Source organism: Agelaius tricolor, unplaced genomic scaffold, assembly GCF_023055355.1.
Source record: "Agelaius tricolor isolate 1412-34295 unplaced genomic scaffold, bAgeTri1.0.p SCAF_2, whole genome shotgun sequence".
NCBI classification, from domain to species: Eukaryota; Metazoa; Chordata; class Aves; order Passeriformes; family Icteridae; genus Agelaius; species Agelaius tricolor.
Window position 1 is genome coordinate 11,131,318 of NW_027269262.1, and position 144,179 is coordinate 11,275,496.

Genomic DNA, 144,179 nt, shown 5'->3' on the forward strand with positions numbered 1-144,179 from the left:
TCAAAACATTTGAGGAAAATATGGCAAACATTTCAGTTTCTTTTTCTGATTTGTTTTCTGAAAATGAGATACAAAATTTTGAATATGATATCTTTTAGCTAACACCTGTTGTGTTGCCATTTAAAATAGGAGTGCTTCAGCACCTCAACTGAGCTCATATTTAATATCCTCTCCAATTTTAAACAGGTGAACAGTGTTATTGATTTCAACAGTATCTCGTATGTCTTTTAACAAAACAGAGAACAGAAGAATAACTGGCCTCCCAGGGCAAACTCAAACATACACAGCAGTCATTTCCAATGTGCGTTAAGCTGGGTAGGCATGGCAGGAGGCTGTTATGGCAAATATCACTCCCCTTTGATGAAGATTTGGGAAGCTACAGGCTTGCCAGTCTTGTCTCAGTTGCTGAGAAGAAAACGGAGCAATTCTTCCCGAACATCATTTTTGGACAAATGAGGAGACAAAGGTGATGGGATTACTTGTTCAGTAAATACAGGTATGAAAGTGGATGCCATTTGCCTTGCCTTTAGTAAAGCTCTCGACACAGTCTCCCAGAGGATCTTTTCATCCTATCTGGAAAGGTATGGCTTACTATACCTTTCCAGATAGGAAAACTAGTTGGACTGTGAGCCTCAAAGAGCTCAAAATCAAAGGGTAGTCAGTTACTAGCAATGCTTCTAAGTGTTGATCTTGGTACTGGTATTGCTTAACATCTGCCTTAAGAAACAAGGCACAACCAGTCCCTGTCTGCTACCAACACGCTGCTGGCAGTAGGAATAATCTTGGCCACAGAGCTTCAAGGCTTCATGGGGATAGACCCCATCTGAGTATAATGCTGTTGACTAGTGCCACTAGAAGGCATATACAATAATTGCATAAAGAAACATAAAGCACACGTCCTATATGTAGAACTTACTTCATATTGACCTCAATTTATTTTCTTTTCATCTGCCTAGATACATCAGAGCAGGGAACAAATCTACTTTTTAGGTTTTTGAAAACCAGCAGCAGTGTCTGTTGTGACTGAGACCTCAGGGGTATCAGGAGCACGTTGAAGTACTTACAGCCACAAATTAGGAATCCTTTCTCATTTTCATAAAATGGCCTCCTTGATTTAAGATTAGAAATCCAGGATGGGATTTTTTATGGTTGGCAGGCTCATCAAAATTGTTTCAGATCTCTCAAATTTATAATATGCCATTTAATTTTCATGGATTTAATGCACAGTTTTGACATGTTTCTGTTACAGAAGTAAACCCTGAATAAGCTGGACGAAAATCATCACTTTTCTTTTGTCTTCCTTTCTCTGTTCCAGTCATTTGGGTAACTATAGGTGTCCTGAACATTTTCTAAATATGAGCTGAGACTGTGCTGTGCAAGTCAGGGCATCATATTTAGTTTTTGTAACTTCTCTATTCTCAAGTGACCAAACACATTTGACTAAGAATGTATAGTGTACCTATGAAAATATATATGAAAATATGAAAGATTTATTGCCATTTTTCCATTTAGTTAAACATATGAATAGTATCTTAAGATAGCCTGTCAAATGTTAATGGAAGCATTGGGAAGGAAATCTCTTTAGCAAAGTTCTTTTTTTAAAAACTAAAAAACAATTGGTCTGGGAATACTCTTCATTACTCTTAGGGAAGAATAAAGCATTTATAAAAAACCAAAAAACCCCAAAAGAGACTTCATGCCTCCTGCTAGTGTCTGTCATGACTGAATAGAAGTTGTATGAGACACTCCTGGAGTTGGTCATCCCTCTTGACACATACCTCTTGAGCCTCTGACCATTGTAAGAGACCTACAAAGGCTTGTAGCCTATCAATTTGTGTAGGTCTGTTTGGTGGTGCAGGAACAATGCAGGTTTTGTTTGTTCTCTTTGTATCATCCCTAAGCCCTCACAAAAAACACACTTTGAGCATTGGATTAGCAGCTCCTCTATACCAGAAGTAACCGGACAGCCTTGAGGTGTATGCAACCCATCCTAAAGACCTTTCACACCAAATACAATCATCTACAATAACACAACAAATAGCTTTTGAGACTGATGGGAGACTACTGTGGAGAGCACTATGGATGAGAAGTATGTCATTCATATCCAGGTTTAGGTCTGCTTGCTGACTTTGTATCACAGGTATGCAGTAATGCCCTTATTGATGAGAGAAAAACCATAAAGCATCTGCGGCTGGATTCTACTGGAATGGAACTCCCATAAATTATAAAATAACAAGTCTCTTAAGTTTCCTATCTTGTTTTAATTTGAATTTATTCTTTCAGGAAGGAATTGAGTCTGATCATTGTTAATGCAAATAAAAGACTCCTGCAATTTACCACTAACAGCAAAAAGCCAAAGCAGAAGTAAACTGCCCAGAAAAAGCAATTATACCACCGTTGTGGTGTACTGATTAATAAATATACTCTAAACTACAGATTACCAAGCTTGTGCAATGAATTTCCAAATCCCTCCTAAAGACTGTCAAAAGCAGTTGCTAATACCACTAACATCCATTGACTTCAGAAGAAGTGTAATCAGGACAAAAAGAAGCACATCTAAGCAAGTATACATTGTCTTTCAACAGCATGACTACATCTAGACCAGAAACAACATACTGAACTTCTAATTGAAAGAAAAGAAAGTATAATTTGTTCTTTTTTTGTTCTTTTCTAAGTAAATATTAAGTAGAAATACAAATGGTTAAACAACAATATATATTAACAATATATATTAACAAATTTTGAGAGTTCTCCTCAAAATATCGTGATATATTTTTATCCATGTAAACAATATCTTATGACAAAACTTACTAAGTGAGGTTCCTTCAAAAAGAACACTTCGACTTCAGCTGGCAGAGCAAAATTTACAATAAAACTGAAGAGTATCAAATTGTGGGTCCTGTACAAGGCTGTGGATTTATCTTTACAAAATACTCAACGGACTGACTGAAGTCCCCTCCTTATTAATGAACATCAGGCTTTGCAATTATAGGTGGGAGATTTCTTTCAGCCTCTGAAGTTTGTTTTCAGAGCAATGCCCTCTCAAATTACTCCTGCAGTTTACAAAACATTAGTACACTTGACTTTTAGTGACTGAACTTCACGATGCTTTTCTTAAAGGCATTCACTGCCAACTAGTGACTGGGGAAACAAAATAACATGCATTTGAAATTTACCGTACTTTAAAATGTTGCAGTTGACTTAGGGAAAAGCACAAATGCTTAACATCTGCAATATTCCATTTCTTGCTTTCTCAAAAAGGATGCAAGGGCACAAATTGGTTTGTGATTTGTTCATAAAACTATTCATATAAAATACAGTTATTAGAGGTTTCAATAGCTGAACTCAGTACAAGCTGTTCTATTTAGTTGCATTTATATAATCTTTTTGGAGGGCAAGTCAAAGAACTGGGGAAGCCAAAGAATTCGACCTTAAATTGGCTTCAAAAATATTAACACTCCTGGAAAGCTAAACAATAATTTGATTGCAACCATGGGACAATCTACTATAAAATCTTCTGGCTCTCACAGTCTTGGCCCTGATTACATTTCTCCCAGCAGAAGTGATGTGTAATTCAACTGGAGGAATGTAAAATGAGCAGGTGAGACCACAATCATGTCTTTTGAGTTCAGTATCAACCTCTCCACACTTTTATTTGAAACAAAGTTTTTTCCTCTTGATTCATATTACACTTTTCTTCCTAGATATACTGGCAAAAAACCAGTCTCTCTTTCTCTTTTACTTTTTTCTTCTTCAGAAATTACACAGCACATGAAGAAGCTGCCAAGGACAGTTCAGCTCTAAGTGTCATAACAAGCATCATATTTCATGCATTTCTTAACCAGCCTGGATGTACTTCAGGAATGATCAAATGATCTTTGGCATGTGCGAGCGAAGGACACACCAATATACCATGTCAAAGCTACAGCAGGAGGAAACTGGTATGAATGCAAAGAGTTTACCTTCTGGGAAATATTTCAGCCTTGAAACTCACCAAAAGCCCTCAGAAAGAGTTTCAAACCTTAGAAAACAAAACAGGGAGCTGAATATTTACATCTTTTGCTCCTCCTGGATCTCTCTGTGGGTGGTGTCCCTTCCACCCTTAACCATGCAGTGATTCTGTGGGATTTACTTGCAAACTTGCACTGATGGATTACTACCCCTCAGAATGACTCCTTATTTCTGCCTCCTACCTTCTCATGTGCAGGCTGTAGAGTAGAACAAGAGCCCCCAGGAATCAATAGGCCTGCAAAGAGCACAAGAGTGTATTAGAGGCCAGGCTGCTGGGATTCCAGGCAGGCACAACAGAGCACCATGGTCAGTAACAAAGGAAACAGGGAAAGTGCCTGTGACCTCTATTACAACACAGAGCACCTTCAGTCTCAGTAATGCTGTGTTACTGACCGGTAAAGTGAGCAAGAGTGTCTGGAGAAATACTGATTATAATAAAATACAAACCATCTGAGCCTGGTCTTTTGCCTCATCACCACTCAGAATGCTGAACTGGATCCCTTACCCCATTGTTTCTTTTGTGCCTGTCAGACACAGCTCCATCATCAAACTGTACCTGATGTAAAAGTGGATGAATCCCACATTTAAGAATGGCATTAGTTTGCATTGGTGTGTTAAGAAGACTTTCTTGTCATTTCAGGAAGTAGCAATTACTACTCTCATGAGAACAATCTCAACAATTTAACAGAAAATGTCAAAGGAGAGTGAATAAATTAAGAAAGGACATTTTAAACTTTGGTCTGTAAAAACCTGAGCCAAAACCCACCCAAGACAGCAGGAAAACTGGGCACAGAACCTCTGTGTTGCAGCTACACAGCTAATGTCTGTACTCTAGATGCAGCCTGCAGACAAGAGTGGCTCAAGGGACTAATTTGAAGACTGCTGTGTTGTTATCTGTGATATCAGCAAGCTACAGATCCAGATGGATTTTGAGACAGCGTTTTCCTACCACAGTGGTAGTCAGTTGACAACAGCAGTTTTTTCCAGGAAACTTTAAAAGAATTCAGGAGAAAATAGGACTGTCCTTACATTGATCTATTTGCAACACATGTCCCACAGCTTTTTTAGCATCTCCTCCCACTATAGATCTTACTTATTCATGTATCCAGCCTCGCTTTACTGCAGCTCAGATTCCTATAAAGTGTTTTGCATCTTCTTAACTTTCATAATTCTAAAAACAGCTTTCAGGAAAAATAAGGTTTGGTCTGCTCACAAGGACCTTCCTACATGAAGTAAGATTTTTAAAGTACTTAAAGTCCTGCAAATTTTATTTAAATAAAACCCTGAGTCACCCACAATGAGTTCAGAGGTAGTTAGTTTCTGCCATGATTTACTCCTTTGCCCAATGGTTGAGATAGATTGAGACAGGAAGGGCAAGTTCTTACGGCACCAGCTAGAGCAGCAGAGAGGCTTCAGGGCACATATGAAGGGAGGAAGGGAAGGAAGGAAATTAAGAAGGAGGAGCACTGTTTTTTGAGACAGGAGGAGGATTATAAACTCTCATCTCCTTTAGCAGAGAAACACAGGACCAGATGGAACATCATAAATTAATGTGTTCAAGTGCCCTGCTAAGGCATTCCTGATAACCTCAAGATTATTCTATTGATGGCCATTTTATGTTCATTTGTTCATTGGGCAAGACTGGGAAGATGCATTGCCTCTCTCTTATTTAAAACTCAGTGATTGCTTGTTGATAATAAAGGCAAAAAAAGATGTCTGTTTCATTCTTATTTAAGCAACCCTTTAATCTAATTAAATCCAGTTCATCTGCTTTCCTTCCTACCTCCCCCAAAATCTTTAGACAAAACCAATGTAGTCAAGACCTTCTTTTCACTTTCATTTTGTTAAAAATGTTGATTTGAAAAAAAAAAATAGAATTTCCTTCAAATGTCACTGAAAGTTAAAAATAGGAAGGTATCAGAAAAGCCTTTTATAGTGTAATCATAACAATACCACATCACTGTTGAGCACCACAATTAAAATGATCCATTGTGACAGTGATGTGATACATCTCTGCATTTGGTCTTTCAGGAAGCAGAAAAAGAAATAGTGCAATTTTTGTTCTGTCTGTCAACCAATTTTTCAAATCGGGTACTCATATACTTTGAGATGATAAAGTATTCTTTCCTTTAGATGTTGTGATGTTAAAGTAACATTATTATATAGCCACCAAGACAAGAAAAGGAAATAATGCTTAATACTTAGGTCCATAATACTGGATCCAAGAGCCATAGTTTGTTTGGAAGACTGTGGCCAGGATAGTTATGTTGCCTTTTGCGAATTAGGTAAGAGTTGCAGGTGTGAAATTACTTTAGATATTTAGATAATTAAATTAATTTAGGAGACAAATTTGTGCTGACATTTATAAACAGGGATGCTGCTACAGTTCAGCCTGAAAATGAATTGTGAAAACCCTTTAAAGGTGAAGCATCTAAAGAGGCATTTCTGAGCTATATGAGTATTGTGTTTTCTTTACAGTGAAGAGCCATCAGAAGAGAACTGTTTTCTTCAAAAAATAATCCTGTTACATAATGCATAAATGATTACAAGGGTCCACAGTACACTACAATTTAAGTAAGTTACTCTTAATTTATAATAAGCTTTAATAAGATATTCATGAATACTTTGTTCCTTTATTCTGTGTGAATTAAGATCAAGGAAAATTGCAAACTTAAAGGAATTTTAGATGCATTTATTAAGTAGATAAAAGGACAAAGATCTACCATTGCACCAAATCTTGAATATGCAAGGAAATGTAATAAATACAAACCTAAGTTTAAGCCCTTATAGGTATTTGAAGTACTGTGTTACAAACTGTGGAGAACCCCATGGCCAGCCTCTAAGACCATGCTCTTGAAGCTCCCCTCCAAGCTTAGACACAAAAATCATCTTTTTGTGATATGAATGTTGCATAATCCAAAATATTTGGCCAGTACTTCTTTGCAGAGAGGGCTTTGAGAAACTGCAGCTTCTTTTCAGTTCTTTCTGCCAATACAGATGACACAAACTTGCATTCGACAAGATCAAGGTGTCTACCTCAGGATGACACCAGTGGAAAAACTGGTGTAGGGGAAAATTAACCTCATGGGGTAAGAGTTTAATTACTGCTTAAGCAACACAGCAGTTCACAGAAGAGCATGCTACCAATGGGTTGCACGAATCAATACCGAGTGGAACCAGAGTATATAAGAATGACAACTCAGAAAGAAGGCAACAGGGGTTAAAAAAAAACCAACAAAACCCCCATAGCTATTTATAGAAAGGGAGACAAGGAGAGAGGAGAGATGACTTGCCAGGGCAGACTAGGCTACTTTGTATCATTACATCTGAAATGGAACTTTTAGAGAAAAGAAATAAATTCCTGATGTTAATTGTAGAGGTAGGAATAACTGGAATATGGGACAGTATAAAGGCCATTTGCAGAAGGTGTACTACTGGGAACACCCAAACTGACTGAAGAATGAACTGAAACCATTAGAATTTTCTGATATTTCTGCCACTGTAATATTGTGACCTGGACAGAAAAGTGCTGTGCAAGGCTTTGTCATCCTGCTGAAGTCAAAGCAGACAACATCCGTTGCTCTTTCCTCATTCATAGATCTAGTCATTTCATTACAACATGAATTGGATTGGTCAAGCATATAACACTTGACAAATCCACACTGTCTCCTCTCAGTGACCTTCTTCTCCTTCATGTGGTGAGGACTGGTTACCAAGGGGACTTGAGCCATAATTTCCAAAAGATGGAAGCAAGGTTGACTGAAGCGGTGCAGCTGGAGAAAGACTGATTGTCCTTCTCGGACGTCCCGGCTAGCTATCCAGCACTGCTAGCAGTACGGGGGCACTATCCCCATCTCTGTGGTTCAGGACAGCACCTGAGGCAAATGCTCTGTGCTATGACAGCAGCACTACCTTGTGGTCCTGGTTTGGCTTATGGTTACAGTCAGCAGAAATAAGAGAGCGAGCGCTCCCCAGCTGTGGTGAATCCAGGTTTATTGGGCCCCAGGGGAAACCGACAACCGAAGAGGACGAGAGAGGGGTTGCAACAGCTTATAAGGAGGGAGGGGCACAGGGGAGGAGTCCGTCCTTGGACGAAGAGCGTTTCAGAGGGGAGTGGGATACAAAAGATTGACTTAGGGAAAACCAAAAAGGGGATAACTTGAGGGTGGGCCCCAGCCCCTGAGCCAATCACTCGATGCTCTAGCTGGAATTTCTAGAGAGTTCTAGAGAGAAGGGTGGGAGCGCCGAGTGACGGACAGGGCACTGGGGAGGGATTTGAGAAAGGGTACATTGATCTCCAAGGCAACTGGGGAGGAGTTGGGATAACTGGCAGCATAAAGGAGGGAAGGGAGAACCAGGACAGAACCATTACATGATAAGGGGGAACAGAACAGTCCAACTTACAGACACAACACAACAGTTGACCCATCTGGTCCCATGTATTTTTATGGGTCGAGATTTCTCAAGTGAATTCTCAATTGGCCATTCAACACTATCTTTCCTATTTGAACATGTCTCTGGGTACAAAGCTTGGGAAATGCTGATAAAGACAGAGGCATTTTTAAATCTTCTGCCACTAATTTATCCAGCACTTTCAGCCATGGGCCATTTTCGTCATTTATTCTTTTTGCTGCTAAACTAGGATAAGCATGCCCTTGATGTTTATTGTCTGTTTTAGCTCTTGCTGAACTTTTTCCTCCCTGCTGCCATCCATGCCATTGTGGCAGCCTCTATATTCTTTCTTTGTAGTCTGCTTCTGCCTCTTACACACATTCTTTTTGCCTTGGAGCTGAGCTACATGTTCCCTATTTTGTCAAGCCGTGATACATGTACTCATTTTCCTAAGTCCTGGCATGGACAACATTTTGCCCCTTATGAGTAATAACTTGAGCTCCTTTGCTCTTCAGTGATGCCTTCCACAGGATCTCACCCACCAGATCCCCATGAGTAGGCCAACTTCACTTTGAAGTTGAATCTCTCCCTTGCTCTTTGCCTATCTCACCCCATTCAGGATCTTGAACATTGCTGCTCTATGATCACTGTAGACAAAGCTACCGCTGACCACATCAAGAAACTACATCATCTCAGGTCATAGTATTCCAAGGGCTGAGATACTCAGTCCTACAACACCAGTAGTAAATATTGCTACTGTAAGGCTGAAGTCCCAGGGCTCTGAATACTTGCAGAGGAGGGTTCCCTATGCAGCAGAAAATGTTTTCATTTTCTTTTCCTTCCTAAAAAAATGGAAGAAATAGCAAAGGCTGTATAGCATGTTTGTATGGATTTCATTATTTAGTGGAATTTATATCAGCTCTTGCAAGAAAGAATTATCAATTTTGGCATGTCACATAAATATATTTATTCTTCATAGAACAGGGCACTGGAGGATTTGAAGCCATGCTCTTATCCACTTCCCTTTAAATACCCAGCAATGACAACCGTACCAGTCTCCCATGAATTCACTGGCAGCTGTTTATTTCTTTATGCCTCACTGTCTTTCTCCACCCTGTTGTCTCTTAAATTGTAAGCTCTTTGTGGCAGGAAGGCTCTTTGTTCATTGTTTTGGGGTGGGTTTTCCTGGACAGCACCCAGGACAACAAGGAATGAGGTTCCTAAGCTTTGCCATAATACTAAGCAACGCATGTTCATAATTTTTTCTATTTTTATATTTTTATAGGTGACATTTTAGACCCTTTTTACTCTGCTCAGCTAGACTCCAGAAGCTGCTCCATTCACATCTTCACAAAGATAGTGGTTTCAGCTGCACTAAGCAGAAGATTGATCCAAATAATCTTCTTCAAATATGTGTGATGCAAATAATGCCCAATAATGTCATTTACAGATCTAATCACTTTTCTGAAGAGACACAGAAGCACAAAAACATGACCATGTTACAGGTTGCTTTTGCCAGAGAAAGTAAACTGATCTTTGTTATATTGAGTGGTTTTGTTCAAAAATAACATAAAAACAAATAAGAAAGAACATTATGTTGTTCTTCATGATAGAGGAAGATGGTTCTTATTAATCTCCACTGAAGAATTGACATACTAGTACTTCAGTTTTTACAGTAGATGCTTGGACCCAGAGAAAGGTTACTTTCCATTTTTGAAAACTTTGGAACACCAGAATGCCAGTGTTTCATCATGCCTTCAGTGGTACATAGTCATGTGGAACAAACCTCACCTTTAAAAAAATTACACACTCTCTACAAGCATAGGTGCACAATTTCATGGATGATGAAGAAAGTGAAAACAGTTTGTCTCTAAAGGTGTCAGTTCCTCTTTTCACAAGTTTTCACAAACTGTTTCTTTTACAATTATTTGGTATGTTTTGTATTATTTTGGTATGACATTTGCAATTATTTGGTATGAGCTTGGCAAGTGCTACTTAAAATGCCACTACATTAAGAAGAGAAGCAACAAAATAATTATTGCATCGGGAGATGAGACTACTCAGGTCACCAGAGAGGTGGTCCAGCAGTACTGACAGTCCCTCTCATCCCAAATACTTCAGTGTTTAAGAAAATGGTCTACAGCTATGTAATCTATTCAAGCATAATCAAAATAGCCCAGGATTACAAGAACACTGATGAAAGACTCTATGTTCTCATCTGTTTCTATATGTCAGACCCACTTTGTTGTGGAGGTACATTGAATGGAACATCTTTTGGTTCCAGCAGTATTCTGAGCAACATTTGAATAAATTAGTCTCTCCTTTCACCTATGTGAATAAATTTGCCAACACTTTTAAGCATCTGCAAATAAATAATAAGAAAAATGACCTTTCATGAAGTCTGACTTGTGTAATATTTTGTACTTCATGTGTATTTCTCTTGAGAGAATCTCTAATGCTTTGAAACCTGGATGTGTTCCACATGACTCTATCAAAGTTTAAACAATTTATTCCTGTATTAAATATGTGTGTAATAAACTCCGAAGAAGATCCACCACATTTACTTTACACCGTGACATTCTATCAAAGATCTAAGAACTAAAAAGCAGGTATTATAACTGAAAAGCAGCTATAAAGTTCTTGTAGCTTGCACATGCAAAATATTTAAAGTGTGCCTCTCAGAATTTATTTACATAATTTAGTATTTTGTTCCCAGGTCTGCTAGTTTTACTGAGATGCTCACAGAAACACTTCAAGACATGACTTCATTAAAATGCATGTGAAAAGGAAGTAGCTAGATAATTTGAGTTCATCTTTAGAAGATTCTGCAAACAGCAAAGGATTCTTGTGGGTCATCTAACCAGGCTGGCTTTTTGTGTTTGTTTTGCACTGCAAATAGAGTCCCTACCTTGCAGTACTCTAGCTATTGCAGCTGAGGACTCACAAGGGGAAAGAGACTAATGGACCAACAATTTTCTTCCTCACCCCATCAGTCCTGGCTGTACCAGGACATCATGTGTGACAGAAGACTGGGCTGCCTTTTCACAGCCAAGATCAAGTCCCTTAGAGTGATAAAAATCACCAACAATTTAAAGTCTATTTATAAGAGTGATCAGAGGCTTACACTGTACAGAGTGGCTTTTCCATATGAGCAGCTTCTGTGAAATGGTCAGCAAAATTGGTAAAGTCAGTGTTTTTCCTGAACCTACTAGTACTGCAATAATTTCCATAACACTAACAAGTAATTGATGCTGTTTACAGTAGTACTCAATGCAGGTTTGTAGGGTAAGTGCCAAAGGTATGGAAATAGAAACAAAGGAAGACCTAGTGCATGCTGTTCTAAATGAGAACGTGTAACATCAAATTCACACAGCTTCAGAAGATCCAGGTGTCCACCTAGTGTTCCTCCAAAGCATTAATTTATGGGACAGCCTCTGAAGAGCTCACAGAGCTTTAATCACATTGCAAATTGATATGTAGTCTGAACTTCTGAACTAGACTTAAATAAAACAGATTCAATAAAATGCTGCACCCCTGTTCTCAGTGAAAAGAGGTTCAAATATCATTGTGTCAAAAGAGCAAGGCAGCTACAATTCCAGCTAAGAATAAATTTCTAGGAAGTGACAAATTTCATGTGAAACAACAACACAGGGACAGAATGTTTCTTTTGTCAGACAAGAAACAAAAGCTTCAAGGCACAAAGGAATCATGAAGGATTAATTACTTCACTGATACTGTCTTCCCAAAGTGGGTACTTCAGTGAATCGGCAGTACTTATGATGACATCTACCAAGAAAAATGTAATACCACCTTTCAGAATTATTCATTTTCACAGACCATGTTTACTGAAGCATTCTTTGTTTACTCAAGAGATTGTGGCTAGAAAACCTAATATTTTTGATGTTTCTTCTTGCTATAACGCCCATCATGATTGTACGAGTAGAGGCATTTAATAAAAGGAACTGGGTGCTACAAGTGTAATTACTGAGAGGGCCAGACAAGCTGAACTACCCAGGATATCTGTTTGTCTACAATGTGCATATAATAACTTTGTCAGCTTGACATCCAGTTGCCTACGTGCATTGAAATAAAAGATTTTGGTTCAGACTGTATTTCAAAGCCCTTTTGAAAGTACTCCTTTAGTCCAGATGGTAATAAGGTTTCTCAGACTTTAGGGATTTTAAAAGGGTTTCGTTTTTTAAGATGATAAGCATCACAGAATTGCTGACACCAGAGTATTTGTATATTGGACATTTGGATAAACACAAGGCAACTGGATAATTATTCTGAGCTCTTGCAGATGACAGAGGTTTGTGATTCAAAGAGATCAAGAAGATTTGGGGACCTTGCTCAAAATATTCAAGAACAACTGGATGGATCCAGCAAGAAGTGATCAGGCAGTTGACAGCCTGTGATACTAGTCCTGTCATTTTTATTTGGAGCAAGGAGAAGACATCTTCCAGATCTGCCTGGAAAGAAAAGAAAAATGTCATAATAAAACACCTACTAGAACTTTACAAGAGTTTGGACTTCATCTGAATGAAAAGGGACTGTCAGGAAATAGTGATATCCTCAAACAAGACAGATTTGTTTGGCCCATGTTAAGTGTTGCTCTAATGTCCTTTTCATTGCTTCAAGAACTGCTCTCCTCCTCCCAGAGTAGGCTCAATTTCTACAGACTGTGATTAAAGACCCAGAATGAAGCAACCTCAGGAAAAAGAGCAGCAAAGAAAAGTTTAGCAAAGTTGTGCTAAACCCAGCCCCTGGCCAGGTTGGTATTATTGCTGGCCTAAGTTTGAGCCAAAGAACAAATATTGTTATAGTAAATTGCAGTTTGTAGAGGTCATTGGCAAATCAAAGCAGTGCAAAAACATAGAATTGATGTGGTAATCCATACTTGCTGGGACACAGCAATAAAATGTGCTGACAGGTAAAACAGAGACTTACAAAAGTTTAAGAGCACATCTGCAGATTACAATATGATAAATACATTTTTGCAGAGCTTCATCAATAAATTGCATTTCATTAAATGCTTGGCCAAAAAGGATAATTAAAAAGATACTACAAGTATAAGCATAGCAAAGGTATCTGTAACACTTCTATAATACTTAAAGCAGTTCCTGTGCTTTATGGTAGCCAAAGAACACTGTGAGGAAACCTAACTCCTCGAATTATCTGTGGAAGAGACATGTATGCCAGATAAATTGCTCTCAGTAGGTATAAAAAAATCAGTCGCTTCTGAAGACACTCCATCAAGAGGAGTATAGGAATGAAATCCCAGATAGAATACCAGAAAAAAATGGAGCAAGGGAAAAACTAAACCAAAGTTCAGTCAGAAAGTGTGCTGGCTTGTAATCAATACTTGCAAAGCAGGGACCAGCCTTTGCAGCATTCTTGTTTACAAATTGCATCAGTAGCGCAAGGGAAAAATGAAAACACTCCACTCTTGGCAAGCATGTGAATTTTTAAGCAGACCTCTTCTGGGCTTAAGCAAATCTGGAGCTTCCTCAGTTTTGTCTCAAAATTTGCAGGAATTCTCATAGCATCTATATTGTTGGGTCATAGAATAGTTTAGGTTGGAAGGGGCCTTGGAGATCATCTACTTCCAAAACCCCTGCTATGGGCAGGGACACCTCCCACTAGGCCAGGTTGCTCAGAGCCCCTCCAACCTGGCCTTGGACACTTCCAGGGATGAGGCATCCACAACTTCTCTGAGTAACATGTTCCAGAGCCACACACCCTCATAGTAAAGAATTTCTTCCTAAAGTGTAATGCAGCCTTTTCAGTCTGAACCCATTTCGCTACAAGTGCAACAACTGAAACAACTGATATAAGTGAAAGCCATTAGCAATTCTTCTGCTCCAGAAATTTTCCAGTTCAATCCAGACAGCTCCTGCTCTGCAAAAGCCATCTATATCAGCTTGCACCCTATGCAAAAGCAAAGCTGGACTTGTGACATTTCTGCAGGTTTGGCCCATGGTAACAGTCTTAGGCAACTGGCTGGGTTGCAGTAAATTACCCAGAATATAGAGCTGTATTAGCTATAAATTTACACTGTTCAAATAAACAGTGAAGTAAAGGGTGCTAAAAATAATTTTAAGGTTGACTAGTGGAAAGAAAATTAGTAGGTTGCCTCAACTTTACATTTAATTCCTTATAATTAACTTAGTGTACACCTAATGGCCTTACTCTAAGAAGATGGCTACCGTGTTTATTTATAAAACAATAGGTATGTGCTATATTTCTTCAATTGTGTTAAGAGTCTTTGGTTACTAAGGAAGCGTGGATTAAGCCTTACAGCTTGTGTTTGTCTGTAGGGATAAGGGGAATTATATTACAAATACACATCCATGTTGCTATGTTCCAGGTTACCAAAGACTACTAAACCCTGGATGTAGAGTTAAGCATCAATAGAATTTATGCTTCAAATGTGACCAATTGCTAAAGTTTCTGATCTTGCTTCATTTACTTACTCAGATTGCACTGCACCTTGTTATCAGAAAACTATTCCATAGGAAAGTAAGTATCTACAACACTCTTCTTTATCTGTACTCAGCTTAATTATTCGACAGAGAATGAATCCTTTGATTAGGTTTGTTTTATTTCGGTTTTATATTGTATTTTATTATCTGTGCTGGTCCAATACAAAGGACGCCGCCTTAATATCTTCCTTGCCCTCGTTTTCCAGTACTTTACCATGAGGAGGAGCTGTAGGGAGCTTTGTAACACAGAAAACTCCTGGAAAATTTATCTTTGAACACACCCTCAGCAAGCATTTGCTCCAGACTCCGCCACTGCTGGTACAAGTATTTCAGACAACTGCTTACAACAATTCTTCTGATCAGGATAAAGGCTGCACTAGACTCTTGTCCTCTGAAATTATCTAATGTAATTTCTATTAAAAAAAAACCCAACAATTTAAAGTCACTAATAAATAGATTTAGCTATTTTTCCTAGCTTTTACTCTTTCTCCTAAATGCAGGATGAATGAAACTAATTGTTATTGCCGGGATTCATGCACAGTCACATGTGTGTGCATGCAAAGGTCCCTTCTGCGTGGGAGGTGGGATTTTTTTCCAAGTAGGAAAGTCTACCAGAAGCTGAAATCTATATTTGAACTGGCTGAGTTCTCTCTAGAGAAGAGGGAAAAAATGAATTAGCATGTATTACACTCCAGTGTCCTCTAAAAGTTTAGTGTACACATTATTTATAAATCCCTATGGAGAAATTAGTAAAGAATTTAATTTGAAGGCTATAGAATTTTATGTTATTTCCTGCTCAGTTTTACAGCAGCTTTACTATCTAGTTATAGAGATGTAAAACACCAACAGCATACTGTGAACATGCTCTTCAAAGCAATAGTCATGACAAATATTTTACAAGCCAAACATGCTCTGAAATGTTTTAACTTTTATTTCTAACCCAGATTAATGGCACATTTCTTTATGAAGCAGAAATGTTTGAGAAAATTACCACAATTTTTTCACTTGTTAGCAGGAGATATATATATATATATAATGCCACAATATCCTTCTTATTTTCATTTTATTTCTGTGTTTCATCATTTAGCCTTCTCTTTCATAGTAGGAGATTCTTCAGTAATTTCCTGGTATCTCTTCTCTCCCTACCTTTTCTATCATTCTCTTTTTTCCAATATACGAGCAGTAGAAATCAGCTCACTCTTCATGTCTGTTCATTCTTTTGCTTCTCTGCTGCCTGCTGCTGTCTACCAGCATAACAACTGGTGCCAGTGACCGGTATGATCTGGACACCTTCTTGCTAGGAATTAAAAACAATCTTGGTACAATTTCATTGCATGCCTCTTTAGGATTGCATTTAACTTTGCAAAAGCAATTCCTATTTCCCAACTTAACATGTTCAAAAATATCATCCCAGCATATTCAATCAAAGCTAAAGTTTTATTTTAATTGCAAGAATTTCACAATTTTGTTTTCAGTGATATAGTAATTAGGATAATTTGGAGCACTGAGATGTTCCAGTAACAGCTTTCATAACTGAAAGCAATGAATCACTGTCATTGCTGAGGGTCTCTAGGCCATCGTAGGAATTGGAGCCATACATAAAAAAGCTGCTATCATGGCCATAACTGCATATATCAGGTACTCTCTCCATAAAATAACACTCTATTTTCTTTGTGTACTGCCAAAACAGATCCAAAATCAACAACAGACATATTTAGAGTCTTTAAAGATGAACTAGTTTAAATCTTCTGAGAGGAAGTACACCTTCTAAGTAATTGATATTTTAATGTTAAGGGAAATATCTGCAAAGCACTCTCCACATATGACTAAAAGCACTGGACAATTAAAGGGTATTCATTGCATACTGAAGGAAGAGGACCATTATCCTCTCCTCAACTGAGCAGTTCCACCACAACAGAGAGAATAAAATTCTATGGACTTACTGCAGCAGCACAAAAAAGGCACAATTTACCCCTTTAAGCATGAGGCAACACTTGTGGTTCACAGGGCTTATAGCACTATTGGGATGCACAGATTAAGTGCATATGTGCAGGAAGGAGACCTCATGTTTTACAACAAACTTTACCTTGCTCAAGAAACAATTTTACTTATTGGTACAAAATGGGTGCTGTTAGACTGAAGGACGATAACAACTTCTACTCTTGGCTATGCCAATTCCATTTTAAGCAGCTTGGGTTTCTTTTTTGAGCAGAAACAGTCTTGACTTTCATTTCAGCTACAATTTAAGGCCATTTACTGGTTATGCTCAGGTTCTCTCCATAAGGAGAGCATACTTCCACAGGGCATTATAGGGCCCCAGGACTGCCCTGGTTCATTCTGTAATCAAGAGCCCAAGTTCTCACTTCATTCATAGTCATAAGATTCCTGATTTCCTTAGTGGTGATTCCATGCAACAGAATTGGAAAATGCCATGGTCTCCATTCCAGCAACATAATGTAAAGGTTTTCTCAGTGAGTTTAACAGCTAGGGACTTGCATGAAAACAAAAACATTCTAAAATCTAATTGGGAAAAGGCATTTCTATAAACACTCTTCTCTAAAAGATGTAGCTCAGCTATGTGGATTAACCTGCCTTAGATAAATATTGAATTAAATTATTTAAAGCAACCAGTAACACAGGAGGAAGTCTGAGGCTGGGTTGGTGGGGAGCAGGGAAGAGGCAGGAGAATAGAGACTGAGGGGGTAATTTGAGAAAAGGAAATAAGACGTAGATAAGAAAAACTTACAGGAAGAAAAGAGATAATATACATAAGAGAAAACGGGGGACACTAGATTTTAAGTATAAAGATTTCAAAATTTTGACCAGGTATAATAAATATGTTTTTACTTAAATTGACTCTCAAGTTACAGGACTCCTTAAGGGATGTGTGGGGATGTGTGTGTGTGGGGGTGATTTCCCTCAGGAAAGTACTCCTATTATTCTAATGATTAATAGATTCTTTTATATCACCTGCTTATCAATCCAATTTAAAACCAAAATGATACCTTTCAAACAAATTAAATAAATCAGGTTAGTTCACATAATTTCAAAGTAGTATCCCTCTAGTATCAAAGCATCTAGGTAGCAGGTTTATTTCCTTAACCTTATAAGATTTATATGATATAGAGGCATTTTGACACAATTTATGCAGATTACAAAGATAGAAAGATTCAGCTCTGTTTTAATTGCTATTGAGCACAAAACTGATATTATCACAGAATTATTACAGCTCAATACCTCAGCATATCATTAAAAATAGAATGGATATCATACAAAATTTTCTAGACTGAATTAATCTGACTTTTTATCATCCAGTCACTCAATATCATGATGTCCTTATGCACACCTTTGCCATTGGCATGTATCATTCCTTCTGTGTTCCTACTGTTCCTAGTCCATCAAGACTTATTAGGCCAGTGGAAGAGGCAAGAGCAGTGCATGAAATATATTGCCCTGGTTTCAACTGGGATAGAGTTTATTTTCTTCCTTGGAACTGGCACAATGCTGTGGTTTGGATTGAGATTGAGACAAATTTTTATTACACACTGATGTTTGTTGCTAAGTAGTGCTTATCCTAAGTTAAAGATTTTTCAGTTTCCCATGCTCTGCTAGGGAGGAGGTGCACAAGAAACTGGGAGGAAGCATGGCCAGGACAGCTGACCTGAGATGACCAAAGGGATATTCCACACTACAGAATCATGCTGAGTATATAAACTGGGGGAAATTGTCCTGGAGACAATCGCTGCTCGGGGCTGAGTATTGGTCAGTGGGGGGTGAGCAAATATATTCTGCTCTGGTTCATGGGTTTAACCTCTCTTTTTGTTTTCTCCCTTATCATCATCACCTTCATCATCATCATCATCATCATCATCATCATCATCATCATCATCATCATCATCATCTTCATCAATCATCATCATTATTATTAGCTTCAGTTATTAAGCTGCTCTTACCTTAGCCCCAGGGGTTTACCTTTTTTTAAATTCTCCTTGCCATCCCATCAGTTTCTCTGTCTGTGTGCTGAGTCAGAGGCTGTGTGTTACCTAGTTGCCAGCTGGGGTTAAAGCAAGACATACATACTGACAGAAATTGACAACAGTTTCAAAACTAAACTTGCCTAAATAATGCAAATAAGAATTACAAAGGAAAAATGTTATGTATTAGGGTAGCTTCCAAGAACATCATCAACACCCCACAAAATCACTAGCTCAAATTTAAAGAGGAATCACCAGTCTCTGACACCTGAGTTGTGCAAGCAGTTCAAGCAAAGCTCTGAGATGGACCTACACCATACCCTTGTCAACAGATTTATGGTGGACTGGAGTCTGCTAGGTCATCCAAGCCCTGGGCTGTGCGAGGAAATGAATTAGCAGGACCCAGTCTTCAAATTACACTGGGTACAAGCAGAATGCCCTGCCGTACTTAACTCCAACCCAGCTATAATTTACTGCTAAAACTCCTTTGCTGACACTGGTCACCACATGGAAAGGTGAAATAATGAAGGAACTAAGTGTTACTAAACATGGTGATGCAGTCCAAATGTAAATGTTTCAGCAATCATGCCATCTCAAAGCGTGACTGTGCTCCAAGCTGTGTCAGCTCCACTATTTTTGTAGAGAGGGTAAATCAAAATGGGAAACTGGTCCAGCTAATGGGTTTTCTTGTGTGGGTTATTTTTTAAGTGCATCAGTTCTTTGATCTGGTTCACTGAATGCCCACACAAATATCGGTGTCAGCACTGCACAGTGGGCTGTGCAAAGGTGATCACAAACAAGCAGAAGCAGAGAATGCTGCCACTTACAATACCTCAAGGCCCAGAAAATCTCATGAGAAAAATCTTGATGAGAAAAATCTTTACTACAACAATTGTTTGATAGAGTACAAAGCTTGTGATGCAGTCTTTGCTTACTGGAACCATTCATAGTTTCACTTTCTTCTGTCAACAAAAAAAATGCGTAGGGATTTAATGTCTTCCCCTAGCTCTCTGTCAAGTTTCATTTTAACATGCTAATTGATGCAGATTGCTGTCACTTCATAACATGCTTCCTCTAGAGGAGCCAGGTAACGGTCACATTTGTACCTACTTATAGGTAGAGTGCTTCCTGCAAAATAAAACATTTTAGGAGTATAAACAGCCCAAGACAGAAAGCATACCAAATCCCTCAAGGCTATGACAGAAACTGAAACAAATCCCCCAGAGGCAGTGCGTTAATGCTTTAATATCATAATGTAACTGCTGCTGAAAGAAGCAATCCCACTGCCTGTCAGGCCCCTCCTTGGCACCAGCATGAGCTTGCATTCATGTGTGTGACAAAAAGGATAAGTTGTTTGATCTGGGTCACAATTAACCATTATTCATTTACTTACTGGGTTTTACCTGGTTAATTGTAACTCAGATTGATTCCCTGAGCCGGGTCAATGCACGGCCATGAAAACAGCCCTGTCAGCAGAAAACAAAGCTTGGGAGTGAACTGGGAGGGACTGAGGAAAATAGAAAAACTGCTCCTTTCAGTAGTGTGTTTGCTTATTCTTGCTGAAAGTTTCAACTTTAAAATGATAGCCCAAAACACATTTTTTTTAATTTCAAGTGGAAGCACAAAAAGAGGAATGCCAGTTATTTGGCAAAAGGGTCTGATGAACCCACAATGAACACCTGCATCACTTAACGGTTCAGGAAAATAAAAGGGACTCCAGCTTAAGAAGATTTCAATTCCTTTAATTAACATCAATTCTGCCATTTTTTGATTCACATGCAAAATAAGGATTCTGTAACTACATCTCCTAATTGAATTCCAGGCAATAATGTTTCTTTACCAAGTGCTTTAAGTGTGAAAAACCAGTGGAACCCAACATATCATTTTAGATGCATTCAAACAGGATTTTCTCATTTCCTACATTTTCAGATTAATTTCAATGGATATCTTGCCAAAGTACTGACAAATGACATATGATATGTAACCTTTCACAAATACTTGTAGCATTTTAGAACAGGAGGATGAGAATGTACACATTCCACAGATTGTTAATAGGGGTTGCAAATCTATTATTTGAATAATATATTTGAAAACATACAGGTCTTGCAAAAGCTAAATACATAGATTTGCTGGTTACTATGTAAAGCTCCAGAAAATATCTTCCATGTTATTTCCTTAAAAAAAAATATTTGCAATTGCACTTTTGTTTCTGTTCTGGTTAGACATCTTTAGAATAATATTCCTATGCAGTTTAAATGTTTATTCAATTAACCAAGCAAGATGAGGAAAGTGTAGCAATTTCGAACACCAATGCACTGGTTAGAGAGAGAGGCCTGAAAATAAGATTGCCAAGTAGTTTAAGTCACTGAAACTGTGACTTGTAAGAGTAGCTAAGTGCTGGTGATAAGAAGTACAAAAGTTATGATGATGATGACTACAGTGTAAACAGCCTTCTCCAGTGTCTGAATGCTGTAAGTAAATAGTGGATGACCAAAGTAAATAGGAATCTGCCCACATTCTACCCACAGAAAATTATACTAGAGCCTGCACAACACAGGCACCTCCTGCAACTGTATTGCAGAGGGATCAGAAAGACTGCACAGTGAATATTGAGAAACATTACAGCACACAGGGAGAAGAACTAAGCAATAAATTACAATGTGACAGCTAACTTTATGGTACACTTGAGGTAAGTCCTTCAATAGTATAGTGCCTAACTAGTTACAGTAGTTTCCAGACAGGAGACTTAGCCCCTCAGATATTCCTTTGTGAAAATATTTCAGTGAGATAGGCCTAAACATATAGTTCAGTACATAGGGTCTTGATTAAAATTGTATGTATTGTCCAACCTTACTGAATGCTGAGAGTTCTGGAAAGATTCATAATTCAAGATAGAAGAGATTATGTTTTTATTAGATGAGGATAATCTGCAGCTATATGGGATACATTAATTTACATTCATGGTAAAAGAACTGCAGTGGTTTGAAGTAACAGGGATGTTTTTGAATGGAACATTAGGGCAAAGTGTAAGAAGATTGTGGACCAAGAACTTGGTATTTTAGATCCAAAGTAAGCACAATGCTGCAAAAAGGCTATTCCTCCAGAAGTATGATTGCATGAAAATGAACCAGCAATCCAGCCAAGAAAAGTGGAGTATAATTTGTTAGCTCCCGATTAAGTCCCATGTTTATATTTCTCTTTTGGTAAAAAACTCTGCTTAAGTAAATAGGTCCAAGTCTAATTCCTTCTTGAGTGTCAGGAACTGAGCTTACTTTTCATGCTGAGAAAAAAACAGGTCCCATGTAAACAGGAGGTTCCAAAGACATCAGTGATTAATGCCCTTTGCTAATATTGTAGTTTTCTACACTGTAGCAGCAAAGCTATGTAAATCCCTCTCCCACATATCTGAAACAGGTTGTCATCATCAATGCAAAAACCATTCTAAAATAATCACAAAGTAAGTCTTGCAGGATTTATTGGACTTGTTTTCAAGGGGAAAACCATTTGTCATGGAAATCAAGTTCTGAATAATAAAGTACACAACACATCTGTTTTCTGGATAAACATTTCCATCAAAGAGAGAACAGCTGCCTTGTCATGATAAAGAACTGCAAATATTCAACTCCTTAATACTGAGTTCAGTCCAGTAACATTACAAAAAGCTTATTTTAGAAAATTTATAGGAAAAACAATCAAACACCCAACACAATGAGTACAGAAATTATTGCAAAGATGCAAGAATGATCATCACAGAAAAAGAAAAAAAATATGATTGTGCTGGTCAGACTGTAGAATGTTGCACAACTGAAGAAGAAGAAACTGGTGATACAAATGATAGTGTGATCACCTCAGTATATTAAAATCAGCTTTGATTGTGTCAACACCATTCCTCCCTTCCACCACAAAGTTGTGCAAAACACTTGTTCAGGCTTGTATCAACACATCAGAGAACCTGCAATTATGCTGAAACACACAGCACATAAGCACAGATTACAACAGGCAATCATTCTGCAAACAAAACATGAGGATCTGGTGGTCTGAAAACTTAGTCCATGAATTGGTATTTCATAAGAAGGGCCTAGTGTTTTTTCTAGCGCATAAATGTGCCTACATTTAAAGGGACAGTAGAAAAGTGCATAACACTGAGCCACAACGAAAGCTGTAATGTTTGTCACCTTGATCCCCCAAGATCACAATTCCAGGAATAAGAATCCATCACAAAGAAGAAACAGTTAAAAACACGGTAAGAAAATAGACCATATCGCATATGTAATGAAAAGATAACACCACCTATAGGACAGAGAGAGGTTTATGTGATGGGCTCTTCATAAAAGGGGGGAGTGGTTATGTCTTAGCTCACCTGAGCACTGAGATGAATGCTAGGAATTTGAGAGAAAAACTAGAGAAAGAAAAAGAGAAAAGTAAAAAGGAAGGAGGACACCCGGAGGTATAGGTTTCTAGAGAGAGACAGAGCAAACTGCACTCTTGTAGACACAATACATGGATTGTGATCTGTATCTTAGAGAGGTGATGAGAAACATAAATCACTGAGGTTACAATTTCTCTATGCCACTCTCTGTAAGCACAGAATACTGCTGGAGTCTGTATTTAATCCTATAGTACGCAATCCATCTTTGAATGCAAAGATGCCTTCTTGCAGTCTTCAGGCAAAACTGAAAAATGTTCATGCATTTTCAGAAGCTCCAATGCGACTTTATTAAAAAGCCTGGTCTATTAAAACTGACATACATTCAGTATAAAGAAATTAAGCAAAATTAAACTTCTAGGCAGTAGCAGAAAATATGAAGATAAGCTAAAGGAAAGAACATGAGAATTTTACCCAAGGATAAAAGTGCAGCCAGGAAAAAAATCTTCATCTTACCATTAATAATAAAATGCTAGAGAGGGCATTGCCATGAGGGACTTGTTTGTCAAACAATAAATCTGAAGCAACCAACTAAATGAGTTCTCTAGGGAGCCCTCTCTAGATTCATTACTTTAGTGCTAGCAATACTACTACAGTAAACTTTCAATTGATATTCATTACGTTACATTTCTGTCGTGATTTTTCTGGCCTTTACAAATAACAACACTAAATTTGTTGTGTTTGTAAGGTTTCAGTTTAAAAAAAGTGTTCCTATAACTTCACAAAACAAATGCTAGCATTTTAGAGCCAAATTCTCTTCTTATTCACAGCATAAACTTTGATGCTATATCTCAGAGCAAAACTCAGCTCACAGTTTGTCTTTATAAGTTCAAAATACTGTCTCTAACAAGTTACATACTTTTAAGCCATGAGTTTTGCTTGATTAGGGGAAAATAAGGATATAGATCAACAGAAGTATTTACTACAGCATCTTCAGGAGAGTGCTCTTAAAGCCTTCTGCAAATGTGAAATAATTTCCCATCACAGTCTAGTGTAGCAGAGATGGAAATTGCTGCTGAGAGGCTAAAACACAAATAAATACCTGCTTTAAGTAGGTCTGCTAGAACTGTAAGCCAATAAAGGTTGTTTCTGAAATTGAGAAATGCTAGGCTTTTAGATCTGTAATCATGAGTAAAAGTCGTATATCAAGTTCAAAGTACACCCATACTTGAAACCGAAGGCTAGCTTAGAAAAAGTCAGCTACATGTGATTTGACTCAGGTCACACATCATGACCTCCACAGTATGAGGGAAAAAAATATGCCATCCTGATTGTTAGTCTCTAACAGTTATGTACTATTTGGAAAACTGTAATCAAACACTTAAGAAAGGAGAACTCTGCAGGTCATTAACAGCTTCAAAACATTTACCCTTGAGGAGAGTCTTAAACACATTTACTTTTGGGGAGGAGGGGGGGAAAGTCCCTAGACTAAAAGGTGATTTTATTAGATTTCTTTCAAAAGGAAACTAACAGAGCTGAGTACCTGAATTGTGAGGATCTTCAGAAACATCTTTCACAGAGCAAGTAACACTAGCTAGGGAAAATTAAATATACCTTCAGGAGCTGAAGATGAAAGAGCAAAAGCTAAGCAATAAACAGTGGTATCTTTTAAATGAGATGGGGCAGACACAGTGTTTATTCTGCCCTCACACAGTGCCAGTGCCACTGACGTACAGACACCAAGTCAATCAGCAGCCTGCCAGGTGATTTGTGTATACAAACAAGAACACAAACATTTTAGGAGCTTCCTAAGTAGAAACTTAGTACAAGTGGCTGTAATTAATGGTGCAATGCCACTACAAGTTGCTATTGGAGGGACTGAGACAAGCTTATGTCTTTTCCTCCTGAAAGGGTTCCAGTTTCCTGTCATTTTGTTTTCCATTGACTGCTCTGGCGACCTTGGCCAACCACCAGGTTTGTGCCACGACTGGTTCCATTTCTGACCCTGCAGAATTTGCAGCATGTGGAACCAACTGGTCTTCTTATTACCCTTGCTGTGGGTGAGTTTAGAGTCTTGAGCAGCTCCTAAAGCACTTTTAGACTCACAAGTTTAAGGCATCAAATGGGATTTTATCCAAGGGTACTGAGGTAGCTGGGGCACTAAGCTGCTCTCCATCATTTATTATCAGTACTTTGGGAGCTAGAGAGGAGGAGCTGGAGAGGAGGAGACTCAAGGGTGACCTCATCACTCTCTACAGCTGCCTGAAAGGAGGTTGAAGCCGGGTGGGATCAGCCTTTTCTCCCAGGCAACCAGTGACAGAATGAGAGGACATAGCCTCAACCTGCACCAGGAGAGCTTCAGGCTGGATATTACAAAGAAATTCTTCACGGAAAAAGTGAAGACATTGGAATGGGCTGTCCAGGGAGGTGGTGCCATCACCATCCCTGGAGGCGTTCAGCTGCACGAAGTTCATCTAGTTCAATTGGTGCCATGGTTTAGCTGACAAGGTGGTGTTCGGTCATAGGTTGGACTCGGTGATCTCAGAGGTCTTTTCCGACCTAAATGATTCTGCGATTCCCGGGCACAGCCTTAGAGCACTGCCACACACAGCCGGGCCCACCTGCTTTTAAGGACTGGGCGGAGCTCGGTCTCGGCCTCGGCCCCGGCCCCGCCTTCAGGCCGCCCTCAGGCCGCCCTCTCTGCGGCCATGGAGGCGGTGATCCATGCCCGGGGCGGGGTTTGCAGTCTCCTCCCCTCCCGCCTTCATTTTCCCCGGTTATGGCGTCCGCGGCCCTGACCTTTGTCCGGAGGCTGTGCTGGCGGCTGCCCTGCGGGACAAGGTGGGTGCCGATCGCTGTGGGGCTGCCCGGCGGGGCCCCTCACGGGGCGGGCGGCAGCGGCGGGCCCGGGGGTCTTGGTGCCATGACGGGGCTGGGCAGTTCCCGCTGTCACCCGCCGGGGCTCGGCGTGCAGAGCCGTCCGTGCTGCCCTGCCCTGCCCTGCCCTGCCCTGCCCTCGCCGTGCCGCTGCATGCACCGGGCTGCATGGCCCCGGCTTTACTGCACCGGGCCGGGCGCCGCTCTCATCCCAAAAACGGGGGAAATCGCTTTCTGCTACACTTGGGGGACCCCTCCGGCAGTGCCAAGCACCTTTAAGTGTTTCAACACAGAGTGGGAGTGGGAAACCTGTGTTTGATGCCTTCCTGAGGCAAATATTTCGCCACCAGAAAAATTGTTGATTAGGCTGGGGGTGAGGTATCCATGTACTGAAATGTTTAAAAGAGTGTGTGTGTTCGGGCCTTTTCTTGTTTTCTGTATTTTATTTTATCAGTCCCATAGATCATGTAATAATCCCATAAATGGTTTGGGTTAGAAGGGGCCTTAAAGTTAATCTAATTCAACTTTCCTGCCAGGAGCAGGGACACCTTCCAGTGGACCTGGTTACTCAGACCCCCATCCAGCCTGGCCTTGACAAAATCAAGCTTAATTTTGTGTCCAGCTAATTAGGGCTCCTCGCTAAGACTGTTCTGGCTTTCCAGACAATCACACAGTATCTTCTACGCCTTTATTTATTACATATCGTCTTTAAGCGCCTTCAGAGTTAGCTGGGCAGTGGAAAGCAGAAGGGGTGGCTTGAGTTGCAATTACACTTGGAATTGTGTGATATACATTTTTATTGGAAATTCCACTGTGAAGTTGCTTGTATACGTTGCTTATAAAGTTGGTTGTATATGAGTGAGAATCACAAAGTATGCCAATTCATAGAATTTTCACTTCCAATTAAAAATAGCTTCATACTCAAGAAAAAGCAAGGTATGTTAAATATACTTGGTAAACAAGTTCCTAAATAGAGTAGTGAAGCAGAGATTGTCATATCAATAGATTTAAAGATGTGTGATACTCTGATTGGTAGCAACATTCAGATTTGACTGTTAAAATGCACACTTTCATAAATGAAATGCTTTTACTCAAGTATCCAAATATGTCTGTTAGGCATGAGCACATCTTAGCCAGAAAACTGTAAGACATTTATGCATTAAATTGTAATATTTTTTCACCCAAAGCTTTGTAAGAACTTATTTGAAGTAAGTACATGAACATTCTAAGACAGAGGGAGAAACAAAGAGAATTGTGTGACTTCTGCCCTCATTTAAAAAAAAGAACTCTCTAGGCAAGCTGTCGCAGCTAAATTATATTAATTTAATGTAGCTAAGTTGTTACAATGAAAGTGAGGGAAAGCAGTTCTAAATTGGGAAAGCACGTAAAAGACTGGCTGCTGATCATCATTAGGCTGGTGGAGTCAGATGTATTTGAAATTACAAGATTCTATGTGAGACACCAGTTCATAAATCAGTATTTATTAATACATCCTGAACATGGGTTCATGTTTTTAGTATTTAATCAGCTATAATAAAGAAAAATAGTGCAATTTTTCTAATGCTGGAGCACCAGAAAAGTGAGCCTTATTTTCTGTCTTAGCAGTATGCAAGAATTTTATCAAAGACACTGTCAACATTGGTGTGCTGGTGAATTTAGGAAGCATTTTTTGCAGTCTAAACTTGGAAAAAAGACTCTCATCCTTGAAACACTGAAAGAGAAAGACTTGTACAAATATAAAGGCAAACCCCAAGAATTGCTCTTACTTTATTTTGTTTTGTTTGTTTTCCGAGCAAGACATTCAGACATGGAACTGTGGGTTCCACAAGCTCTTCTTGTGCTGCCCTGTTGCAGTATATAATATTTCAAGTTTAAATTCATCTGAGATGGGGGGATGCTGACACAAATGCGCATTCAGAAGAGTCTTACTGAGGCCGTATGCATTTGACAGTCTTTGCACTCAGATCTTTGAGGTGGGGGCCCCCCAACACCACTGCTGTGAAGCCTTATATGCACTTAGGGCAGGTCAGACAGACCAGTGGGCACCAAATGCTTGGTGTTGAGAAACCTCCATCTGTGCTATCCTTGTTTTGGGGGTTTCCTTTGGGCTAGTTGTAGTGTGATCCCAGCACTGAATGCCTGTCAGTGGCTGGGGGACATCTCCCAGTTTTATGTAGTTTAGAAGGGATCTGACTTGTATGTGCCAAGCACAATCTGGGGGAGTGGAGTTGGCAGCAGTGCAGAGACTTTCTCCATGAGCACTCTCCTGGTCAAACCCAGACAGTAACATAGTCACACCCAAACTTCCTAGTGTGTTCCTTGGTGTTTCAGCAACTTTAAAGGAGGTCAGATCTTGTCAAAAACCAATTTCCCATGAGCTATTCTTCTATATCTCAGAAAAGCCTTTTTCATAGCAGCACTATTAAATGCTGGTCTTTAAGTAAAATGAATTGAAAGCCAGTTAATTTTCTCTTACACTGTTGGCTTCTCCTTGCTTCTGTAGCCTTGTTGGTCTCTCCCTGGACCTGGAATACTTCCTGCTCACAGTAAATCTCCACTACACTATCTGGTTTTCAGCTTGGGAGGCAGCAGTCTTATGACTTCGAGTTCACTTCCCCCTGTCTCTTGAGCAGCATTCCAAATCTCTTCTTGGCATCTGTTTATCATCTCATGACAAAACATCTGGATGTTTATATCCCACCCACATGGCAGGAGCTCAGGTGTTCCAGCACAATGCACAACAGTCCTTATTCAGTCTCTGCAGCCTTCCTGTGCTTCTGCCTGGGAGTTTTTTGATCCTGCTCCCTGAATTGCATACTCTTTACTTGGTAGTGCAGTTTTTTTTTGCATTTGTTGGTCATTGTCTCAAGCACCCTTTAATAGATGTATGGCAAAGCAGGACATTATAATCCTTCTTTCTTTTCCTTTACCTCTCTCTGACTGCTGACCTACAGCCCCACAGACAACAGCTATGGCTCTTTTCTGCCTTGCTTCCCACTAAGCCAGTGAGGTGTAAAGTCCTGGGTCTTTAGAGCCCAGAGGCTTTGCTTTGCCATGAAATTGTGCTTTTATAAGGAAGTTGCTCCACTGAGAGCAGAGGTAGAACTGATCTCTTTGATTGTGCTCAGGGGCCTCCTTCTTAAAAGCGGTTCAGTATTCCAGGTCATTCTCTGAAAAAGCTTCTTGATTTCTGTTAATGATGTATCACCTACATCACAGGTTTTTATTTGGTTCTTTTTAATATGTGAGGAGCATGTAAATACATTTTTCCACTGCTACAGACATGCAATAAAATTTCCTGCATTTGAGGAGAGCTGTGGATGCCAGCACACCCAGAGGACATGTAAGCCTTGCCTTGTGGAAAACCTCTTTGAGGCTACTGCCATCCTGGAGGTGCCTCTGGTCCTCTTTTCTGTTCTGTTTCTTTTTCCCAGGTTTGGCCATGAGGACCTAATTGGCCTCAGAGAGGGAGTCTGCCTTGTATCCCTGGTGGGGAATGTATAGTTCTTTCTGTCAGTCCTATTCAGATAGTTGTCGTTGGGTATGGACATACAAATTTTAGGAACTTTGTTCTGACGTTCTCATGCTGCCTGAGCAAAAAGGGCACTATTGCCTCTTCACCCACTTTCCCCCCACCAGGCCCTATTTCTATATTGTAGCAGCTCTCCTTTTCTTTCCTACTGTCTGCTGACATCCCTAATCCAATTCCCTTTACAAGGAGAAAGACTGGATTTTTTGCAGTGTTGCTATGAAGAAATAAATCAGACTATATCCTTAAAAACCCTGTTTGCAAACACTCCTGAGTCTCCTGGGGGTGTGTACCAAAACCTCTGGTGCTGGCAGTAGAAGTTGCTTTTATGCCTGAAACTTTTCCCCAGATATGGGTGAGTTGGATCTTGTTTCCCTCCTGATCTCAGTGAGGGAAACAAGACCCAACTCAACCCATGTAGGCAGCAGATGTCCTGCATCCTCCTGAACATCTGCCTGCTGACTTCCCCGCTCACTAGCAGTTGAATGGGAATGCCTCCTGGCTCACTGGCATGGGAAATGTGTCCACATACAAGGGTTGTGTCTCGTCCTCAAAACACAGACCCTAATTCTCCACCAGGAAAGCCCTGTGGAGTGTGGTTTTTACTCACTGATGCTGTCTTACACAGGCTCTTGCATTTTGGTTTCTGACTCTCTGAAGTTGTGCCTCTTGGTGCTGTATTTCAGGCTGCTCTAGTGTGCCTTGCTCAGCTCTTTGCTATTCGCTATCAACCAACATCTTTTTCTGTGACAGATTTCCATGTATCAGCCTCCTTGGCTTGTGCTGGATTCTGTAGTGCTCAGGTATTCTTCTCTGCTCCTCCTGCTCAAGATAACCATGCTTATCTTTGCAAACTTCCTTTTGGTAGATCAGGTCTGTAGTTACAGTTGGTGTTTGTGATCTAAGTTATGTGGGTCACAGACCCTTGCCTGGCCACCAGAAAAGCAAGCAGAACACACACCTATTTTAAATTTTAAAATAGATTTAATAGATTTTAAGCCTATTTTTCCCCTAAGCTTAGTCTTTTCTGTCTTGGTGCAAGTCAGTAGGAAGTTTAGAGAGCTCATCATACTTTTCTTACCTTTCAAGTAGTAATTTTTTTTTTTGTTTTATATATTAAAGAAACCACTTTCTTTCCTTTCTTGAAACCTTGTGCCATTTGACTTTTGCAGTAGGTTTTTGCAAAATACTGGTAAAATCAGCTTCCCCTAGCATTTTTAAGGTAACTTTCAGAGTCTTTCAGAAGGGTTCTTCATACCACCAGTGGATCTTGAATTTCTCTTTATGGGCCAGGATTCTGAAACATAGCCAGTGGAATAAACTAATCTGCTGTGTTTTGAATATTGGGCTTAATTCGTCAAAGGTATGAACGACTAAATCTCTTGATGAGAAGCTTTCTCTGAAAATACTTGTTTTAATTGCAGGGGTTACTACATCTTGTCTGCTCTTGCTGCTTTACCAATACAACTTAAAAGACAAAAGGTAGTGGTGAGATGATTGGATAGTTTTTCAGAAAAGTGTCTTGGTAAACTTCTGTCATTATGTAAGCACACTCTTAAGCTATTTTGAATGGAAATACACACAGCAGTTAAAATCAACAAAATGTAATCCAGAGCAGCAAAGCTGTATGTAGTTGAGCTGGATTTCACAGTCCATAGCTAATATCAAGCCAAGATGTCTGGAAATCCTGAGGATGGATTGTTGTGGAACACAGCCTTCTGAACAATCCCAGTTTTCTAGGACTCTCTTTATATGTGAGATGCTCCATCTTTGTGGTTCTTTTCTGGTCTCTTTCCAGTGTGACCATGATTCTTGTACTATGGAACTCGGGACTGGATGCAGTAATCCAGGTATGGCCTCACCAGTGTTGAGTAGAAGAGATTCCATTCTTAGTTGTGAATTAAAATTATTTTTTGAGGATTAGAAATATTGTGTTGTATGGATTCTTTGATGATTCTTTGGCCCTCCAACAGAGCAGCTACTGTTTTTCTGGTATGGTGTTCTGATAATATTTTTTCTGGCATAAGGTCTGGTCTAAGAGCAATTTAGCTTATAGAATGGCCAACAATTCTTGAATAATTTGGTCCTTGTGAGCTAAGCATTAAACAGGGCAAATTTTAAATTTCAAATATGCTGTCATTTCATACCATGATACACATGCTTGTAAAATTCTTACAGCTTCAAACATGTCAGTATAGTCAGCTTGTTTCTGAAGCAAAAGAATGTTTGGTTTTGTGTTGATTTTCTTAATTGCTAGTATAAAGCCAGACAAAACACCTTTATATTCAGAGGAAGAACTTCCAAGTTATACGGGTTGTCCACCTCTTTCCCAGATCAATAATTCTTCATGAACTCTACCATGATAGCAGAAGCCAGTTTGACAGTTGTATCCTTGTCAAGAAACCATAAGCCATTAATATTAAAGTATACGTGTTCTTGCTCTCCATACAGCCAACACGATTTGTCCCTGCAAGCCAAATCAAAATGGCATTTTCCCTTCTCCACGGATTTTGAGTATTTGTTCATAACTTTTTGTTAAGTCACCTTGGATAATGATGTGTAAGGAATGTATTGGAGTTTGCTGCTCTCCAAATGCTGCAAATAAACTGAGTGGTTCTCAGCAGATGTCACATGCATGAGTATTGCAGCTCTATATTTTTTCTGCTGATGTTCTTATTTTTAACTTTAAAGTGTGTTTCTGTCTGTAAATCATCCTGCTTTTAGAGATGTCTTACATGGACTGAGCATATACAGGAGGTTCTCTCATGATTTCCAGTCAAGTCTGCTGGAAAGAGAGAGTTCTTATGGAGATTTCAGGAGATGACCCTAGTGTCCCTCCAAGCAGCTGTGATGAGGGCATAAATAAAACAAAACAAAACTGTATGTGTATAGAGCACAAAGATCAGATCACTTCATATCTCAGTGAATGGTAATCTAGAGCCTTCATTCTTAGCTGTTCTTTAATGTTGAAAAAGAAACTATCAAGCACAGCTGAGCCACTTGCACTAAACAACAGTGATTCAGCACTTCAATTTGCCAACAGACACATAATTATCATCTAGTTTTTATATGTCAAAACAGTGTAGGAGTGTAAAATAGTAAAAGCTGATGAGGATTTATACACTAAACTTGTTCTTAGAACAACGCTTGAAACATTCTAATGTAAAGGGGAAAATAATTTGGCTTTCATTTCTTTCTGTTTGTTAAAGTAGCAGTAAGTAAATTGTTTATAGAGTATTTGAACTGATGTTTTCTACTAGTAAGATACATTGGAAATATGAGAACATTAGAAACATTCTTATTGCCTAATAGCAATAAATTTTAGGTACTCCACGCTGAAGTATAGTGGGGTACTTCCAGGGATTATGCTGGTGGAACAGGAAGGGATACGTCTTGGGGATTTTTTAGGAAGGCTGGAGTTCTGTCTACTGAGTCATCAACTCCTTCATGTTGTTGCCATGGTTAATAAAACTAGGTATTTCCCCAAATGAACCAAATACATTGATGTCTAGAAAATAACTTTGATGCTGATAAGACCCCATGGATGGAACAGGGACTGTGAGCACACGTGCAAGAACTCTGAGCAAATGTAATTCTAAGCATTGTAACCAGCAGCTATTAAGCTAATTTATTAAATGCTTTTAACAAATTTGTTCTAACGTGCCGTGGTCAGATCTGTTGTTATCTCAACCCTTTGTGCCCCACACTGGGCATCAAAAAAGACTGTTGTAGTTTAACCCCAGATGGAGTACCATGCAGCCACTTGCTCATGACCTCCCTTCTCCTAGTGTTCACTCCACATTTCCCAGTATAAGAGAAGAAACTTGAAAGGACAGACCTAAAAATAAAAGCCTGAAGCAATTTGCCTTTATTAGTGTAAAAGTTGTCAAGCTGAGGTTTCTTTTAACATTATACACAACTCCTGTTTGAAGGAAAATCTGCCTATACAACTTAAAGGAAGAGTGCTTTGCAGCTGAAAGTCTAACAGCAGCAGCAGGCATTGTTGATTTGGTAGGCACACATGATAAAGTAATTCAATAGCAAGAAAAGAAAAAAACAATCTGAAAAGAGTATATGGTGAGAAGTGTGTATAGTTGATATGAATTTCTTTGGGAACAGCCTGTAATAAGATGGCATAAAGAAAGAAAGGTTTACCTTTCTTCTACAGCCAGAAGAAACTATCCAGAATTTATCTGTAGATACACCATCTACACTCTCCATAGTTCTCTTTTATTTTTCCAACAGTAAAGGAGCAATGAGTGTTCCAAACATGCCACAGGATGCTCATTTTGCTTTAGCATTTTCAGGTGCCTCTTCTTTTTCCCAGCTCAGGTATAGGTAGCTTGTAGGGAGAGTGTGACTGGGGAGATATGGCAGAAATGAGTCCTCTCACTTTAAGCAGTATAGGAAAAGCTCTTATATTGCTGTATAAATGCTTGGGCTATGTAAAAAATTTATGAGTCCTTAATGTTACATTATTATCTGTTTGGTTTCAGTAGAATATAATCAATGGCATGATGAATGATAACTTGGGGAACCTGCAGATTAAAATTTTCTAATCATTTTTATGTTAACAGCATAGACAATAGCTTCCTCTTGTCAGCAAAACAAAGTGAAGTACAACCTTAAATTTACTGCATGCAGAAAATGCTGCAAGTGAATATGGAAAATGATAAATATTTTCCTGGTTACCAAGGAAGCGTGTTACTGCTAATGCTTTGCTCATTGTCATGATTATTTGGTAATTAAACTTTGTTTTTTAAAATCTTGTTAGAGATTCTGATATGAAGACTTGGTGGGGGAATGAGAGAAGTTGGTGTTTCAGGTCAGACTTAAATCATTATTTTCAGATGGTTCACTCACTTTCTCATGGTTACAGTTTAAATACAGGTTTCTATTCCCCTTCCTTACACTCCTCATTTCCTAGCAGTTGCTACAATTGCCAGTGGTGACAAGCTTTTGCACCAGCTCTGCTCCTGTGCTCCCTGATGTAGCTGAACTAATGATCCAAAGTTGCTATTCCATCTCCAGATCCCTTTTGCCCTCCAGGGAGAAAAATCAGGAAAATTTTAAGGGAGGATCAAAGTGAGAGAAGTGCTACTGAAAGAAGGGGAATGAAGCCTGAAGCTGGTTGGAGTGGTACTGTCCAGGCACCAGCAGGCAAGGACTGCCCCAGTGACCTTGGCAGGGAGCACGTGTGGTTCCTCGCTATGGATGGATGTGTCCCCACAGCAGGACAGGGAGCAAGGAGGTCTGATTTGGTTGCTCTCCTCCTGTGTGACTTCACAGCAGTCTGTAAGAGCAGCACTTGCTGGTGCTGGGGTAGGTGAAGCTCTTAGGATAGGTTTTAGGCACCTGAACCTTGTATAAAAATTGGAGGTCTGGCTGGCACCTGCAAATCAGGTGTGGGTTGGGCTGGGAAGCGTGTGCTGTCTCTTCTTTGCAGGGATTCAGGAGAGGCATGCAATCAGAAGCTTGTTTTAGGTTATAACCAAACACTGAGCACCATGAGGTTTGTGGGAATTGATTGCTTTGTGTCATAACTAAAAGAACAAAAATACCCATAACTCTTCAAACAGCACCAGCAAACCAGTATTTCATGTAATTTTCTCTTGAGATGGAAAGAACATGAGCAGAAATAATGCTGCTTTGTGGTGCTGCAAAACTGTGTGTGGGAAATGGCAAGGGGTGGTTGCCATGCCCTTCTCTGTTCTGCATGAGGAAAGTGTGGAAAGAACAATGGAAAAAATTACAGCACCTTGAGATCATGGCAAAGAAGGGATGTTGTACACATGGTCTGAAGTTTTATACATAATGGACAAAAGATGTTGCAGGATTCATCCAAGTGACAGTTTAATGTGCTTCTTGCTACTAACACAACTTCCTGTTCTTTTTCTTGCTTGTCTCCCTAAAGCTACTTAAGATAATGTAAAATGAGTGTTTTCCATTTCTGCCAGGAGTTTTAAACCCAATGTGTATCTAGCACCACCCGCTGCTTTTAATCCTAATAGGATTTTTAACTGCTTTTCTATGTGCTTTATTTCCCCAGGATCTACTAATGTTTAAAAGGAAACTTGTACTAAGTAAATGGAAAATAGATTTCAGGTATATCGCTCCCTTTCTTTTGCTGAGTGTGTCTGATATTTCCTGTGCAAAGAGATCTTTTGACTTCTATTTAATCTTTGAGGAGAGTGCTGTATTGCTTTAAAAATTTGAAAGTGAGCAGTCAGTATTTTACAAAAAGTTGGCATTTTTAACTCTTCTAAAGTCCTTATGCAAGGGACAGAACTACACAGAAGTGAGAGGCCTGCCTTTGACAGGCTTTGCAGTCTTTTTGTGAATAATATGAACAGTGAGAAATTACTTTCAGTGTAATTGCAGTCCTAAATTTAAGAGACATTTGAATGTTTATTGCGATAAGGGACATTTAAGTGAACAGGTAGAGTGAATAGGATGAATGAGGAGCCTCCAAGGTATCCTGAATGACTGAATGGCAGCAAAGAGATGTCTGAACCAAGGGAATAAATACGGAATGGTTGTCAACCTGCATGTTTCAGGTTCAGACAGTGATGCCCAGGATTTATTTCTTTTTTCAGAGTGTACAACCTGCGAAGTCCCCAGTGACTGGTCTTGCAGGAGAGCACAGGCGTTTGTCATGGACTCTGACTGCGCTGCCAAGTTGTGACTCATCTTGCTTCTGTCTCTCTGGTGGGAGCTGGCTTTTTACCCAGCTGGGGGAGGTTGCCCAGCCCTCACCACTCTTCTGTGGCTGCCTACAGTGAAGGTAATTTGTAGCAGTGGGGCAGTGGCAACTAACTAGGCACTTGGTGCAGGGCAATAAACAGGAAACTTTGTGAAGGAAATGATTTCACTTTGTTGCAGTGAGTAGATGAGAAAGAGAAATACAGAGGGGCTTTTTGGTTGCCTTTCCTAGGCTTCTTTTTCTGCTTGGATTAAAAGCCTGTATGTCAGGTTCCAGGCTCTGTGCCTGCCTTGCATGGTTTCCACAAAGTCTTGTGTGGCTGCTGAAGTGGGGCATGAATTTGCCCAGTGAGTGACTAGGAAGGACTCAGTGTCACAGCAAGGGAGCAGCAGATGGAGAGAGCAAGCTGTTGCACACTGTACTGCAGCAGCCTCTTCTGTTCCTCTGTCCTTGGGACTGTGGCATGGCACCACTGTGCAGTGCCAGAGGTGGCAGTGCTGCTGTGCCTGCTGAGAGGTGTCGAGTCGTCTCTTCATTCTGTATGATCTAATTGGGATTGAGGGGCTTTCTTACTGCTATTTGTGTGTGCCTCTGAAGAATTAAGTCTTGCCCAAGATGAGTTAATTGTGAGATAAATTAATTTTTTCTTTGTGTTTTCATCCTTTGTTGTTATTTTAATAGAGAAATCATAGTAATCAGCTTAGCCTTAGCGTGTTGAGAATTGATGAGCATCTGTGATGTGTAGGAAATGTCTGTAGAGATCAGAAGGCAGAAGGAATGGGGTGAATCATCAATGTCCTGCAGAGATCTGAGCTACAAGCAGCAAGGAAGAATGAAAGATAAAAGGTCTTTTCTTATAAACAGACTTCATTAAACACCTAGGTTGCACAATTTCCTATTACAAATCAGTAGGTAAGGAGGAAAAGAAGAATGAACCATGAAGTATTTGAAGCAGATAGATAACAATTTTACCAATGTAAAATTAACCCAAACATTTAACTAAGCAAAAAGTGAATATAACCAAACAGCAAAGTTCCTCTGAGCCTGGACTTACTGAAAAATCATTCAACTTTTCCCCAGCCAAACTTTTTTGATTCTCCTAATTGTTTTCTTTTCATCTAACTTCTCTACTTTGCATCCTTAATAAGGAGTAAGTAACTGTGACCTGCTAAATGCAAAGAAACTCAAACCAAACCAGCCTTAACCATAAATATGTGTGTTCATACCTTCAGACCAGCTGCTATGGCATCCTCCTCTCCCTAGCTGCTCAACTTTTGTTAATTTATGATCATTATCAAATTGTATATAAAGGAGATTCTTAAAGCCTTTTTATGATACTGACCATAGCCAGACTGGAGTGAAATCCAGATTGTCAAACATGGTGTAAACCCAAATCTCCATTTTTAAACACAGGATCTACCTCAGTCATTTCCTAGACTGACAAGAAAATTTGTAGCAGATACACAGATCATCTTGGGGACAGTAGCATTCCAGTAATTCCAAAGATGGATAGCAAAACTGGAGGAAAAAAAAGCCAAACCAAAACAAGCTTTGTTGTCTTGGTGAGTCTTCCAGCACTCTCATTTCTTCTTCCTGTTAATGTGGCTTTAAAAACACATTTGGGAGTAAGAACTGAAAGTGTCATATTCTGGCACTCCAGGACAGACTAATGAAAGAGATGCAGTGTTAGAAATCTTGTATCTGTATCCATTTAGGTGCACTTTTCCCTGTTGAAGGTATTTTTTTGATGCTGGAAACAGAGTCCCCAAGTTGGCTGAGTAACCTCCTGGCTATTTAAGGGATGAACTTGTTAAACTCTGACAGGGTTTTCTGAACACACCAGTTTGAATGTTGGTTACAGTGAGAGTTGTTTACCCTGTGTTTGTCTGGGTGCACTGTTATCTTAATAAAGGCTTACAGCTGATCAGCTTAATTAACGTGACTTTCTGTTCTTGCAGCCTTTTCTGATAGCCTGTTCCATTTTGTATTGTTCAGATAGGTTTCTTGTTACTGGCATAAGGTTTTGAAGCAAATTTTGAAATCTTTTCACTTTGAAAGAAATTCTGTGTATAACAAAAAATATTCTTTCCGTGTCTGTTATTCAAACTTGGTATCTCCAAAATATCAGAACTTTGACTTTATGAACAAAGAAGGGCTTTGGGTAATAGGACATAAAAACAGTAGGTCTTACAAATATTTTTATAAGACATCATATAGCTGCATAAAATTAAAGAGAAATAAAATTAATGGGGAACAGTTCGCATTCTTCATACTTCCTGCCCACAACTTCTAGGCTTTCAGCAGAAAATAAATTTTCTTTAGAAAATTAGAGCAATGAGGACATTTTTGAGGTAGGCAGTAGAACATCTTTTAAATTCTCATTAGGTGTGTATAAAAAGGCAGTATTTCCGTGATTTTTAAATGATTGTCCTGTAACTGAAATATTAACATTAAATTGATTAAGCATTCTGTCAGTCTCCATTTAAGATACTCATTAATTTTTAAATGAGACTGATTACAAAATCTATCATATATGACGTTCCAACATGACAGGTGTGTCTGTAAGTTAGAATAGGGAAAGTTGGCCCTTCTATCTTTTTACTAGAATAGAGAAGAAAGGTTCATACGTAAACTGCAAGCATTTTTAAAATAGTCAAAATGCTTAATGTATATTGCAATTTTACAAAAACAAAAAGCTGTGACAGCATGCTTTTGCCCTCTTGAAATAAATCAAAATGCCTAGGAAAAAAAAAGTAGGATGAATGCTTCCTCTTAAATTTCTTGTATCTACAGTCATCTGGGCCTATAATGTAATGGTGTTGACATTTGAAAGTTGGCTTTTGAGTCCAAACTTTACTGGAGTAAACCTGCTTTTACGAAATATTATAGAATTGGGTTAGGTTTGCTACTTTTGGGGGAGGTTTTGATGGAACTGCCTTTTTCTGGTGGGAAGTTGTTCTCCCAGAATATTTTGACTACCTTTCTTTTTCTCAAGTGTCTACAAGCTGGTTTACTTACAGTCCTTTTCCAAAGTACATATTGAAATTAGTCTTCACTTGTGCTGCCTTGAAAGGAGAACAGACTTTCAAATTTAAGTGTTTCTAGCTAGAAGCATACACACTTGAAAAGATCACGAAGGAGCAGCCAGGCTGCATACTCATCTTAATTAATGGATGTATAAAGCTGCTAATCATAGAACCATTTAGGCTGGAAAGGGCCTTGGAGATCATCAAGTCCAACCATCAACCCAGTACTGCTAAGTCCACCCCTAAACCATGTCACCAGATGCCACATAGACACATCTTTTAAATACCTCCTGGCATGGTGGCTCCACCACTTCCCTGGGCAGCCTCTTCCAATGCCTGACCACCCGACTGGATATTAGGAGGATTTTCTTTGCCAATCTAAGCTTCCACTGGTGCAGCTTGAAGCTGTTCCCTCTCATCCTGTCAGTTGTCACTTGTGAGAAGATATTGACCCCCACCCAGCTACAGCCCCCTTTCAGGCAGTTGTAGAGAGTAACAAGGTCCCTCTGAGCATCCTTTCCTCCAAACTAAAAAACCCCAGCTCCCTCAGTTGTTCCTCACAGGGTTTGTGCCCCAGACCCCTCGCCACCTTTGTTCCCTTCTTTGGAGACATTCCAGCACCAAAATGTCTACCTTGTAGTGAAGAGCCCAGAACTGAATGCATTATTCAAGGTGCTGAGTACAAGGGAATGAGATTTAAATAATTAATAAAAATTTAAAATTTCCAAAGGTTAATTATATCACAGCAAAAGCAAACTTCTAAAGCAACTTTCTTGTGACTTTTAATATGTTTCTTCTTCGTGTTAGTTTCTTCTTCTTTTTGATTAGTGTTGTATGTAATGTTTCACATTTACTTTAAATGTCTTAAAAAGCAGTGTATTTGTTTCTCCTCTAGTCTTGCACAAAAATGAAGTAATGGGATTTTTTTTCCCCCACTTACTCCCAGGCCAACACAAGCTGTTCATGTTCCAGTGATTCACCTGCACATGACTGCAGCCACCATGCAGGTCAGCCAGAAGGACTTCCAGAAGGCTCAAGAACAGCTGAAGCTTTTGAAAAAGGATCCTGGGAATGAAATGAAGTTGAAACTCTATGCCCTGTTTAAACAGGTAGGCATGACTTGACTTACTTTGTTTGGTAAGGAGCATTTATAACCTGAGGGGATGGGCCTATAAAATTTATTTCAAATACTGGCGGTTCAAATGTATTGTGTGTTAACAGGCTCCTCATTTTATGTGCTCAAACTGTGTTCCTGAAATGTCAGCCCCTTAAAACCTAAATTCTGAGGGAAACCAAACATGTTTTTTCATGCTTTCAGTAGAACCTTTATTCAAAGAAATAGAGCAAAATTACATCCATTGTGTGATGCCTTCCATATAGCAATATTGATTCAGCTTTGCAAAATGGCTTATGTCTAGGAAAAAAAAGAGTAGGCTGAATGCCTCCTCTTAAATTTCTTGTATCTACAGTCATCTGGGCCTATAATATAATGGTGTTGACATTTGAAAGTTGATTTCTGGAGCTTTTTCCTCTTTTTTTTAGTATGGTCATTGTAGGTTTTGTTTGGGGCTTTTTGTTTGTTTATTTTTAAATCAAGGAACTGTTCCTCCACAGTTCAAGTGAAGGTTATTCTTTACCACAGCATGAAAGGAGACCTTTGAAGAAATAACTTTATGCCCATAGCAGGGCTTGTATTGGTATTTTGTGAAGTATTTGTGGATCAGGACTGACTACAGGGTCAGTACAGGCTGTGGCTTTTTATGTTGAGAAAGACAATCAGTAAGTCATTTAAAAAACCTTAAAGACAGCTTTATTGTTTAATAATAGAGAGCTCATTAATGTCTTCCTTTCCATTCCTTTCTTCTTTCCCTCTTTTTCCTGTCTCACACTTGAAATATTTCTTTCCAATAGTTTATTTTTCTTCAGGAAAAGGGATCATAGAATACTTCAGGATAGCTCAGACTCTTGCAGTTCAGCTGCTCCAATGCCCTTGCTCATAGCAGGGCATACTTTGAAGTAAGATCCAAATTAATAGTTCCTATGAAAAGGTCTCTTCACACAGGTAACAAGTTTTAAACGTTCTTTTATAAGTATAAAATTTTCACGGTTTTTGCGGCAGGAGAACTTGACATGCATGGGGGTTTTGGAAACCAGCCTCTCATATTGGCTAGGTGCTTCTGGAAGCCCAGTACAATATTAGAAATAGCAGACACTGAAAATCTCACAGTGTGTGAACTGTCAGAAAATTGTCCGACCCGTATTCCTTCTCTCTGAGAGTTCAATTCTGTGTCCTGATCAGATAGGCATTCAGAACAGACATCAGATTTTCTACCAAATCATCTGAACTTTAATCAAAGGTTTAAATAAGTCTGTTTCTCTCTCTTTTTCAGGCTACTGAAGGTCCCTGCAATGCTCCAAAACCAGGTATGCTGGACTTTGTCAAGAAAGCCAAATGGGATGCATGGAACTCTCTTGGCAATTTGTCTCAGGTGACAAAACCCATAATTTCACTTAGATACTTTGTAGATTACTCTGCCTGGTCTTGAAGTGCCTGGTCTTTAAGTGAGTAGCTGATGACTAAAAATATTACATGCTAGTTGAGCATCTCTACTTCACCCATCAAAATGTTTCATACTGTATTCCTCTATCACTTCCCTGCTTCAGTGTTTGGAGATTTTATTTTTAGTGTGTAAGTCTCATTCTACATTATTACTGCCAGCTCGTAACTGTGTAAGAGATCTTAGGTGGTGACTTCCAATGAGAATAGTGGTTTTTGTATTATGGTGCATTCTGCTCTTCCCTTTAAGAAGGATGGATTGAGCTTCTCACTTCTTACAACAAAACACAAATCTCTGAATTCAGCATATTTATAACTTTGCCATTTTAAAAATTCAGTCTCTTATGCTGTTGACTAAAAGACTAGAAAAAATTGGTATATTGAGAACCTCTCTTCATTCTTTCTTTCTCAATATATCTTGATATTTTTAGTATCTTTCATAACCTTTAGAGAAGTCAAGTGAAGCAAGCAGGAAGAATAAAGATGCAATAGATACATAAGCATTCCTTTTTCATGCAGGCTTTAGTAAGTCTGACTGCATAGAGCTGCCATGGTTTCCTCAGCTGCTATTAAATGAAGGAAACAAGCTTTTCAAATCATCTGTGTCAGTGTTTCATTAGGCCTGCTGCTCAGTAGTAGTTGCTGAGCTCAGTCAAAAAGATTCTTTAATATAGAGGAGGGGTTTTGTATTTTTCTTTTTTTTTTTTTAAAGAAAATATGGTTGCATAATCTCATGTATATAAGATATTGTTCTGCTTTGGGTTTTTTGGGGTGCATTTTGATATTTTGTTTAGTTTGGGGTTTTTAGGGTTATTTTTGAGATGGCCCTGCAGCTTTTATGAGTAGTCTAGAAATACTTAAGGAAAAGAATTGGCTCCTCAAGTTAGAGTAGAGAGTGGATACACAATTTAATGTGCTACTCATTATGGACTATAGAACTGTTCAAAGTATGTTATCCTTTCAAGCCAATAAGTTGTAACAACCAAGTACTTAAAATTCTTCTGAATTACTGCTTACTTTAGAAATAGGGAGATAGGATTCTTTAGGCTTCTGTGTGTCATGTTAGTGCTAAATGAAAACGAATGTCTTCAAGCAATTTTAAAATGCCATAAGATCTATTTCAGTGATCTTATTTTCAGCAACACATATTCTAAAATAAAAACTTTTGTTGGAGAAATGTCTGGCTGGAAAGCAGAAACAAAGGATCCATAGAAATGTGTAAATGCTGGGAATATGACAAAGGTCTCTCTGGAATCTTAATCATGGGTGGGAGCACTCTTCCAGCAAAATAAATGTCATCATCCCAGCATCTATGCACTTTTCCTTCTGTGAATCTATTGCTGCTGCCTTTAAGGTGACTTAAAGCATGTTCTGCAGTGCTCAAATACAATATGTTCCCTTCGTCTCCCCCCTAACTGGAATATATTATAATGAAGATTTTAATTTTCTTTTGCCTGAAGCAGTCACCTTCCCCTTTCCCTCCACCCAGGTACCCATTTTATTGGTACTGTAACTGATTTCAATTTTCCCTTTTCATAATCTTCTGTGTGTTATTTTCTTCTTACTTTTTAAAGTATTTTTTCTTTTTTTTTTCTTTTTTTCCTACCTTATTTTTAAATTTCTTGTCTTTTGTTGCAGGATGATGCCAGACAGAAGTATGCTGAACTTGTCTCAAGTCTGGTCTCTGCAGAATCTGCTCGCGAGAAGAAAGAGGCTTCTCCAGAAGAGGGCAGACACGATGGCTATGAAACATTAATAGTTACTACCAAAAACAATATCACAAAGATAATGTTTAACCGACCTGATAGGAAAAATGCCATCAACCATCAGGTAAAGAAATGAACTTGTGAGGATTAATGATTTTGTTCTTTCTGAAAAAGCTACTTTAATCTTTACAGGATCCTCACTAGGGGTTCAACAGAACTGACTGAAGCATGGTGGTCTGACCTTTGTGAGGGATCCAACAACAACCTAAGGAATAAATATCCAGTACAAAATGAAATCATTCAGCTAAAATTTTACAGATTAGGCTTTTCTGTGTCTTTTGATTTCTTTCAAACTTAGTATAGGATTATGGTCTAGAGTAAATTAAAATAGCAAACTGCAGGAAGACTGGCCTGTGTTTTGGATGCAAGATTTGACTACCATGTTGAGTATAACAAAGCATTTATGCAGCCTTTGGCTCAGTACTGCTGCACGTATGTGTAGGTGATCTTCTGTTTCCCACAGTTATCTTCATGAGTAAGTCCATCCTGTTGAAAGCATCACAATCATCCTGGTTCACAACTGCAGAAATACAAGAGCAGGGTCTTCACCCCACTGCTGCTGATTCTTTAGTATGTTATTTTGTCCACTTAAACTGCTGTATTGAAATTAGCTGTTTCACGTGAGTGCTTGTTTTTCCAAAGGACTTTATTTTGTCCTTTAGATTTGCACTGTAAGTTTTCAGTATTGCAAGCGTGTGTCTTTATGGTCTGAAGTACTTCACATGTAATACCAAGCTTTCTGTGCATGACAAATTTTTCAGCAGTTAAAAGGATGATAGCTAATCTGTCTCTTGAGTTCCTTGTTGTCAGTGTCAATCTCATTTTTAGGTTCTTTTGCAGCATCACATTTGTACTTTGTTGATTTTCCTTTTATGCAGATGTACAGAGAAATTATCAAAGCACTTGAAGAAGCTGGAAAAAATGATTCTACCATAGCAGTTATAACTGGTATGTTTTATATATACCAAGGTATAGTACTGACATGAAATACCTACCTGTGTTTAGAATAAGGTAAAACTAAGTGAGGAAATCCTTTCCTCTGTTAACAACCAAAGGTTTTCCGAAGTGTCTTGGCAAATTTTCTTTAAGGTGGTGTTTTAAATTCTCAAGCAAGCTTGCTGTTACATCAAAATATCTTTTTCACCTGAGAAGATGGATATGGAATACTCCTAAAGGCTTTATTACTTTTGAGTTGCTGCCTATCTGGCCCATCCTCATTGCAGAAAAGTGTCTTTTTAGGAAATTAGCCAAAACTCAAGTTTTGGCTGGTAGCTAAGTAGTGTGACTTCAAGGTGAATTTGGGCTTGACCCTGTTTACTCTGAGGTAATTGCTTGCAAATTCTTCTCCACTGTCTGCTTTACCAACACCTGGTTCCCATTCCCAGGATGCTGGATTTCCTTTCTGTAGCACAGACTGTGCACCTCAGCCCTTACAAGATAAGAAAGACACAACTGAAGCTGGAAAGTCTAACACATTATATAGCTGTGAGTCAACAGCAAACAGCTCTGTAAAACCTTTCTGTTCCTTTTCACACAGTGAATAAGAGCACTGCAGTGTAAAGTAGGTCTCATCCTGTGAATGTCCTCATGAAACATAGGGTGATTTAGGCAATTGAGTCATGCAGTAGTCAGCTTTTAAATGCTTCTTGCTTTTTTGGTGGTGCCTCAAATTGACTTATGCATTGAATACCAGCTTATCTGTTTCTTACTGAAGAATCCATCTTCCAATACAGTGATTTCAGTGCAGTGCTGTCAGTCTTATGCTTAGATTGCTGTGCCTTTTTCTAAATAGATCATAAAAATCTGAAACTCTACCATATACTAAATAGGTTATTCTGTCTCCTTTTGATTTCTTCATCAGTTTGAAGGTGGGTGAAGGGAGGTGCATCAACTTACATTTCCATTGCCCTGTTTAAAAAAATGTTTCTCTCATCTAATTGTTTGAATGGTTGCAAATTGACAGAAAAACACCCTAAGGAAGTGTGCAGGGAAAGAAATAAAATATTTTTTCCATCTGATAGTTACAGAAAAAAAAAAAGAAAATTAATTTTCCCCATCAAATATTTCACAGCTAGCATTCTTTGGCTTTTACTGATTGTTTTTTTCAACAAATTGACAGTCAAAGCATATATATAAGCCCTAGATGTCCTTTAAGTTATTGTGTATATTTTGAGAAAATCCTTATAATTACTTAATGCTATTAGACACTCAGGATGAAATTCTTTTGTAAATGAGATAAATCAAAGCTCTTCTCTTTCCTACTCAGAAACCATTGGTACATTTACTCCTATATGTTCTCTGCAGGAAATGGAGACTACTACAGTAGTGGAAATGATCTGAATAATTTCACTAATGTCCAGCCTGGTGAAATGGAGAAGATGGCAAAAGATGGAGCAGTATTACTCAAGTAGAACATCTCAGTTTCATATGTACATAAGTTACTGTAATGGGAAAAATATTATTTGCAGACATTGTGAGAAAACAACAGCAGAGACCCAGATTAATCTACTTAGGTGACTGTGTCCATGGGCTCACCATGTGCATAAACACAAAGATCCTGTGGGAGGAAGTGGTATTAATTGTATGAAATAAATAGATTATTATTAGAAGTCTTTTTAAGTGCAGTGATGCTAAAGACTTGATTTCCTTGTTTAGTCCCCAAAGTACATACAGGTATAATGACAAAAAGATTGTTTTAACTGTATGTGAAAAAATTGTGGAGTTTTTGATATCCAGCAGTGTCTACGCTTCCAGGAAATGCCAAAATACCTTCTCTGACAGACTTCTTTGAACAGAGACAGGTGTAATGAGCTTGTTCAAAATTGCCCAGTAATTCTGGGATCTCGGTTCTGCCTTTAAGTTTTAATTTACCTGTTAAATGAATTTATTTTCTAAGGCTGAGTAGATCTGGGATATCATCTCACATAAGGGTCTGCTTCTTTTTTTCCCTTACTTAAGCAGATTTTGTATTCCCTTACTTCTGTATGTGATAATTGCATCTGAGAGATGCTTGCAAATTGGATTGTTTCCTTAGGCACTTGGAAACAAGTGCCTATATATATAAACAAGTCTATATATTGGTGAAAAAGCTAAAATACACAGAAAATCAGCAGTTTTGGTTTATGTTTTAAGATGTACTGCAAGTAAAGTACTTAGTTTTGCAGCTTTTACTTAGGTGAGCTGTCTGTGGATCACAGTTGCCCCTCAAAGTGCTTATGATGAAGTGTGAGCCTGTTGTGAAGATGTTACTCAGTGGTACTTGGCTAGTGTTCCAGCCTGTGGTGTTTTGTAGGGTGTTCAGCACAATGCAGGGTCTTGTGAGCTTTATGGTCTTTAACCTTGCTCTTGTGAGAAGTTACTATTACACAGGCACAGTGTTCACTACAACCAATGCACAGAGAAGCCAGAGAAATGGAGTTCTTACAACATTGTTCTCTTTTGGAAAATGTTTTATTTTGAGAATGCATTTTGCACCTCTTGGATGGAGAAGCAGCTGTCAGATGAAACAAAATGCTGTTTCTCAGACGCGTGCAGAAGAGCTCTAGGGAATTCTGTGTTGAGGTAGCATCACAGTGTGGTGCCTGTTGGGGCTTCACTGCAGAACAGAGTCTGTGAAGGGAATTGCTGTCCCATGGGTGGAGTTGGGATGGATGCATAGGCAGAGGGCTCTTGTCAGTGTGCTGTATTCACCAACTGTAGCTGAAGAGGAAAACACTTCCATAACTTGATCACATAGAAAAGCTCTGCTGACATGTTTGATTCTTAGTACATGTTTGATTCTTAGTTGCTAAGGAAATGCAGCTGTTTCAAATAGTTCTTATTTTGTCAGAAATAATTTCTGAAAGGCTCAAAACCCATACATTACATAGTTTCTGTCTAGCTCATGGGTTTGGTAATGCAGTGTCTAATCACATGTTTTGCAATTTGTTTATATTGGATGAAAAACACTTGAGGTGTGTCTCTTACATCTTGCATCTTCTGTTTTACCTTCCCTCTAGAGACTTTGTGGGTCATTTTATTGATTTTCCTAAACCACTGATTGCAGTGGTAAATGGCCCAGCTATTGGAATCTGTGTAACAGTCCTTGGTTTGTGTGACCTTGTCTACGCTTCTGACAGGGTAAGTACCTTGGATGGCCTATCCCAAGACAGTCTTAAAGCCTCTTTCTGTATTAAATACTATTTGATTTGGGGTAATTTGAAAGAAAAGAACTCTTCCGAAAAGTCTAAAGGTTTTGTATATCACATCAAGGAACGCCTACCTGTATTAATAACCAACACAGGGGTGCATCAGCCACTGATTAACAACCATGGAATTTCTTGAATGGCTTGAAGTTCATACTTGAACTTCCTTTTACTTGTATGTATAATCATTGATAAATGCATCTTATTTTTGCCTTGTATTTTTTTCTAAATCTCTGTATGATTATATTAGTTGCATACTTATTATCTGACATAGTTTTCACTTTCTGTATATTTGTGTTTAAAATCCATGGCAAGCTCATTAATATTTAGAGTCTGCTAGTACCTTCCTACCAGCACTGGGACAGCTTTTGCTTGAACACTTGTTAACAGTTTTTGGAGGATTTCTATAGGATCTAACCTAGCTTTTCACTTAGATTATCTTTCATGACAGTTTTCCTATTACCTTCAAGTTTATTGAAGCCTTCTCAAAGTTGATTGTTCTCTGTTCTAACAGATTGTTCACTGTTCAGTTCTGACTTGCAATTACGGTATTATTTTGTATGACTCCTTGCTGCATTTCTGGCACAGGCTTTTTTTAGATTTGCTTAACATTTGGTGAAAAAAGATTCAGTGAATAGAATTTTTCAGGAGAAGAATAAACTTGGTGTGCTTCAGAATGGCAAAAATGCTTTTTGCCTCATAAATTATTTGGAATATGTATTTAATAACATTTAAGGCAAATGTGCATGAACATCCTTTCTGTAAAGATTTTGCACCTACACTTTAGTTTCTCTAAGTGCTGTATTGAATAAATGTAGCTTCATCAGTAGGGTTGTTGGATGTGGAAATGGAGTTACACAAAGTTGACTGTGGGGTGCACTGAGAGGATGAAGCAATGTTACCAGATGGTATTTGAAGGCTATTATGGCAATAGTTCAGCTGTGTTTGGTGAACTCTGTCTCAGTAGAAGATTTAAAATTAAAATGAAGTCCTAGTATTTCAATTCCATGCTTTGATCTAAGGTTTCCTTTATTTTCTTCTCTTTTTTTTTTCCAGGCTACATTTCACAGCCCATTTAGTCAACTTGGGCAGAGCCCAGAAGGATGTTCCTCTTACCTGTTTCCAAAAATTATGGGCTTAGCCAAGGTAAGAATGTCTGCACAGCCTGTGGGATCATCTGACCTTTGTGTGTTGGTAACCTCTGATTGTGACAGCGAGGGTAGTCTTCTGTCCATAGTCTTAATTTCTCTATCTATTTTAGAAATAAGGAAACTAATTTATAGTAAAAAGAAAAAAAAAAGGGGAAAAAACCTGAAAAATCAAGAGACAGCAGAATCCTTTTTTTCCCTCAGAACAGCATAAATCCTTTTTGCTTCTTTTGATATCCAACAGAAAAAATCTGGGTAGTTTTAAATACTTATCTTATATTTCATGCATTAATATAATTTTGAGTATTAGTATTTTGAGTAATTAGTATTTTTTGAGCAGAGTTTAAATCTATAAAGAGCAGAGCATGTGCTTCATAGACATCCAAGTACCAAGAATAGTCTGTTCAGTGAGACACAGCCTGCCAGTACATGTTCTAGAAATTTTGGAATCACTGCAAAAGTGAACAAACACATTTATGATGAGGTAATTTCAGATTGCAACCTGGAGCTCTGCTCAAAAAGACATGCACAGTCCTAGTGAACAGTAGAAGCTGTAGGCCAATCCCTAGTGATTAAGCCCAAGGGTTGATTCTGGGGTGTGAAACTTGCTTAACCTTTTCTTTATGGCCTGAATGATGGGACTGAGTACCCTGCTCAAGCAGGGCCTTTGAAGTAGACAGTATCTGGAGGTTCCTTAATAATTACAATAATAATCATCACCATCTATTCTGTGTTCTTTTCAGAGGGCAGATATTAACAAGCAAGAAAGTAAAATGAATGTGATGTGGAAGCATGCAGCTTCTCTGTCAGATAACTCAAGTCTTGTGTCTTGTTGAATCACGCTTTTTTGTTTTTTATAGGCAAGTGAGATGTTGCTTTTCAATAAAAAGCTGACTGCAGCAGAAGCCTGTGCCCAGGGACTTGTGACTGAAGTCTTCCCTGACAGCAGTTTTCAGAAGGAAGTTTGGGCCAGATTAGAAGCTTTTGCAAGCCTCCCCAAAAATGTCAGTATTTTTCATTTTTCTCCACCTTGTAAGCCTGTAGCATTCGCAATTCTTCTGCCAAACCTATCCTGTCGCTTGGTTTCACTTCATCCTTAATCGAAATAATGAGGCTCAATATAATTTCCTTCAAGCACAGATTGGTCCCTCTGCTGCTGGGAATCAGATCCTTCTCTTCTACTCTGCATCTAAGACACTGCACTGTCCACAGAGATGCAGTGGCTGAAAAGTTTTAAAAATTAACTGATTAATCCACCTGTGCAGTGCCTCTGTGAGTGCCTTAGGTGGCTTCTTTTAGGTTTTTATTTTGGCAATATTTTATATTTAAGAATCTTACCACTGGTTCTGCAGTATTATTATAGGGTGTGCACCCTGGGTACTCAAGATGACACTGAGTGGCTTTAATTTTTGCTGAACTCAGTGTTTCTGCTCCCTAGTTTAGGATTTCCAAGAATACTGAAGTCATGGTGGTCTTGTGTTTCCTTGGACAGGAGGAGACAGCTATGCCAGCTGCTGGTAATGTGAGTGGCATTTGGCACTGCAGACAGTGGGTTTTGTTTCTTTTGCCCATCTACCCTGATTATGAGCACTTATGAGCAAACTGCTGGTTTGCTTCCCATGAGCCTTCTCCACCTTATTAGCAGTCTGGGGAATTAAAAACAGCAAATATTTCCAGCAAAAAGGTTGACTAAAAGCTAGGAGATCTGATGTTAATGCATTTGGGTTAGGATTCCAGTGTGGGTTTTGTATTTTCTGAAGCATTAAAGTATAAAAAGAAAACTTACCTTCCTAATGTTCCTCTCTTTCTCCTCCAGTCCTTGGCAGTGTCCAAGCAGCTGTTACGAAGTATGGAAAAGGAGAAGCTCCATGCAGTCAACAGCAGAGAGTGTGAAGTGCTGACAGAGAGGTGGTTGTCTGATGAATGTGTAAATGCTATTGTCAGCTTCTTCCAGAAGAAATCAAAACTCTGACCTTCACCAGTAGAGTAATTCACCATCTGGCAGTAGCCTAATCTGCCCTCATCATTGATAAACTTCCTCTTCAAACAGTAATTCTTATACCTTTTCATGTGGTATATCTGTTCTGAGTACTAGGTCAAACCTGGTTCCCAAAATTAATACACTGTTATGTGCCTTGGATCCATTATGGATGTTTAGATTGGGGAAAAAGGTTCATTATTCTGTAGGCATCAGTGATGTTTCTGAATAATACTAAAGCAGGTTGTCTTCTAAAGGAAGCAAGAGATTCTATAGCACTCTGTTTTAATAGCTCTTCAATAAATATCTTATGAATGATTCTTTTTATTTGTCTGGGGCAAAGGAAATACTGTATTAATGAAAAAATAAATAGAAATATTTAATTACCATTGTGGTGATTCTTATTCTTTCTGTGAATCATCCTGAGTGAGAGGGCAACTAGTTCCTGGGAGCCCTGTTAATGTAATAATCTTACAGAAATTCACTTGACTTCACATTCAACTCAAAAGCTGTTTGTTTTGAGCTTTGTGGGTCTAATCCTCAATGTATTTTTCCATTAATTGCTTCATATGACTCCTTTTCTCTGGAAAAGTGTGATGTGTTTGCTTTCCTCATGGGAAAATGCAGCCTGTGATAACTTGTTGATGGATGAAACAGCAGAAACAGGGATGCCTTGATCAGTAGATGCCAGCATACCTCTTACAACAATGGGAGATAAACCATAAGAAAAAGAATAAATCAACATTACTTCTAGGGAATAGAACTCCTGTGTGGTTTTGGTTAACTTTTGGAAAAGTTAAATCAGTGTCTCAGATCACTTAGAAAGTTCATAACTTTTATGTTCACAAAATGTTTGTTTGAAATTAGCATCTTTAGTAATTTATACACATTTTATAGGTGTCTGGTATTAAGAACAATGAAGTTTGATGAACCTCTTAATTTCTATTTACTCCATACAACAAACCAGCAACTTGGGATAATTTCTTCTGAAATACAGTCCCTTATTAATTATATCTATTATAATTAGATTGTGAGAATTATGTATGTGTTCCTGAATGTTCCCTTCCAAGGCATTACTGTTGCATGGTGCCCATTTTCCTAATTGGGGGTGCAATGTACAATATGATTTGGGCCCTGCTTGGCACAGTGATACACACACCTACTATCTGCCTGTGTTTGTATAGAATCACAGGTAAATGATCAGATGGACCACATGAATACCAGAAGCAAGATGCCAGCACCAAGCTTCAGAAAACAGGATGCTCTAAGCTTACACTGATTAGACCTGCAACACTCATTGATTACATTCACTGTAGTTACTGCTAATTCAACACCTATTTGACTAAAAGCACATTTGAGACCAACAATTAGAAATCCAGAGTCTGTCAGAACCCACAAAACTCTGCCTATAAGTGATACACTTAGTATTTTCAGGCTGCATTCTGAAGCCAGCTTTTGTGTTTCTAACATTGAATTTACAGTGAATATCCATAACAACTGTGCTGTGTTGAAGTGCCTCTCCATTGTTACAGCTGGATGTGAACACTTCCATGAAGGTAATGTCTTAGACCTCTGATCTGAACAAGGTTATAAAAAGTTTTCAAACAGGTTAGAATTTATGATGAAAAACTAAACTATGGTTAAAAGGTTTCCTGCACCTAGAAACTTTCTTACAGACAATTATGCACATTACATAATCTTTTAGAAATCAAGAAAAATGTCTACATTTGCAAGATTTTCTTTGAAGATTATTTTTCTTTGATTTGCAAGCGAGCAACATTAAAATGCACTCTGTATTGCCTCTAACATGTATGTAATGTCAATGTCAATTGGTATTAATACATTTTAGCCATAAGTGGGTGGAGTAGGTTTAGAATGCAACATGTAAAACCTGGGGAGGAAAAAGCAAGCCCAAAACCTTTGTCCCTTCCTAAAATCCCCATCTTCTTCATGCAGACCCAACACCTGAGGGATGTTAAAAGCCAAGTTCAGCTCACTGAAACTGAGTTACACGCTTGTAGCATGTTAAAACTTCCTAGTAAAGGATCCAAGGAAAAAGGCAAGTTGCTAATTTCTGAGAAGTGTTTTCACATGCATTATATCTCAAATTGGTTTTCTTTTTTTTGCAGGACTCTTGCAGACCTATTGCTAAATTTGAGGTTATCTGAACATCAGTGTAGCATAACAGAGGTGAACTTTATTGGTCAAATAAATTAGGTGTCCTCTTTTATTTCATGTTCCTTGTGCTTACTGTGGAACAAATTTCTGATATTTGAACAAAATTTTCCTTACTGTAGCTACAGCTACTCAAAATATCAAAAAGAATGAATGTTTTATGCCTAGAAGAAGAAAAATGAAGATAAAATTGTTCTGAGCAGGTAAAAAAATGTTTTACTAATTATATCAAGTTAAATTGAGTAGTTCATGTCATAGGCACCCACCCAGGCTAAACAGGGGAGAGCAATGCCAGGTAAAGACGTGTTAGCACTCTGAAATTAAATATCAACAGATAATCATGTTTATGTACTTTCTAATTGGAGCACTCAACATGTTTTTATTAATTGATGTCAATTTTTTTTTTTGGTCATTAAAGTTAAGAAAGGGCATTTGGGAGGTAAAGACCAGTATGTTCCAGTAAAAGCCTTCAGTCTTCTCTCAAGCATGTTAGTCTGTTGCACCCTGAAGATGCTTGTAGACATCTAAATATACAATTCATTAACCCCATTATTAGTATAATTACTTCAGTAGATAATCTTTATTCTCTGTCTGATTGTTGGGTTTAGTTATTGATGAAGTAGGATACAGCAGGAAGGGAGGTTTTGCTTGGCTGTTTGTCTCATTGTTACTGGGCTTTCTCTTCCAATTTAGTTAAGATCCTGGAATTGCAAGAACCATGTCAGTACTTTCAATTTCAAACAACATTTCTTGTGCACCATGTATTCTAATTCATAGGAAACATTTATGCAGCTTGAGAACTCCAACCTGAACTTTGAATAATCACTTACCTTGTTTTCCCTGAATGTATACACAAATAATGATATATCCAATTTGTATCCCTCACAATAATTAGGGATAAGAAATGGGTTCACCTTAATTTATATCTAGTGAATGTGTAGAGTTTCATGTTTTTCAACCAGTAAAATATCTATTGCAAATGTATTTTTTACCTTGTCTTTTAGATAAAAGTAGTGTAACTAATTTACAGATATGAAGTAAGGAATTCTTTACTTATTGATATGAATGTTAATTTAAAAACCTGTAAAATATTTGCATAGCTTAAAAGACCAGGAATTAAAATACTTACAGAAATTCCATGGAGTTTGTAGCAACATACCTAAAAGAAGCTAACAAAACAATTTCTAAGTTGCTGCAATTTGCAACAAAGGAATGTTTTTGCTGTCTCACAGCACTGCTGAATGTTGTTCTGTTTCATTTTGACATTTAAAGTGATGACTGTGGAACATTTAAAAACTTTTTAAAAAGTATCTGAGCAACAAAAGCCAACTTCTAACATTCTGATATTGTTCCATTAGTCCTCATCTTTGGAAAATGTGTGATTTTACAGTTCTTTTGTGATACAAGTACAGAATGCCATTTTTTATCAAGGTCTGCCATTGTAAAAGAAGTAAAAGAAGTAAAAATAAGGTACCAGGTAAGTACACAAAATAAGTGGAGAAATTTCTTGGAAATCTCTAAGTAGTAATAGAATCCACAGACATAGAACAAAACATTTTGTCAAGGACAAAAAGTATCAAATTGATCTAATTTCCTTCATTAGTGTGACCTGCTTGGTGTGTAAGTGGACAGCAGTGAATGTCTTTTAAGTTTAGTAAGGATTTTGTGCTGTTCTGCTCTGCAATAAACAAAACCAGGAAATGGGATCTAAATTAAATCACAGTTTTAGGGTTGAATTGGTTGAAATACTCAACTAAACACTAAAGTTATCAAAGTGAGAGGGCATAGACTGGGATCTGCAGGAAATACATAACAGTTTGGGCTGGAAGGGACCTTTAAAGATCATCTAGTTCCAACCTGCCTGCAAGGAGCAGGGACACCTTTGACTAGATCAGGTTGCTCAGAGTCCCATCTAACATTCCCTTGAATTTTCCAGGCATAGGGGATCCCCCACATCTTTAGGCAACCTGTTCCAGTGTTTCACCACCTTGATTGTAAAAGACCTTGGTCTTAATATCCAGTCTAAACCTGCTCTCCCCTTCAGTTTAAAACTATTACCGCCTGCATATTGCAACAGATTCTGTTAAAAAATTCAAGTGTGGTAATGGCATGTATCTTCACATGTATTTTTCTGGAAAAGCACACAGAAAGAATTTGCTGCTGCTGCTTTTGCTGACTGTGTTTGTAATTTAATTGGATGTCAGAAGAAAACATTATTTTATAAAATACGTGGCTAACACCAAGTTTTAATAATCATAAGCTGGATTGTTCTTAATCAAAAGGATGAATTTTAGTGAAGAAAAGCACCTTTCCACTCATACTACTACTGTTGTATTTTCTTTTGATGATTCTACTAACAATTGTCTAGCAATGCTGCAATTCGATACCCCAAGCATGGACATAATTGCTCTAAAATTGTTACCTCAGAACTATTTCAATATTGATTAACTTTTTAGCAAACCTTACATAGGTTTGTTTCAAACTTAGTTCTTGCTAATCTACCCGTCTAGGACAAAAAATTCTGCAATATGAAGTAAGAACTCAAAAAACCTCTTCTATTAAACATTTCCCTTTCCTAAACCCTGCCCTTACCTCATAGTTCTTCATCTCTGAGAATGTGCTCTCCCTTTGGTCTTGCTGGAAAACATAGAGAAAGGTGATACTAATGGGGTGGAGAGGGGAATTGTACCAGGTTTTGCTATTATGTGCTGTAGCTAGCAGAGAGCACATAGCCAGGTTTTGGCAGGTTTTTTTTCTTTTCAGTATGCCTTTGCAATTGTTTTGCAAACTCTGTATTTCAAAAGATTTAGGAAGAATGTCTGTGATATTAAGTTTCCTGTTACAGGACAAACTTGTAAGAGCTGTGCCTTCTCCTATAGTAAATCAGGAAAGCAATGGAACTATGTGTGATTGTCTCTGCTCAATTTGAAACTGGGAGAACCATGATGGGGGCTTCTGCCACTCTCTCCTTCCCTACTCCATAAAGCCCTGTGGAAATCCAGGGGCTTAAGGAGTGCTCAGCAAAGGCAGATAATATTTTACCCCTGTGATGGATATTAAACCAAGAAACCACTAAAAATTTTTAAACTCCTGCCCCTTGCAGGGATTCAAAATCAGCTTAAACTAAACCACGGTTTCCCTTGTGCCCTTCAAGCTTCATTTCCTTTTATCATTCCTATCACAGATAAAGACCCTGATAACACTTCATTTTCTTCTGGCCCGTGTATTATCACTGGGGATTCATCACAGGCCACTGGACTGTTCATGGTTGTGGGAAAAATGAGATTGGAGCTAGAACACTTTTTAGACCAAAAACCACACTGTGGTTTGCGATTTTTAGTTTATTTATTTGTTTATTTTGCCTGGCATCTAGCTGTGTTATGGATGTTTGGATAGCTTTTAATTCACAACATCGCAGCACATACTCTGAACAAGACTCTGCTTTGCCTCAAATTTCTGTCACTGAGGGGCAGCTGGGAAACAGGAAGGAAGCCTGGATGTTACCTAGATGTTACTTGTGTTTTGATATCTTGGTTTATGTGTTAGTTCTATTCTGTGATTAGTGTACTAGAAATCAAAGAGATGTTGTGAATCCAGTAGGAACAGTACAGGAAAGGTCCTCAGCCTCCCCTATGAGCATGAGAAGGTAAAGTGGGTGTGCATCTTCATGTGGGAGTCTGGAACAAATCTGGAAGTTGGTTACACAGGACTAGCTGCAGTCTTTGGAGCAAATCATCTGTGAGGTGTCCTAAATTGCTCTCCATTTCATGTATTCAACTACTATGTAATTTATTACAGGAAATGAGGATTTCTGTATTATTTTTAAAGAAAACCTCCAAGAAAATAAAGGTTTTGATCTAGGCATTATTTGGGATTGTCATGTAAACACAGCTCAGGTTTTTTATTAAGGCCTTATAAATAGATTGCAAATTACTTGCAAATAAGAATGGATGTGGTATATTAGCTTTAATGAGCTACAAAGCAATTTGGGTCAATTTGTGAAACTGCTCATTTCCTATCCTGTCAGAGTACTGGATGTTCTCTGTAAAAGAAGGAGGAACCTCTAGGCCTATTTTTGCTCTGCCAGATTTCTTTAAGCCTCCTACAGGGAAAAAAAAAAGGATAGGCATTCTGTGCATTTCAGATTTAATTTAAAAACTCACAGTGACCAAATTGTCATTATTCTGTGTGAAGGAGATCAGCCAAAGGAACACTGGTTACAGGCAGTCCTCACGTTCAGCCATGATGCTGCATCTTCATTCCAGAGGCTGAAAGGGACACACCTTTACCAGTTTAACCCAGCTGGCCTAATCTGTCTGGATATTAAATCCAGACTAAATTTTTTGAAATTATTTACAGAATTGTGTGTTGCCTTCCTAGTTGACTAGTAAATACTCAAGTAACCATGGTATGGAGGTCAGCTTGGCTTTTTAGTTGAGCAAAACCTTGTTCCTTCCCATGGAAAAGCTGCAGCCCAAATGTCAGGTTGTTTTACATGGTGTACCTCATCTAGATAACATTTTTAGGATGAGCTTTGTTTAACATAGGAGAAAGATTGTAGAAGATGTGAGCTGTCCCCTTTACAGAAGGAGTTTTGCTATCAGTAGTTAAGAGCTGTTTGAAAAGTGAATATGCAGAATGTCAAACCCAGACTATTAAATACCCTTTTCTTGCTAAGACAGAAGATTACTTAAGGTGGTTACCTGTCTTCTCACCAATGAATTCAACTTCATCCTCTACAAAACTATGCTTGTGCCTGATACTATGTCAGATTTTGTGACAGATGTGCCTCTCCAAGTGGAAAGGTCTAGTGTAGCTGCAGGTTTAAATTGGCTCTCAAAGCCTTGAACATGTCAGAGTTTCACTAAGAGCGTGTGATAAGGTCCATTTCCACTAACAACACAGAATTAGGGTTTTAACACTTACTGGCAATCAAGAGTAGTTTCTTCTCTGCCTTTTTGTGCCCAGTAACTTTTGTTATCAACTCCTTTTTAAAGCTGTACAGACTCCCTTTGCTAATTAAGTCTTGCTAGCTACTATCTTGCTAGCTAGTAGCTTGCTAGCTACTAGTCCCATTTTTCAGACTGGCTGTACTTCAGGTATCCTCAGGGACCCTTCTAGTTTATTTTGTTGCACTCTCACTTAAAAAGTCACTTCTGAGACTGGACCATCAACAGTTACTCTATCAGATATAGCTTGTTCATTTATACTTCCCATAGGAAGCTTAAAATTATTTCTCAGTAACTTAAACCAAACACTGAATCTTTGTAAATATTCATGGGTTTTCATTATTTTATAAATAATTACCTCATACCTACTTTATAGAAATATCTGGGCCACAATCATCAAAATTGATGTTTATGAGGAAATAAGATGGTGAAGAATTCAATAGATGTATGATAGAAGGAATGCCAAGGTTTTACATTTAGAGTAAGTATTGTCACAAGTTAAAATTAAATTTTAATTATCTACATACTTAAATTAACAAAACTAAGACACAGAAGTGTAGAACACACATGCTAAGTCTCACTTCTGTACTCACACATAAACATGCTTAAACTAACAATGTGATACATAATTTACAAGTTAATAAATGAAAACACACATTCCCTCCCACTTCACCATGCTGCTACTCCCCACCTATTTTTTCCCTTAAAAAGATTAATCTGTAAGTATATATGGCTTCCCTTCACTGCAATACAATCCAATTCTCTTTCATCCCCTGACTCAATACAGGTTAACATCTTGCTATAAAAGATAAAAAAAGACACAGTAAAAATAAAAGTGAATTCACAGTAAATCTTTGGTGCTGAGGGGCTTCCAAAGCTATGGGAAAGCCAACTTAACAAAAGCTCCATTTTACATGTTCAGGAAGACTTTTCCCAGAGATTCTCTAATGCCTCTGATACCTAAGGAGGGACCCCATTCAATGAACTACACCAAATTTCTAGGGCATTCAAAAGTTGTTAATAGATACAGCTTTGCAGTAGAATATGGAGGCAGAACAGAAGACAGGATGAAGGCAAGTTTTAAGCATAGTTTATTAATTTCAAGCAATTGCCACTTCTCAACATCCTCCACCCACATTACAATTTTACACATGCTGTAGAAGATCCCTCTATCTCCAGCAGTATCACAGTCTGGTCTGCCTTCTGTATGGGGGTCAATATACACATAAAGGTTCTTCAGAGGTTTAATGCCACTTACCCTATGTATGGAGATAAAGTATTATTAAAAAGGTTTTAAAGGAATCATTATCTTCTATTAAAAACTCTTGAACAGTAATTAATTTTTAAACTAAGTAGTATACACCAAGGTAATAAAAACATATTCTAACTCCACAGGGCTGGAATCTTGTTTTTTTGGAAGGCTTGGAAAACTGAGTCTGTTAAATGTGAAGCGCCTTGTCACCATGAGGGAGAAGGAAACAGAAATCAGCACAGTAGATTTAGCCAAACCTTCTATATGTAGGACCTCTAGCAAAGACATAAATTAAAAATGTGTGCTCAGGAGGAAAAGGTAAGTTATCCTCCCTATTAGATAAGCTGAGAAATTGTTCACTCTGTTGCACAGCTGTTCTGTTTGCACCCAGCCATATCCATGAATTCAGCTGCCTGTAGTGGCAGCCAGCTACTCTCCTCAGAGACCTCAGGCTACAGGGACAGGCACTGCCCAAACTGGAGAGGGGCCTTAACTGTGTCAAAAAATCCTCAAGCCCAGAGGTTTTTGAAGCCAGAACTGAAGTTTTCTGTCAGCTGGATGGGGGACTGAAATCCACTATTTTCTAAATAACCCCTGCCAGCTATTCTCTGTGTGGATAATTAAGCTTGACAGAATTGAAATAAATTATGAAACTACTGAAGATAAAGGAAAAAGCATATCACCTGCTTAAATGTTTTCTGGTTAACACATTTACATTAACCAAATATAATGGCCTGTTTTTTTCCTAAATATAATAGATTTTGTACTGCTTATTCTATCATTTTAAGAAAACTACATTTAAAGAGTAATGCTAGTTTACCTGCATTTAATTGCAATAAAAAAATCTCTTCAACCAGAAACAAAACAATCTATGTAACAAATTTTAATACAGCAAGTATGTTTCAGGAATTATCAGTAATGCAGCAGTGTTAATCAATTCTAAATTGAAAAGCTGGAAACTAAAAGATTAAGACAGAACTAGATGAAGAATATTTTTCATATCTTTTATAGGACAGAAACCTTTGTTCATGTCTTCTGGTAGCCTTCATCTTCTTTTGAGCTGCACCTACAACACAAAGAACAAGTAAACGAGCAACTTTATGCTTCTCCAGAGCAGCTTAAAACAATTCTGTAGGCATTAAGGGGCATCTTTTCTACTGCTTTGTTTCTGTATCACCAACTCATTCATTGTTTCATATTCCTATTTTAATAAAGTACAAAGCAACAGAAAGAATAAGCTATTACTACATCTGTGTAAAAGTGCCCTCAGAAGTGCTGCCTATGCTGTAAAAGTGCAAGTTACACTTGCTGTATTTAACTAGCAAGCAACTAGTGTTTCACTAAACATGAAAGCTAACTTCTTTCATTTCCTGTATGAAAAAGATACCTCAATATGTAGAAATAGGGAGAGATTGGTTTCTATTAGGGATTTTACAATATAAATTGAGAAGAGACAGGTTGAAGGTTCCAAATAGGTATACAAAATCACCCATCTCCTGCTTGTTTTCGTAGTTAGCTCATTACACCTCCTCGGTGGGGTACTCCCCACCAGCAGAATGACCTGCTTTGTGGCATTTTTCCTCATTCTTGAGTGCACTAAGAGTGCATGACTGTTGCCATTATGTACCTAGATGGATACAAAAATCCTTCTTAGTTCAAAGTATTATAAAGTACGTGAAACCAGTGGGGTTTTCACAGCCTGTCAGAATATATTAATAAAAAAATGAAAAGATGAACTTTTAAACATCGTCAAAGAGAACATTAAAACAGCAGTATGGACCTGCAAAGGTTGTTTCTGTTTTCCTCACCCTGTATAACCAACTCAATTGTCTCAAGCTCTTTTAACTTGTTGCTAAATGTTTATCTACACATGCTGTCAGAAATAACCTTGTTAGGAAGGTGAAGTTGGTGTCTCAGCAAATCAGACCCATGGAGTAGGCGTTGAGTGGCCTGTGACTCGCTTTCCTTTTTTCTCTTTCAGCACCATCAAAAAGGAAAAGTGAGAAAAACAGCACAAACATTAGTTAAAGCCTGAATTTAATCCCATGTCCTACAGGAATAATTTCATTACAATGAAAGCAGACAGACAGTATCTGTAGGGTTTTTTGCTTTGTTTTTAAGCAGTGATAATTATATATCCAATTAATATAGCCTATAGCTCTCCCAAAGATCATAACATTTAATAATCCCTTTAATTAAATGATTAATAGGAAATGCAGGGGCGGGTCTTACAAATTACCTGATTTACCATCACTGAAGACAGATTCTTTTAAAAATGGCTACAAATGCCTTGTTCACAAAAGACTTTATTATCTAATGATGCATACTGAAAACATACAGAAATCTGCATGGTCCACTTTACATGCAGCAGAACAATCTTCACTTTACAATAAGTAAGTGTCAACTGTTTTATGCAAGAGACAACACTTTAAAGTCACATTTCTTAAAGAAAAGCTTCATTTACAAAAGAAATAAAAGGTAAAGAAGCAATTACCGCTTTTAAAAAGCAGCTGCTTTGTTCAAGAGTGGAAGGTTTATGCCTGTATTGAAAGACAACATGATCACAAATAATGAAAACAATGAACAAATGAAACACTTTTAGCATAAAGCAGTACACTTTCAAAATGACATACAAATAGTTAAAAATTATGTTGTCTATCTATCCTTTAGATATAAGGTCTTTCGAATGAGATCCCAACATATGTAATAACTAAATGAAAACTCTTCTGTAAGTATTGGTTCTATGTCATAGTGAACTGTATTTAACAAAATGTATACAAAGTCTATAGCAAGTTGATTAAAAAAACTAAAGTAATAAGAAACAGTACACTGAAGGCGCTCTATCCATCAAGTGCGCTCTCTCCCAGTTTTAAATGTGATGAACAGAACAGAAGTTGTAACTATGCCACAGTTGCAATGCCAGAAAATAAAACAAGATCATTTCTCAAACATGCAGGGAATTCTGCCACAATGCTATTGTCTCTCATTTGTCAGTTGTTCCAGTAAAATAACAGCTTAAACACCGGTGATGTTGATGGGTTAGCTTACCTTCAGTGTACTGAAAGTTGTACACAACCTGCTTTAAAAGAGGAGACCATCCCTGCGGGCAGGCTCAAGAAGGAACAGACCCCCTTCGGCACTGACTACACCAAGGGCATGCTGCTGTGGCCTGCACACACACACCTAGGAAAATGTGAATATAAACAGCATTTATGCTGGCCATTTTGTAAAGACAAAAATGAAGCCAAGTCTGCTAAAAACAAATCAACCACCCAGTATTACTGCTCTCTTTTTTTTTTTCTTTCTTTTTTTTATAACAGATGCTTTTTTCTTTTTATAATATATACGAACTGCAACCATATACATTAGCATTGTACTTTTGTGCAGTCTTGGCAATTAAAACAGTTCTACAGTGAAAATTTTCACATAAGACACAAAACAGAATTACTCTAACATTTCTAAAAGAAATATCGGCCTTGATGTTAATTCAAATGTATCATTTCTTCCTCAACTTTGCAGGGGAAATATTTATGTTTATATACATTAATAACTGCTGTGAAATTTCTTCAGTCTTTGTATCTTAATTAATCAAACCCTTTGAACTTCTTCATCTGGTTCAAATTTTCTCCTGGATGAAGGCATGCTGCAGAGCCTGGTTGATGCTAATCCGTTTAGCTGGGTCTAGCATTAGAATCTGGTCCAACAAGTCCTTAAGCTGGTGCACTTTTTTACGCTGGTCTTCAGGGAGTCGTTGGCACCCAATCAAGTCTGCTAATAGGTCCTTGGTTGGATTAATGGTGCTCATAACAGTAACCTTCTCCTACAAACACAGAAATGGTAGCCTTGTAGAACAGAAGTAGCACAAACCCCTTATCCATCCCTTCTACAGAGCTTCAGCAGCAGCTTTTCAGCAGCCTTGTCTTGTACCTCAGCAGCAACAACCTGCCCCCATATGGCCTCATAAAATCGTCATGTGCAGAGAAAAGAGTGGAAAAAACACTGTGGAGGGGGAGGCCACAAAAACAGGTTCACACATGAACCTAACATCCCATAACTCAGAACATGGAAGTCCACATGGAAAGCTCCCCAATCTGACCACTATTTTGTGATTCTTAGATATAATGTCAAAATGATACCAAAATTAATAGTGACTTCATACAATATAACCATATCATACTAAAAGTCCTTCTACAAAATAAAGGCAGAATTTCTTTTATTATTAATTTAAGGACAGATTATATGGAGATTCCCTGTATATCTACCAGATTAAATTTAGTTTTCTTAATCGTGTTCCTACATCCTAGGAAAAAAAAAATCTCTTTGGCCATTTTATAACTATGTAATCTGTCCATACTGCTGCAAAAGGACTTTCTAATAGCTTATAAAATCTTGTTTTTAATTAGGAAGCCAAGGTACATTTGAAAGACCATGTAGTAGGAAAGCTTGGAAAAAGTCATGGGTTAGTCAACACATGGAGGACTTACCCTTTCCGTCACTTTATCTACTTCTATATACATAAAGTTGAGATTTTGATCAAAGTGCTGATCTTTGAACACACCTTTTCGAATCATCTGAAAAATGAGGAAAAGGCAAGAGTTTCAGGCAAGTTCTCTGTGTCTTACACATTTCACAATTAACATCACTGTATATTAATTTGCTAACGTAAGTAACTTAATACTAATAAAAAAATACCAAAGGACAGGAAGAGATGTTGAGATTGAATACAAAGATACAGTTCAAACCCTTTGAAAAAGGACACAGTATCTTTCATTGACTTACGCATTTTTTTCAGGTGAGTGCTTAGAAGGTTTCTGTTTTCACTTTATACTTAGTCTATGAAAAAGAAGCTGTATACTTTCACTTCGTAAGATTTTATATCAGTATAAATTACACAGTCAGAGTAAAGTCTAGTATTTACTGTTAAGAAAAAAATGTATATGATAAGAAACAGAATTCCAGGAGAACAAAGACTGTATGTTCTACTGTACATTAGAGTAGTTTCATATATTAAGGACTTTTTTCTCTTACCTTGTTTGGCATCTTTCCTTTGAGATCCATGGCAAGTTTCAACATATGATTATTGGTTTTGCCAGGAAACAGTATTTTTCCTGTATAAAGCTCATATAATGTGCAGCCTACAGACCACATATCTATACCATAGTCATAGATTTTTCCTATAACTGAAACAGAGCAATTATAGTTAATTCCATAAAGGCAGACATTGATATAATATCACAAAAGCAGACAGATGAAAAAATTCTGATTTGTAAACTATATTGGTTCTGCTCTTGGGAATAAAAAGCCACCATAAAAGAAGGACATAAACCTTTTAGCTTTTGAAGTACCCTGTTTTAGAAAGGGAGGCTTTTACCTAACACCTAAACTGATCAGCTTTAAATTAGCAAAAACCAAGAAGTCAGAACAATACCTCTAAATTGAAACATAACTATAACCCATCAGAGTGACTTCTCACTGAGCTGATCACCAACATACATCAAGGGTCACACGAACATGCCTTCAAAGTCTGAATTTTTGAAAGCCATCATATTCTCAGAGTCATGTTTTGCTAAGACTAGAGAATAAATTCAAGTCAAATTTTCATCTGCTAGTTCTGGCACTTGCTGGCAAGTGATAGATGTAGCTAATCCAAAACGTACTTACTGATTTCTGGAGCTCGATAAAATCTACTAACTAGATAAGGTGTGATGTCGTTATCTGCAACATGTGAAGCTGAGCCAAAATCACAAAGCTTTAGTATTGTTTTAGACTCATTCACCTGCAAGTTGAACATAAATATCCATTAGCACTATTTGTGGAGAGAATTGATAACAGAACTGTAAAAGTGACAACACATTTAAGTCAGAGACAGGAAAAACATTCAGTCTTTAAACTGGAAGTTCCTTCCTCTCTAATATTCTAAGAAAATTATACTACTTGCTCAAAATGAAAGTGAGAGTTAATGTCTTCAGACCCTACAAAATACAAAAAAAAGGTCAGTTTCATGTACTTTCAAGGATGTACAAAACCTCCTTGGTGGACCCAGATTTCATTCTAGGTATTGAAATTTTACTGATTTAGACATGCAACTCCAGTATCCAGAGTACCACTTATAAAACAGCGTATTATTCACATCTCATGCTTACATAGCAGGTTTTACTGCTGAGATAATAGTAAGAAAACATTTTAGGTAAATTAAAAATCTGAGTTTCTCACAGGGATGATGTCCAAAAAAAACCAAAGGAAACTGGATTTCTCTGATGTAGCTCTCATGCCCTACCAAAAAAGAGGCATTAAGGACCTTTCCCCATCATCTCACTTACATAAACAAAATCTCCATTCAGACTCAAATAATCTGCTTCCATTTTGCAGAAAGCAAAAACATCTCTCAACTACTGATGGGAAAATTTCAAATAATTCTCCTGTAAGACACTGTCCTACTTTGGAAAGTCTGCTTTCTATAAAGATAGGAGGAGATGTTTGCTTGAAAAAGATTTTATTAGATGCTGTGTTGTATTTCTTTCTTACTATTATATCACAATATCATTTTATATCAAAGTGTGAACCCTTAACATTTTCAGTAAATTTGACTTCACCTAATTTAACAGAATGATATGAATTGCAAATACTTCATTTTAAGCTACAGACCATGCAAAAAGAGAGTTTGAATTATTCGTTACTTACCAAAATATTATCTGGTTTAATATCTGCATGTAGGATATTGCATCTTTTAAGAAGTTTTAAAGCCAGGAACAATTGCTGGCTGTAGGAACGCACAGCTTTAATGTGCAGTCCAACATCTTTCCCGTACTTCTTCAACACCTCTCGTAAATTCATACTGTTAAGGAAAAGGGGGAAAAAAAGAATTGGAAAAAGCTTAACAGAAAAACTGACAGTGACCTCCTAAATTCTACGACAAACTTGAACAAACTAGTTAGCTTTACATATTTTTTGAGAAACGTAGCATTCAACTTTCCACTCTGTGAGCTACAGAATTGAAATAAAAAGGCTGGTCAGTCAGATCTGTCTTATGCTGTGTAATTACTTACTACACTGGACTTACTTAATTCAGATTATATCTTTAATCGATATTTATATGAGAGAATTTATTTGCGCACACACAGAATTTTCTTAACAACTGTAAACCCTTTGTACTAATTTTCTCCAGAAATAAATGAAAAAGGAAGCACACAAAAGATAAAAGCTGAGGAGATTTTTTTGGTGACCTAAGCAGCAGATAAAAAGACCGTCATTCCAGGACAAAAACATAACTGGACATAAGAAGTGTGCTATCAAGATAGCACAAGAGAATAATTTGTTCTACAGCTCATTAATGAAATATGATAGTAATCTCACAAAATTGTTGGAGTACATAACTTATTTTCACCACAAATATGGCAAAACTTAAAATATGACATACACAGAAAACTTAGGATTTTAACAACTGATGTCTCTAAGTAGGAATGGGGACTAAGGCAATTAATACATCTGATCTACCATAAAACAGTATCAACAATGAACCTGTCACAAGAGCTTAATTACTTGAACAGAAAGTGAGCATGCAAGAATCACTGTAACAACTTTCTCTCTAAGGCTGTTACTGTATGTGTACTCTTTACAGAATATACAGCATTTCTTCAGTCTCTCTAGGAATGCCTCTTAACACAAACCTTTAAAATGAAGAATTATGAAAACTAATAAAAATACTGACATACACAAAAAATCATTAAGAGCAGTACTAGAGAGATGAACCATCTTTAATACATTATCTTGTTTCAAATATTTTCCAGGCAGGAAATTCACAGCAGTGCTAAAAATAAATCAGAAATAGTCCAGTAGTCTGTGAATTTGTGCCCAGAGACATTTTTTTTTTTGTTTCAAAGTTCCTTGCATTCTTGAATCTTGGCACTAGAACAAGGTATCAAAACAACAGCCAAATCCAGACAGGTAAAGAACATACAGTAGTACTTTACCTTTTACAGAGAACCCCAAACATTTGTCATCTTACCTGAGTGGCTCAAATACCAGACAGAGATGTTGTTTGTGGTAGAAATGCCTGAACAACCGTAGACAATGAAACTTGTCATCAGGATCAGCGTCATTGAGCTTCTTTAAAAATTCCAGTTCTTTCAGGCCAGTTTTTTGCCTGAAAACAGAGAAATGTGACTCTAAAACAAAATCAGTTAGATTCTAATATCTTTTTAAACCTAAACATTCACTTGTGTGGCTATAATTATCCAGGAATGAGAAGTGTCTTGTCAATACTTAATATACCACAGCTGAAAAACCAAAATCACAACAATGGTTTGCTGTCAGGAACTACACACTAGGTAAGTTTATTTAATTCCTGGATGTTCGCTGTACCTTTGCAACCTAATTATTCTTTCCACATTCTCAGTTGCATCTAAGGCTAAAACTGGATTTTGTCCTGTAATGTGACAAATTTCAAACAGCACTCACCTGAGAAGTTTACTTGTTTAAAAAAGTGCTTCACCACATACAATAGTATTAAAAGACTTAAACTGAACTGACTATGGATTCAATTACACATCCAAACTTATTACCTATACAACTCACCAAACTAAAACAGCTCATCACCCTCCCTTTTGCCTTTAAAACTTTTCTGGATACTTACTCAGGTAACTAAAACCAATCCAGGTACACACACAATAAGACAACTTTTAAAACTTCCAAGGTAAAATACATGGAAAAGATTTTCATTTAAGTTGTCATTTACAGAAGAGGACACAAGAAATTACTGTATAAATATTGCAGCAGATGGTGAAAACAAGTACTGTAGACAAGTCAAGTCCTCAAATGACATAGTTTAAGAGATCTTACTTGTTAATGTTCACTCATTCTGAAAGACCTCTTTTTTTATTTCAACAGTGAGAGTACCATCTCTTTTTATGTATCTTATATACATTCAAATGTTTAGAAAATATACAAAAATAATTACATGTATGGAGATTTTTTTTAAGTTGCAGGTGATTGACTGGGATCCAACCCACAGCCTGCCAAATAGATTTGGTCCAGCAAAATAAAATTTTTACACTTCACAACTCCCCCCTCAAGAAATGTAGGACTCAGAATTAGCTTGTAATTCTGTAACCTTGTTTCTTGTTATCACTGTTCCCTGCAGTTTTGCAAAAGAGAAAGTGCCTGATGAAAATGCAAATAGCCTTCTTCCTGTGATAGCTGTAAAGAAGTGTGGATACATAGTCCTGAAGCGCTTCCCATTGTCTGGCTCGTATTAGCAGAAAAGGCAGGAATCACAGTTGTGATCTGTTACTTCACTTGAAACAGGGAGATTCAAATCACACCATGAAAAACTTCCAACTATTCCACATGCTTTATTACCATCAAAAATCCCCATTACTTACATAAGTTCATTGTTCCTGATGATTTTCACTGCTACTTCTTGGTTTGCTCTGGCCATGTCCCTGGCTCGCACCACGTTGCTGAAGACTCCCTGACCAGTGTAACCATAGACATTGTAACGTTTATCTAGAACTTCACCTATATTAACACCTGAGGGATACAACCAAGCAAGTTCAAGTTACAAGGGATTAACATAATGGAACTTTTCAAGAAAAATAAACCATTCTCTATCATTACAAAATATGAGGGCAAATAGCCAATATCCTTTAATTTCATGGTGCACAATGTTTTCTATCATCTAGCTTTGTGGAAATTATGGGGAACAAAGGGTGCGTCTCTAAGTCTGGAGTCCTTTCAAAACTGAGGTTAAGACCTGCATGCTTGTTTCATCCATTATATTACACACTCAGAGAGGGATCTGGGATACATCTACATTAGAACAACATTTCAATACTTTTATAATGAGGACCCTCACTCAGCACCCTCACTCTATCTGTCCTTGCAGAGAGACAAACATAACTTACGGTAATAGCCTTCTGCATCTGTCCAGTTATCCCTGAGATTGGGGTTTTCTTTGAAGTCTTTTCCAAACCCAGCAGCCCTTAGACGAGCACTCTGAAATAAAAAGAAAAGTAACAGCTTTGCTTGTGTGCTCTGTATTTTTCTTTGACGTTTACTTCCCAAAGCCCTTTTTCCCTCCTGAAAAACTGTTCTCTCCACAATACAAACACACTTATCTTGCAGGAGAGAGAAACAACTTAATGTTATTTACATACCAGTATCTAAAGACTGATGCAAAGAAAGAGGATGAGATCCACCAACAAAACTATTGTTATTAAACATAAATGGGCAAAGTTTCAATTAATATTCACAAGGAATTTATCTAAGTCACATCAGAATGCACATTTTGGACCATCTGAGTAGGACTATTTATTTAGTCTATTTATTTTTTTATTTTATTTAGTCTATTTATTTATTTAGACTATTTATTTATTTATTAGTAAGTTTATAGTAAAAAAGTTCAGCAGTTTGCAGGGAAAGCACAACTGTTTAAGCCTTGAATTTCTGTTCATTACATGCCACTTGTTTCATACTGTTATACATACTACCATAACACTTCTACAACTGCTGTTGACAGCTCTTAACAGACTGGACAATATTTTAACCTCAAATTCAAAACAGTGAGTAGTAAAGTTTATCTTCAATTGAACAACAGTTCCTGGAAGAGGGAGCTGTTCACTTACAAGCCATATAAATCCCCACTTGTAACTTCTGAACTTTTAAAAATGCACCCTCACACACACACTACCCTTCAAGTATTCATCTTTTTCCAGGTCAGAGGGATACTAGTGTTACTAGAGTAAAACCACAGCCTGTGTTATATCTGTCATAAAAATTCTCCAGTTAATTTTGGTTTAAGTTAAGAAGAAAGTTCTTCAGTTATTTCTCAGTGTTGTGCATCAGCAACAACGCAGAGGACTTACAGAGAATGGCACATAAAGTCTCAAAAGTAGTCACTGGACTGTCAATACCTGAGGGCCACTGCAGCATATTTAGAGAAAAGCTAATGAAAAAGTGTTAAAGTAAAACCAGGAAATGTATCTCTTCATGCCAAAAAATCTCCAAACAAACCACCAGATTACTCCAACATAGCATCATTAGCCAATTACAGTATTTTACACATTTTTTAATTAACCACACATGAATCTCTGGAAAAAGCTCATATTTAGAACATGCAACATGGTAACAATAATAAAAAGCTGAACTTATAAATAGATTCATGTTTTTACCATGTGCCATTGTATTCAAACAGCAGGTAAATTCCCCAATTGCTAACTCTGTAAAATTGCCACTAATTTCAGCAGGTTTTATTTCACTGAAATACTAATTAAGAAGCACTTTGCCTGCCTTGGCTGACCAAAAGATTAAGAACACACAAGACACTTAGCAGCACGTGCTTTTACAAATCAAAGTTCTCACAACCCTCAAGTGACAGTGACTTTAGCAAAAATCAAGCAGAAAAAAAACCATACATTTCATCTCCAAGAATTACCTACATCAAAGTATGCAGCAAACATATCATCTGATTCTGTGAACATATCGGGAGCTAGCAGCTTCTTCTGAGACGAACCTTAAAATGAAATTCAGATTACTCAACATGAAAAAGATGTCAAATGATAACTCTGTAGCCAGTATAATTTGGCACTTGGTATCTTTACAACATAGTCTAAGATCAGTACATTGGCAAACAGGTAGCTCTACTAATGTTTCTAGCAAATACCATTTCAAATTCTAGAATATAAAACTCAGACTAGTTAAGTTCTTCAAACAACTCAAAAATTTATATCTCTTTTTAAAACTATGTGCAACAGCTTTCAAGTAAGCATAGCAGAAAGAAAAAACTCCATACTTACATGTTCCCTACAAATAATGACTATATATATATATATATATATATATATATATATATATATGTATATAAAGAAGTATAAAATTACTATGTGTCTATATAAAAAATACAGTCATGTTTTCAATACACAAGTTCAGGCTTTTCTGCTAATCATGAAATATTTTACCAAAAGCCAAAGTTGTAAAGCCCAGAAATTCTTTCTTTGAAAAATGTTTTCTCCAACCCTGCTAAAAAGGACCCAGTGTGCAGCTTTTTTCAAACACAATGTTTACTATTGTGTTAAAGAGAAACAGTTTTGTTATGGGCAAAATAATCCCTTTCTCACCTTTTAATCATCTTTAAATTCCAAAGACATTTTACTTGGTTGATAAGATAAAAGCAAAGAAATATAAATTAAGTACACATTAGTAAAAGCAAGCAAACTTCAAACTATTTCATTCATGCACACATTATGGCAGCCCTCCATGAACATGGTAAACTGGAGACCCTCCCTTCACTATGCAGTGAAGAAAAATAAACAGTTAATTCAGCTCAGAGGCTTCAGGTCTCGTGATGCACAAGCCCCTTCCATACCAAATAAGCAGACTGAAATCTGACAGCAAAAAAAATCATCCAGCATGCTGATACCACTGTTTCTAGGTACAGAACTGCCACCTGACACTTGTGGGGAAGCAGTTTATACCACTGTTTTGAGCTACAGACCCTTCTAGAAACTTCCTCCAAGTTTTCCTTAGGTCCAGTTACCTGTACTGGGCTACCTACAATGAGTTATTGACTAGTTTCTTAGCAACTTACTACTCTGGCCCTATAAGAGGTCAGGATAGAAATAAAAATTTACTCTTACAGAGGAAGGTAACCCACTGGTTTCAGCTGTTGTCACAGCCACCTCCAACCCAGAAACCTACCACCCAGATGTGAATGTAACTTTAAAAATCTTTTTTACATGTGGAAAACGCCTAGGTAGTTAAGACTTAAATTTTCATATGCTTTAATAGACAAAGTTAGGGAGCAGTACATGCTTTGACAAAATAGGAAAAACACATTGTCTATTAGACATAATAAACCTAAACTTGTGGTATGCAAAGAAAGCTCTATAACCATTCTTTTCACCAATGTCGCAGGAGAACAATCTGAAAATATACAGCTCAAGGGAACGCCAGAATAAACTACAGAGCAGTACAGCAGTCCCAAAGAGATGCAGCTTTATTACTCTGAAGAGAAGCATCCACTAGAGACAGAGCATTTAGCCCCCAAAGACAGGTGTGGCACAGGACATGAAATACAAGCTAACTGCAACTCGCCCTCAGAGGGGCTGGGCAGGCTCCACAGCCCTCGTTAAACATTGCTATTGCAGTTAAACAGCAGAGAGAAACCAGAGCAGCTTAAACTAGCTCAAATAGAACCACACAGCAACTGCACACACCTCTCACTACTTGGAAGATTTACAGTAATCCACTTTCAAAAGACAAAAAAAAGCAGCAGACTTTCAATACTACAGGGTGTGCTGGGAGATCTACCGTGCTCCTTTTGGTACAGCTGGCAAAAGGCAGGTTTTTATCAAAATTTATTTCATTTCAACATGGCTGTACAACAGAGTACATGACGGGGGGAAGAGAAAGAAAATACCCATTTGAGCAATTAGCTATGCTGCTAAAATGGACTTACTAGCAATGACTCTCAAAAGCTTTAATCATTCTAAATTACTACAGACCCACCTATATTCTTCTGTAAAAGTGGCTTTGACCAAAAAAAAGTATAAAAAAGGAGCATAATTTGCAACCCTCACAAAATAAAGTATAGGACTATACTAAGCTTCTAAGAAAACAACTTGCCTGAGTGAAAAGAAAAATTTGGAAGGGTAATTCTTAACCATATAGACAGATACCCTTGTTTGCTCTTCCAAATGTAAAGCACAAATTGTGTTAAGAGTTACCAGAAATGTAGAGAACGTGTTCCACTCATATTATCCTTCCTGATGAGGAAGCTTTATTTTAATGCGATGTTTTAAGCACCATAATATTTGCGAAAACGTTCACAAATTTCATCCAAAAAGTCAATCTACTTCCTAGTCTGGAAGTATATAAGTAAACTAAGCCAAGTGTCTGAGCTTTCATAAACTGCATTAGAGAGATTTCAGAATCTTACCATTGTTCTGTTCAACTGTCATGAGGTTGTGCTTGGCTTTCACTGATGCCTCAAATGTGTCCACATTTTCCCGCTCATACTCCTTAACATCAGCAGCAACTCTTTCTAGGATGTCATCAGGAGAATTTGAGCGACTACGTGTACTACTCTGAGGGCTGCTCGGTTCAGATGGTACAGATATGTTACTGTCTTCTGTCTGGCCTTTGTATTTCTAAAAAGAAATTTAGTTTTTAATCTCACTGTTACAATTTATCACAATTTAAACATTTTCATATCCACCCCCTCAATGGTTTGAGCTTTCAGCTGAAACATTAATCTTTGCTTTCATAATCACCTATGTCCATAAAGACAACAGATTATTTTCAGAATGGGATATAACTTCTGAAAACTCAATTTGTCACAATGCACCACAGTCCAGACCATAAGACTGAAATATTAATGTGTATTCTTTAGGTCTTTACATTTCTGTAAAAACAATTATTACTGAATATTAACTATTTAGTTATGCACAACAAAATGTGAGCAGCAACAAATTTATTACTAAACCATCCTGGCACACAAACACTGAAATACAGTCTTTGATGAAAAATACTTATTTTATAGCCTACATTCTAGAATATTTCCCAGTTTTATTAGTGTTATGGTACAGAAAAGTAGCCTTTAGATTCAGTTTTTTTAATGTGAACTATAAATCCTATTTATTCATTAGTGTTGAAGAATTTCCGAAGCATTAAAAAACTTCAAACATCATCTTTTCAATTTTTGTCACCCTTAAGTACTATGAAATTATACAGACCTCACTTCCTATCCCAAAAGGTAAAAATCAAGATGATTTTTAGAAATACTGCTACTACTCAGCTGTCTAGGTTGAACTATTCAATCATACAAGCAGAGGTTTTTCCATTTAGGGAATTCAGCTCTGCAATTTGCTTCCAGCCTGCACCAACATCAGGTGTAACCAGTCTTTAAAAGAATTTATATGGTTTGGCTCAGTCATAGTTCTGAAGGATTTTTCAATGGGCTTTGCATAAAACCATGAACAGAATTTTAGTGCTATTTAAAATAAGCACTACATCAAAGCCAGTAATTTTGTACCTGATACTACATAAATACACTACAACATTTTGCTTACTATGTTCTAATTGTGTGCCAAATCCCACCTTTGAAAAGAGATAGCTGACTCGTACTGTACAGTGACACCCCCTCTGGCCACAGCTTCTTTCAGGGGTTTTGATCACACATTACACTTGTGATTACTGTTACCTTGTTACTGGAGTAAGGGGTTCATACAATTCACATGTACTTTTAGGGAGGACAACATGACAATGGCTTTACATAATTTTGGAAATTGACAAGGACAACTTCTACTTGAAACAAACTGACCAGGTTAGGTTAATTGATATATAACTTACTGTTACACTGATGTTATTGTATCAGTGATACAGCTAGGGAGAAAACCTACAGAAAAAGGTAACTGAAGAACATTTTTAACATGTCTTAAGGCCATCAGAGAATGTTTAACTGTAGCAAAAAATGACTCACAGAAGAGTCACTTCAGTTTTAAAAGTAATGCTGTGACAATAGAAGCATAGAGTTTAAGAGAGACTAACATTTACAATGAACTAACTGGAAAAATACTGCAATAGGCATTACTATTGCAATTCAGCAATAGGCAAAGAGCCTTCCATTACCCTGACATTTTACACTAAAAACACAGAATCAGTTCCTGTAACCATGTACCTGAACAATTGCTTGTCGCTGTAATCTCCTTTGTCTTATCTCTGCTTCTTCATCCTCTTCTTCCAAATCAAAGTCTTCAAGACTACAAAAATATGGTTTTTTAATATGACTTCATAAACATATCATTATCTACTGAATTTTACGAAGTGCAGTTGCTTGCCATATAAAGCACAGAATATATTAAACAATAGCTGTTCAAATGACTCAGAAAGCAATGCAGCGTATCTCACTGCATATATTTACATTTCCTTACAAAGAAAACTTATCTCTTGGTATCTCATTGAGACTTTCTGCATTCTATAATTTTAATTGCCAACAATTTAACAACCCTCTTCTAAAAGACAACAAACAAACAAAAAATCCTTGTTCCTTTTCACTGCAGCATCATTTTTACTTAATAATTTCATTAAGAATGCATACTCTTACACAATTAAATAGGCAGAGGTTTAGGAAATATAAACACAATTTGCAGACAGCAGTTAATCCTTTCAGCTATTAAAGCTTTTCCTCAAGCAGTAAGCTTTAGTAAGCAGGCCAAAAGTTTTCAAAAGCTCCTGATCAGGTTGAATTTAAAAACCTAATGATACATCCTCCCCACAGGTCTGCCCACTAGCCAACAGGTCTTGGTATTTTTTGCATATTCCAAAGTTTTTCAGATTCTCACAACAATAATTGGACAAGACCACGAGTACAAAGATATGATTATGGTTTTAGGTGACAACTCAAAACTACAGCATCAAGATAAATGTTAGTACATTTTTGGTATCAATGGAACTGCAGATTATAAATAATCAGTGTAAGTTAGAAATATAGTCTTACTTTTCATCTGATGAAGACTCCTGTTCAGCTTTCATGCCCTCAGAAAGACTACCTTTAAATTTGTCTTCTTTAACTTTGCTTCTGCTCCGACGTCTATGGCCACCACGTGACCTGGACCTCCTTCGAAGGCGAGATCTACTTCTCCGGCCTCTATCCCTGTTTGATAAAAACAAGAGATTTGGATTTGGGACTGGGGGATTGTTTTTAAGAAAAGAAGGAAAATCTTTTCAGAAAAGTAAGACATGAAATGATTCCAAGTAATGAAACAATTTAATTAATGGAGGACAAAATGAATTTAACTGTGCTAGCACATATTAATATAGATAAAAAAAACCAAACATGGTCTCTTTACACATATGATAGCAATCCTTATTCTTCCTGTAATATCTTACAAAATACACTTAACATCACATAAGGAGGTATCCTTACCTCCTCCGAGGAGATCTACTCCGCCTCCTGGGAGATCGGCTTCGTCGAAGGGGCGTTCGAGATCTCCTCCTAATGGGGGACCGAGATCTTCTCCTGGATGGGGACCATCTGCTGGGTGGGCTGACATCCTTGGATCTTTCACGCCTAGACAAAATGTCATCCCTGGTCCGTGTCCTTAAAACAGAGGAAGAGAGTGGTAGTAAAAATCAGGAGCAAGCTGAAAACAAATAAATTATTCCCTCTAAAAACTCACTTGAAAATTTTACTGCAGGTGAGGGACCACCAGATGGGCTTCTGAGGGAGGGAAGGATAAGTAGCCAGCAGAGCTGGCTGCCTTTCCTGTGTGTCTGTCCCCATCCTGGGAAGTGTGTGCCCATGCAGAGCTCTAGCTCAGGACAACTCTGGAAACAGCTCATTAATTACTACCAACAAGCTAAGAGTGGTTTTAAAACAAAGCTTGTGTTTAGATCTTACATAAACAGTGGCCTGTTTTCACATTTACCAGACACAGTACTGAAACAATACATAAACCCCAAACTCTTATTCTTGAGAATTATTTCACCAACTTCCCACCATGCTATTGAAACTTAGTCTTAGGATCATGCTATTTCACAGGACTGACAACAATGCCTGTTTCAATTTGGGCACTACAACATTTCACACATTCTAAAACAGCAGATGAAAACTAGAATTCTTAACTAAAATCTAAACTATCCCATCTCAAATTAAAAAATAATTCAAGTCTGATACTATATACACTCTTCAAAATGTCTTTATTCTTGACTAAACAGATTATTCTCACAATTATTCAAGAAAAAAAAATCCTTGATGGGATTAAAAAGCTTAACTGCATGACAGCAAGAGGTCAGTCAAAAACTAGAAAGAACATAAATTATAAATTTAACAACTACTCTTATGAAGCTGCATTAGTAATCAGAAAATAGTTTCACCCTATTTCAAAGGAAATGTTTCTACTCTATTTTTTTCCTGCTCCTTTTTTTTTTTTAAATTAAATTGGAACAACTTGGAATAACAGCTGTTATATCTCATCAATGAACAAAATATCTTAGGTCTGAAAGACTAATTCCACTCATTCTGCGACTTTTTTTCGTTAGTTTTTGAGACTGCTACATCAATTTCAATTACCTTAACTAGAGACAATGATCAGACATACAGAACTGATGCAAAATAGTAAACAGTGAGGCAAAAGGAAAATTTATGCGTATGCAGAGTACTGGCAGTTTCTACAAGGAATTACTGTACTCAAATGCTGGAACAGGCCAATACCTTTAGCCCAATTAATTTATATCATGTTCCTGTGAACAATATTACATAAAAAGGCACAGGATGAAGAGTTCCAGGCTTCCTGACTAACAGAGCCATTGTACTGCCAAAATCTAATCACAAAAAATAAATTAGTTCAGAGATCACCAGGGTGAGATGAAAAGTGGAAGATGATTAAAAATTCATAGTAACATCACATAATGAGTAACTTCAGTCAAAGACCTGAGAATTGTCTTACAAGATTAGAACACTGGAAACAAACTTGAAAAATGAAATTACTGGGATTTTTTTTTTTGTTAAAACTATTCATTAAAGCTCCTGAAATTCTCTGGCAGTTTGAGGAATTACAAGTAGTTAAAACCCGAAAACAGGTGGAATTAATTTAGATGTCTTACAAGGAAAGATTATTCCTGCTGATCTGCAAACACCTCCAGCAGAAAATATTTTAGTAGTCCCCCACTCACATGCTGCTCACCACGCAGTTACAGAAGTATGACTTTGACAGCAAAATTCTAGACACATGCATCACTTGAAATAGGTGTCTAGACAACCAATTCAAGCTGGCTGCAATGCAAGCTGTCAAGAAAAATGAAAACTGAAAGATGCAAAACGTTGCAGAGGAAAAGTCAACTACTATGCCAGAAAAACTCAGTGGTTGGGCCAACACATTCCTGATAAACTGACAGCATTTACAATACTCGCTTGATCGGGTTAGCATCACTGGGGCCACTCTCCAAAGTACCCAAAGATACCCCATACCTGAAACCAGAGTAATCTCCATTGATTCAGGCTGAAACTTTCACATTTTTAGGTGCCTATTCACTAAGCTTTGTGGTTTCAATTCATTTTAAAATTCATATTTCTTAGTTCTCAGCCTGGGTGAAACTAAACCCCCTGATACAAAGTTTTAAATTATTTATTGTCCACTGCTGAACTTTTCTAACTCTTAAACTTCTTACAGCCAATGAATTAACTTCCAAAAACGTGCACACTCATATTGTTCTCTTCTTGGAAACTCGCCACCCAGGCATTATTAGCATTCAAATGTCAAGGTAACTGCTTTCATAGGCTAAATCTTTTTTAAAAAATGCCAAGACTACACCAATACAATAAAGAGTTATCCATCCTTCTCCTTTAAGTGTATGCAATATGATAATTACAGATGGCAGTCCAATAACAAAGCAACATTACCATTCCACTAGCAAATGAAAATCCACAGTATTTTGAAGGAAAAAAAACTCTGAGAAGGACATCTTGACATAAAAATTGGCTTACATTCACACACACTGACTCTGTCATAAGGGCTTTTTTTGAGGGGAAAGAGGGGTTAATTACCCACTTTTAGCCAACACTAATATGTAACACTGAAGAGGATTCTCACTCCACAGAAGTTTCAGAAAGCAACAGAACTACTGACAAAGAATCAAAATAGTAGCCAAATTCTGAATCCGAACAGCATTAAAAAGGAGAATACAGTTACAAAACTTGCTCCGAGTAAGAGTGTGAACAGCAAATGACTTAGCGCTTTAACAACCACAAGATGAATTTGCACCTCTGACAGCTGGGAAGAATAGTCTTTAAAAAAACCTGAATACATACAAAGGAAGCTCATGATATAATGTACTATCTGAGTACCTTTTTTATTACCTATTTTCTGAACAAAATGAGGAGATAAACTCCAAACTAGAAGATAGTTCATCTCCTAACACATTTTTGTGGTGGCTCATGACGCCTTTAAGTTACCTGGGAGAAGAAAGACGCCTCCTTTCTGATTCTCTCCTTTTTCTTTCTGCAGATCTACTCCTCACTCTTCTAACTGGAGAGCGGGTTCGAGAGGGGGATCTGCTTTGTTTAGATCTACGGTCGTTAAAGAGAGGGGATCTGCTTCTTCTTGACTTTTCACGCTGCTTGGGAGATAAGCTTCTCCCCTTTGGGCTGCGGCCAGGTCGTCTAGGGGACCTGTTTTCTTTCCCTGAAGAAGCATCTTTAGAAGGAGATTTAATTGGCTTTTTTTCTTTGTCAGTCTCTGATCTCCTAGGTTTTCTATCTTTGGACCGTGATCTTCTATCTTTGGATTTGCTTCTTAGTTCTGCTGGAGATTTAGATTTTCTACCACGATCTCTGCTTTTGCTTTCATTTACAACTGGAGACTTTCTGCGGTCTCTTGATTTACTTTTATCATCAGCCTTATTTCTATCCTCTGGAGGAGACTTAGACTTTCTGTTTTTCTCCTGAGATCTCCTCTTAAGTATTGGAGACCTAGATTTCCTTGTCTGATCTTGAGACTTACTTCTCTTATAAGGACTTTTGGATTTCCTCCTTTCTTTTGACTTGCTTCTAGTAGTCTTCTCTTTTACTCCATCAACTCCTGCCTTGGATTTCTTTTTGTCAGATCTGTGCCTAGTCCTTTCTTTTGATTCACTCTTACTTGATTTCTTGGAACTAGTTTTATTGTCCACAGGTTCTAATTTCCCCTTAGTATTTGACTTTGCTGTAGGTCTTGTTCCATTTCGTGCTTTTTCATTAATCTCCCCCTCTTCTTCAGATCCTGACTCATAACCTTGTAATATTAATCCCATCCCAGACTGGACTTTTCCTTCCATTAATTCATTTTCAAGTTCAGCTTTCAGCAATGCTCTTTGTTTCTCTAAGTCTTCCAGAGGAGCCAAAAAATCAATTTTAGTTCTTTTAGCTGGTCCATCTTCTTTGTCAGAGGCATCAGCCACCTCTTTCCATTTATGTTTCTTATGTTTGTGTCTGTGTTTATGTTTTTTGTCCTTGTCATCTTCTGAAGAATGTTTGTGTTTCTTGTGTTTACTTCGGTGTTTGTGTTTCTTTTTTTTGTGTCTGCTGTGCTTGTTCTGAGGTTGGTCTGCCTCTGACACTTCCCCATTTTCTTCATTCACACTTTTCTCGGATGCCTCAGCATCCTCAACCCTGCAAGAAACAAAGAGATCAGTACTGTAAACTCACTGTAGTCCTTTATCTCATGTTAAATAGACAGCCTTTTATGATAGAAACTAACTGGCATTTATTCATCTACCTTTGGGAGAATTAAAAATGTACCAGTAATTAAAGTAAGTTATAACAGCAGATACACTTCCTTAGGAACAGACAGCTATGGCTGCAGAAGGAAGTAGTACAGAAGGAACAGACAGCAAATGCACTGATAAAACCCAAAGTGTGGATGGAATCAATGCTTACACCTTTACATTCAATTCTGATCTATCTCTTGATAGCATACAACAGTGCTGAATATTTATTTGTCAGTAGTACATCATCATCTATCTGCTCCACTCCAATGCCTAACCCAAGCTATGCCTTTTACAAGTATTTTCAAGTGGCAGAAAACAGTTGTGCTACAAAGATCAAAATTTATTTCAAGGTATGATGCTGACTGCCTTACAAAACCTCCTTGCAAAATCTCATCCAGAGCTGACTCTCTTCGCTGCAATTCTTTTCTCTAAGCGTACACACCTGTTCAAGTTCAAGAAGTTCAAGAAATGTTCTTACAGATTTATATTATTTATGCAATACAAGAAACGCTGCTGAGGAATGGGACAAATTAAGGAAGTCTAATTTCAGAGCAGCTTTCTGATAGTATGCAGCAGATTAGTAGCTTCAAAAAAATGTGGTAATCTTGACACCTGTAAAATGCCATTGACCAAAACTGCTGAAACTAATACAGCAGGTTATTAAAATAAAGACATAGAGTGTTTCTTCTAAGAATTTAATTTCTCCAAAGAGTATCTTTAAAAAATATAAAATTCAGTCCTGATGTTACACATTCCCTTGTATTATCTTCCATAGCCACTGAAACTGGCTTAGCGATGGGGGTTTTTAGAGTGTTTAGCCAATTCCTCCCGATCTCCTTCAGAACATCAATTAAGTTACTGTCTGTTAATACAGACATTTGCCTTTTGAAATAATATTACAGGTGCCAGAGTTCATCTTTTTACAAACTCACCCCATCTAAACAACAGCTCTGAAATTTACTAGTTGCCACTTTAATATCTAAGCATAGCTCTTTGATGTATACTAAGCCTCATTAGGTGAAAAGAAATCCCCCAAACATGACAGTCAGGAGTGGGGGGTGAATGTCTACAGAAATGTGGAATATCTTCTGAACTCTACTGGTTTCAGTTGTTTCTGAAGAATATGATCAATCATCTGATCCAATTAATGTATCAGAGATGTTCTAAGCCAGACCTAAAGGACAGCACCTCACTATGAATTTGATTAGTATCTTCCTAATTAAGGACAGGATCTGAAGCAGTGCACATTTACTCTCTCCTGCCTGATTAAGGCAAATACCTGTACTAGTAAATAAAGCTGACTTTTCTGCAAAGTAGACTAAATTATTGGCTAAAATTGTTTTTTAAAACTTTAGTGCTATGAATTGATTAATGTCCAAAAGGAACAGACTGTTAGAGTTAAGAATATAAAATATTGAGAGACTTAACTCAGAATGCTGCTTGTCTTTTATGTTTTTATAACTACTTCTGTTTATTCAAGGCACACAGAAAGGTGTTTTTCTTAACTGCTACCCCCTGACACTCCACACCATTATGATAAAAGAATATCAGAACAAAGGAGGAAAAAGTGGCTTAAAAAGAGCTTATTTAATCTTGCGCTTGGCATTATAAAAAGTTTAAAAAAGAAGAAGCATTAAATGCAAAACTTCTTCAACTTGGATTTGCCATCCTGAGCAAGTCTGTGACCTAAGTGGGGAAATGTAACAAGGAGAAATTTATGAGAACTATGTGCCCTTCAAAATTTCTTTTAGTTGGATCCAGGATCCTGTGTAAGTCCCCAGTTAGCACATTAAAAGTACTTCAAGACATTATAAAAATATTAAATACAATACAAATTGCATCTGTTCAAGCTGTTCCAGGTAAGTCTTCCTTCTCTTAACAGCAGAAAGCGATACCAAAATATTTAAGAAAGTTATTTTGCTATTGTATGTATTTTGGAGTTATGTAATAACCTCATCCTAAATTCTGGAAAAGCCAGCTGGTAGCTAAGGTGCCAGACAAGACACATCACCACAACAGCATCTCAGGCCACTACAGGCTGCCAATACAACTGCCAGCTGTCTTTGTAGCTCAACAATAACATTAGGTTGATTAATGTGCAAGAAACAGTTCAAGTTTTCTTCATGTACAGGGAATACATTTATTTCAAGTAATTTTATTAAACTGTGGATAAACTTTTACTTCCACTAAATGCTTCAGAGATATAATGACATGGATGAGAAAGCCTTTTAAGAATATTTCAGAAGGTGATGAGGCATGTCTACATGTTTAGGTGCTAATGGCTTTAAATAGAGAGAAACTGTGACATGAACTTGTTATAGCCCTACTTTTTCCTATTTTTGAATTCAAGGAGAAGAATAACAGGAAGTTCATAAGGATGTGCAGCGATTTCACCCATCTCTTCCTTCATACAGGGGTCCTGTCATCAGCTTCTACCTTATCACTTAACGTTTTACAATACTAAACGCTGTTCTCCATGAGCATGTGTTTTACACGGCTCACATATACTCCCACTGCTTTTCCTCACCCATTTTCTACTCCCAGGATAAATAATAAAAATCAAGCCTCAAATCAAAACTTTTAAGGAGAAAAAGACACAGAAAGCAGTTTATATGGCTAAAATATTAATGCGGTAAAGAGGATAGAGCAAGCATTAGATCGTTAACTCCCAGCAGAATTTCCAGAAGACTGTGTTCATTCAGGAGAGTGTGGACAAGCCCAAACCCCGCGGCACAAACCGGGGCGCCTGGAAAACGCACGCCCGGGAGCCCCGTTCCGGCAGGGAGGCGGCAGCTCGATCTTCGCTTCCCAACGGGAGCCGGCACTTGCCAGTCATTTCGAGGGCTGGAAGGAGGGGCTGGCGGCAACAAATCACTTTCTGCTGTTACCAGCACAGGCACTTTCCACACCGCGAGAGCGGCCGGGGCCCGAGGGAAGGAGGGTTCGCCGCAGGGCGGGCAGCGGCTCGGCGGCCCCAGGGCAGCTCCGCTGGCCCGGAGCCCCCCGGCCCGGCTCGGAGAGAGTGTGAGGGGGGGTGTGCACGCTTTCAGTGGCGTGGGGGATCCCGGGAGCGCCGGCCCGGATCGGCCTCAGGGATGCCCGAGCCCTGCGCGCCCGGGCGGACAGCAGCGGCCTCGCAGCCACGCGGAAGATGCGCATCCCTCCGCCCCACGTCCCTCGTTCCACGTCCCCCGCACCGGCGGCAATCCCGGTTCTCCGCGGCGGGAGCACCCCCAGGGCGGGAAGGCGCACGCGGGACTCCCGGGGGCACGCGCCCGCCGCCGCTTCCCTTCCCCCCTCCCCCCGCGCGGCCCTCCCGAATCCACGGGCGGATCCGACGCCCCAGGCCCCGCCAGGCCTCCTCGCCGCGAGCCAGCGGCTCCTACAGCAACCCCCCTCCCCCGGCGCGGCCGCTTTCCCCCGTCCTCCTCTCCATACCCCCTTCCTCCTCCTCCCTCACCACTTCCACCCGGGCCGCTTCTGGTCGTCCCCGTCCCATGTGTGTGTCCCGCCTCCCCAGTCCCCTCGCCCGCGCTTCTCCCTCCACCTCCCTTCTCCTCCTCCCCAAAGCTCCAGGGCAAGCAGCCTCCCCCCCTCCAACCGGTCCTTACTCGGGCGGTCGCTGCTCGGGCTCGGCCGCGGCGGCCATTTTGAACTTCCGAACTCCTTCGCTGCCGCCGCCGCTGGGAGGGGGCGGGGGGAGACGCGGGGCCGGAAGTGAACCCCGCGCGCGGGGCCGGGAGCGAACCCCGCGCGCGGGGCCGGGAGCGCGGCGCAGGCCCCGCCCCCCCCTCCCGCCTCAGGGTGGCGGCGGCGGGAAGGGATCGGGCTGAGAATCAGCGGGGTTGGATGAGGTATTGGGAGCGACCTTTTCGCCGTGACGGCCCTGAGACACGTTTCCTAGAGAAGCTGTGGATGCCCCATCCTTTTCGCCGTGACGGCCCTGAGACACGTTTCCTAGAGAAGCTGTGGATGCCCCATCCTTGGGAGCGTTCGGAGCAGCCTGGTCCCGTGGAAGAGTATCCCTGCGCATGGCAGGGGGTTGGAACTGGGTCAGTTTTAAGGTCCTTTCCAACCCAAGCCGTTCTGTAATGCTGTGGTCCTGTTGAAAGATGTCGCTCCGCTTAATTTTGCCTTTCCCGGCTCGGCCTGGCTGTGCCGGGCTGAGGGAAGGGGTCGCTGGGGCTCGGCCCTGTGTCTGGGTGCGCTCCGGTGGTGGCTCCTGGGCTGGAAGGAGGGGGCAGGTTTCTCACGGCATTCTCGCCTTTTAAAACAAGTATTAGATTTAAGATCACTGCTGCCTGTCTGGTAACAGGAGCTGTTATAAACTTAGCATAGAAATGACGTAATATTGCTAACCTGTATTTCGTTTTTAATTTCAGCAGGTGATTTGAGCAGTCATTTATGGCATTTTTCTCATGCAGGACCCTCACTTCTTTGAGATAGTTGTAAAATCTGCAGACATCCCCAGGGCTGGAATCTGAATCTGGATGTCGTTGCTTCCCAGACTGTAGGGAAGACACTCGAAATCATGAAGTGGATTTTATTATTGTCTTCTCACAGATTCACAGATTATACTGAGTTGGAAGGGATCCACAAGGATCCTCGAGTCCAGCTCTTAAGTAAATGTCCAGTACAGGGATTGCATCCACCACCTTGGTGTTACCAGCTCCATGCTCTAACCAACTGCAACTCTGGAAAATTAACAGATTTAACTACAAATATCCATATGTTCTGTCAATGAACCCACACATCACCATGAGGACATCACAACATCCCAGCTGTATGCTACTTTGCTTGAGGATTTTGAAGCCCAGATTGCCTGGTCTAGTGGAAATATTTCTGGTGGAGATACATAGGTGCAAGCTCTGCCATTTCTCAAGCTGGATCAAAAATAAGATCAGGAAACACCTGGCTCAGATCTGTGAAACTGACATGGCGTGTCAAATTTCAGGCTGCCCTGAAATGGAGCAAGGTAAAAATGAGCTTTGGAGATGAAAAGAATGAAAACAAAGAAAATCTTGCAAAAAATTGCTCTTTTGTTGCATGTGTCTCAGGTGCCTTAAAATAAGAGTCCTTGCTGTTGTGACATAAGCCCAAGCATAATCCTCATGCATCTCACTCCTGTGAAATGAACACCTTGTTTGGAGAAGTAGCAGCTTATTTTCAGCTTGAGGAACCCTGCAGTGCTGACTTCTCTTCCATATTCCAAGAGGAAGGACAGATAAACCCAGTTTATGCCTCTTAGCATCTGTCATGTTTCCTGTGTTAGAATCCAGACATTTGCTGGGGAAATTAAAAACCCCTAAGGCTCAATCAAGGTGTAAACATCCTATGAAAATCAGTTGAAATTCCAGTTGAAACCTGGATCTATAGGCTCAACTCTCCCTATGGAAGATGCTCGTGCCTTAAAGCTGGGTTCTGAGAGAAAACAGCATTTCTGAATGTGTGAAATGTAGCACTAGAGCCACAAGATGCTGAGAAAATCCATTTAAAGGGTCATGATGTCGATCGTGGCTTTAAATGTGTTTATTGTCATATGACTGAGTAGATCTTAATGGAAAATCATTGAAAATCACACATGTGGATAAAAGAAACCTGCCAGTGCTTTGTCTGTGAGAGTGCTTTTATATCACTTTATAAAGTGCCTGGAAAGTGCACAGAAACATCCCTCAGAGGTAACCTCATCTCAGTGCACATCATCTGAAACTGAGCAGATAAGCAATTTTCATGTAGCTTCCTTGGCATTATCAGGATATGGTTATGTGTCCACACAGTGATTTTACCAGTAAGTCAGGTTTTATTTTTTGCTCTCATCCAATTGCCTCCTCAGCTTAAACTTATTGCTGCAAATAATTTTGTTTGGTCAATGCAAAATGTATTGGAACCTTTCAGTATGAACTGTAAATGCTATTATCAGAAGCTACTGTAAAACATCTTCATGCTGGTTTGAGTAAAGAAAACGTAAGAACTGTAAAAATTCTAAAAATTTGTTGTAAATGTTCACATTTTGATGATGTTCATTCTGCAAAATCCTTTCTCATTTAATATGTTGGATTATGGCTGTTTCTATGAGTAGTTGAACATCATATTCAGCAATTTCAGTATTAGTACCTTTTTAATGACTCAACATTGCTGTGAAGGTACTTCTATCTAGGTGAATGCCTTTTAGATCAGAATTTGGTGACATTTCTTATAGCTAAATATTATCTCCATTGATATATGAAAGACCTTGAGTAGCATAATCTGTCTCCTAAATCACGAAAGAACATTGTTCCAGTACTCTAGTTCTGTTCCCCTTTGCATGAATTACTAATGTCACTTTGGTACCAAATTACACTTTTTTCCTCATTGCTTAAAGACTGCTTCTGTTAGTAATTTCAAGTGCTCTGCCCTCCATAAAACTATATATGTAGTGTTCACCTTCATGTCTGTAGGTGAAAATCTTGAATGGCAGTGCACAAAGGTAGTCTGGGCATTTTTCTGTTTAACCATTCAGTATTGCAGGTGGTTGCAGTGATTAATTGATTTTAGCAAGGTTGCCCTGGCTGCTGCTGTGATATAAACCAAATTCTTGCTTTGTGGGTTGAGCTACTGCTTTGGTTCTGATTGCTCAGTATGGCCAAGTGAAAGAGCAGGTGATTGTGAAATAAGGTGATGGCTCATGGGTGTGTGCTGGAGTTTGTGGCAGTGGTCAGGTGAGGAAACAGGCAAGGTTAGAAACGTGGAGGAATGTGGAATGACAGGGCATCCTGTGGTTGTAGCCAGGCATCTGTGTCATGATGGAGGGTTTAGATTAGATTAGGAAGGGTTTTGATGGAAAGGTTTAGATTGCATTAGGTGTTAGGCTGTCTAGTTTTGATGCCTTTGTTTTTGGGATACATGGGCTCGTTCTGAGGTTTTTACTGCTTGACAGGGCAGGAGATAGAATTTTTAAAAAGGTTATAGCAGAATTTCTGGAGGAAAAGTAATTGAGAAAATGGAAATTTTTAGAACTAAAACCAAAACAGGTTTTTTATTTGCTTCACAGTGAATTATAGTGTTCCCTTTATTGAGACTGTAGGCCAAGAATAAAGCTACAGTCCAATAGAACTTTTTCTCTAAGGGGGTAGGAAGGAAAGCACATGGAAAGACAATTGAAATTGGCAGTATTTCAAAACAGAGATGACTACAGCAGTGAAAAAAAAATATGAGTGCTTATACAAACTGTTGTTTTTTTAAGTGAAAGGAGAACTGCTTTTTATTAACAAATTATAAATTATTTCTTGAAATGAGTATTTTCATTTCATTAAAGGAAGCTTTAGTGTAAAATTATAAGGAACTGTTGTCTGCTGATTCCTTGCTTGAGGACTTGATACAATGAGAGCCTTCCTGCTGGCTATGAGGATGGTTTTTGAAATAGTTTTAAGCACAGCTTCTTAGCACTAAACTTGTGTTTAACTTCGTACCAAGTTCTCACTGTAATTGCTAATGTTATTTGGTACAATATGTTTGTTGTAGCTTTTAACCTACTTGAAAGCCTAACTGGTTAGTGGAAAGCAATGTCCAAATTGAATCTTAAATCTTAGAAAAAGAGTTCAGAAGTTGCTATGAAGTTATTTTATATTAAAAGCTTTACAAGAAAGGGTTGGTGGTCTTGATTGCATTTCCCTTTAAACAGAAATTCTCTGGGCAAAACCTGCAGCCTCCTACCACTACTTTCTCCAGACCAAATGTAGACTGTCAGCAGATATGCTTAGAAGAAAATGGACACGTAAAATGTGTTGTGTCTGCCACTAAAAATAATCCTTGAAGCTTGGGTATTCTGAGATATCTGTTCCTTTAATATTTTTCATATGCTCCATAATTTACAACAAAATAATTCCACTGCAAGTGCATATTTTGCTAACTCATTTTTAATTGTGGTTTGAAATCTTTAAGAGCTCCTTGTTATCATGTTTTGTTTTTGTTCTCTTTTGACACTTTGAGTTCACTAGGCATTCTTAGAGCTGAGCTAACCTTGGATTTGCTGCCAGAGCCCCCATGGTCAAATTATGTCATCATAATAAATAATTACTCTTTCTTCTTAAATGCTGTGCATCTCAGCCAAATTTGGCCTCATATCGCCTAAATAACCACAAAATACTTTAAAACTACATAGGAGTTGAGTTTGAACATTTATGTTAATAACTTTAATGTGGATAAACGTCTTTCTTCTATTTTAGATCAACGTGTTTTCTCTGGTTTTAAGCTACTGCAACTGCTATGGCTTTTAATACTGCTATGGCTTTTAATACAGCTAAGGAATGGATCAAGGTCTGCAAGCATCTGTGCAAGCATAGGTACTGTTTCTAGCTGTACTGAATGCAAGATGTGAGATTTTTTTGCAGTTCTTTTTCTTTTTTCTTTTTCTCTTTCAGTGATAAATATTTGCGAAATACAAGTGTACATACAAGTAAATTTGCTTTATTTGAGGGAAGAAGGCTTTAAAACTCATTAAGATAGATTAGAACAGTGGTTTGAAGGGCAGGGAGGAAGGATTAGGAACTTCTTAGAGTTTGCTTGAGGGCACTCAACAAGGATCCCCATCTTTCCAAGGCAGTAGGTGGGCTGGGATGTGGCAGCTGCATTGAGCTTGCAGCTGAGCAGCTCTTACATAGGTAGAGGAGAAAAGGTAACATTCAGTGCAGGAAATCTGGATGGCAGGACATGATGAGATGCTGGGTTTTTGAATACTTCTTGGGTTGATTTGAGTTTCTGATGGGCTCATTTTGGCAATTGATTATTGCTTGGTTGGATAATTAGCTGTCAGTTTAAAAGGAAATTCTGCCTTGTTAAGTTAGTAGCAGCAAGTCACTTCCTTTTTCCAGTGTTGCTTCATCTCAGTGAAGCTTTATTTCCATCTGCAAGAGGTAGAGATCCTTGCTTCATGCAAAGAAGACTCTATAACCGTATCATTTTGTTGTTTGTTGTGTTGCTAAACTGGGGTTGGGGATGCTGTACTGCTGAGAATGTCAAAGCTGAAAGATGCTTCATGTCTGAAGCTTTTCTGGCTTTATGTTAATGTGACTGGAGTTACACCAGAATTGTAATACTCTTCATGATGACCATCTAGGTTCAGTATTCAGTTTAGATCTATTTTTACCCAAGGGTTTAGTCTCTGATTTCTTTTTGGACATTTCATGATGTCAAATGAGCAAATCAGCCAAAATGATTCAGCCAATTTTCTAGAAGGTATATGGGGAAAACTTTCTGTTCATGTTTTCAACTAGAACCTGCAAGACTGTGGATACCTTCCTAACAGTCCATGGCTTGAAGGAAATACATACCCATTCTTCAGGAGGTGTCTTCTGTTAGAACAGTTGAAAGGCCACATTCCTGATGGAAAAATCTGTTGAGATTTGGCCTTTTCAAAGTCTCTGAAAAATGCAGTGAACAATGGCAATACCTTACTGCAGGAAGCTAATTGTGACAGACTGTTTTAGGGAGGCAGGGACAGGAACTAGGAAAACTTGCCAGTTTCCTTTGGCACCTGGATTGCAAAGGTTTTTAATTCTTTTGTTGACGGCATATAAAAGATGTTGGCTGCTGAACACCAGTGAGGCTGGAAAACCTGTGAGCTGTTGCCAGAGATAAAGATGAGATGAGGAGATGAACTTAAGTAGAATTTGGCGTGTTAGGAAAAGTGATAATGGGTCATGGCAAAGTGGGCAAATAGTAAAATAATGGGGATTCTCAGAAAATGAGAATAACTTGGGCCACAGTTTGGTCTGAAGTGAACAGAAGGATTTAGTCTCAAACATGTGAACCAGCATTAAATTACCAGGGTGCACAATCACTTCCATTTACTATTGCTGCCATTACTCAAATGACAATTAGTTGAAGCATCAGAGGGTTTTGGTGTGTGTGTGTATGTGTATATAAAAATTCCCCAATGTGAAACCTGGCATTAATGTTTTAACTTCTTAGGTATTTTGATTCCAAAAATGAAACCTAAAACCTGTCGAGTGTTGAAAAGAAAACAAAATCACAAGAAAAGAAGAAATTAAGAGAGCTCTCAATACAGGTAAAAAAGCCAAGCACTCATCTGTGTGGGTGGATACACTTGCAAAATCTTCAATTGCCTGATTTGCCTGTATGCAAATTTCTGCTCCCAGTGATCCTTTTGAAAGTCAGTGTGTAGAATGGGTAGTGCTTCATTAGCCTTGCTTTATTCTTTAGAGAGCAAAGTAGATATACAAAAAACAATGAGATTAAGGTTACCAAGGCAACTTTGATTTTTGCAATTTAACTTTAATTTTGACAATATTTAATTTTTATTTCTTGTCTTAGCAACCTTAATGAGTTGAGGCTTAGAGTTTTTTAATCCAGCTTTTATATTATGTTGTAGGAAATATGTTGGGAATTTACCTTAATATACTAAAATAAATGACCAGAAATGCTGTTTGCTTTGTAGTATGTACTGCTGTATGTTCTGAGTTACTAGGTTCTACATTGCTATACCCCATGAATGTGCCATACAGTGGCTATATAAAAGTTCACATATGTCTTCCTTATGTCCTGTGACATGCAGACCTTTCCGAGTTACTGGCTTCAGCTCCACCACAACATCCTTACATGTGTTGGTGGTATCTTGACTAAACCATGCTGGCGCACACGGAATTGGAGAGTCAGGTAAGTGTTCATGCTTGAATACAGCCCATGAAAAAAGCAATAAGATTCTCAAATATTTTTTAATCTGTATGTAGTCACATGTGACAGTGTTCACAGGGGTTCTTGGATGAGGGAAGAGACAAGAATGTTGACTCCATGCTCAGAAGGCTTGATTTATTATATTATGATATATATATATATTACATTATAACTATACTAAAAAGAAATAGAAGGAAAGGTTTCCTCAGAAGGCTAGCTAAGAATAGAAAAGAATGAATAACAAAGATCTGTGGCTCGGACAGAGTCCAAGCTATCTGGTCTGTGGTTGGCCATTAATTGTAAACATTCAAGATGGCCCAATCACAGACACACCTGCTGCATTCCACAGCAGCAGATAACCATTGTTTACGTTTTGTTTCTGAGGCCTCAGCTCCTCAGAAGGGAAAAAGTCCTAAGAAAGGATTTTTAGTGAAAGGATGTCTGCGACAGTCACAAAACTGGCAATTCATCCTCCCTTTTCTCTTAGTCACTAGAGACTCCAGAATCCAGCAGTATTTGTAATCTGATGCTTGCTGTGTCATCACATTAAAAGGCGTAGGCAAATTAATAAATAAGGCTTGGTGACACTGGGTGAGGAAAAAGTCTTTAAATTTTTCTTTCTGTAAACAGCTGTCTGCTGAAATGTCTCACATGATCAAGTTCTGCTTTTTACAAATTATCTTCAGAGTTAGTACTTCTGTTTTGAGATTGATTTATTTATATAACAGCTAACATCAGTTTTTATCTCTTGTTTGTAAGCTTCTGGGAGGGTGGTGAAAGGACAATTTTTGATATTTTGGTACTTTGTTGCTTGTACAAAAGCAGTAATATACAAACTATGTCAGCACCAAAAAAAATGAGTCAAATTAAGTTATTCTGTGCCAAATGATACTTGCATGGTTGAAAGTATTTCATTTACTCTGAAACAAACACTGGATATCTTCTCAATCATGTAACGGGCTTTTTACCCCCTAATTTTATGAAGTATGGTCTATATATTTAAAAGTGTATGCAGCACTGTATTTCTTAAGACTATATCTTGGTTTGACATTTCACTGATCTTTGTATTAGTCTTAACAACATAATTAGCATTTTATGTTATTTTAACAATTTTTGGATATTCGTAACATAATGAAAATAAACTCCTTGTAGCATGGTGGCTGTATTATGCAAAAAGGTAGTTGTTCTTTATCTGCATGTATTATGATCACTGGAAGTTTACATGAGGAAGCTTAGAAAAGATAGGAACGTTAAAAATGTGCATTGTAGGATAAAGTTTTTATATGATAAATACATGGTAATCTGGTAGAACAAAGCGATTCAGGTCAAATGAAAAACCTGAAAATCATATTTCTCCTTCCTGCATTTTCACTTTTAAAAAGAAAGGCATATTTATTGTCATGGCAAATACATGAAACATAGTAGTAACTTTTCAGATGCTGTCATTTTAATGATTATAATGATTTGTGCTTACCTAATTTTGTTTTTCTTTTGTTGTGCTGAGCAGCACTTTAGCAATTTTATAATGCAACTGTGCATCCAGTAATGATAATCTGTATTTCCAAGATGTGTGTGAATGGCAGTTAAATAGTTCTGTAAATCACTTGACTATTGATTGTATTTGCAGTATACACAAAAATAAAGCAGAGCAGTTCATTCCTCAAAATTACTTATCTTTAACTTGCATCTAATTTTGCCCTACAGGTTAAAAAACACCCAAACAGCACAACAATGAACAAACAAAACCAAGTCAAACAAATTACTTTTCTCAAGAAGCTGTATTTTATGTGTGTCACAAACATAGCACAGAATGAGGAGCAAGGTTTATGTTCTCTACAGCTTTGTCTTTCATCACCTGACATTTTCATATCTCATTTATGAGTCTTTCCATGACTGATGGTATTATAAAATATTGGTATCATGTATTTTGGATTTCTTTTTCAATTAGTTTACTTAGCTTATTTCTTAAATGGCAATCCAGAGAACAGTTGAAGGAGCAAATGGAAAATTTCAGAGCTGCTACCACTCTTTTGTCTTCATTTGGGATCAAGTATTCAAAACCAGACATCAACTGAGAGGACATCACAAACAAATCTATTGTGAAGAAACAACAAACCCACAAATGAAAGAGAATAAAAAAGCCTGAAGATAATCCTGTGTGTTTCAACAAAAAAGCAACTTGAAAGAAGGATTCAGGCTAATTTAAGTGTAGCATGTACAGTAGGTATGATCGGTATTATAGCAAAACTTGCTATTTTGTTTCTTTATTGCAGAATATTTGGCACATATATTTATTTGCTGATTTACTTACATATTTTTATAAGAAAGTTGCTCTTTGATAGCCTAAATAAAAATAGCTGCCTCCTACTTGGTTTGTGATATTACCAGTCTTTGGAGTAAATTGAGCATTTGCTGATCAAAAGGTGCAGCTAAGGTTTTCTGCTATAGTTTGTTACAGGCAATAGCAAAGTACAGCCCCTGAAATAGACTTTTTCAGGAGCCAAGACAAATGCTGTGAGACTTCTTGGAATTCTGCAAGTTAACTAGGTAAAAAACAGCTTCCTTTGGGTCATGGCTGCATTTTTAAGAGGACTACTAACTAAAGCACCAATTTTATCAGTTAGTGTAAAATTCTACTTGTCTGCACTTGTAAGAGTTAGTATCAAAACTTTGCCTTACCTCAAGTGTATCCTTTCTTCCTAAGAGATTTTGAGAAGGCATTTGATGTTTTCCTGTTACTCAGAAAAGATCTCTTTTTCTTTGATAAAGAAGATAATAATCTCTAGCAGCCACCTGTCCACGAGTTGACATTACAAAATATTCTGATAGTTTTTCTAATATTTAGGTAGAGAGGCTTGAATACATCTCTTTCTCTAAGTTTCTTCTAAGTATGTACATTTGGCTTGGGGTGTTTTCTCTTTTTGTTGTTGTTTATGGACGTACATGTCTGTTACATTGTCAGAAAACATTTTTACAATAGTTTAACAAGAGAAATCACTTTCTTATTTTCACAGTTGTGTATCATAAATTAATTTAAATCATCAAAGCTTTTTCCCCCAAAAAAAGCTTTGATGATTTGAATTAATTTATGATACACAAAAAAAAAAAAAAAAAAAAGCTTCTTTATCCCAACTATTTTCTAGGACTTAAATAATTGTCTATACTGAATCTGGCTTTCCTCATTTTAAGTTGTTATTGCTCATGTGGAAAGAAAGAAATGCATGTTTTAGTAGCTCTCTGAAATTGGTATAATAAAAAGAAAGCAAAAATGCAATTTGGGTTCAGCTAGTCAAAGGTATAATTGTCTGAAGTGGACTAGAGCATTTTTGTTAGTAAGTAGGGAGCAGACCAATGTGCTGATGATTTACCTTGCTCATAGGCATCTGCCTTAGGGGCTTTTTTAAAATCAAGTAGTCAGTTAACAGAACTTATCTCTGTTTTAAGTGACAGAAGTATAACGTTAAGCACTTTACATCATTAAAACAGTTGCTTGTAGAGTTACACTGGAGTATGACAACCCAAATTGTATCAGAGGTTACATTTGAAATGTGGCATCTGATTTTTACAGCTCTATTTTGAAGGAAAAAATGAGCTTTTATGGACTGGATCTCTGGAGCTCTCTCTGGAAGAGGGAAATTAAGAATTTACTTGAACTTTTCATACCTACTTCTTACTCGAGCTTTGCTTGACTTTTGTACAGCAAAACAAACTTCATGTCAACACTCTTCATTTCCTACAGTCCCCCTGAGGTGCAAACTCGTAAAACTGGCATTGGCTGTAGTCCCAGCCTGCAGGTGTCCCGTAATTCTTTCCACTCAAGGCCTTGTCCCCACAGCAGAACAGGATCTGTTGGGAGTCACAGCCAGCTCAGTGGTGTGTCCTGCGGCACACATGGAATAGCTGGTGGCAGAAGGGTGTGAGGATAACCCTGCTGTGCTCACTATGACTGAGAGCACAGCCTGGGCCCTGCACACAGCTCCCGAGTGCCAGAGCAAGCTGCCTCATTTTCTCTTTGCCTCTCTCGTTATGCCCAGATTACAGATGCACATGGGAAGTATATTTTAGAGTCTATGAATACTGCAAAACTTCAAGGAATTCTTTAAACTGGGAAAGATCTGCTGTCAGGAGGTTACCAGCAAAGTGTTGGACTTGGAAATCCAGCTGTGTTCCTGGCCGTCCTGTGGCGCTTTGTTTGTTTTCCTCCAGGAGGGGGCAGCAGATAAACAACATCGGGGGCTGTTTTTTACTTTTCAAACGCTTTCCAGTGTCCTCCTGCCTGTGAGTCACAGCAATGGCTCCATACTTACGGGAGGGTTTATAATTAGAATTCTTACCTGTTTGCTACGAGGACAGCTGGAATGTGTGAATCGGAAGTCTTCATCCTGTTCAGTGTTAAGCAGTAGAATATATTCAGCAAAATCAATCTCAAGTTTATAGAAAGGGCAGTTCAGTATTGAGAGTTAAGATTTTATGACATGGCAGTAGGTGTGTATATATTTTAGAGGATAAAATAACCAAGCAACCCAACCCCATGAGCTTATTAGTTAATGTCACCTAAGTCTTACTTAACATCTTTCAAATACTTATTTTCTATCATGTTATATATTACAAGTCAAAATAATGTTCTCATAGTTTTATTTTCTGATGAGAGAAAAAAGACTAAGAATGCACTGAATCTAGGGACGCTTTTCATTCGTGTGTAATTAATGTGCTCATGTACATTCTGTGCTTGTGCATTCTGCTGACAGAGCATAGGAGTTAAAGTCCTCAATTCATGGCAGTGCTAATGATGCTAAAGAATATAGCCAAATTTTATTGCATTATTTCAGCCACATAGTGCAGGTTTATCATCTAAAACTTTATGGAGGTGTACAATATTACTGATTGGGAGTATAGCGGAGTCTTTTAAACTGTAGGGAAAATGCTGATTATTACATACCATTGTGAATTTCTTGCAAGTGTGTGGCTGTAATTCTGTTTAAGTTACAGATCAAGCAGTTAACAAAAAGCTACAGAGAGAGAGCAGTCAAGACTTTTCAGCTGCTAAATTTTATCCAGTAGTTTATATAAAGAAAGAAAAAACATAGTGGCTTCTGTGACTATCAGCTGCTATAATCAATGTTCAGTAGCTAACTGGGAAGAATTAAACTAATTCCTAACAGGACTGATTCACTGATAGACTTGCCTTGGTGATTTTCATTAAAATTGTGTTGTAATGCATGTGAGACCTTTATGGAGCCTAAAGCTTTATCAAGTTGACTTGACATTTTTTTTTTCTTTTCTGGTGATTTTCCTTTTCAAAGATTAAAAATGTTTAAGAGAAGAGGAGGAGATAATTACAAAGATTTATTCAGAATGGCACAACTTGCCTTTCAGAATTGCCTTTAATCTTAAATACCACTCTTTAAATCACAATTTTTCCATATAGGCCCTATGGTTCTACTGAAGTCACTGATTTAGCACCTTCTATGCGTCAAACACTTCAACAACTCCCCTGAGTATTTAAGTTCCTTCATGCAAGTTCAGGGCTTTTATTCTTTAAGCAATGTAAGCTTTATTTTTCTAGTGCAGGAAAGATCCACACAAATAACTGAGGATGAAATTCCCTTTTTCCTCTTTCTTGTTTTGAATACCATTGCATAAAATAACTCTGTGATTCATTCTTGCTTTGTGTAGTAATTAGCAGGAAGACTTTTACCAGTAGAAGTCTTGAGCATAGTATAAATTAATTCCATAGTATTCTAAAATACTTGATTTTCTGAGCGTCTGGACTTGAACTGCCTTTGCAAATATGTCATTAAAATAGCTCTGATTTCCTTATAGAGTGTTTAAAGAATGAGTAATCCTGTTTATTACATCTAATAAATGAACGTATTGCATGTTTTTGGGAATAGTATTTACTCAGTTATTAATTATTTACAGTGTGTTTTGAAAGGACATTGTTTCCTTTTGCTGGAAAGGTCAATAATCTGGATAGGTGTGTAAGCACTTTTTAAACCTGCTATAGTTGGTTTTCACAGGACAAGGATTTTAAACTTTTGTGCTTGCATTCTCTCTTTGAAGTTACTATGTGTTAAAGATGTGATTTTAAAGCATAAGGACTCGTGCTTGAATTTGTGAGCAGCCAGTGCTTCCTCTGTTGTTCCTGAGGTATACTGAGGATGGTGAGGGGGATAATCCAGAAAAATCAATGAATTTGGGATAACATCTGTAATCTGCATTGGCTTTTGCAAATGTTTTACCATTTCCCTTCCAAGGAATTTTCTCTTTCTTAGCACTTACATATTAGCACATACATAATTTTCATATGGAGTTTTTTCCCCCCTTTTTAAATAAATTCCATTTGCAGGCCTGCAAGAGTAACAGATCATATAGCAGAAACAAAAAAATTCTAGAAAACTTTGGTAGACCATTCAAACATCAAAATAGAATAATCCAATATGATCGTGTTGCATTATGCAGTATTGGCTGCTAGGAATTTAATTCAACACAGCGAACCATGGCATTTGGGGAATATAAATAAATAATTGAAACATAATAAACTGAAGTTTTTCATTGTATACAGGTCTGATAAGAATCTTTGTGCTCTTATCATTCCCACACTGGTATGAATCTTTCCTAACTAATAGCTTTAAATACTGATGATAAAACACATTAAAAGCCTAAATTAACACAGCAACTGAGAAATGTAATCCCTTTAGACCTCTTACACAGGAAGAATAGGTGATGATTTGCCAGCTGTCACAGGGTTCATTTCCTCTCTGACAGGAAGCATTCTTGTAGTTAGCTTTCCAGAAACCCATGGGAATACATGCTGGCATCAAAGCCCTTCATTGGAAATAGGGAACAAGATCTCTCTGACCCAGCAGGTGCAAACACAGGTGAATTGCATGGATGTCCTCTTCATGTTACCACTTATGTAAATTGCTCAGGGAGGAAAAATAGTACTCTACTGTTGAGTATTGAGTGCTGTGTAGGAGTGATTATTTTGTGACATGAAAAGGATTTCTAGGAAAAAAGGGTATTTTTTCCCCTATTGATAGTTTTTTCTCTTATGTTGAATATGCAAAAACCAAAAACTGTGACCCTGATTTAACAAAAGCAGGTGAATTTTTAACTGATGGTTTTTTTAATGGCAATTTGGGATATTGATCTTTAGGATATGTTTGATCCTAGTTTAGAATTTGTGTTCAGAAGACACCTATGTAAAGATAGAAACACTGCGAAGACAAGGACTACTTACGTTCCTGCCTTGTTAACTGAAAAGGGCGTCTTGGCTAGTTCAGAGGGATGTGGACTTTACCCACAACTTTTTTTTTCTCTTCTGCTACTCCACAGCCAGATTAGAAATAAAAGCGTCTTCTCAAAACTTCTAAAATCAGCTTGCACATGTAGGTATATTTGAAGATTTTCAATATCGTAGAGTTGGGTTTCCACCTTGACTACATTCCCTTCCCTTTTCTGGAAAGCTCCCTACCTCAGCTTTTTGTTTTGAACTTCACTGAACCTCTGTTAAAGGCCCAGTCTCTGACTTACGGTCTGGCATTCTTTCTGACTCAACCAAACGATTTGTTCTAACAGACTTTGCATTGCCATGGTTATAGTAAAGCCATAATTCTGAGAGTAAAAAAAAAAAAAAAAAAAAAAAAAAAAAAATTCTGAATTACAGAGAAAAAGTACCTTGTAGCATTATCTGCTTGGCACTGTGTTGTCATCTTATTGCAGGGGTTCCATACTGTCGTCTCCTATCATAGAAGTTTCATACACTCTTGGTGTTTTCTTGTGGGCATCTCCTCAGAGCACTAACACTTTCTTCTTCACAAAGTGGCCAACTAACTCCAGTTCCCTTCTGCAGCCAGCCAAGCCACTCTTTTATAGCACTCTTCTCATTGGTTACAGCTATGGCCTGTTAAAGTCAGGCTTTGCTAATTGGCCCAGCTGCAACTCCTTAGGGGTAAGAAAGATTACTTTCTACACTATCTTTATTTTCTTATATTCTATCCCCCTATAGAACTGTTGGCTCCATTCCATCTTGTTGGTATTTAAAAAGTGAAGCCTTCCTTCTTTCTTCTAAACTGAGCATTTTACAGGAATAGAAAATAAGATTAAGTGAATACATAGGATGGAAACAGGCTATGTTGGGTTAAAGCTCTCCCGAAACCTCCTACTTGGGGTGTGCAGTGAGTGGGTGGACAGGACAGTGGAAGCCAATTCGATGCTTGTGATAATACTTAAATAAAACAGCTTGTGGAGAACTTGTATAGGACCTGGCAGCAGAGTGGATGCGGAATATCCACCTTTGTCCTTAGTGGCAAAATTACCTTTCCCTGAGTTGAAGAAACAAAATACTCTGGCAGTCACTTGGCAGGACTGTGGCGCTCCAACACTTGAGTGCTGTGGGTGGTGCTGCATCCCGCAGCATCAGAGCCGTGGCATCACTCAGGGTGGCACAGGAGAGTAGGCAGATGCCTGGCAGGAAACCTGGGTGTGAAGGGGGCTGATAGACATCTCTTGCTACTGGGACAGATGGCTCTCAATCTCTGTGGTAGCAAGTGTGCCATGTCTTCAGAGACAGACATTTGCTCTATTAAATATTCTTAGCTTATGTAGAAGCCAACTGACAGGCCTTCAAAAGTTACAGGAGAAGGAGAGTGATGGGCAAAACAGCTTCTGCTCGGAGGCTATCTGGGCAGTGTGGCCAGGCACTGTTAATGGTGTTTAGGTGCATAAGTAAATAAGTGTCTAAACCCCTGCAAAATAAATTAAACTCTTGCAAAAAAAAAAAAAAAAAAAAAAAAAAAAAGAAGGCAGTCACTGTCAAGAGGAACAATTGCAAATATTGCAAATCTTGAACTGCCTCCTATTCTTTGTTATGCTGCTATGTGACCCACAGCAAACTCATGTAACTGGTTTTAGGAAGCTACTTATTACCTAGGAAAATACAATTTGCTACCTTGACAGCTGCTCATGAACATGATGTCAGCCTCTTCCCGTTCATTTCCCCATCGACAGTTGGAGGTAAACCTAAAGAATGTTGGCTATGCAGTGGTCATGCAATGCATTTATTCTTGAAAGATAACAGTGGTAGAATTGGTACAGGAGAGATGCTTGTAATTGTGCTGGAGTGAAATGCTGTCTTGAGGAGAATTGTTACTTGATTGATTCTTAAAATATGTTCACTTTTCATTATTTTTTTAAAACTCAAATGTTTTCATTGGCATGTTTTATTTTTGGATGTAAAAATGAAAATTGGTTTGCTTATGTGGGGCTTGTCCTCTATTCAACCCTGACCATTCTGTGATTCTGTTTCATTTTTTCAGTCTGTTCTTTCTTCCTGATTAGGTTCATTTCAGGTCCTCCACTGTAAGACTAATATTTCAGAATTTTCATACAAATGTGAAATTGAACATTGTAAATTAGATTTTGTCAGTAGGAATGTAAAGGAAAGGGGTGTCCTTTAAGAACATACCTCTCAATGTTTTTGTTTTTGAAAGCCATTCTTTTCCTTTGTATTTGTGACCTAAATGTTCTCCTTGGTGGCTTTACAGAAAATTCTTTGTGTGTTTTCTTGATTAAGTTAAAATGATTTTACCTTAATAATTTCCTATTGCTTTTTGAAAATTTCCTGTTCTGCTACATTTCCACTTTCTGGAATTTGTTTGGTTTTAGTTGGTGGCCTAGAATACACTTGAAGCTGTCCCTCTGAACTTTGATTCAGAAGAAAATATCAAAACTCACTTTGAAAATGGTTCTGGCCAGTCTATCTTGGTTAGACTTGTGGTTGAAGCCAAATTTAGATGCAGTAGGTTTGCTACTGGCAAAACAGACTGCAACCTTTAAGTGCCCAGAGCAGTGTCTAAGATCATGCTTCATTAGCAACAGGATCATGTGAAAAATGAGCTGTGGCTTGGAGGATGTGCTGTAAAAGCTGATCCCCTGATACTCTCCTGAATTTCCCACACACTTGGCGTTTGCTTGGAAGATAAAGCATCCTTCCTATTGCTTTTCATTTCCTGGTAGGTGGGAAGCTTTCCAAATGTGAGTGCTGCTCTTGTGCCACTACGGTGGCACTTGCAAACACATGCAAGTGAGAGGCTCTACAAATGTTGGCTGTGCTCAGAGAGTTGGTAAGTGTAAATAATCCCTCTGCCAGAGAAATTCTGTAAATCTGCTGGCTTTTAAAAAACGCCAAAATCCCACGCTTTAAGGTATGCACTCCTACCCAAGCCAAGTATTTACATATATTCCTGTTGGGACCTTGGCTCTGTGCAGGCTTTTTTGCTTAAGGGAGTTGCTTTCTGGCTCTTCTTTACAGCTCTCTCTGTATCTAACTACCACATAGACCTTGCTGGAACATGAATGGAACACTAATGTGATAAATACAAAAATATCCAGTAGGTGACAGCATCAGTGCATGTGTGTGAAGGGGTACTGGGGCAAGTGGTAGTAACTTATATTAAAAAACCAAAAACGTATTCATTCACTATTTTTATGTCTTAATTTGATGGTTTAGGCTCACTACGCAGTTTTTTCACTGATTTGTTTGCAACTTCGCTTGTTGTGTTTTGGTTCCACCGCCCCACCCCGCCCCCGCGGATTGAGGAAATGATCGCATTCTTGGTAGTGCTAAACACATCTCCTCTTGCAGTGTTGTCAGGGCGTGTCTTGTGATAAGTGGGAGCACTAGCTGGTCCTAGTAAAGCCGAAATACATGTTCCAAGTACGTACTTAGCAGCCTTATCGGATGTTTAGATGTTAAATTCGTGTCTATTTAAACTCTTTAAATAAAGTACTCCTTTTTTTTTCGGTTTTTTTTTTTTTTCCTAAAGCTGAAAGATTTAAACTAAGATAAGCTAATGTCCACGAGTTCACTTCTTGAGGTGTGCAGTGGTTGGTGGAGAGAAGGTTTGGTTAGCTTGGGTTTATTACTTACATAACAAAAAATAAAAAACTTAATCTATTCTGGTTCTTTAGCTGTCATAATAATGGTAGCTCTGATTACAAAACTAGTGCTGTGTTTGGAGAGTCTTTTGATGCCTCAACTGAAGTCTGGAAACACATTTATCAAAAGTGATAAAACACCTTGAGTTTAAAAAAGTTCCTTCTTCACTTAGAGCTTTTCAATATCTGGTAATGGAAAAACAGGCTAAAACACTTTTTCCTAGCTTTTGTGGCAGGTGGGCAAAAATGCAGAATTGTAAACATTATCCAAGTGTTGTAACAAAAAAATGAATGAAATTCATATAATGGAATGATGACTTACTGACCTTGTTACAACGATTTCCTTAGTGATTGGATACAACTTAATGACAGGGAGCTGTACTCTTTAAGGCCTGTGCTACTAAAATTCCTTTTAAAAGTAAGCCATTCTGTAATATCTGTCATGATATTTTGTCTCTTTTTGCAGTATTACTTTAGAAGCATTTTTTTTCATTTACTTGTAATAAATCGGTCCTTCTTACAGGGACCAACTATTTTGCTGCTTGCAAATTATCAATGTGCCTCCTTCCACCAGCCTGCTTTGCCCTGTTAGGTACATGTTAGCCATCATGATACTATAAACACTTGCATGCTCCACTTCTGCTGTGAAAATGGTTCCATTGGAAATGAATAGAATTTTTCTTTAATAAGTCAAAAACTTTTAATGGCAGTCTATGAGATCAGGAAGTGAATAACTTGTGTTCATTAAAGTAAACAATAACACTGTCTAGAAGTACTCTTTTGTTGTATGTGAAATCTGTACTTAAAAAATATTTAGTTCTTATCTGCATAATGTTCCTGACCTAAATAGTTGGGATGTTTGGAATTGCCACTTGTGAAAGACACTGCCTGAATTGGGTAAATACAGTTAAGGCTGGGGTTTTGTTGTGTTGCTTTTTTTTTTCTTATGTAGATTATTTCAGGGCTGTGTTGGTCTTAAGATTTGTAAGCACAATAGAATGTAACTCCCTCTACTTCTGAAATTGTATAAAAAGCACAATAAAATTTAAGAATACTAAAGGAAAAAAGAAAAGAAAGAAAAAAAAAAGAAAGAAAAATCAAGACAAACCTCACCCAGTCCCCAAGCATACACTTTACACCCACACAGAGCCCATTGACTGATTCAGTGGGCTGTGTTCAAAAGTGAGGAGTAAAGAGCAGAAATAACACACAGATCTGAGTGTAAGCAAGACTAAGGATGGCATAACTACAGTGATGAAATATGCTGAAAAGTGTAATCTATAAACCTATACAGTATTCTCATATAGTTAATGAATAAATAGAAATTGTTTATCGATACTCAGTTAGAAAAGAGTGCATCTTTACATGTGTTGATACTTGAACATATGTGTGTGAGTATGTAACTGGGCTGTTCACAACAATCTTTTACTTTAGGGCTTTTGTCTTATCAAGAGCTTAGAGCTGTGTAGAAGATGGGATGTAAATTTGCTTGAGATATTTGCCATATTAGTGACTTGGAAGAAGCAGATGACAGCTTCTGATGGCACAGAATCAGACAGGTTCACATTTTTTGTAGCTTTGCTGTCAAAGACCGCAAGAAAATTTCCTGAAAATGGTGTGTTTCTGATGATAGTAGAGATGGCAAGGGTTCTGTGCTACTCTAAAGTAATGTGTGGGAAAATGTTTCATCTTTTGTATAAAACTTAGTATGAAAATGGATTTTTTTTTGTTTGCTAGATCAACCAATTAAATTTTTTGTTAGGTGTGAAGGAAAAGGAAATATGCTTTCCTATTAAGCATACTTGTAAGGAAGTCTGGGGGGTTTTGTGGCTTGTATTCATGTAATAGCACCACCACCCAAGTACCACTACCCCAAACAGAGAAAACCCATTAATATTGGCATCACAAGCCATGAGGTTTTTAAACTAGTATGGTTTACTAGTCTAAAAATCAGTCTAAAAATTAGGTTTAGCCAACTTAATTGTTTAATCTGACCTCTCTGTGGGTCCCCTTCTATACTCTTGGAGAATGATAGGCATTCCTACAAGACATCATAATTTCATGTGAAACATCACTTAAATGTGTGGGCTATTCACCTGTTAGGATTTCTTACTGCCTGCCTACAGTTAACTTTGCAGGGGAAATTTAGAAGGTAATACACCAGTTTCCTAACAGTAGGTGTATCTGCCTATACGTGATTTTTTCAGTATCTTGTCTGCAGAGAGCTGCCAAAATAAATGGATCCTCAATATTTATTGAATCGAAACCTTAAATTCAGAGAAGTTGATGTTACAAATTGGTAAGTTTGGGAGTCTCACTGTTTGATGTTAGGTCACAAGTGCTGAGACTAACCCACACGTCACAGATTAGATTCTCTTGTAACTTGTGTACAGCTGTATTCTTGTCTGGTCTTGCATGAGGAAAAGTGCCAGAACCCAAAGGTTTAGGTTCTAGATTTGGTATTCCTGAATATGAAAGAACTGAGGTTTTGATTAGTATCAGATGATAATTACACTGTCTGAGGGTAGGATTTTGACCCATAGTAAACGTGTGGCAAATCTCACATTTTAATGTAGAGTGAATCCTTGACAGTATTTGTGTTACAGTTAAGTTCTTTATTCTGAGGTATGTCCTTCTGTCATAATGCAAAATAGGTAGAATATATGACAAATGCAAGTTCAGAGCAGTTTGCAGCTTTCACTACGCTGAGCTGGAATTATCTGCAAACACAAAAGTGTGCAGCTCTGGTGTAGGTGGTTGCATGCTGGAGCAATTGTATCCAAAGGATCTAAATGCATATAGGTCCTATTAAGATGGAAAAGTAAATTGGGACAATTCTGTTTGTAGGAGTTTAGATTTTTTTGTCTCTGTGGAGATTTTATTTTAAAAGAACAGATACATCCATAGTTGCACAAGTGAAATAGAAATACTGCTGAAAACATGGAGCAAATACCACTAACTTACTGCAGTAGTAGGAAAAAAAAAAGTGAAAAGCATCATCTTACTTGTGTAAAAGGAGAGGCACTTTAGGTGTAGAATCCCTCACTTAGGAATACAGCCAAGCTGTCAGTGAAATTGCTCAGGAGAGCTGCTTGGGGTTAGCTCTGCTGCTGGGCAGAGATCTTGCTAGGGATGGCTCATGCCCTGATCCATTGTTTGGCTATTTTGGAATTGTGAGCACTACAGCTTGAGATTAACAGGCTGTGTTTGTGCAGTGCTCACTCACTGCTGCTGGGGGTAGTCATCACTGAGATAATTCTGTTTTATCACAGCATTCAGAAGAGCTTGGACCTTCACACAGGCTGACATCACACTGGTGATGAGGTGTTTGGCAGTAGTTTTTGCTGCTCTTCTTCCCCTGACAAACAACTTCTCTGAAAATACATTAAGAAGTATCACCTGAGTTCAGGAATCTCATTAACCCATTCCCAGGACATCTTTACCCTCAAACGACTACTAGTGGAACAGGAGTTCCACTGTTTAGGTTCTTAAAATTCCCCCTAAGCATTCCAGCAAGGAAGAAGTTGTTGGAATTGTCAGGCTTTCGTGCTGAAAGACAGGGGTTATATGTAAGAAAAGAAGAAATGGTTCTTATGTGGCAATTAAAAGCACTAACAGTAGTCTTTCCAAAGTGCTTTGCATGGGGTATGGTACAGGTGGTAACTCCAATGCTGAGAGGATTCTGGGATTTGTCCTGTCCAAAGGGTGAAAGTGTTGATTTCTGTTCTGGTTACCTCTTGCTGATGCATTCTGCTTACTTACAAATGAAGAGTTTGACATTTCAAGGCAGGATGAGTTGAAATGTGCCAGAGCTGACAGTGAACCTTACAAGTGGTTTCTTCTTTTCATCTTTTTTTTTTTTTAATACGGTCTCTATGTAAAACAATAAATGATTCAAGAAAATATACTGATGCTGTAGCACTCAGTGCAGTAAACAAAATTCACTAAATTTCTTAATGGTTGCTTTTTATAACAAAATGAGTATATTATCATAAGCTTATCCAATGTTGAAATAAAAATATAAACTATTAAAACATGATATCAAATGAACTTGACTTAAAAAATTCAGTGGCTAAGTATACCTGAATTTTATTTAGCCGAATAGAAATTGCTCTTTAAAATGGTTTTACTCCAAGACTCCACATTTATTATTTGACTATGCTTTTAAAAACCTATGGGGATAAAAAACCTAATATCACAACTTTCTACCAGACAGAAGCACTGTTCTCTGAAACACAATTGTGAAGAATATACTACTACAACAGGATAAAAGTTTTCCTTCAGGTAAATTGTAGATTTCTTGATTTACAGGAAAATGTTAGTTAGAGGCTTATGTTGAGAGAAGTTACTGGCAATTTGTAAGTAGAATCTCTACTAAAGAATTAAAGAAAAAAAAAGTTAAGAGAAGAAAATTGTCACAGTATAAGAAACTGGTAAGCATCCCCAGTCTCATCTTCCTGTTGTACATTTGGCACAGAAAAGGTTGGAGGTACATACCAAACATAAATACTTTGTCCCTCTTCTGAAATAATAGTAGTTGGACATTTGCAACTGAGTACATATAGTATTACTAATGGGAAATGTTTTCTTTCCTTAAAATACTGCCATGTGAATTGTATTAACTTGTTTGCACAACAGTCTGATGGTTCTTTAACTTGAAATTGCTTGAGTGGTAAGTACTCATTTATGACATCAGCAGTACTTTATTCTGAAGGATTCCAGTGGCTTTCCACTGCCTGCTTTGGGGAAATGTTTTGATCCTTGCTGGTGTTGGGCCCTGAGGACACTGATGTAATGTGTTGGTTGTTTAATAGCATTTAGCAGCAGCAAAGGGATGTGAGGGAGATGTAGCTATGTGGAATTTAATTAAACAAATTGGAATTCAGCCAAAACTCAGATCAACAGTCCCAATCTTGCAAAAAGCACAAAGGGACTTGTAATAGTTGGTAAGTGAACTGAGCTTTCATTTTGGTGTCACCTTGACAATTGTGTTGTAAGGAATCTGCTTTTCTAGGGAATTTATTCAGTAGTGTTGTGAAGAATAGTCTGTACCACTTACTAAATTACTAGTAATGGCTAGAGATTATTTCTTGCAGCATTCTGCCCTGTTTTTACATCTTTCACATAAGCACCAAGCATTTGAGAACAGGCAAGAGTAGCTTGGAGTAGCAGAGCTGCAGGTGTAACATGCTGCAGTTGCATGCCCACTAGAATTTTTAATATGCTGGGGGTTTTTTTCCTCTTTTTCCCCATTGTTGTTCAAGAAGGCTATATAGTAAGCTTGATAAGTTAATTAGAAAGGGGACCTTGAATACAAAATAAGTGCTCTATTTCTTTTGTGTGTGTGTGTGTTTATTACCCTATTATAAGCAGGCAGAAATATTCAGCATTAATTAGTTTACTGAAAAGACTGACTGCTGATAATAGGTCTTGTATGTACAAGGTATAATTTATAGAACCAAATTCTAATCTGTTCTTTATCCCAACCCAAGACAGCATAGTTATTCTGAAGTAAAGTGAAGGATTTTGTTATGTCCTTGTAAGTGATCTTTCAATTTGAATATGACAGGTTCTATCAGAATTATTTCTTTGCACTCTAGAAAAGAAAATTTTGGTGCAGAAATTAATAATTTTGACATATTTCTGGTTTGCTTTTTAAGACATCTTGGAACAGCAGTCTTTTATCAGAAGTTAACACACTTTGGTATTTCAGGAACAGCTAGTAGTGGAAGTCTGATGTGGCTTTCATGTGTAACTATCACTGAATAATATAAAATATTTTAAATGTACCTTGTTTACTAACAATTATTTTCTAGTTGAACTGCAAGTTATAGTAGAAATCTTCCAGGTCTGTTTCTGACTCCAAGCTAAATTTTTCAAGGAATATCTGAATTAGTATGCTTTATTTACTCTCTGTGTAATCCAGCAAAGAAGGTGGTGGTGGTGTGCATGGTTCTTTGAATGTCAGTTTCTGTGAGTCTGAGGGGACTCTGAGCGAGGTATTAAGGTGTTAACTGTGCTTCCTCTTGAACAAACTGATTCTTGCATTCCCTGTCCTTCCTACTTTGCTGTCAGGAAAGACCTTTCATAGAGCAGTATCTCCACAAAGTGCAGGCACAGCACAGGTTAAGGGCTGTAGCAGACCTGACAAAAGACTCTTGTGTTATATTCAGGCAAAGGTTCTACTGCTATAAATAATACATGTTTTGACTGGAAACTTTGAATGGAAATATCCCTCTCTGAAGGCTCATTGATTTCAGTATAATCTCTAGGGGCAGATTCTGCTTACATGCTGAACATGCAACACATTCCCCAAATTTGTAGTTGGTTTTCTTCATCAGCACTACCTGCACAAGCGAGCTCCTTCCTATAAATTAAGATAAATGTCATATCTGCATAATCATCTGGGAATTTCTGTCACTGTGTATTATAAAAGTTGCATGAAACACCATTACAAGATGGGGTACCCACTAATGTTGAGAATTCAATATTGTATTCCTAGAATTACAATATTAGTTTCCTTTTTGCTTGGTTGATATTAATTGGAGGGCACACCATACCTATTAAATTTGATTATTAGTAGGGAATGACTTTAAAAGAAGATAATGAACATTCATTTCTTGCCAGATTTTTCTGAGTTTAATCACACTGTACCTGATGTTAACCACAGGCCTAGGCCTCCATGTACAGCCACAGCGGCTAGGCTGACACCTGGCTAATTTGTGAATCTGGAACTCTAATCCTATCCAACAAGATGGGCACAACTTTTCATACTATTTTAATTAAATTGATTTAAAACCACACCTTAAGGCCTCTTCTAAACATAATATCTTACTGACTTCACTAAGGGTGTCTGACAGTTACCAAAGTGGTGTCTAAGTGTGTGAAGGCTAGTAGTTTGCTTTGGACTAGGTTGATTTTTTCATTAATTTGGATCCTTTTGGTTTGCATGCATTCATCAGTCTTATTTTGAACTAATTTAACAGTGCCAAGATGAATTTTGCAAATTATGTTAGTAATTTATAGATATTAAAATAGTAAATCAGCTCCTGCCACACAGCTTGCAGAATTGTAGAAAAAAGATAAATAGATTGGGGTGGCCAATGATATTTTATTGCTGTCCCCTTGTCCCCTTTTGGCCCCCTAATCTCCTGTTGTTTGTGGTCAAGCCTGAGCACTTTACACCTAGAATGCATCTCAGATGGAGAATTTAGGAATACAATAGGATTTAGGTGTAGAAGTCCTGAGTGATGTGGAATCCTTCCAGAAGTGCCTCAAGGCTGATTTCAGAAAAGGCTGGAGGAACACAGGACCCCAACCTCTGAGTGCCCATAGGAACTCAGTGTTTCAGCGTGGGTGTGTACTGAGGTGAGCCAGGTGCCTCAGAGTGCTGTCCAGAAGATGCTGACATTGAGTAGAGAGCCTTCAAGAGGCAAGGCTGAACACAGGATTGGCTTTTTAGCCCCAATCTTCAGACTGAAGTACCTCCAGCTGGTCATGATTAACTCATCAACTCTTAACTCCTCTTTCATCGTTGGAGTTTCCATTGACAAGACACAATCTGGCAAAGTCCTGGTGCCTCTACTTTAATTTATTTGTCTCTGTGAAGATACTGTGTCATGCTTCAGAAGACTTCTTTGCACAGTAAGACAGTGTTTTGTATTCTGGGTTTCCCAAGAGAATGCAGAAGGATTAAAACCTTTTGGAAATGGGGATTATTAAGTGCTTGTATGAAAATGTTATTTATGCATGAGGAGCCCAATTTCTGTTTCAGAGAATATTCAATTATGCTGTATTAAATGGAACAGGATTTAGGTCACATCATTCAGTGTAACACATCTTAAATGTTATGTTGTATAGACATTCTCTTATTTCTCTAATGGCTAATAGCGACTGGATTGGTCTATTTGCAGTGGTTTCAGATGTTCTTTTAGGTTGATGGTCAGAGCCCTTCCTTTAGGGGTGGCAGAGGTCACATAAGGCAGAAGAAGGTTTTTTAATTTTTTTTCACTGAGGCTTCTAAGTCTGGGGCACAAGTGAGGCAAGGAAAAACAGTTCTGTCTCATGCCTGAGTCTTTTCAAAGATACTTGTCCTCTTTAGGACAATGTTAGAAATAGAGAAGAAAAAAATTACTTACTTCCCATCTTTCCTTAGAAGATTCTTCTTGAAAACTAATTCACGATAGCTACAAAAACTTAAAAAGTAGGGAGGAGAGCCAGATAGAACTGCTCAAATATGATTTTTGTTGAAGAACAAAATTTTGTTAGTGCTATTATACGTAGTTAACTCTAAATTCTGCAAGACACTGCATTGTATTAGTACATTATTATTTTTTGTGTCGTAAATATACGGGACTTAGTGGTATACATGATGTACACTCTTGGATCGCATTGTACCTAAATCAGTGTTTCCAACTTCACATTCCTGTTCCAAGGTAATTCTACATATAATGGGAAATCTAAAAGGCCGACAGAAATAAATTGGCGACAAACAGAGCAGCGACGTTGGCAGAAAATATCTTGAAAATATCTATGGATTATGTTTCCTCATTTACATTGTATTTTCTAAATAAACAGCTCCCTGTGGACTCTTAAACACAAAAAATATGTGCTAAGAGATGGCATGAGAAGATGAACCAACAGAGGTAGGGTAGGTGAAAGTCCAATGCTGTAAATGTATATTCAGCATTCTTTTGGGTCATTGCCCTGATAATTCCACACCCTCTGAGTAACATGGTCATACAGCAGTGACAAACCACCACAGCCCTGGGAGAAGGAAGCTCTTTTTGTGTTCCCAGACAGGCATATGCAAAGGTATGCCCATAAACTGCTGCTGAAAGTGCTGATTGCATCTAATTGGTGTTAATTTATTCTAGTCTGAATTGTACTGAGTAATAGCTGTTAGCAGGAGCAGAAGAATTTTCTTCTTTATAGGTGGCGATTCAACCCTTACTGAGGAACAGAGTGCGCTGTTGTGCTTATTAGTAACTCTTATCCCCGAGGAAAGGGATCTGTAGCGCTCCTCTTTTGCGTCATGAAGAATACTTTGGCCAGAATTTTAGTATTCTTGCCAGTATGGGTTGGCAAGAAAGTGTGGCTCCCTGTCCTCAGCCCTGCCACTGAGGTGACATGTACTAACAGCCCTTGTCCAGAATGAGATTGCTCAGGGAGTTGTTCCCAGATTTTTGCTCCTGACGCACTTGCTGTGCAACAATGTCTCTCTCTGGTTCCCAGTTTATAGGAGTGGGTGTGTCCAGTGTTAGAAAAGGCTGTGCACTGGTAAATAGTTGTGTTACTGTTTCATTGTCCTTGTTCTTTCTTCGTGTACAAATACAAGGAAGCAACAAGCTAATATGATGTTTTAACCTAATACTAAGAAAGCTTTACTTCCTCTGCCATAGTCAGAGCAACTGGCTCAAGGCGTTTGATTGTTGTCTGATTTTCGGAAATGATGTCTTGGTGGTTGGAATGCCCTTTCTTCACTTGCCAGCTGCTGCGTTGGGGTGCCTCGGTTCCATTTTCCTGTGGCAGCTTTAATTTCTTTTCCCTTAACAGAAAGTGAGCAATGCAGCACACCTTTCCTAGTGTGCAATTAAACCTGTCTTAGTCACTGCTGGTGGAACAGGCAGAAACAGATCTTTTGATAGAAACTGTCTCTAATTAAACTGAGGCAAACATGTCCTGTTTAATGTTTGAGGAAATCTCTTCAGGAAAAAAACCATGCTTGCTAAGGATAGACTTAGCATGACCTTCCTTGTATTGTACATTCCTTCCTGTAGATGACAGATATGGTTAAATGCTGGTACCATTTCTGCAAACAATGGCTTTACTCCACACCCTGCTGCAAGAGATCACACTGGCTGCAGCTGATTCTTCCCAACCTGGTCTCGTACTAATTTCAAGCTTTTCTGGAGCCAGATGTGTGATTGAGCTTTGCAAACTTAAGTGGCCTAAGCAGTAATGCATTTCACCTAAAATTAGATACTTGGATACTTTCTAGAGGCAATGGAGACAGTATTTGCTCCTGGAAGTAATCAATCCCATTCTGCTTGGGGTGGTGGGTAGCAAGTGGTTTGCTTCCTAGGTATAGCCACAACAGGAAGTGTTTTAACAAGTGACCTAACATCTCTGCTCTCTGCAAACCCAGCCTTGCAAGAGCATCTGGCATGGGATCATTTTCAGTTGTATTTTCAGAAAAAATTAAGTGCTGTCAATAGTCAAATTGGTTATTACAATTCGTTTCTGCAATCATCGGACAATTGTAATGGTATTTCAAAAAGACCAATCCCTGCAGTCTCGTGCTCAATGTGGAATTTTCATAAGTAAAAGTCGTATTGTCCATCATGTTTTTCTCTATTATGTATAAAGAGCTACTCAGACTAAGATTGGTGAAGGAATACAGCTAATGGTAGATTTGAAGAAAAAGTAACACAATGGCATAGATTTTAAGGCCAAAAGAGGTCATAACAGCAACGTCTCCCAGATAACTTCTGAGATAAACATGGACTGTATGCTATCTGTGGCCACAGCACAAAATTGCTTTTTTAATGGTCTCACTTAAGCAATTTCATGAACAGCAAAGCTACTAAAGCCTTGTTCTCAAAGTGTGTATATGCATGATGCATGTCCTCCCAAGGGGATTCTCTGATGTCTAGTTCTGTGTTCCATTCCTCTGTGGGGAATAAGAGATCCATGGGTTAAAAGGATATTTTCTGTGTTAAGGACTGGCTGGGCTGTTTGACATCTTTATTGATGATCTGGAGGAGGGAACTGAGTCTACCTGTAGTAAATTTGCAGACAACACCAAGTTGGGCAGCAGTGTTGATCTGCTGGAGGGCAGGAAGGCCCTGCAGAGGGACTTGGACAGGCTGGATCAATGGGCTGAGACCAACAGCATAAGGTTCAACAAAGGGCAGGTTCCAGGTCCTACACTTTGGCCACAACAATCCCATGTGGAGTTACATCTGGCACTGGTGAGGCCTCACTTTGAGTATTCCATCCAGTTTAGAAATCCTCACTACAAGAAAAACATTGAGGTGCTGGAGCAAGCCCAGAGAAGGACAACAATGCTGGTGAAGGGGCTGAATCACAAGTCTGATGAGGAGCAGTTGAGAGCTGGGGTTGTTTAGCCTGGAGAAAAGGAGACTCAGAGGTGACCTTATCATAGACTTAAGTCATGCCAGGGAGGATTAGGTTGGACATTAGGAAGAATTTCTTTACAGAAAGGGTGAATAGACATTGAAATGGACTGTCATTCCCATGCACAGGAAGGTGGTGGAGTCACCATCCCTGGAGGTATTTAAGGAAAGACTGGATGTGGTACTTTTTGCCCTGGTGTACTTGACATGGTGGTGTTTGCTTATGGGTTGGACTCAATGATTTCAGAGGCCTTTTCCAACCTGATTGATTCTCTGTGTAATTCTGTGATCCTCTCTCTTTTGTCTCTTTTTACCAATCATTTAAGAATTTCATATTTAGCAACCCCCTACCTTTTTGTTGAATTTCATTAAACTTTGCTACTGGGTTCCAGAATTACTAAGAAGCACTGGACAGGCCCATGTCTATGTAGAGCACAAAGCTAAGTTTTATTTTCATGGGAAACTTGGCAATAAATTTAGACTAAGTGGTGTGGTGATGAATATTGAGAAATGACTGATTTCGTAGTGTGGTTGACCCCAAAAAGCACAGAAAGGTGCCTGTGTCCAATCTCCCACCTGGCATGTTCTCTGTAGTCCATTTCACAGAATTCCTGATAGACAAGAGGTGCCTTGTTTTTATGAAAACACTCTATAATTTGAACTTAAAAAAAAGGAAGTTTACTACTTCAGTTCATAATAAGTCTTAGCAATAGGTCACAGCTGAAATGTTACTTATTTCTAAATTGGTGTTATTTTTTGCTTTAACTTTTTGCTATTGATTCTTACACTGCATTTTCCTGCTAACTTAAACAACCCTTTGAGACTATCTATTTTTTACAATGAGGCGTGTGTGCGCTGTAATTGGATCATTCATTATTTTATTTTTTGATAAATGAAGCACATTGAATTCTTTGGGCACCTATGACAGGGCATTTTCTCTAGCCATCATATTCTGGCTCCTCAGTCTGTAATTGCAATCTATGTGGTCAAAAACATTTCTAAATTAATTGTCAGATGCTGGCTATAGTATGCTTTCTAGCTGGCACAGGTCCTGCAGAAAGAGAGCAATATCCAGTTTCCTATCTGCTTTGCATGATAAAAATGCATGATAAAGTAAGGATAGCAGCATCAACTAATTTGTTGGGGTGTTTTTTGGGTTTTTTTCCACTATGGCTGGGAAGATGCTACTTCAGTACAAGCTGTAGAACGAGCTAATTTGAAGTTGCATTTTTATATTTATATTTAGTTTTCCTTTTACAACTCTTGCATTCATTAGCAAGCATTTGTTGAACCATGCTGTTCCTTTGAGATCCTCAAATGCCCTGCTCAAAGCCAAGCACTGTGTGCTTTCAGGAAGATGTTGGTCTATCACTACATGATTCCATTTTTCTCTCTATGAAGAACAATTTAGATTTATTATTGCCAGCTGTTTCTTTCTACGGCGTTGTGCTGTGGCTTTTTCTCAAGTGATTAGTGATCCTGATTGATTCAACTCCTTGCCCTGCACAGGGATAGCATCAAGGCTGCTCTGTTATGTTAAATTGCCTGGCAAGCTAGCATCACAAAAGATTTAAAACTGTAAGCAGAAAGAGCACGTGTTTGACCAGATTTTGCTCTTCTATAAATTTCCTCTGAAGGAGTAATTATTTATTTATTTATTGCAATAATAAACAAATGTGATTAGGTTTCCAGCCTGTCTCAGTTTTATCTAGTGTGGTCATCCTCTTATGATTTTCTTGGGTAAATGCTTGCACCAGTTTTGTTTGTTCCCCCTATCTGACACATGAGAGCATCATCTCACTGACTGCTAAAAACCTCTTGCTCACAGCGAGTTTCATGCAGACACAGTAAAATGCTTAATCCTCAGTCTGAGAGTGATCAGAAGAGTCAAGTTAACCATTTCACCTTATGGCTAAACATTAATTACATAGAGTGCACTAATATCCTTTTTTAGGAAACATTTTAACCTAAAGCATTCAGTGATTAGTGCTGGCAGGTCATTTTTTTCCTGTGCTGCTGCAGAGCAAAGTTAAACTTCACTGGCTGCAGCTGTGCCTCTAGCTGGGTGATGAGTTCGTGTAGGTTTAAGGCAACACTACTGACAAAATGGATGGATTGAAAATCAGATTCCTCTGTTGTTACAGAACAGCCAGGCTAGAATGAAATGGCAGTGGTTCAAGCTCATGCTAGACAGACCATATGGGCCTTACAGTGAAATGAAAGGGTGTTGCATATGTGTATTGCTAGGCATAAGGACAACAGCTCCAGCTTTCAGAACTGCTGGCAAGAGTCCTACATAGAAGAAATGTTCCTTTCCTCTATCCCTTAAAAGTCATTTAGGAGTGAAGCCAGTGTCCTTGCCTGTCTCATGCTAGAGCAAGATGTACTAGGAAAACATGCCTCTTTATAAAGAAGTGGACATCATTAATATATTTCAATTATATAGGCAACTAAATTCTGAAATAATCCACTAAAATCACCACAAAACTAACAATTCTAATACAGGACTGTAAAGGATCTCTTGGGTGTTTTTGTCTTACCCCTCTTCTCCCAGTAATTAAATGAATGCTGATGAATTTATTAAATTCAGTTTTGAGTTTGTCATTTTCCTGCCCTATTGGTCCAGAGCTCTGATTCTCTCCTACCTTAATTTTCTAATTCTCACCACAAATTCTAGTCTTACTGGGTGATGCCATTAACAGCATATGAGATTTTTGAGGGAAATACCTAATTGTTTTGTGTCTGGGAGAAGAGTTTGAGATGACAAATGTGTCTTGAGTAAAAAGTGCTGGTTGAAGACCTAGCTGGTGACTTAAAGCTCCATAGTAGAAACAATAATTTTTCTAGCATGCAAGTGGTGAGTGAGCCAAGTCATCAGGTAAAGGAAGTAAACCCACAGCCTTCCAGGAAATCTACTTCTAAAGGCTTTTTCCCAGCCTTACAATTTGCATGGCCCTACTGAGTACATACCTGAATTGGTAGACCTCCATAGGAGATTTTCACAAATCCCATTGTCTTTTATGTGGTGCTCTAAGTAAATCAGAACAAGGGTAAAAACAAATAAGCTCTGCTGTGACTCAGGCACGGGTAAGTCAATGGCAATGCTGTCATATGTTAAAGCAAATTGCTCAGGCTGTGGGAAGTGTATCTTTACAACCTCTACACTCACTCTCACTCCCCCCATCCCCCCGCCCCCTATCCTTACATCCTCTCTTTCATCCTCTGCATCTTTCTCTTCTCTTTTCAGGTCATGGTGCCATTAGTTCTGGTGCTGTGCTCTGCATAGTGGAATGAAGTGTGTGTGCCTGTCAGAAGGCAAATCTCACAGGTTTGCTTTGGCTTTGCTTTCTGACTTCTGGGTTTAGCTGTTGATGTCATTTGCTAAAAAGCAGAAGGGATTGAGCCATTAGCAATAAGGCATTTCCTTCTAAATTTATTTTCCTTTCATGAAATGCTTTCACACTTTTAAGCAGAGCATTGTTTCTGCATCAACCCTGTCTGAAATTGTGTATTATGCTGGCTGCCATCCAGGAAAGTAAAGAACTATTTAAACACCTCTCCATGCAGTAACAACTGAAAAAATTGGGAGCTACTATGCAAATCTGGAAAGTGTGAGGGTTGAATGGCTTAGTGGTTTTGTCAGTGCTGCCAATGAATATAAGGGCCCTGCTAGCACTGTGTGTATGAGGCAGAGGTAGTAGCAAGCCCACAGAACCAGAAGAAACTAATATCTACCCCAAACTCTGTCACTGATGAGTCTCCCAAGAGGGTAAGAGAAATATAGTGCTGCTAGAAAGGGGTTTAGTAGTGTGAGAAATGGCATTGTGTTGTGCAATTTGACTTACACAGTGTCGGTTTTTGAGGTCAGGTCTGCAGCTGGTATAAATCATGACAGTGAAAACAAATGTTGATGCTAATTTCCCTTGTAGTCTTTAATTCATTTTTATGTAAATATGACAATTGCAAAACAATTTGAGGCAAAAATCCTAAACACTGTGATAATTTAAGCAAAAAACCCCACATGAATCTAGATCCATCTGCAAACCACTCAACCTTAGTGGAAAGTAGTTCAGAATTTTGTATCACAAGTACCAAACACTGCAGCAGCATTGGATTTAGAGTTAAGTGTCTTCTGCTTTTACACAGGTGTAAATTTGGATCATATCCAAAGACATTAATTGGCTTGCACTGTTTCTGCACTGGTGTAAGGGAAGAGAATGGTCTGCACTGGAGCATCTGGGCCTCTCCTAGAGAATCACAATGCCTTCTCTAGGAAGGGATCTATGTTACAGACTTCTGTTGACACCACAATATGAGCCAGGGATACAAAAAGGTGTCATCTCTGGCTAGTGGAGCCAGGCCAGGAAAATGTCCTAATACAAATGCAATTGCCCCAGTGAAACTATTATACAATTACAGGGTGACTTTCAGAAGGGTTGCCAAATGCAGTGGTTCTGCTGCTCCTGAATTACATCTGCACAAGGGATGCTCTGCTGGATGCTTTGGCTGGAATGGTTACTCCAGCAAAGCGTCCTGATAGTATAGATCAGATACAATCTTTTAAAACCTGCCTTCTTTAGCAATTAATAATTAGTAAGCTTTAGGCAAATGGGAGATCTGGGTTTTAGGCAAATTGTGGAAGACAAGTTAAAGCTGCCCAAACCAGCCTGTACTACATAATACCTGTGAAGCAGTAATTACAGTCCTCCCTTGCAAGCACAACATTTAAGAAAAAACTGTGGTTTATTCATAAGCTGAGGATATGTTCTTTTGGGTTTGGGTTTTGTTGTTATTTTTGAGGGGTTGTTTTGTTGTTGTTGTCTTGTTTGTGTTTGTTTGTGGTGGTTGTTGTGAAGAGATACCAGAAGACATTATATTCCCTTGGTGTAATACCTTTAAATTGTAACACAGTGTTTGGGTTTGAGTGATGAGGGAAAAGCAAAGCTGCATCTGATTTGGATATATATGTTTATCCTGCAACCTAACTCCCAGGGCTTTCTTAGGACATCCATGAAGCCAATCCCAAACCCACATGTCTGAAAGGGCTCTGTTCTGTCCCATTCTTCTTATTTATGGAGCCTTTCTCCTGATCTGGTGATCTTTTGCCTAGTTAAAAATAAATGGTTTGAGAAATGAATGAATAATAAACATTATTCATTCAAGCTGTTCTCTTAGAGAAAAAAAATAGAGAAAGAAACATCTAACTTTTTCTAGCTATTTTCTTTATTTTAGCAACATGACTTGCAGTAATGCTTCCAGCACAGAGATTCTTAGAGAGTCATAATTCTTCTGCTTTGTAATTTGTTGTGGTTTTGGATAATCTAGGCGTTGTTGCCAATGGGAGAATGGGGAAAGTGGACAAATTTGTTTGTATGAGTACACTAGCACTTGCATTCATCTCTGGCTTATATGTGCCTGGAAGGATTCACATCTCTCCTCTCCAAGTATATGGCCTCCATGTGTTTGGGATTTGTTGTTATGTTCCAGTCAGCGCAGCATAAATCCTTATTAGATAGGTCATAATGATTCTTACTACTCAGCTGGGCATGTATTTGATAACTTTAGCACTTTGCTAGTAGAATTTGGAACTAACTTCTACTGAAACAAGGTAATAAAGCAGCCCTTGAATTTTTAATATCTCTTATTGCGTAAGTTAAATAGTTCTGTCCCTTTGCACTGACTTGTTAAGACATCTCCCTTAATATGTTGTCAAATTAAGATATTGCAGAGAAAAATATTGGAAGAGAGGGAAAAATCTCTACAGCCAAAGAGCAAGAGAAAGAAATTTCTGTGTGTATTATCTGAAATGAGGCTGAGAACAAGTGAGGTACCACCAGGAAAACTGCTGCCGTCAACACTGCTGGGAAGAGCTGTGGTGAACATCTGGTTCTTGAAGCTCTGTTGCTCTGCAACACATCTGGAACACTTAAACACATTTTTAATGACATGAATGCAAAATGATGGAAAATAAGGCTCAGCAGTTTGTTTTACTGTAACACATTCAATTATCCAAGGGTCCAAACCAGTGATGTGATGAGCCTTCTCCAAAATCATCCAGTAAAAGCAGACAAGAAAAGTGACCTATTTCCAGATGGACTCCCACAGATCATCCACTGTATGTCCAAATATTTCATAGGCAAGCACACCAGCTAATGATATGTAGGGTAAGCAGTAGCAAGATTATAAGCTCCTCTCACTCATCCAAAACTATAATCTCTGCTATGTTTCAAAAAAAGTCTTCTTTAGAATTTTTACCATGCATCTCTAAAGGAAGTAGCCTTTTGTGGGGATGAATTCTGATTTTAGCCTTCAAGTGTTCTTTTTGTTGTTACAGTATCTCTTGTGAGAGCCAACTGAAACTGATTTTAAAATTATTTAGTATGGACCATCCATTTGGTATCTCTTGTGTTTTTGATTAGATTAGCACTGCTGAAGGGTTTTGCATGCGTATCACAGGAGACAAATAAGCAGTCTTCCAAATAACAAGGGAGATCTTTAAACTTGAAAAAGACAAGCTTTCATTATGTCAAAATGGGCTTTGTATAAAATGTTACAACTCAACACAATTATTACAAAAAGGGCTTTTTTTTTTAAAATTGGAGACTTTCACCTGAATCTTACCCATTGGTCAACGTGGTTGTCATGCTACATTCAGAAAGCCCTGCAGAAATAATTTCATTTTAACAGCTAATATGTGATTCTGCCTGCATCACAAATATGCCTTCAAGTCAGAGTTTACTCATAAAAACCCAAAAATGCCTAAATGTACATGGTTGAATTTGCTTCTTTCCTTACATGAAATCTGCCAGCCTCTTGCTCCCTGTTACCACTGCTTAGGAAGATGCTCTTTACTCAGGGTGTGGTGAGGCACTGGAGCAGGTTGCCTACAGAAGTTGTGGGTGCCCCATCGCTGGAAGTGTTCCAGGCCAGGTTGAGGGGATCCTGAGCAACCTGTGGCAGGAAAGTTGGAACTAGGCAAGGTCTCTTCCAACCCAAATCATTCTGTGATTTGTGGCAGTGATCTTGGTGATTTAAGCCTCCAACGGAGAGGGACATTTTGGTATCCAAGTGAGTTTTACGAAACCAAATAACTGTAAAAGTTGGAGATCTTTTTTTTTGCTATTGAAGTCTCTAAAATCTGATTTACTGTCAGCCTAGAAGGTCTTCTTTTTACCAGAATTACTCCCTGCTTTGTCATTGATGGTGAGACTTGAATACAGGTTCACTCTGAAAATTTTAAAGTACAGGGCATAGCTTAGTAACCAGCTACCTGTCACTGTTACCAAATCTCCAAAACCAAAATAAGACCTCTTTACACCAATTTTTCTGTGTTAAAGAGAGCATAATTTATTTAGGTGCCTGGAAGGCATGGGGAATCACTCCTCCTAATGTGCCCCCCAATTTCTACAAGCATGTTGCTAATTTTCAGTCCCTACATGCATATTATAATTTGTTTATTACCATAAAAACCCTCTCCATGTTCCCCAAGTTGCTAAACCCAGTCTTGTTTTGCTGTAGCTGCATTCCTGAGCCAAATGTGTCCTCTTTTTCTTCTAACAACCTTACTTGGAGAACAATTTCTGCATGCCTTGCTTCTCTGCAAAAGGTCTGCAGGCACAGTGTCTTCTCTGCCTAAAATTCACAGTTACAGTTTCTTTCTGCTAAAAGCTCACAATTACAGTAGAAACTGAATTACCCTTTTTGGTATCAGGGGAGTTTTATGTGAGGATGAGAAGATGAGACATTTTACTGCACCAAGCAAAACAAAATACAGGATTTAAAACTAGTAGCAGGAAAAGCTTTTTAAAAGTAACTGCCAAAGCTTGTGCTGATCTAATATGATGAAAAAACCTGACCAGCTCACCTGCAAGTAGAAAGCATCCTTAAATAAAGTTCAGGAGGCCACTCCAGCTTGCTGACTTTGAAGGTACAAGATCTGTCCAGATGTTTGTTTTTTCAGCAATCGGGAATGTGTATTTTCTTAAAAGGTATAGTGTTGTCCTGAATTACTCTGCCTGGAGGAACTCTGTTGTTCTCATTAGTTTGAAAAATGGATAATGCAAGGCAAAGGCAGGCATGCTACATCACCTTTCTGAAATGCCCTGATGGTTCATTCACAATGTTCAGTAACCGTATTTTAAGTGGTCTTCTGGGTTTCTCCTTTGGGGGGCTACTCCTGGTGCATCCTAACTCACTTAACCCTCTGCAGTAGTTTGAGAGTATTCACTCTGGCTCTACAGGCTGAATGGAAGACCTATCTTGAGGATTCCTGTTAGCTTTTTTAAGTTTGCATTAGCAAAACCATCCAGTTGTTCACGGTCCCTCTAGCAGCCCTGCTGCCAAATCCTGCCCTCGAAGGCAGTGAGGTGGGATGACAAACTTTGACCCCACCAGGTCATAGCAGCGGGATAGGCTGCATCAGAGTAGACCAATTTCCTCACTACATATTTGTGAGGCTTTTGCTTTGGTGCTGCTGCTCTGGGGGAGAATGGAGATGGACAAAAAGCTGGGGTAGAGACATTGCTGGCCTGCATCTGTCTCATGTAGGCAGGTAATGTTCTACCAAGATAAAACAGGGCTGGAGAAGATTCTGCAGCATAAGGCAACACCAGCCTGGTCTTAACTGCCCCTGTTTGTTTTTTTTTCCCAGCTGTCACATTTGTTTAACTAGAATAGACAGTTATATGAATAGCCCTTTGCTGCATCCTCTTCTGATCTTAAAATTTCTGTTTAAGTACTATGCAGCAACCAATTTACTTCCTGCCATGAAATGCATTATGAATTATCACCGTGGAATACTGGGATTTAGAGTAATTGAGTTTCAAGCTCTGACTTTCTGATTCAAAGCTCTTGGAGTGATACATATCTGCCTTTGCAGCCAGCAAAACCCAGAGATTAGAAGCTGATGCAGCTGTACTCCTGTTCTCTCTCAAATTAGTTTCCTGTCCATGTTGATTTGAGAGTACAGTTGCAACATAAGGTAGTTGGTGGTTTTGAGCATTTTGGGTTCCACCTCCGGTCAATCCCTTTTTTCTTGTTTGTGCTGAACTTGTTACAACGTGTCTGGATAAGAAACAATTCCAGAGTAAAAGGCAAGCAGCTTTCAAGTGAGCTACGTGTGTAAATACATTATCAGTGGCAGCAGAATGGTGATGGTGCCTCCACTGTCAGAGTTTGCCACTTTGAAGGGGCCTGTCTCCCTTTGGTACTGCACATAACACATTTTGGGAGCCCCATTGCAAGTAAAACATTTCTTTAAAGAGAGTTGGTTTGCAAATTGCAGTGGTCAGAACTGAGGCTCACAGCATTCAATCCCAAGCTCTGAAGCAATGAGGGTGTCCTCAAAATATCAGTCCTCTCTGGAGCTCCTTCTGTCTTGCAGACATATGGCCAATGTTAATTACTCTGAACAGAATGCTAGAACTATGATAAAAGATCAAATTATTTAAGATCTTTAATGTTATTTTGTGTGTTGAATTATATTTTTTCTTGATTTAAAGCAATTTTTTGTAATATTTTTTGCTCTTTGCTGTTCCTTCTTTTTTAAAAACTTGTAGTGGAAGGGAATGTAGAGTTTGAAAATCAGGAATGGTTAAAGTGTTATTTGCTGAAATGTGGGAAATGAATTTTCTGTTCTGGGCCAGTTTGTTTTGACATCTGGGAGGATGCAAGTTTTCAGCTGCTGGCTAAGCATTATTTCATGGTCTTCATATAGTCTAATCCAGCATTTCCTTCTTTGAATCATACTTCTCACACTTGTTCTTAGTTCATCAACATCTTTTCTCTTTTTCTCTGGAAGTTCAGCAATTTTTCAAGAATAAAAGTATTTGATTTTCTTCTCTGGGGAAAAAAACCCCAACAAAACAAAACCCAATGATTTTTGCAGCATTTTTATAAAGATATTTGGCTTCAGCAAGAGACAGTGGAAACATATTTGACAGAAACAAAGATCCTCATTAAGAAAAACTTCAAGTATCATCTGAAAATTTGATTCTGGTTGTAGCTGGACTGGCAGCACATTAGCATAAACACAAAATTAAGGATGAGCCTGAGTTTTTTACTGAAGTGGTATTTTTTGATGCTAGAAAGGAACAAGCTCTCAGAGGACTGAATTAACAGACTCCTAAAAATCTCTTTCCTGTGCATATACTGTTAGTGGTCATACAATAAGCCAAATTCTCTCTGCATTTCATTAGCTTTGCCCATGCATGCGTATATAAAGAGTATGGCAATGCCCATTGAGCAGACAGTCTCTCAGTGCTCCATTGTGTTTGCACATGCATGCATAAGAATGTTGCTTTTTAATATAGAAAGGCTGCTGTTATGTGCTCTGTGATGATCTTTGTGTAAGCAAGCAAGGCTTCCTGCCTCGTCCTGTCTCCTGCTGCCAACAGCCCTGTCTCACCCTGTGTCTGCATTGGGCAATTGGGCAAAGGGCTTTGGCTTCCCAGATCCCAAACTCCTGTTTCCCATCATGGGATTTCTATCCTAAAATTTATCTGCCGAAATCGTTAAAAAAAAAATAATTTTCTACCCTTGTGATGTGTGTTATGGTTCAGTCTTTTTCACTTAGAACCATCATTTTAATTCTATAATTAGAATTAAATTCTAATTTAATTATAATATTTGGCAAGAGACCATGGAAACATATTTGACAGAAACAAAGATCCTCATTAAGAAAAACTTCAAGTATCATCTGAAAAGGTGGGACAAAATGACCCAGATCTGTGCAGCAAATGGTGTTTGCAAATAGGTATCAGTGTGACACCCAAACAAAGAAATTAAATTATTTTAAAATATTACTGTATTTACAGCCATCTTTTCTGCAGAGGGAACAAGGCCAGATCCTCATGTATTAAACAGCACACAATCAAATCATTTGGAAGTCTAGAGGAGTGTACAGTGTGGAGGAAACATTATTAAAAACCCTGTTGGGACTCCTAATGTGGATTTTTGTGCAGGAAAAGGCAGGTGGTATTTAGGAGTGTGAACCAGTAATTAAAAGCTACATAATAGATACATGCTTGCACATATATTAAAAACCTGTGTGGTGGAGAACATAAGTGATGGAGATAACCACCAGAGTAAGATGATACCACATAAAAAGTGTACAACTTTCCATGAATAGAATGTGCTTTGGCTGTGAGCTAAATTACACATCTCTCCTGTTCTAGTTTAGAGGCAGCTGTGGAGTGATGGTGACCTTCCTTGTCTGTGTGATAAAGCAAGGTGTTATCAGTGGAAAATTAGATCAGTACTGCCTTCTTCAAGTATTTTTTTTTTTTTTTTTAATTCCAGGTTAAATGCCTGTAACAAGAGAGAAAAACATTTTATTGAACTGTTCAGTCTGAAGTCTCTTCTAGATATCCTTGCAGGCCAGCAATGCCGCTCTCCCCCAACTTTCCTCAGTGCCTCACTTTGCTGTGGGGTGTTTCTTCTTTCTCCCCTGGGGAAGCTGGTTAAGCTGACTCCTCTGCAGAAACTTGTGCTGATGCCTTCTGAAGTCAGTAGGCATCTGCTTATTTAATCAAATGATTATCAAAGCAAACCCTCATCTGCAGTGCTTCCTATAGCCAGTGGGGAAACATTAACTTCTGATCTGGCAGGTTTTGGGTACCATCTGCCCTGCCAGGCTGTCAAAAAGTACAGCTCAGTAACCCAGCTGGAATTGTTTGAGAATATGTCATGGATATATACGAGCAGAACGTGATGGTTACTTCTCCATCCTCAGTTATTGCTCTAAAGCAAGCTTTCAGGAGGTTTCCAGCTGACATGGAAAAATCTTAGAGCCCAAAGTAAATACAGCAGGAAGTGGTGGCTCTCCACATTTCCTCTCAGGGGCTCCATTGTTATGAAGACACTGCTCTTGGAGGGAAATGACCAGGTAAATCCTGGCCTCTGCCAAATTAGTCCAAAGTAGGGCCATGGACAGATAAATGAGCTTGACAGATAGTGCTTGACGGACTAGACCGGAACTGATCCTCTTAAAATCAAAGCAGTCATGACCATACAGCAGTTTCCTCTATCTGAAATGGAATTCTTGAAACTATTTGGGTTTGAAGTGCTGAGAAAATGAGGTTTTATCTGCTTGTAGAGAGCTGGGAGTGGATGGGGGGAGATCAACGGGTTTGATTATTTCTTTGCTTTTAGCTCAACTATTCTGTGTTATGAATTATTCATGGCACCAGTGTATGGTACTGCTAACATTTGTTGTTGCAGGTTTCATTATATGCAAGTGTGCAAACCCTTTCACAGACACTACACAGGACTTTTTTTCATTATGTGAAAGAGTGAATGTATAATTAAGAGTGTACCAGTGAAACCAGCACTTACTTGCGCTATCGTAACAGGAATCTGTTCTTCTCTAATAACATTTTCAGTTCATCACACACACTGTATCTCCTTGCAATATGAGTTATAACCTTGCCTTTCTTGAGTCAGCTTCAAATGGTGCTTTTTCTCCTCCTTATTGCTGTGAAAGAAGTCTGAACACTGTAGAATGTGGTAATTTAAGCTCCCCGTGTTCAGATATTGCTGGCCTCTGCTGGTACATAAACATCAGGCTTTCATTAGCCATAAGCATGAGAATTTAGCTCTGAATATGGTTATCCTGATATATCTCTGGAATATGTCCATTGAGAGCCACAGCCTGACTGCAGATGTCGGCTTGTACCTGGGGTGGTGGAGAGAGCTTGCCTTGGGAAAAGAGTTAAGGCAACTGGTACTCTGTGAATAAGGGCCTAGATTTATGTGTAAATAAGAGAGGATTTTGGCTCTAGAGTACAAAATTATACTCTGGGGATGGTGTTTTCATTGCATTTATTTTAAGAAAAATCTGCTGTTGGAGCAGGAGCAATTTAACTCTTATTATACTCATTTCTGTGAGACTCACTGAAATATTCCCTGCTGGAATATTATTCAGAGGGGACTTATTATGTATAAGGTTCTTCATCTATTTAAAGTTTCTTAGGTTAAAACCTCATCTGCTGAAGAAATCATTAAAACAAGCACTTTCTGTATGTCAGAGTTCACTCAAACTTTCAAACTAACAAAAGAATATTGCCTTTTTCCCTGCCCCTTTTTCTTTAGGTCCATGTTCACCCTTCCAACACAGTGCTCAGATAAATAGGTTCTGTTTGCAACTCTTTGCTGGAGCAGCAGGGGAATAGAGAAAAAATGATTTATTCAAGTTGTCATTACTTCAGCGTGGGGGAAAGAACACCACAGTGCTGTGCCTGAGAATCTTTCTGGGACTGCTCCGTATGTGTCAGGAACTGAGATGAGGACCAAGCCAGCCCATGAGGAGCACAGACACACTTTGCAGGAGTTTTCCTCCCCTCAGTCTGTTGTTTCTGCAAACTCAGCAGTAAAGGGAATCAGAACAGGGAGATTTAAATGTATGTTTTTTAAAACATTCAATGTATACTGTCTTAAAGTCTGCCATGGCTGTGCCAGAAGGCAAAGCTTCCCTAGAATATTTGAAGAAGTTTTTCAAAACTTTTTTTCCTCCCTTTCTCAGTTGGAGGTTTTTGGTTTTCACCAAAAAGGAATTTTTCAATAAAAAGGAAAGTGTTTTACTCAAAAGTCCATAGAGCAGAAAATCCTTTTGTTTCTTAAATTAAAAACAAGCTATTTTACTTCAGAAACCCCATTCTTGACTTGTTTAAAATCTCCACAGAAATAATTTGGGATTTTTTTGTTGGGTTTATTTTCAACAGCTAAACTAATAAAATACAGTAGACTCTCAGGAATATTCTATTGTTGTTACAATGTCTTAGCAAGTGAAGCCTTCCCTGATCTGTGATTTCATCTCATTACCTCTGCACACAGTAACCTCAGCAGTGCTCAAAAGCCATTCACTGTACCAAAACCAGATTGAGCCCTGCTGTAACTCCTGCAGCTCAGCGGGTGAATTTGCCCTCTGAAATCTCCAAGGCAATTTAGAAAATCTTATTTGCAGAAGGGATCAGATGAGAAATTGTTGCTGTTTTGTTTAATCTCATTCAGTTTTCCAGTAGAGATGGGACTGTTTATTCCCTGTTCTGCAGCAGAATTTTCAGTGCATTGTGGAGTTCAGGCATGTGAAGGTCACACACACCCTACCTCGGTTGCATTTTTTACCTCTGGAAAGAAGAATGTCTCAAAAAGGCACAATTGTTATTGCTACTTATATTTATGCCTTGAAAGAGCTGCCATTATGCAGTAAATTACAGTGTTTATATATGGATTTGGGACCTTGAACAAAAATAGAGGGTTTTCTTAATCCTGTTTGTCAGAGGCAAAGATTAAGTGTAGATGATCCACTAAAAGAAAAATGGAAAGAGTGTCTGGATTTGATCCTAGCCTGACAGAAGTGGTAAGCTGAGGATGGAGCTGTTCACTCTTAAAGGCAAGCCAGGGATTCTCCTGGAAAACATTATGTCTATTGATAAATTCTGTAGAAATCCTCAACATATGAAAATATAGCACACACAACATTCAGAGAGATATAAATGAAGCCAAGCAGAATTCCTAGATATTTCTGGCACTGTTGCACAGAGAAGCCTTTGTGGTGTGATGAATAAAAAGTATTTAACCTCTGGCAAAAGCAGTTTGTGAGTACCATACATTTCAGAGTAGACAAAGACTCTGCAACATGGCAAAGGGAGAATATGTGACATTCCATCCACTGTAACCCCAGATAGTTTCCAATCCCAGATATTCTCCAGGGAGTGGGAAGTGCATCTGGGACTTCTGAGGCATCTTTTGCATTGTAGCCTGAAATCTAAAACTTAGCACTGTTTAGATGTCTGTGAGCTCTTGTAGGCTGCTCAGGCTGATGTGAAAGAAGCTTCCTAAGATTATTCCTAGTACACAGTGGGTTTTGCCATATCTGGCTGTAGTGGAAATTATCTACAAAAATTTATAGCATCTGTCTCAGGGTTCAAATCTGTTTGACATGTAGGAAGAGCCTGGGTGGTTAAATGAAGCTTCAAAGGTGACAACTGTGTTTTGAGCTTCAAAGCCGGTTGGATCAGCTGTAGAAGGACAGAAGTAAGATTTCTGCTCAAAGCATTTGAGAAATGTAACAGAAAAAGGTACATGATTAATGTTTGTTAGGATATCACAACCTAAATTCACACTCCTGTGACAGAAAAGAAAATCTATTGCTTGCTTAGAGCTGAGACTGTTAAAGCCTTACTGTCAACAAATGCTGAAATGCAGCTTATTTTATTGCCTCTGGAAGTGATCACTGTGAGAAGCTAGGGTGATCAGCAATGTATAGCCTTTCTCCCAGCAGGGAGGGGAAATGCATTTTCTGCTTTGAGAAATCCAAGAGTTGACTTCAAAACAACTTGTTGTACATCTACTGCTATGCAGGAGTCAGAATTTGTCTACTACATGCTCTGTAAAAAGCCCCAGATGAATTTGCTGAGATGCTCTAAAAATTTTCCTTATTTCCAAGGAAAATCTAGTAGTGGAACACAAGTGGACCAATACAGACAGGCCATGCAGTGCTGCCAAAATTGTTCCCTCCTCTGCACTGGGAGAGAAGCAAAAGGGCAAAAGAGAAAGGTTGGCATGGATTTTCAATCAGCCAGTCCTGGATTACTGCTGCTCCATACAGCATAGTACTCTCACCTCCCTTTCTGCTCTGATTTGTTGCCTTTTTCTGCCACGTGTAGAAACAGACCCTCACTTATTCTTAGGTATTGGGGAATAGATGTTTGAAGGAAATTGTAGTGATAATGTGCTGCTTTGATACCTATAACCCTTGAAAAGAGACTTTCTTCCAGAAAATAATATGTTCTGCCCTGGCCCCAGATTTCCCTACTCTAAAAGTCAAACTAAAACTCTCCAAAAAAACAAGTTCATAAATAAACCTTCTCTTTCTTGATGCCATGCCAAGCACAGTTCCTATTCCACAAAGACCACTGCTGATATTCTTTAGTGGGCACTGACATGATTTGAATGTCTTTTAAAATGTTTTTCTGTTTAATTCTCTTTTTTTCTTCTGCTGAGCTCTCTCATTATCCATGGCTCTGGTCTTGCTTATCTGCATTCAACTTATTTTTGTGGTTTTGAGAGCTGCAGTAGTTAATGCTGAAATCTGTGAAGGCTGATAATTAATTACAAATCTTCCCTGTGAATTCTTCCGAAAAGAGCTCAGTGCTTGAGAAAGGTTGTGAACAAACAGAACCAGGACCCAAAATCTCTTCCTGCCATACTTGTGTCGGAACTCTACCAGGGCAATACTCCCCTTGTTTTAGTGAGCTGCTCCCTTGCTTGCAGCTGATCTGGTAAAACACAGAGCTTCATGCACCTGCCTGCTGCTCTTGGCCCCACCAGTGAGCTGCTGGCCAGCTGCTCTACCTGCCCATGCCGTTCTCCGCCTCTGAAGAACAGGGATGGTGCTGCCAGCTATCATGGCATGCCTTTGGAAAGTGCTCTGAAAAGAAAGGGAGAGTAGCCAAATGGATATTTGAGAAATATATGGGGAAATATCCTTTAAATGATAGGATAATGCTAATATTTTCCTGGTGTGCTTCAGTGTAAAGCTCGGTTGGCTAGTAGCCAAGGCCCTGCAAAGCAGGACTGCTTCTAAGTACTGCTATTAATTATGTACTATCATTTATTAATAATTGATACTGCTTTTTTAGACAGGCAAAAAGTCTTGGAGCTAGTTAAACGTGCCTAAGAAAATGATCCCTCCTCTGAGGGGTTGAAATTGGCAGGAATTGCACTTGGGGATCAGCATGAATGCAGTCCTGCAGTTTGTTGTTGTTTCTGACAGTGAAGCTATTGTGGGGTAGGAAGGGAGGGAAGGGGAAACAGCCACAGCTGGAATTTTCCCTTCTGCACACTGCTGCCTCCCTCTCTGTGCCTCACAGCCAAACTGCAAAGCTCTCTAGAGCTGGCACAGCTACTGCAGAAGGAAGTCCTGAGTGCAGTACCGTCCCCAAGGTTGCTCTGTGAGGCTGAATTTCAACATCTGCTGCTGCAGCAGCTGAGCTGGGATCCCAGATTTTTCACTTGTGTTCATGTCAGCATTGATTTCTTTTTGACTGACCCTTTTGGGCTAAAATTCCATTTGCAAGCACTGTCCACTCTTAACCTCCTAGGGTCTGGATGGAGAGAGCCTGTGTCTCAGACATTGTGGAAGTGATGCCTCTAGAGCTCATTGTGTTTTGGCTCTGCTTCTACATTGGTTTTAGCAACTAGCATAATTGCTGAGGGGCTGAGCTATAGAAGAACGTGGATTATTGTAGTAATTTAAAATTTTAATGCTGAGAATGAGAGGTAAATCCAGAGAGGTTCCTGTTGTCTCTGTCTAAGAAGCATTAAATGGTATCCAGGGAATCCCACTCAGGCACAGAATTCAACCCCCCCAAGTGGTTTCGCATGACCTTTTGTTTCGGATGGTGACTTTTACCCATGTGTTGGTTAAACTTAAGTTTAAGTTACCTGTTGCCTTTCAAGAAACTTAATGGCTTTGTGAAACTGTCAAGTCCATGACAGCCCTTAAAGCCCCTGTTCCTTTTCCTCTGAAAGGTTCAATGATTGTTAACAGTACAGAATACTGGAAGAGGTCACTGCAGACTTCACTAATCACATATATCAAATATTCAACATCCTTTCTTTCTGGAAGGAACTAAGAAGAGTGTCCTTCAAGTTAGATTGGATAATTAATGAGCAAATTACTTCTATTTTTCATGAGTCAATATAATAATGTGTCAAAAGATAAATATGTTCTCTATAAAAATGTTATTGCTTGTGTTATAGTGAATTTTTACTTCACTAATAATAATATTTATTATTAGTGTATGCTATTTTATAATTGCATAAAGTGAGATAAAATGGCAGTGCTGTGAAAACAGTGTTTTTAAGGGCTAAAATAGAACTGTGTCATAAGAGCTGAAGTAACTGTATTGTAATGAGAAATCAATTAATGCACATGTCACTAGCAAAAGGGGGATTGGAGGCAGAAAATATGTTTTACAAAAGCCGGTTAAAAGCTTACAGAGCCTAAGTTTCAAACAGAACCTGGAGAAGTTAGTGGGGATAACAGAAGATATTTCTGGTTATATCCTTTCATGGAGATAAGGAGGTGGCTTCATGAGTTCTTACAGGGCTTTGTTACTCAGGTGAAAACTCCCACTCTATACAAAAGTATTTTATAATGCCAAAAAGGTGGTACTGCAGCCCTTATGGTTTATGATGTAATAACTTCAGCATGCCTGCAACCCTTTCCCCCTGCGAACTACTCCAGCATCTCTTGAGGATAAGCATCATCTTCTATGGTTGTTCACATACCTAAAAATGACAATTGCTGCTATAGGTGAAGATGTATTTCTTGTGTTTACCCATCTTAGCTAATGATTTTGGAGGGAAATAGGACTGAGAACAAAAATACAACCAAACAAAAAAGACAAGGTGTGTTTGTAAATAGCTTTCCAAATTTGGCCTTAGAATTTAAATAAAGATTTTTTTCTTTCTTTTCTGTTTTATTTTTATTATTATTTTTTAATTAATAAAAGTCCTGTAGACATTTTGCTCTAGTTGTCAGCTGCAAATAACTGAGCAAGAAAAGAACTAAAACAGAATAGCGAGCTGCAATGGGCAGCCAAAACTGTGGGTGGGCCTTCCACAGAGCTAAAGAAATGAAGAAAAAAAATGGGAAAGTCAGCTCCCTCTGAGGGATTTTCCTCCAAAAAGCTTTAATGAGATGGGAATTCAGCTACCAGCAATTGAGGAGGCAATAATCTGAATGACAAACATACTGCAAAAAGTCTGTGTCTCTACTAGCACAGCATTGCGTTCTTTGTGCTGGATGCTTGAGAGATTGAATTCTGTAGTGTTATTTTTGTGGCAGTGGGCTTTGTTCACCTGATGTGCCAGAATTTGCAACTAATTTTTGAGTAGTAAAGTTCACATTGGGGTAGTGCCAGTCAGTGCCTGCACATGATGGCATCAGCTCTTAGGGCTGTTGGTTCACTGGTGTTGCTGATAAAATCAAACAAATAAAAGGGATCAGCAGAAGCCATCTGAAATAGGAAGCTCTTCAGAGAGGTTTTTGATTAGTTGTTAGTTGAATTATGATTGCTTCAATTATTACTTTGTTTTTACTCTATTAGTTTCTTGTCTATGACAGCTATTATTTTAAAAGCAATCTTTGAGATGTCATATTACATGTCAGAGATTTTAAGACTTGGGAAGCAATAAGGACCAATAAAACTCCAGTTTTATTGCTTAAGTGCTGAGTTTGCAGTTGGATCAGATTAGCATTATATGGGCCTTTCTTTTAAAACACTGACAGGTATGACTGCAGAGGCATATATCATAGCTGGGTCATATCCCAGAGATCAGGACACATCCTCCAATACTTTTGCAGCATAGTTTGGACCATTCTTAGGAGCGATGAAATGCTGGAATAGGTTTTTTTTAGTATAATGGTTTATGTATGAGTCTCTGACAAATACATAAGCTAGGCTTAAAGCTAGGATTTTCCTGCACTAGCTGTGCTTCTAAATAAACATTTCAAAGGTGCTGAATTGCTTAGGGGACCTCCTGGGCTTCATGTGAACTGATGGCATTCAGCTGAACTGAACTGACTGCATTAGAGGAATTCTGAAAGCATGTTTGTGTGTTTCCCTAGTGCTGATCCTAGTTCTAACACATACAAGTTTTAAAGTCTTGACTCATGTAATTTTTTTCTCAAAGTTAATTGCTTTCTTGTGAAAATCTCAGAAGAAAATGTACTCCCTATATTATCCCTGGAGAAAAGCAGAAAACACATTTCTTGATGTACCTTTCTCTTTCTTTATTACTGATGATGTTGTTCTGTTCATTTTCTTCATTGCTCACTCATACAGGTCAATGAGAAAGGAGAAATGACCCCTTCTCAAAATTGCCTTAGAATATCTGGGCACTTAATAAATGCATGAACTGACAATCAGAAGGCACATTTGTGGAGTGACCTCTATGGCTGTGGACACAAACAACCCGAGCAGGTGGCCACCTATGCAGGACAGCTCACCTCCAGAACAGCTTGTCACAAGCAAACCCTCTTCCCCTCTTGGGAAGGGTCCATTGGATCATTCTAGCTGCAAGATCCTGTCTGGTGATGATTTAGGGAGAGTGCAGCTGAAATAGGTACATTTGTGACAAAGAGAATGTTCAGGCAGTTCAGTGGCGAAGAGAAACATGTTGGAGCACATGGAAAATGCTTTTGGACCTGGTTGGTCAATGAGGCATAATAGGTTAGTGTGTGCTGATTCTCTCTTCCTCATGGTAAACACATCATATAGGACAAGAGAAGTCAGAAAAGCTCATTTCTAACTCTGTCTCAAAAGCAGATCTATTGCTTGATCCTAATCAATGTAGCTGTCACTGTACCTTTAGCTGAAAACCTGGGGAAAATTACATTTCTTAAATGACTTATCACATTGATTCTACTGCTCTTACTGTGATAAGAGCAGCTCATGGGTCTGCACAGTCTGGCTGTAGCCTTTACTGCTGCTCCAGACAAAGACTATTGCAATTTCAGTGTCACCTCATGGGCAGGAAGCCAGTTTGACAATGTCAATTCTCAGAAGTTTGAGTACACTTTCCATTATATCAACACACACAAACGTTAGTAGTGGTTGTAAAATTATGCAGCCTTAAAAAAAAATCCACACACATGCCAGTTCTATTATAGACCCCATCTGTGCATCTACTAGTTCAAAACAGAAAAAAAATCCCTTGCCTAGCATGTTGATCCACTAATTATTATAAACTACATCTCACAGTAACATTCTGTTTCAATGGTGTACAGCTGTTCCTGTGTTTCTTTAGACTTCTTCTATCTTTTCCGAGTCATCTTTCTTAGTGCTTTGTAGTCAGAGGAAGAATTGATGAAGTCTTTAAAATATTTGATTTGTAGTCTTGATCAAGAACAATGCACTGAGTCTTTCAGATGAACTCAGCAGACTTCAGACCAGTATCTAATCATAAAAACCAAAGAGCAGTGAAACATACCCTCTGCTTTTACCCCCACAAAGCTATGGACTTTTTGTCTTCTTTTCAAGGCCCACAGGGATTTAATTCTGCTTCTCAGGCTGTCCTGTGACGTGGCAGGATCAGATGGGTATTTCAGTAGCATCAGAGCTGGCATATGGAGCTCAGTCCCTGTTGGGCCAGGTCAGGGCTCCATGAGCTGTTGTGCTGGGCAGCCAGACTTGCTCCATCTCTGCCCACTTTCCTATTCTCCTTTCCAGGCTCCTCACTCAGTAGTGCTAACACAATGACTGGTGAAATCCCACCCTAAATGAGCTTGGGGAGCCCATAAGCCAATACTCCTTATTTCCCTCCTCCTCCCCAAATTTTCACACTCATTTTTTTAGCTGAACTCTTCCCCAAACTGGTTTTACAGTTGGTCCATGCAAAGGGAGATATCGGCAGAGCTGAAGACAAGCAGCATGAGGTGAGGAACAGGGCAGACAAGAGAACTATTTGCAGGGTGTTTTCTCCCAACTAGTCAATGCAAAGCCAAGGAAATGGAGTTAAGCCAAAAGACTAAACTATGAGGCTCAGGGTTCAATGTTTACTCTGTGAGTATTTCCACTGAAATTGCTGCTGCTGCTCCCAGGAAAAAAGTGTGAACACAGTCTAACTCCATCAGCCCTCAGCTCCATCTGGTGATGGATCTCTTTCAAATATGAAATAAATTTGGATGCATTTATGCTTTACCTAAAAATCATGCAGTACTTCCAGAGCTAAGTGTTCAGTTGATTCTGAACCAGGCATCATTAGAGCTATGTTTATTTTAGTTGTTTGCATCTGCAAACCAGCTCAGACTGAAGGCAGAGAAAGATCTGCATGAATGATTGCAAACAAAAAACTGCTGATTTCCCCAAACTCCAGTTAATTGACCATCCACCAACTCTAGGAAAAACAGATGGAGACTGTGGCCAGAAAAATAGTTTTTAAAATAAAGTCTTTGAAACACCAACAAAGAACCTGCAACACAAATCTGTAGCAATGGCTGCTTTTTGGGAATCTTTACTATTCAGTCAGAATACTAAAGTCAGCAGAGCAAGGCATACATGACCCTTGGGCCCCACTTCATGTTGGCTGAAAGCCATCCAATTGTGGCACACTATAAACATTGCCTCCTCTTGCCTGGTACTGACAGGTTTTCCCACAGTGGGAAACACCAGAAGCCCCAAATGTTTTCTGAGGGCTTCTTGAAGAAAGAAATTGAATCTGAAAACTGGAGTCCAAGCGGCCAGCCAAGGAAAGGCGTCTACAACAAGTCATCTAGAAAAGATAGAAAAGCCTCTGACTGAGGAGGAAGCTCTCTGACCTGAGTGTCAAAGAGTATCTTTGAGGAAATGCCTGTGGAGTCTATGAATATACCCACAAAATCTTTCTCCTGTCATGTTATTACAATTTGGGCTGCAATCTTATTGCAGTGTACAAACTAAATCCAAGATCTAAGACACTGTTCCCTGTTGGTCTTTTGGCTGCTCACATAAGAGGGATGAGGAGAGAACATAGAAATGTCCCCATCTGGACTTCTTGTTTGAAGGCTGTATTGTGCAGTCAAGACAATGGGGAAGATTAATCTGCTTGAAAGATGTTGTATATTAAAGATAATCTTTGAGCAATGGCTGGTCTTGAGGGAGGGATATGAAGCCTCTGTCAGTGCCTGAGGAAGAGAGAGATGCTTAGTGTTTCACTGGAGACTAACCCTCACATTCATCTGCTGGCCCTGATCTCCAGGCTGATGATGCAATACACGTTCCTCTTCAACTGCTGGAAGAACAGAGCGGTTTTGTGCAGTGACTGTACTGGGGTTGTAACTACTTCTGAATTTAGTGAGAAAAAATTTGTTAAATTGGTGGGATACTGTTTTTCAAACTGCTGCTTTCACTGTTTCAGGTAAGAGTTTGCCTTGTAAAGTGAGGTCTCTGAGTAAGCCTGTGCACTTCAGCCTAATGATGCTTTTTTTCCAAGACAAAAGTTTTTTCAGATGCCCCAGAGCCAGAGAACCTTGTCTTTGCTTGTCCTTACATGTCATAGCTTACAAAAAACTTCCCTATAAATTAAAGATGTGAGAGCAAACATCAAAAGCCATGACTACCATATGTGCCTCAGGAAGAGAACATGAGACATCAGGGGACATCTCTTTGATTATTTTTTCCCCCAACAGTTTTACATCACTCCACAGTTTACAATTGCAGGGGTATTCCTGCAATGACTGAAAATACTTCCTCTATGAAAATAGTGATTTCTCTCCACCCTTTCAAAGCAGACTCAGATCTTCTCCCCTCCAGTCCCATGAGCATTGTAGCTGGCTTAGATTTCACAGGGAGCTTTTCTTCCTCCAAAAGTCTTAAGAAATTTCTCTATTTGAGCTTCATAAATGTGATCTTCTTAGCTTCACCATCCAGTAAGTGTGTGTAGCAAGTGCTTGCCATGCCAGGCAGTGATTAGAAATTAGATAGCTTAATCCTCAGCCACAAACCAAATGGTGTGTATGAGAAGGAGAGGCATTGCACACTCCACCAAGACGCCAGTCACTCAGGAAGTACACCACCTTACTTTATGCACCATTTTTTTCTACCTCAGGCTTTGATGTTATCACTCACTACATCTTTTGTAAAGCTTACAGGTCTTTGCATGAGTCATACCTTAGAAGGATGTTGTTTCATCATGGCTGAGGCCAATCCAAATCCAGCTGGTTGTCAGTCAATGCTTGCTCTCACTGCAACAGGTTCTGCTGTTAGGCAGTGGAGTGGTTCAAGAAATTGATCTGGGTAAAAGTGAGTTTGGCAAAGAGTAAAAAGTTAATTTTAATCTCCTTTAAGTGGCTTATTTTCTAGTTACCATACTACTTATTGCTGGCACAAATTAAAAGGTGGGGAAACAGACTACAAAGACAGAAAATCTGGGTGATTCAGCAACCTACAATATTCTTAAGGTCAGTTAGGCACAGTCAGACTGATTCCATACTGGCTATTGAATAGGGATGTTTCAGGAGTTATGGACAGAGAGTTTCTTTCTGAATGATGGTGAAAAAGCAATATTTTGTGAGGAAGCAGAATTAAAGGTCTTTATCCTTGTCTCCAATAGTGAGAGCTGTAGCAATGTCATGGAGGTCTTCTGAAGAATGAAAGCATAGAATCATAAAATCATAGAATGGTTTGGGTTGGAAGAGACCTTAAAGACCATCTGGAGGGGGAGGGCCACCTTCCACTAGGCCAGGTTGCTCAAAGCCCCATCCAGCCTGGCTTTGAACACTTTCAGGGATGGTGGCATCCGCAACTTCTCTGGGCAGCCTGTTACAGTGTATCTTTACCAAAGTAAAGATTTTCTTCATAATATCTAGTCTAAATCCACCCTTTGTCAATGTAAAGCCATCACCTCTTGTCCTATCACTCCATGCCCTGGCAAAAAGTCCCTCTCCAGCTCTCTTGCAGGCTCCCTTTGGTACTGGAAGGCTGCTCTGTCATTTCCCCAGAGCCTTTTCTTCTCCAGGCTGAAAAAACCCAACTCCCTCAGCCTGTCTCCACTGTACTGTCTTTAACATAAGTGATGCTCGGTTTGCAAAGTTCAGAGCAGAAATATCCAGCCTAGGGATGTAAATTCAGGTATTTTTTTCTACTCTGGGAGAGCTGAGACCATTCTTCTCACTTTTCTAACTTCCTGAGCAAGTGTGGTGAGCTCGCAGCACAGACAACAGCTTGCTGTAAGATAAATAGGCAGGAGAGCAGCTGGGGCCTGCTGACTCAGCTGTAGCAGCTCCAGTGCTTCCTCACATCCTGCTGCTTTGCATCCTCAGTGCTGGTGTCACAGCTTTCAGTCATGGGCATGTCACCTCCTGCAGTCATGAAAGGCAGAAAGAGAGGTGAACACAGACACAGAGACATACACATGCACTGGTGATGCCACAGCAGCCACAGCAGCAAGTGCGTGCTGGCCCTTGCACAGCAGCAGTGCCCTCATGGCTCACACAGCTGCTCTGCATCCAAGGAGGGATGTCCCTGGCACTGCCACAGCAGATGTCAGACATGGCAATTTAGGGGTCAGAGTGCCAGCGCAGCCCCAGCCAGGAGGTCACGAAAAAAAAGGCACAAAGCAAGGCTGCATCTGTTCTGAAACAAAGGACATCTGTCCCTGGCCTGAGCAGCTTTCTGGCATGATTTCACAAGGACAAAGGCTCAGGTTGACTGATACAAGGCTGGTAGTCAATAAAACAAGTCATAAGGTCTTAGGCTGTCCAAATGTGTGCTGACAGTGAAACGGCACTCTGGCAGGAGTGAGGTTTTATTCTTGCATCTAAAGAAGTGGGTAGCACAAGATGGGAATCATCCTGTACACTGCCTTTAACCACACATCTGCCCATGTGTTAGGATCTTTTGCTCTATTTAAAACCTACACTACTATCAGATTGTAGACAACAGATGTTCTATTCAAGTCATTTTGTGTGTGACATACTCATAGTAGGAAAAGTTCTTTTGCTTCTTTAGAATTTGGGTTCATCCATTCCTTTCTCCAGGTTGTTAAATTTTACTTATAGTAACAACTTATGTATTGAAAGGCTGCAAACCACAGATGTGCATCTGCCTTCTGCATGAATGTGAGTCTTACAAGAGAAAATCTTTTAGAAAGGACAAACTTCAATAAAGTGTTCAGGAAAGAGGCTGACCATAGCAAATTCTAATTATTAACTTGCTTAGCATCATTGTTAAACAATATGCTGTGCCTCCTTCCCTTCCCTGCTGGTGCCGGTAGTGGCTGTAATGCTTTTTAGCTGGGGAGAATCACAGCACAAAATTTTGTAGCTGAGTGTGGGTATACATGTGCACATCAGTACAATGCAGTGGAGATTTAGTAGAACAATATCACAAAACCAGAACAACCTCGGACTGCATTAACAAGATGAGTGTATTTAGTTGTTATATACTGAAAAACAGAAGAAAATGACCACTAATATTTTATGAGCTTGTAACTTTTCCCTATGCATTCCTTTTTATGTTCAGCCCAAGCTACTGCATGCCTGTCTGTGAGGGTGTGGGGAGCAGCCAGCAAAATCCTCACAGCCGAGCTGCTGCACAACAATGCATGAGAAATCTGTAATACACTTAGCATTTAAGAAAACCCCAAATCTATGAAAAAATTTTACATGGTACTTCTTAATTACATGCTGGCTCCGCTGTGCTTGCACCTGCTTGATAGTGTTCAGGCGGAACAACATGGAAAAATTTTAGCCTGGTTTATAAAGCTCTTGGGATGATGTACTCACTGTCCTGCAGGTAAAAGCCTCTGACTTTCCATCTCATAGTGGTAGTTGTTGGAACTGTTGGCTTTGCCTGGCTGTTAAGGAGCTGCTTTTCTTACTGCATCTTTGAAGAAAAAAGAAAATAGAGTATATTCCAGGGAATGAAGACCAGATGTTTGTATCCTTACTCTGCTCATTGAGTGGGAAATATGACTGAGAAAAAAGGGGAAAATTTCAGAACTGAAGCATTTTGCTAGGTGGTTTGAAACTTTACACGTGCTGCTGCATCTGCTACATCTGCAGTTTTAACAGGGTGGTGTGAGGCCTAAAATTCACACTGGCATTGAGATGAAGTATGTATATCACAAAATAGAGAGGTAAAATAAAGAAGATAGAAATTATTCTTATGTTTACAGGAGTATGAAGATAGAATTTTGAATGTCCAGTAATGGTATGAGAAACTGCAATGAGAGAACAATTACAAAAAGATTTAATTTTCAACTGCTAATTGAAGACTTTCCTCTACAGAATGACTTCTTACATACTGTTGTTTGATGGCTTTTGAAAAGTCAAAGTTTGCTCAATTCCTGGCCACCTCTGGCTAGAGGCATGGCCCCCGGCCAGCACACGCTGAGTATAGGAGAAGGCAGAGCCCTTCTCCAGATCAAATTTTCATCTGAACTCACTATCACTGGCAAAGGATGAACTCCTTGAATGCTTTTACTGGCTCCTGCTTGGGAAGCTGCTCTTGAATTTAATTCAAGGTCTCCACAGATGTCAATATGCTCTACCAGCAGATGAGATAAAGACATCAATTTGGGCATAAAGCCATCAATTTTGCCCTAAAGTAGCTTTTTGAAAGTTTGGGGACCTGGGAAGAAAGTTTAAAACATCTATGGATGCTCTTGAATCTAGTGCCACCTTCATCACCATCAGTCTCAATTTTGTTTTGTTCTTCAGTAGTTATAATGATGAACCAGATCTTGTGTCAAAAATATCCTGATTTAAAACCTGGAGCAAAGTCATACTACCTGAGGTTTGTTCAAACACAAGTTTCTAATCAGTAAGTGTCCTGGCACCACTGAAGGAGTGGTGAAGTAGTGGGATTGAATAGCTGCGAAGGGCATAGGAGCTGATGGAGCTTCACATGAGCTCTGCCCCTAAAGGAGATGTGCAAGAGCCATGGTCTGGGTGAACTGCAGATATAATGTACAATGCAGAGGCAAGTAAAAAAATATATTCTTGGATTACCATTAATTAAGAAATGCAGTGATAGGGCTCAAGCTTCTGCTACAGACCTGAGAAAATTATTCTGCTGGAGAATTTTCATTCTCCAAATTCCTCAAACACTCCAGAAGTTATATATAGCCAAAGGTTTTGGAAGGCTGCCATTTATGAGGAAAAGGACAGTATTTAGCACATACTGCTACTATGACTGGGACTCAGAGAAACTAACAATATACAAAGTTGAAAAGATGTTGTATTTATAGGTAACAAATTCTTTAAGAAATCAGCACTATCAAGTGTTCACTCAAAAGGATGACCATATGTTTATTTTGTCAGCAAAATAAGAAAAGCTGGCCTTGATTTTTTCTGGTTTTGTACTGTGACTTGGCTACCCTCTCCAGCTATCTGAAACAAAATGAGAGGCATTGTTTATTTACTGGTTTGAAGCCAGCTTCTTGCACTGAACTTTCCTAAATGTTTTATTGTAAGGATCAGTACTTTGCAATGAGTATTTTAGCCTATTGACGTGTATTTTGGATTGTTGTTTCCAAAAAAAGTGTTTTAAGTAATCACAGTAATGACTGAGAAAGATTAAGATGGTTCATCTCTTGCAAAATGTCATTCCCACTCTTTTTAGTTAGCCTTAGCCCTCGGCCAAGATTTGTGTCCAAATTATATACCACACCCCAAAGAAATACGAAAGTTTTCATAAGAGGAAAAGAATGCTTTGGGATCGCCAGAATAAAAGCTTCCAAAAATATCTTGCCATTGAGTCATAAACAAAGACATTCTGTAATAGAGGGATAAATGTCATTGGGATTAGTACCAGATCTTGCATGTTTGTAACTGTTAGGACTTCTCCAATCCTGCAGTGGAAGTGAACAAATGCTCCAGATGTGAACCATGGGCATGCTGAATCCAGAGATGTCCAGGCTTAGCCTTTGCCTGCTCCTTGTTGCTCCCTTCTGTCTGTCCAGGCTCTGTAGCCAAATATGTCAGTTCCCTGAATTGACACTGAGACCCAAAAGGCCCTGCTGGTTCCTGTAAAATCCTGTGCCCTAAAATAGTGTCAAGATGAAGCAGTATGGAAAAGGGATTGTTTATTAATGCTACAAGTAGCAAACAGAACCCACTATTTCTCCACAGGATTTAGCATCTGAGTTATTTAAACAGCCTCTGGGTTGTCTACTGTCACCAGAGAGCGCTCCCTTGCATTGGATGGAGAAATATGCTGTTCTCTTGCTCATTTCTTCACAGTTTCTTGACAACATATCGAGCCATTTATCTTCTGATGGAAAGTCTAAAAATGAGCACTGGAAATTCTTAAATAAAACCTGGCAATTTAAAAAATTTGAGTGCACTGTTCCCCTGCCCTAAATCCTTCGTCACTTACAGTTGCAGATGGATGGTGGTCAAAAACGCACTCTTGCGTGCATGTTTTGTCTTTAATAGATCTTTCTCTCTGCATTTTATTCCTTGCAAACTTTCCTGATGGATATGACAGAAATTTGAAAACTGTAGGTTTTTATTTATTTATTTACCTACTTAATTTGCCATTAAGCACCAGGAATGATTATTTGCTTTCCTCTGAAAAGTTGTTCATTGTGTAACATTAATTATCCATGGTTGTACAGACTGCAAACCCTCTAGTGGCACAGTGGCCCCTGTGGTAAATGGTGAAACCTCATCGTAGTACACATTAGCAATATTTTAGTCAAGAACTTGTCAGCTTCCATTAACCCCCCCCCCCCCCCCCCCACCCCCCCCCCCCATTATTCAGGATTTCTGAGCAACCTATAAATATTTGTTCTGGTACAAAAGAGCTCAGCTGAAGAGCTCCTATTTTTAGCTTGAGGTTAGGTTTGGTTATTTGTTGTTTCAGTTTTCATCTCCTTTAAAATAGATGCAGCCAAGGTTAATGGAACTATAATTTGACCTCGCTTTTTAATACTGTGCCTGTTTGCCCTGTGTGTGTATTTCTGTATATGTGACCATTCCCCTGACAAATGTGTCACAATGTGTCACTGCAAAAGGTGGAGACAGGACAATAAAATTATTTGGTAGCTTGGACAAGACTGAATTCAGTAGTAGTCAGGCACAGCCTATCTTGTGTCACTAGGTTTTGAACCTTTGTTAAAATAAAAAGGTCCTGTAATTAATCCTCAGTGTCTCTCTTAGGGCTTAATCATGTGGTGGGATGTGCCTACACTGCCCTAAATGCTCAGTGAATGGAGTCATCATCTCCTGCCCTGACCCAGCAAGGCACTTCAGCATGGTGGATGGCTCTTGTGACACATAGCTCTGATGGGTTTGTCTTTTATTAAACAGCACAGAAGTTCTCCTAATGAACACAGCGGTGGGGTTTTCTTCCTGACTGTTCAGAGTGCAGCAAGCCTCCTAATGGAAGCAGTCAGAATTATCATCAATTATGGTGAACCTAACTGAGCTCTGCTGGCCTTATGAGGGGATTGGAGCAATTTGGAGGACTTTGGAGGGCAAATCATGTCTCATAAAACTCCTCTGGTGAAGAATACTGCACACTTTGATTGGTTTATTGATGTTCATCTGCATAGCTGGCATTGAGTAGATACCTAATAGCACAAGGAGGGGAATGCCTGTTTGGGCCTTGTTTATCTGTCTCTGAATTGGGAAAGAGAGTAAGGGGCAGAATTTTAGCTATCAAGCTTTGCATTGTCCATGTTGCATTCTACACTATTTTCCAAATACCTACTTAATCTTGTATTGAAAAAAAATATTGCTAAGTTTTGCCCTTGGGATATGAGAATACTGCAAATTAAAGTCACAGTTCATTCTAAATTTGGCTCATTTGGGCATATAGAGTAGATTAAAATCTTTGTTGACTCTTACGATTTCAGTGCACATGATGCACCAGGGACATGTCTGAGGTTCTGGTTTGCCCTTGGAGGGTTCCTGTTATCCCTGGCTGTGTCAGCACAGTTCTGTGTTGTCCTCAGGAGTTCAGTTGCTTCCAGTTGCCCCTAAATGCTCCTAGAGGTGCTCCAAGAGTTCCCAGTTACCCACAGGTTCCCCCCCAAAAGGGTTCTTGGTTGCCCTTAAGGGTTTTCAGTTGTCCCCAGCAGAGATCTAGGTTGTTATCATGCTGCAACATGGAAAATTCTGACTTTGTATAAGGAAATTTTTCTACTGTGAAGGTGGACAAACTGGAATGTGCTCTTAGAGAAGCTGTACACTCTCTATCCTTGAGGATCTTCAAACTACAGCTGCACAAGCCCCTGAGCAACTTGCTTTATTTTGAGCAGGAGGTTGGACTGGGGGACTCTAGAAATCCTTTTCCAACTGGAATCACTGCATGCTGATTTTGAA

At 38.6% G+C, this 144,179-nt stretch overlaps 2 protein-coding genes across 5 annotated transcripts; one reads left to right on the top strand and one right to left on the bottom strand.

The window, feature by feature from the left end:
- The first annotated feature begins 25,911 nt into the window (after positions 1-25,911).
- ECI2 (enoyl-CoA delta isomerase 2) lies at positions 25,912-51,380 on the top strand. Of its 3 annotated transcripts, XM_071452717.1 has the most exons (12): positions 25,922-26,066; positions 35,681-35,736; positions 36,228-36,415; positions 40,307-40,469; positions 41,751-41,849; positions 43,556-43,747; positions 44,562-44,631; positions 45,988-46,090; positions 47,682-47,802; positions 48,924-49,013; positions 49,876-50,019; positions 50,832-51,380. In XM_071452717.1, exons 4-12 carry the CDS (start codon positions 40,347-40,349, stop codon positions 50,985-50,987), a joined length of 1,098 nt encoding a protein of 365 aa, XP_071308818.1. In that variant the 5' UTR covers positions 25,922-26,066; positions 35,681-35,736; positions 36,228-36,415; positions 40,307-40,346; the 3' UTR covers positions 50,988-51,380. The 3 variants fall into 3 exon arrangements, with proteins under 3 accessions (XP_071308811.1, XP_071308818.1, XP_071308829.1); XM_071452728.1 differs by lacking the exon at positions 35,681-35,736 and having other exon boundaries at positions 25,941-26,066; XM_071452710.1 differs by lacking the exons at positions 35,681-35,736; positions 36,228-36,415 and having other exon boundaries at positions 25,912-26,066.
- Positions 51,381-59,190: 7,810 nt separating this feature from the next.
- PRP4K (pre-mRNA processing factor kinase PRP4K) lies at positions 59,191-84,380 on the bottom strand. Of its 2 annotated transcripts, XM_071452744.1 has the most exons (19): positions 84,221-84,380; positions 79,318-80,511; positions 76,291-76,464; positions 75,862-76,017; positions 75,043-75,124; positions 73,303-73,513; positions 70,805-70,878; positions 69,272-69,362; positions 68,750-68,897; positions 67,375-67,512; positions 66,051-66,204; positions 65,031-65,145; positions 64,398-64,549; positions 63,854-63,940; positions 62,418-63,189; positions 61,864-61,909; positions 61,257-61,343; positions 60,390-60,435; positions 59,191-59,376 (listed from the first exon to the last, which is right to left on the bottom strand). In XM_071452744.1, the coding sequence occupies exons 1-15, from the start codon at positions 84,256-84,258 to the stop codon at positions 62,986-62,988; spliced, it is 3,018 nt and encodes a 1,005-aa protein (XP_071308845.1). In that variant the 5' UTR covers positions 84,259-84,380; the 3' UTR covers positions 59,191-59,376; positions 60,390-60,435; positions 61,257-61,343; positions 61,864-61,909; positions 62,418-62,985. The 2 variants fall into 2 exon arrangements, with proteins under 2 accessions (XP_071308845.1, XP_071308856.1); XM_071452755.1 differs by having other exon boundaries at positions 61,864-63,189.
- Positions 84,381-144,179: the final 59,799 nt, after the last annotated feature.

Coding starts and splice junctions, on each gene's coding strand:
- ECI2 (XM_071452710.1), top strand. CDS start 26,005: ATGGCGTCCGCGGCCCTGACCTTTGTCCGGAGGCTGTGCTGGCGGCTG. Junction 43,748..44,561: donor AAAATGCCATCAACCATCAG/GTAAAGAAATGA, acceptor CCTTTTATGCAG/ATGTACAGAGAAATTATCAA. Junction 50,020..50,831: donor TTGCAAGCCTCCCCAAAAAT/GTCAGTATTTTT, acceptor TTTCTCCTCCAG/TCCTTGGCAGTGTCCAAGCA.
- PRP4K (XM_071452744.1), bottom strand. CDS start 84,258: ATGGCCGCCGCGGCCGAGCCCGAGCAGCGACCGCCCGA. Junction 67,513..68,749: donor ATCAGGAACAATGAACTTAT/GTAAGTAATGGG, acceptor CTCTGTTTTCAG/GCAAAAAACTGGCCTGAAAG. Junction 63,190..63,853: donor TAGATAAAGTGACGGAAAGG/GTAAGTCCTCCA, acceptor CTGTGTTTGTAG/GAGAAGGTTACTGTTATGAG.